This window comes from Heteronotia binoei, chromosome 2, assembly GCF_032191835.1.
Source record: "Heteronotia binoei isolate CCM8104 ecotype False Entrance Well chromosome 2, APGP_CSIRO_Hbin_v1, whole genome shotgun sequence".
Lineage (NCBI taxonomy): Eukaryota > Metazoa > Chordata > Lepidosauria > Squamata > Gekkonidae > Heteronotia > Heteronotia binoei.
Genome location: NC_083224.1, coordinates 116,288,095 through 116,432,273, shown reverse-complemented (window position 1 = coordinate 116,432,273; position 144,179 = coordinate 116,288,095). Strand labels below are relative to the sequence as shown.

General features: G+C 42.3%; 2 protein-coding genes across 2 annotated transcripts in view; one reads left to right on the top strand and one right to left on the bottom strand.

The window, feature by feature from the left end:
* The window catches only part of C8B (complement C8 beta chain), a 55,423-nt gene extending 30,383 nt beyond the window's left edge, over positions 1 to 25,040 (top strand). The window contains exons 5-12 of the mRNA XM_060231886.1: positions 1 to 39; positions 3,355 to 3,552; positions 10,677 to 10,920; positions 12,477 to 12,605; positions 15,320 to 15,483; positions 15,917 to 16,070; positions 18,555 to 18,623; positions 24,466 to 25,040. The exon at positions 1 to 39 is cut by the window's left edge and continues 94 nt beyond it. Of these exons, the coding sequence (XP_060087869.1) occupies positions 1 to 39; positions 3,355 to 3,552; positions 10,677 to 10,920; positions 12,477 to 12,605; positions 15,320 to 15,483; positions 15,917 to 16,070; positions 18,555 to 18,623; positions 24,466 to 24,617 (1,149 nt within the window). The 3' untranslated portion in view covers positions 24,618 to 25,040. The remainder of the gene's footprint in view (positions 40 to 3,354; positions 3,553 to 10,676; positions 10,921 to 12,476; positions 12,606 to 15,319; positions 15,484 to 15,916; positions 16,071 to 18,554; positions 18,624 to 24,465) is intronic.
* Positions 25,041 to 35,678: 10,638 nt separating this feature from the next.
* On the bottom strand, positions 35,679 to 139,767 carry C8A (complement C8 alpha chain). The gene is made up of 11 exons (XM_060231887.1): positions 139,641 to 139,767; positions 131,856 to 131,949; positions 129,767 to 129,917; positions 112,132 to 112,273; positions 108,457 to 108,646; positions 106,585 to 106,818; positions 86,191 to 86,431; positions 45,443 to 45,586; positions 42,481 to 42,638; positions 37,257 to 37,479; positions 35,679 to 35,874 (listed from the first exon to the last, which is right to left on the bottom strand). The coding sequence occupies exons 1-11, from the start codon at positions 139,751 to 139,753 to the stop codon at positions 35,723 to 35,725; spliced, it is 1,842 nt and encodes a 613-aa protein (XP_060087870.1). The 5' UTR covers positions 139,754 to 139,767; the 3' UTR covers positions 35,679 to 35,722.
* Positions 139,768 to 144,179: the final 4,412 nt, after the last annotated feature.

The window sequence follows — 144,179 nt, the reverse complement described above, 5'->3', positions numbered from 1 at the left end:
TTTAGAAAACCCTACAATGTAGAAAGCTATTCAGCAGAGGTAAGGATCAAGGAGCTGTGTGTGCAGATTAAACAGATGGCATTGTTGATCCATCATCATCCCATTTGTAAATGTGAACTTGTGGCCAAGCAGCCTTGATTTACACTGTTCTATTTCATATGGATTTCAGATAACCTGGAAGATTCTGATGTATTGCACACAATTTTTAGAGATAATCCTGAAGACTTGTTCACAGAAAATATCTGGGGTCGAAGGTTCATTACTCTTCAAATGGATGGTTTTCAGACCATTCAGAATATGAATGTAAATCAGCATACATGTAATTTATCAGTAAGAGCAGTCTAATTTGCATATATGAACACTAGAGGCTTTACTAATGCTACAAAAGGAACGCATATGCATTCAATTCAATCACTAGTGTTTCTTCTACCAGCTAGTCATGACTTGTTGAGCATGGGGGTGAACACAAGATGTGAGCATTGGAAGAAAATTTGTGTGTGAAATATTCTAGAATCATGGCTGTGTTAAATTCTTGCAATAAAAACTGGTATCTAAAAGGCTATCAGATGTATTGTGATGAAAACTTGTATAGGTTAGTAGGCTATAGTCCACGAAAGCTTATACCACAGTCCACCTGACTAGGATGACCCAGGATGACCTGATGTAGTTAGATCTTGGAAGCTATTCCCTGGTTACTACTTGGATGGAGGACTACCAGGGAAGTTCAGAATTATTATTGCTGTTGTGGCTGTTGTTTATTAAATTTATAAACTGCCCGCCCCCAGAGGGCTCAGAACGGTGTTCAACATAATTAAATATAACAATTAAAATCAATAAATAGAAAATACTAATTTCTATAATTCATCCAGGAATTGATGGCATATCTATAAATTCCATAAAATGGATGAGATACAGGGATTGGTAGGTCAGATGGAAACTATGGTAAGGAATCGTTGCTGCCCTCAACTGTAGGCCTGGTGAAACATCTCTGTTTTACATGCCCTGCAGAATTGAACAAGGTTCTGCAGGGTGCAGATGTTACTAGGTGCAGAATTCCACCAGGCTGGGGTCAGGGCTGAAAAAGCCCTGTCCGTAATTTAGGATAGTTGGATGTCTTTTGGGCCAGGGATTACCAGTAGGTTTTGATCTCCCAAGCATGCCAGTATGCCCCTGCAAGACACTGCACTCAGGGAACAAGAACTTACTTGTGGTCCCCGCCCCAAGAGTGATCTGGCTGTCTTCCACTAGGGTCATGGCTTTCTCATCCCTGTCCTCTACCTGATAGACCTCTCTGCCAGAGAACATTCATGCTGTGCAGGATCTACTGTCTTTCCACAGGGCATGTAAGGCAGAGATGTGCTGCCAAGCATTTGGTTGAGGACAGCGACAGGATGGCATACAGTCTGGCACTCTCACTCTCCCCCACCTGGAAATCCCCAAATGTAACTTTTTCACCATTTTGTAAATAGGGACTTTTTAGCTTGATTGGTTTTTAATGTAGGTTTTTTACGTAAATTGTTTATTTATATACATTGTTGTAAGCCACCCTGAGCAGCTTAATTTAATGAAATAAACAGGGCTCTTTTTCTAGTAGGAGCTCCTCTGCGTATTAGGCCATGACCCCTGATGTAGCCAATCCTCCAAGAGCTTAGAGGGCTCTTAGTACAGGGCCTACTGTAAGCTCCAGGATGACTGGCTACATAAGGGGGCATGGCCTAATATGCAGAGGCGCTTCTGCTAGAAAAAGAGCCCTGGAAATAAATATAACTAAAACCCTTCAGGGGGCATACTGGGAGAGGTGGTCCTGCGGGTATTCTGGTCCCTGACCATTGAGAGCTTTAAAAATCAAAATCAGAACCTTGAAATGAATCCAGTACTCAACTTGGAGTCAGTGCAGCTGGTTGAATGTGTGCAGTTACTGAGGTACCCTTAAGTTTCTGAAGGGTTGCCAAGTCTAACTCAGAAAATATCTGGAGACTTTGGGGGTGGAGCCAGGAGACTTTCCCATTCCCTAAAGTAAATAAAAATACAGCAGTGCAGTTCCCCTGAATATAGTCTTCATTTCATCATCTCCCAGCAGCTGGCTGCACTTCCACTCCCCCATTCTCTCTCTCTCTCACACACACACACACAGACACACACACACACAGCAGCCAAAATAAACACAGCTTGGTAGCACACACTTCATGGTCTCACCAGGGCAATTTACTCACCATGGGTGTTGTTGACTGCTCTATACTCAACCCAGTTGGCCAGACTAACACAGGGAAACCAGAGGTTACTATTTTTGTGTGCAAATGGCTTCTTAAGGGACTGTAAAACAAATGGAGGAACAGGGCTGCTTCTCTTTCCTACAACAGCCACATTGTTCTGCAGGCTCACCCAGCCCCCATTCAGCCTGCCTTGAAGATTTAAAGGCACACACACCTTTCTAGAAGCAAGCTGTTCCCAGTGTCTTCTTAAGCCTTCCGAGGTTTGAAGGCACATGGAGGCTGTTGGGGCAGGGCTTCCCCCTGCTGGCCAGCTGACTGGGGATGGGAAAGAGCCTGCCAAACTGGGAGATCCCCTGCTGGGACCTGGAAATTGACAAGCCTAAGTACCTTGGCTTCTGCATTGCTACACAGAGACAGGCAATGGCAAACCATGTCTGCTCATCTCTTGACTTGAAAACTCTATGGTATAGCCATAAATTATCTATGATGATAGCATTTTATATCACCACGTATGTAAAGGTGCCATGAGAATTCTTTTAATTTTTTTTTGATGTATTGTATATCATCCCTTACATATACTTCTGAATAAAAGTTTTTAAAAAAAACATTTTCAGAACAGTCCTTTCTATCTCTATAACAGCTACCCTTAAGAAAGACCAAGTCTTCAGTAACTTTTTTTAGGGCTTAAACTCAGATCTTCTGGAATACAGCAAAAAGGGTAACGAAGACTTGAGATTACTTTCCACCCACATTTCTCTGGGAAGTTTGACAAATCCACTTAATATGTTCAACAGGGAAGGAGCCGTAGATCAGAAGCAGAGCACACATTAGAATATTTGCTTTGCATTCAGAAGGTTCAACCCCTGGTTCATCCTCAGTTAATGGATTATATTAATAGCTGTAATAATATTAATGAGGTTAATAGCTGTTGCTGCCAGTAACAGGAGATGATACTGAGCTAAATGGTCCAGTTCAAGAAGACAGTTTGGTATATTCGCATTAAAAACCACGTATTAAAGGCATTAGTAATGTTTGTATCCAGTACATCTTCAAAGTGTAAAAACAACATTTAAACATGTACCTGGTGTGAAATTAGGTTACAAAAAATCAAGCACAGTGCTTTTTCTTGCTTTCTATTTAGACCAAAGGAACATTTCGTTTTAAATTTGCTGAGCATGAATCTTATTCAAGTTTTGAAGAACATGTATCTGAAAGAAAAGCAATGCAAGAAAGCTCCAGCTGTGACTTGTTACAACCATCTGATTTGGAAGTTAGTTACAGTCAAGATGATTACAGGTACAAAAAGTTCATTCAGCTGATGAAAAGGTTTTCTTCAAAGGTAAGCATTCTTGTAGTTAACTGTATACATAGAATCATAGAGTTGGAAGGTAGCTCCAGGGTTATCTTGTCCAACCCCCTGCACAATGCGGGAAATTCACAAACACCTCCTTCTGCACATCCCCATGTTTGGGGAAAAGTGTGATTTGTTCTCTAAGTTCATTATATTCATATCAGAATATCTGGTTGTGGAAAGCTATGCTAGTTCTTTTCAAATGAGGACAATGTGAAGTATTTGCTCAGTTAACAGCAACCAAAATGCAAATACAGTTTCCTCAGTCCAGAAGATAAATCCATAGACAGAAGTTTGCACCATCGTTCACCTCATTCTTCCTGGATCAAGTTTTGCACTGAGAGGAAAGGACCTAGTATATGCAGGGGTGGAATTCTAGCAGAAGCTCCTTTGCATATTAGGCCTCATGTAGGCCAATCCTTAGGCCACACACCCCTCATGTAGCCAATCCTCCAAGAGCTTACAAAAAAAGAGCCTTGTAAGCTACATCAGGGGTGGGTGGCCTAATATGTAAAGGAGCAACTGCTAGAATTCCACCCCTGAGTATATGTGGATGCATGCCCCATGCTCTTGAGTCATATATAAACCTATAGACTCATGGGCCACCAAGCTAAATCCCAGTTCTGATTTAACAACCAAAACAGGCAGGCCATTATGTCCCTGATGGACCACTGTAAATGACTTGTTCCCTGATGAAATAAGTGAAATGAATTACACCCAAAATATATCTAGTTCAGAATTCTGTTTCCAGCAGCAATTAACCATATACCTTTGGGAAGCTTCCAGGCATGAAACAATAACCCTCCTCTAATTGTTTGGTGGATGGATATATGCTTGAAGCGTCCTGTTAGCTACCATGCCTAAAATTGTTGATATACAAAAACGTAATTAATTGACACCCCCCTTTGACCCCACAGATGAACTAGATACATCTTGTAGCAGTTATCCCACGAGTTAATTATGCATTATGTAAACACATACTTTTTGATGTTCTGACTACTGCTGGTCAACTTCATTTTATTATTTCATTTCATTTCTAACCTACTCTCCCAAAAAACTGGCTCAGAGCAGGTGATAGCAATTCATAACTATGCTATCCAATAAAACCTTATAAAATACAACATAGCTTAATAAATAATAATAAAATCAGTATAACAGTATACAGTTTAAGATAGCATAAAACTCATATGGAGTGGCAATATAAAACATCTGAAGATGGGAAGAAAGTGGGGAAGCAAGGGGAGGAGAGAAGGAGGAGGAGGTCAAAACTTGCTGTAACCTGCCCTCAACCACAGGCCCAGTAGAACAACTCTTTTTTGCAGGCCCTGTGGAATTGTACCAGATCCTGCAGGGATCCTGCAGGCATCTGATCTCTCCTGGAAGAGTATTCCACCAGGCTGGAGCCAAGGCTGAAAAGACTCTGTCCCTGGTTGAGGACAGTTGGATGCTCTTTGGGCTGGAGACCACCAGCAGATTTTGGTCACTGGGATGTAAAATTCTACTGGGGACATACTAAGAAAGATGGTCCCAAAGTTATGCTGGTCCCTGACAGTTAAGGGCTTTGAAGGTCAAGACCAGAACCTTGAATTTGATCCAGTCATCAACCTGGAGGCAGTGCAAATGATAGAGGATATGTGCTCTAAAGGGTGTCACAGTGAGAACCTTTGCAGATGCATTCCAGATCAACCTCAAGAGAAGCCCTACATAGAATCTCTAGACTAGATTAGTGTAACAACATAGTTACAGTAATCTAGCTAGAGGTGACTGTTGCATGGATCACAGTGGCTAGTCAGAGGGTGACAGGTACAGGGCCAACTGTGAAGATGGTAAAACACCATGCTGAACCACCTTTGTGACTGCCCTTCCATTGAAAGGGAGGCATCCAGGAGCACTCCCAAACTAGACAGATGTCCCATGGTAAAACACCAGCTGAACGACCTTTGTGACTGCCCTTCCATTGTAAGGGAGGCATCCAGGAGCACTCCCAAACTCTAGACAGATGTCCCAGCTGTTAACTGGACCCCTTCAAGAGAGGGGAGTTGCAAATCTGTCCCCAATATCCCCAGCTCAGCCACAGGACCTCCATCTTCATTGGATTTAGTTTCAGCTTCTCTGTTTTAACCAACCAACCACAGCCTACAAACTCCTGGCCAGATGTTCCCTAGGTAGGACTTCCAAGCGCCAGTTTGGGTAGGGATTCCCCTGCCCGGGAGGTTCCCAACCTGCCAGCCCACATTGGGTTGGTGGGGGAAACCTCCCCCTACGTCACCGTGGTGATGACATCACCCGGAAGTGATGTCATCACACCAGCGATGTATCCTTGTGGCCGCTGTAGGCGTTTCTGGGGAAACTCTATGGTTTTCCTGGATGTTCTAGCAATTTGGGAGGGAAAACACTATGGTTATAATAGTACCATAGAGTTTTCCCCTCCCAAATCGACCCCAGAGTGCAGCAGACTTGGCAACCTTATCCCTAGGTTAGCCTCTGGCTGGCCAATCATCAACAGATAGAGCTGAGTGACACCCCAGCCCATAATCCCATGCCTGCTGAATGAGGGAATGCATAAAGATGTTAAATAGCATTGGGGAGAGGATAGCCCCTTATTGGACTCCACATATGAATGGGTAAGAGGGAGAGGGAGAAAAATCTCTATCAACTATAACTTTTGTAATTTTATCTGCTCTGTTATATCAGCCTCATTTGCTCTTCTCTAAACTAAAAAGCCAGAAACACTGGAGACCCATCTTGTTGAAATGATGCTCCCATACTTTGATCATTTTAGCTACCCTCTTTGGTACCTTTTCCTATACTATGATACCCTTTGGAGATTAGGATAATCATAACTGTGGCTGTCAGCTTGTTTTTCTGTAGGATATATCTAACAGACATGAAATCTACCATGCAGATTTAAAAATTCACAAAATAGATCCAGGAGTATAAGTTTCTGCAAACTCAGGAGGACCCCACATTAAAGAAGTATATTTAAATAAAGCACAAAAATGGTTTTAAAGTGCCAAGATCTTATGAATTAACTTAATAAGATCCTGAGATATAATGCAATCTTATTTGGACGTGAGAGAGGTCAGAAGCAGCAGTCAGAAAAGCAGAAGTTAGTGAGGAAAGGCTGCAAAAGGTATGGTGGGGGGGGAGAACTGGCAACTAGCGAGAGTGAGGTGACAAAGGAATCAGTGCTGGATCAGGTGGGGGAATGGAGTCATGTCAGGAGGGTGGAAGGAAGGGAGTGTGGGAGAATGGAGAAGAACCAAAAGCAGTCGGGTAAGGGAAAGATAGATAGCAGATTGCATGTATGGAATCCATATATTTATTTATGTACGTATGCAGGAAAGGGACTGGCATGGATACAAAAGATCTCTTTGCAGATATGAAATTTTTATTTTCAAGAAAAGATACTGATTTGGTTAATTTAACATTGAATTTCTAAAGGGTTTCCCATTCATCTAGCGTAATACTATGCCCTATATTCTTACCCCATTATACCATACAGTCCTTCACAATCTCATCTTCATCTGTAGTAGATAAGAGTATATTTTCGAGATCAGTTTTTCCTGAGGACCCAGGAAAATTTTATTGAACGGATATTGATCAATATTAAACCCTACTATTTTATCTTTAACATATCTGGACACTATTTGCGTTCTGAGCCACCAACTCATATTAATGTTCTTACTCTCTAGTTCTTCCTGATTATCTTGTTGCAGTATTTCCTCATATTTATAACATTGATCTGGTTTTAAAAGATTTAGTGGTGTAAATGTTTCAACCAGAGATACCCATCTCGGAATTGTTTTATAGATTTTCAGTTTTAACCATATCCATGTATAATAGAGAGATTTCCGTAGCCAGTGGTTTTTAAAATAAGAATGTCCTTCTAGTCTTTGGTACCACAGATACCACAGATACGTGTGCCAGCCTTGGGTAAGTTCATGGCTCTCCAGAGACAACTGTCTTCTATCTTGCAATAAGACCCAATCTCTTAGCCATATCAATACCAAGGCCCTATAATAGAGTTGCCAGTCTAGGAGGCCCAGACCTGCTCTTTCCTTACAGTCTTGTAGCGCTTTAAGTTTAATTCTTGGCTTTTTTTCCTGCCAGATACATACAGATAACATCTTGTTCAACTCTTGAAAAAAGCATTAGTTAGGAGTACCGGAATAGTTTGAAATAAAAATTTCAATCTTGGCAATATATTCATTTTTATCGGAGCTATTCTTCCCATTAATGATATATTCAAGTCCTGCCATTTTCCAAGTCTCTTTTAATCTCTAAGCAGTTTGTCATAAGGATACAAAAGATCTCAATAGACTATGTATATTTTCACATTTGAATCAGATAAATATATGGTATGTGATATTTCTTTCATAATAGTAGCTGTGTTAGTCTGTTTTGGTGATGGTGAAAAATGCTGTCGAGTTGCAGCTGCCTTATGGCAACCCCAAAGAGCTTTCAAGGCAAGAGATGAACAAAGGCCATGTGCCATTGCCTGCATCTACATAGTGACCCTAGACTTCCTTGGTGGCCTCCTCAGTCCCGGCGCAATCAAGTTTCACTTCTGAGATTGGGTAGTCTGGGTGGGGTTGCCAGATCCCCCTGGCCCTGGGAAAAGTTGCAGATCCAGGCTGGGAAACTTCTGGAGATTTGGCGATGGAAGGACAGGAACCTCAGTGCCACAACCCTCCAAAGTGTCCCTTTTCTCCAGAGGAAATGATCTCTGTAGTCTGAAGGTGATGACCAGTAATTCTGGGGGATTCCCAGGACCCCCCTGGAGGCTAACTGGGTAATCTAGCCTGGGGAAGTCTGCTGCGGCAAAGCAAAATAGAAAATCGTGGTATCTTTAAATCTAATCAAGTTTACCTCCAGGGCCAGCCTTTGACTGTCTGGCATCCTAGGCAAAGCCAACTTCTGGTGCCTCCCACCCTGCACTGATAACATCACTAAGTCACATGGGGACACCAAATTTGGCACCCCCAGAAGGCTGGTGCCCTAGGCAATCGCCTAGTTTGCCTAGTGTCAGGGATGGCCCTGCTTACCTCAGCATATACACTTTCATGAATCAAACCTCACAAAAGTTTATGCTGAAGTCTTAAAGGTGCCACAAATTCAGGTTTTCTTTATATGCTTGGATCATTGTGGTATATACTATATGTGGGAATGGCTGGATTCAAAGCCTGTGCAATCATCATTTCTTCAGAATATATATTTTTCCAGGAGCAGTCTTTGAGACAACTGCTGTTCTGTCCTTGCAATTTCCAGGGGGATGTCAGCATGCACATAAAAGACCCACTAATGCTAGAATGTAGAAACAAGACAGGTACTGTCAGTTCAGAAAATAGCAATAGAAGTAAAGAAACCAACTTATTCAACTGCAGGGCACTCATGACAGTAATATATAATGAAAACTGCTTACAGGCTTTTCATAGAATAATAATTGACTGAAGCAAGCCATTTCACCTTGGGAAAGTTGATGCAGTCACTGAATTATCTTTTTCAGGAAAGTATTGTATGCTGCATAAAATATGAATTATATCATTATAGATGGGTTATTCTTATGCTAACCCCACAAAGTTACAAGAGTTCTTCCAGCTCAAAGTACAGTCCACTTAGTACCTAAAAACTGGGACAATATTTGCTCTGAAGTCTTCGAATTTTCCAGTATTCCAGTTGTACAATCAGAATAAACAATACTGAGTGCAATCACACACACTAAAAAATGCACTTTCAATTCACTTTCATGGCACTTTCCAACTGGATTTTGCTGTGTGAAATGGCAAAATCCACTTCAAAACAGTTTCTGAAGTGGATTGAAATTGCATTATTTAGCATGTGTGACTGCACCCACTGACTTTAATGTTAATTGTGAATAATTATAAAGTTAAAAAAGAGCCCACCATCATAATAAAGTTTGAATAGCAGGGCAAGAATTCATTCTTATGATAAACAGAAATAGCAACAATAATGGAAAGCTCCGTTTTTATTCAGAGACAGAACTGTAAATGAAGACTGTTTTTCAAATGCCTGAATTAGATTGGATGGTTCATGTTTATGAATCAAGCATGTGAATCCATGCAGTTGCTATTTTCATATTGGTTGGCAAGAGATTTATGAAGATTACTCTTTGTTAATTTTTCTTATCTTTGTGGTTCAAACAAACATGAACCTAAATAACTGTGGACCAAGATCTATAGGCTTTTTATCTCTTTTTTATCTCTTATGATTCATACACATGTACAGAACAGGAATGTAGCATTTAACTATCAATGCTTCTTGAAATATTTCTGTCTTTAATGTTCGAAAGAGTTACAGGTAGTTTCCTGTATGGTTAATTCATGACCTGAATATATTATTAATATGCATTGCAAACAGCAGCAGAGATCTTTTCTTTTCTTTCATCAGGGAACAGCCAACTTATGGAAACCTTGTAGGGTTTTCAAGGCAAGAGACATTCAGAGGTGGTTTGTCATTGCCTGCCTTCATGTCACAACCCTGGTATTCCTTGGTGGTGTCCCATCAAAATACCAGTGAGGGTCAACCCTTCTTAGCTTCCAAGATCTGACAAGATCAAGCTAGGTTAGGCTATCCAGGCCAGGGCTGATCTTTCATACATACAGTATGTATATGCTTATGTATGCACATGTCCACCCAACTTCTGATTCTCTGTGATGAGCATGAACACAAGTTATTGTTGTTATGTTCACATGCTCTCTCCCTCCTCCTCCCTGTCTCTTCCCCCCGCTCATACACACAGCGTGATTTAAGCACCTTTCTATCCTGCTGTAATTTTCCATGACATCTGAATGAAAGTTCCAGGGAAAATCATTTTAATTCTCACAAACTCAAATTCCAGACTTTAGTTTGATCGCAATTTATGGGAAAGAAACAAATTTCATTTTGTGCAAATACCTACATTTGCATATTACAGTGAATTGGAACTTGAAACCAAACCAGGAAGCCTTCAGTCTCTCTTTGGCATAACAAGATGAATTCATGTCCATCACAAACAGAGATTTGGCAAGGTATTTGAAGACTATCTTTAGTGCTATGCTAGAATATTTGGAATAATTTATTTTTGTTTGGTGCATTTGCTTTTTATGCAGTCTAGCAAATTTATCCATGCACATTCAGAGCTGGAAGTTGCCAAGTATAGAGTAAAGAAGATTCAGTACTTGATGCTTCACTATGAGTTCTTCCAGAGACTTCTTCGCTTGCCTTTGGAGTATAGTTATGGGGAATATCGAGAACTCTACAGAGACTATGGAACACATTATATCACTGAAGCAACCCTTGGTGGCACTTATGATTATACTTTGATCATGAATGGTGAAGAGCTTCAGAAGGCAGGTGTGTTGGCAGAGGTAGCTACAAAAGCACTTGAGCTGAGGTGGAATAATGTTTGTTGTGAGGTGTTTGACTAGATGGACTCTGTACTTGCACTTGATATCTCACAAGGTACCATATTTGAGGAAGTAATTGGTAATTGTTATTTTCCACTTCTCCAAGGATTCTCATCCATTTGAATTGTTTGAATGTTGGCTGTTATTAGATTTTGTAAACACAGAGCCCATTAATGTTGGTCAAACATATTTCTGCTTGTGGCTCATATTGTCTAAGACTTTAACAACATCTAGTTCTCTGGGTTAGCACGGTCGACACATTCTAGGGTTGCCAGTTCCCCAGTCCGGGCAGGGTTTTTCCTAATTTTGAAGGCTCCAGTCTACTGCCAGCCAGCTGGCCAGCAGGGGAAGCACTACCCCCAAACAGCCCCATCCTGCATCAACATTATCAGCATGACAGCATCATGCAGAAGTGACATTATCATTCCAGGTACTTTGCATATGGGTGCTCTAGCATTTTTGACAAAACTCTGGAGTTTGGGGCCAAAATGTTACAGCATCCATGTGCAACATGCCTGGCACGATGACATCACTTCCATGTGATGTCATTGCAGTGCACGTGCAGGAACATTCAGGAATGGACCCAAGAGCCCCCCACTGGAAGCCAGGTAAGACCTGACAACCCTAACATATTCTAAATACCCAGTTGTACTCAATATGGCTAATACCCACCAACTTTGACTCCCTTAGTCTAACAGATCAAGTTATTATTTATGAGGAGGAGGAGGAGATTGGATTTATACCCTGCCCTTCACTACCTGAAGGAGTAACAGAGCAGTTTACAATTTCCTTTCCCTTGCCCTCCCCACAGCAGATCCTTTTAAAAACAGTAGTTGTATAACCCTTTTTAAGATAATAAGTATGATGATTGAGCCAAACCTTGAGCACTGTTGTGCCCCCACTGATTTCAACAGGGGAGTTATGTGATCTGATCTCTACAGTTTATGGGACTTTAAAGTGACTAAGTTTGGTTGCATATGCCCAGTAATTATTAAATCCATGTTGAGGACTCAATGTGGGGCCTGGAGATCTCCTAGAATTACAACAAATCTCCAGGCTATAGAGATCAGTTCCCTTGGAGACAGTGGCTGCATTGGATGGTGGATTCTATGGCAATATACTTTGCTGAGGTCTCTTCCCACCCCAAACTCTACTCAGGCTCCACCTTCAAATGCGTACATAGGAACAAATTATTTCAGTGAAAGCTACCAGTTCTTCTTAAAAATACATCAAAAAATTACTTGGGGTGGGAGAAGAATAACTTAATAATGGTGCTTCTGTACAACTGGAAGGCATTTGTACCCATCCAGGTAAGATCACTTTATTTTTGTATTGTTTATAGCCCCCCTCCCCAGAAAATCAGGGGATCCTGCAGAGCAGATTTTAGAATTTAGAAGGGGTTACAGTTGAGGCCATTCTTTTCATGCAAGCACATATGCTCTTGGGAATTTTGGATCCAAGACCCAATTTTATTTTAATACAAATTTTACTCTGATTTTAAAGGTTACGCTTTAAGTGATGTTAAGTTCTGCACACATAATGGAATTAAAGTTGGACGAAGTTTTCCAAGTATTTCTTTAACCGGAGACTTATCATTTAAAATCTGTGATGCCATTTTTAAAGAAATTGGAGGTAAGCATACAATTTTCATGTTATGTGAAAGAATCTTATCATTTGATAATGCGTTTTGCTTAATTTCATTGATAAAAATGCTTGTTCCATAAAGAATTTTTCTTTAAAAGTGATTTAAAATATATAAAATATAACAGTATAATGACACTTCCTGAAATGATGAACTTTACAAATGCAAACTCTCTTAATCCAGGTATAAAATAACATTAGACTTATTATCTTCCTGCTGCAGTGGGAGACCTGCCACCATTCACCTAGGTAGTGGGAGGAAATTCCTGGCAAAATTGGGGGGGGGGGAGGGGAGAGAGATTATTGATGGCCCTGGTGTGATGATGGCATCACATGAAGTGATGTCATCATGCTGGCTGATGCTCTAGTATTCATCCCTAACTCTCTGGTATAGCGTTACCAGGGCACAAGGGCATCACTTCTGGGTCACATTGGAAATGATGTCACTGTGCCTTGGATGCTGATTGCTGCCCCCAAAGATGCAAATTCCTGCCCCTCCATCTCCCACCAGTTGCCAGGCCATTCCTTGCAACCCTAGCTGTCATTGTTAGCAGGGATCATAACAGGTAGAAGCATTTTCATACATGAGATTTAAATGGCCTTTGAGTCTCAACTGAACTATTTATGTTAACATCTGACAGTTATTAATGTGTGAACAGAATTTAGCATTCTGGAGTCCAGAATATGGATTGTGGAGGTTTAATAAAACCTGTGAAAGAAAGTGGCCTGGGTATGACAACACCTAAAGTATGGCATGGCACAAAATAGTACAGGGAAACCTATGGCATTAACTATTTTCCAGTTCTATTCAGGAAACATCAAAATTTATTTTCCCTGAATATTATCTTTTTATTTTTATTACTATACAAGGAAACTTCCTTAGAAAAACAGCTGTAAAAACAAATGCTATTTTTGCTTTTTAAACATGGCCTTTCAATATGATCTGTGAAATGCCTAATATGAAGTAAACACAATAGCATAAACAGTCATAATTTCTTTGTATGCAATTTAGAGTTTATTATTGGTATACTAAAGGTTGGTTCTCCTATGTATGAATACAACATCCAGTGACATTTGGTAGCCTGAGGGGGCAGGGCTAATCATAATTTTTGAGCCTGTTCTCAGTTACCTTTAGATAAATGTGTAAACTGAATCATTTCCTTGAAAATCATGGTATTTGAAATGACATGGATAAAGTCATGCCTGATGTTTAAACATAAGAGTAGCCATGCTAGATCAGAATAATGGTCCATCTTCTGCATCATCCTATTTCCTTCTTGTTTCCAGCAGTGGTTAACCATATTCTGCAGCAAAACCCACAGACCAAGTCTGCCAACAATAGTCCTCACCTGCTGGCTGCTCCCCAGCATCTGGAAATCACAGGTGTTCAGCCTCTGAACCCAGAAACACATTCAGCTATCATGGCTAATGACCAACAATAGACCTACCCTCCATAAATATGACCAACCCCTTTTAAAACCAATATGTCCATCACCACACCTCATGACAGTGAATTCCACAATAACATCCACACACTACCAGTTGTGTGAAGTAGGGGCATTATTTTGTCTTTCTTGAATCTAAGGCCAGTCAGTTTCATAAGGTGACCCTGAGTTCTGGCATTAAGGGGAAAGAAAATTTCTCTCCATCCACTTTCTCTACACTATTGTGTCACTATTCAGTTACCTATTTTCTAACTAGAAAGTTCCTGATGCTTTAGCCTTGCTTCAAATGTGTTAACCACCATGAGCTTTGCATCTGCAGTTGTGTCAACTATGGGATCATTTTGGTTGCCCTTTTCTGCATTTTTCCTAGCTCTTCAATATATGTTTTAATATGCTGTAGTCAGTCCTCTGCACAGTATTTCAAATGAGGTGCACCGGGGAATTGTATTAAGGTATTATGATACTGGCGGCTTCATTTTTATTCCCTTCCTGATGATTCCCTTTTCTGTTGCCATTGCATACTGAGTCAACATTTTTAGAGAACTATCCACCACAACCTTAAGGTCTTATTCTCAGTCTGCCATTGCTAGGGAATCATCCATTTATACATGCAGTTAGGATTTTTTTTTTACCCCAATGTATATCTCTTCGCTCCTTATACTTGTACTAAATGTCACCATTTTGAAGCTTATCCACCCAATTTGGAGAGGTCCTTTGGAATTCTTCATAATGCCACCATCCTGACTAATTTGCCACTACATAATTGTTCACCTCAGTTCCAGGTATTTTATGCATAATTTAAATAGTACCAGTCCTGACCAATGTTCCCTCTAAGCTGCAGAGTCTTGTGAGCAAAAATCCTACTTTATGAGCCAGTGGCATTAAAGTTGTGAGCTACTGTATAAATTAGTTTGCTCTAAGGTCATTTTTCCGGAGCTGAGACAAAAATGTGTGAGCCGGAGGCTAAAAAATTGTGAGTTATCTCACACTAACTCAGCTTAGAGGGAACTCTTGTCCTGACACAGACCTCTGAGGGACCTTACTGCTCATTTCCATTGTAAAACAAATGACCTTATTCCCATCCTCGTCTTTCTCTTTTTTAGCAGTTTCAAATCAATGAAATCCCATGATTGTTAAGTTTACTCAGAACCATATTGTTAAATGTCTTTGAATCTGTGATGGCCCATTTCCTCATAGAAATCATCAAAGGATGCACATGCATATGTGTACTAGTTACTGTTCTTGGGTATCTCTCTATAGATAGCAAGGCTAAAAGGAAATTTGTAGAGGACTTTGTAGCCCTTGTTCGCGGAGGTGCAAGTGAATATGTTACAGCCCTTGCTTCCAAAGACCTGCCAACATCAAGAGTGATGAGAGAATGGGGAGAAGCTGTTGAGTACAACCCTGAAATACTCCGGATGAAGGTTGTGTAAAGAAACAGAACCATACATTAGCAAACAGAAGAATATTTCTCATGCAATACAGTGTGTGAAAACAGATACACTTTCAGAACATGACTTTTAAATTTTCAAACTGAATCTGTAAAAAAATTGACGAAAGCAAGATGTAAAAATACATGATTACTGACTGAAAGCTAGAGAACCTAATGTATTAAATTTCACATTTGCTTTTAAAATTTTTATTTGAGGTGGGTTGGTGATCAGATATTATGCCAGAAATCAGTTTATAAATGTCTAATTCAAACTCATGCTCTGCTTATAAACATCTGACCATAGTATTTATTCTTAGATATAGATCATGATGTTTTGGGGGGAGGGGGGGAAATGAGGTTTTGCTGAGTACATATTACCTACAGAGTATATTACCATAATTTTGCTCCTCTCTTCCCTCCTGTAGGTAGAGCCACTTTCTGAATTAGTGACTGCAACCAGCTTTGTAAATGCAACTACTTTGAAAGAGAATATGAGGAGAGCCCTAGAGGAGTTCCAACAGGAAACCAGTAGCTGTCGTTGTTCTCCATGCCAGGGTAATGGGACCCCCATATTGAAAGGTGAGATCAGACCCCTAATTTTTCTTGGCAGGTAAGATCGAATCCCTAATTTTTCTTGGCCTATCTCCATGAACAAGGGAGAGTGAAGTTCTCTCTGAATCCTTTCATTAGTTTCTCTGATTCATTCCATTAAATATTATAAATAAAATATAATAAGATGTTATCACCATTCAAATCTCACACTTGTTTTGTGGTAGTGCAGCAAGATAAAGGCACTACACCTCTTTAACAAATAGAATGTAATCTTTGTCATTTACATTTAAGTTGGCTTTCGCAACTCAATTATGCATAAAACCTAAAATTGTTCAAAATCTCTTTCAGAAATAGCTTTGCTAAGCTTAGCAAGATGACAAGCTGTCTGGCATTAATTAGTATTTCTCCCAGTTCTTAGAAGATAAAATACCATCTGTAACTGCTTGAGATTGTTATCATTACTATTGCAAGAGATTCTGCATTGAGTGTTTTCTCTTGCTACCATTTTGGGCAGCTTGGATTTTAAATGTGACTCAGGCTTAAATGCACCGGGGGGCGGGGGGGTGGGCGGGGAATAGAGAAGTCATTGGTCTATCAAGCCCAGTGTTCTCCTCTGACTAATAGCAGCTTTCTAAGATCTTAGGAAGAGATTTTTTTCCTTAGCCATTCGCCTGATACATATTTAAGATGGAAATGTAGGGATTGATCATAGAGCATGTAAACCACTAGTCGGTGTTCCCTCTCTTAATGAAGGTTAATAATTTTTTAAAATTATGTTATGGTGAGAGTTGGGTGGGTTGCCCTCTGAGTTTCTCTTGCTAAGGATGACCATGCCAGAAATCTGAAGCAACCTCTATGTAGAAGTATTTCAAATTCCTTGGTACATGTCCTGCATTTGACTTTGACATAGTGAATGTTGCTGCATCCTGTTCTGTGCTTGTGGCACACTCTAAAGGAGATGACCTTAGGCTGTATTATGCTGTTACATATATGGTAGATGATGCTAAAAGACAGGGTTGGGGCCCTTCCACAATCTTGTATATCTAATAATTTTGTAAAGTCACTTCTACCAAAGCTGTTGTTATTTGCAGTGGTTAATATACTGACCACTCATGTCATGACATTTAAAAAATTCTATTTTATGTCTGAAATGTGCTAAATCAACTGGATCATAATAATGGGCTTGGAGACTAGACCAGATCCCTGTAGGCAAACAAATAATACTGGGAATATACAGAAAAGTTTAATGCAAGGAAATAAAAGTTTAATGCAAGGAAGCAAAAATAGCACATAGCCAGAACTTTTTTTTGTAGAAAAAACCCAGCAAGAATTCATTTGCATATCAGTCCACACCCTTTGATGTAAGAAAAAGGTCCTGCACGTAGATATAAAAATGTTTGATTTACACATGGGAGAAGTAACATCCAAACAAGACTATGGGGGATGAAACATATTGTACATACTGGAGATATGTTAAGGGCACTCCCAGATAAAATTTCATAGCATAGATTTATCAGGTTTTCTGTATTATGACAAGCATTTCTTTGTGAAGAGGTATGCGTATGGCCAATACAATGCTGGAACTAATTCCTAGGGATGGGCATGAACCGGCTGAGAAACTAAAGTTCATCATGAAGTGATGTTTGTGAACTGAAGAACTACCACAAACTTCCACAGATTTTGATGCAATTTGTGGTAGTTTGTGAAGAGCACAAAGCAGGGGTTTACAAAACTGTTGTTTTTGTTTTAATGGCTCAGAGCTAGTAAAACCAAAATGCCTCAGATACATTTAAACCACTTCTTTCTGCAGGACCGGATTAACGATTAGGCCATATAGGCACTGGTCTATGGGTCCCCACACCTTTAGGGGCCCCAGGCTGGCTTTCCCCCCAGTTTTCCCCCTGTTTGCAGCCCTCCCAGCCTGCATGTGCAGCCAGCAACTGAGCCACTCTTTGCCTGACTTGCCTGATGCAGCTGCTGTTGCTGTCATCGCCAAGTTTGCCTCTCCCCCACAGCTTTGTCAAAGGGGCTTTTGAGAAGGAGCCTACAGGCTGCAGCGGGGGCGGTGGAGCGGGTGCTCTGACTCTGAGATAATTTGTGAAGAGGGCCCTGGGATTTTGATTGCCTAGGGGCCTCCACAGGGTTTAATCTGGCACTGGCTTTCTGTTCCCCATGAAAAACCATGGAAAGCAGAAAACAGTTTTTTGGAAAAGCCACTCAGCTGTTTGGAAAACCCTCCTTTCTGCTCCCTGAAAAAAGAACAAATATGAACTGGTTTGGCTTGCTAATCAGCTTATCCGTTTATGATTTGGTTCATGGTTCAGTCATGAACCATGGACCAAACCTCAAAAATGCAGTTTGTGCCCATCCCTACTAACTTCTTGCCCTTCCTTACATTGCTATTTTGCTTTTTGCCAGAAGGCTGAAATCTTTTCAGCTATTTCTTAATTGTAGTTTTGTGTATGTTATGATGCATCCAAGTACAGCTCTCTCGCTTTCTGTGCTTTCCAGGGACTTGCTGTGAATGTCTGTGTCCCTTGGGACATCAAGGTGTTGCCTGTGAGATCACACAAAGGACAGGTAAGATAAATTAGGAGAAAATGCTGTATTTAGAACAAGCAAGTAGAACCACAAGAAAAATAACTTTATGTTTGATATTTCCATCCACTCTTCTTTCCAGTTTGGTGTAGTGGTTAAGTGTGCGGACTCTTATCTGGGAGAACTGGGTTTGATTCCCCACTTCTTCCACTTGCAACTGCTGGAATGGCCCTGGGTCAGCCATAGCTCCGGCAAGAGTTGTCCTTGAAAGGGCAGCTGCTCTAAGACCCTTCTCAGCCCCACCCACCTCACAGGGTGTTTGTTGTGGGTGGGAGGTAAGGGCGATTGTGACCGCTCTGAGACTCTGAGATTCAAAGTGAAGGGTGGGATATAAATCCAATATCTTCTTCCTCATCAAATTTTTGCCAAAACAAATCGGTTCTAGAAAGTGCTCTTGAGGGAAGTAATATCATCCTCTTACTCTTTCATTCTCATACTCTGCTACACTTCAACATTTACTACACAAATTAGGGTTGCCAAGTCCCCCGCAGCTGCCAGCAGGGGAAATTTTTTGTGCACGCACAGCATGATGACATCACCCAGAAGTGACATGTTGCACAGGGGGGCTCGAGAAATTCATGGAATACGCTATGGTTTTCACATGGGGATGCTCTAGCAATTTGGGGGATGGGGCTCTATGGTACCAAATTGCTAGAGCATTCCCACCTGAAACCATAGAGTTTCCCACAAATTCCTAGAGCGTCCCCGCACTATGGGCCTAATCCAATACGTCACTTCTGGGCACCACACACCATGTGACAATGGAACTCTTTGGGGCGGGGATCCCCCGACAGCCTCCTCCCTGCCGGCAGGTTGGGGCCCACCAAACCGGGGGATCCCCCACCCCTGGTGGGAACTTGGCAGCCCTAACACAAATCCTTTTGGCCTCCCTGTTTCTCCCTGCTGTATAAACTTCTTCTCTGCACTGAGGCTTATCTTATGCATATTGATTTTAGAAATAACTTCCATTGAGTTCAATGGGAAATACTCTCTCAAGTAAGCATGGTTAGGATTGAGCCGTGAGTTTATCATTCAGGCAGTAATTTAGATGAGCCTTCTGAAGAATGGGAATGGCTTTATTATAACAACATTCCATATTCAGGAAAAATGCTAATTACAGCCTTACGAACAATGTTTGGGAACAACAAAAGGAACCAGTGCTTCCTGTCTCTCTGCAAGCCCCTTACTTTTTCTCCCCAAGTCCTTCCCTCTTTTTCATCTCAACTCTCCACTAAGTCAATCCCTCCTTCTTTACCTATCTCTCTCTTACTCCCTCCAAGCCAATCTCCCTTCCTTCTTTATCCCCCAACCCAATGCCCTATGTTTCCCTTTCTCTCTCCTCCCCAAGCCAACCCCCCTTCCTTCTCTCTCCCACAATATCCCATCTTTCTCTTTCTCTATCTCCTCCCAAGCCAATCTCCCTTTCTTTCTCCCCCCTCTTTTCCCCTACCCAGCAGCAGGTGTTGGTACTTACCTTTAAAGCCCTATACAGCCAGGGGCCAGCATACCTTCGGGACCGCCTCTCCCTATATGAGCCCTGTAGGTCCTTACAATCAGCAAACCAACAACTTTTGGTAATACCCGGCCCCAGAGACGTCCATCTGGCCTTGATGAGGGCCAGGGCCTTTTCAGCCCTGGCCCCTGCCTGGTGAAATAACGCCCCCCCCCAGAGATCTGGGCCCTGTGGGATCTGCTTCAATTCAGCAGGGCCTGTAAAACAGAGCCTGCTTCGGTGGGGTAGGGCGGGATATAAATCGAATGAAATAAAAATAAAGCTCTTTTGCAAGGCTTTCAGCGGAGGCAATGGGCATCACTTGTTACTGGCCTTCCCCCCTCATTCCATCCCTCATTCCATCCCAGCACTACAAGATCTGCTGGACCTGGACAATAGATCACATCTGTGAGGCAGAATTCTGCCATCTTAGTCTTTGTAATCTTAGATTTTATATTTTTTTAAATTGGTCTTTTACTGTTTTTACTGTTGACTGTTTTTATGATGTAACCCACCCTGAGCCTGTTCTATGGGAAGGGCAGGCTAAAAATCAAATCAAATAAATAAATAGCAATGCTTGGGAGCAGCTGGGAGAGTGTCCAGAACAGCTCCTGGTGTCTGCTGTGACCAGGCCTGGAGTAGCTCCTGGCATTCTCCACTGTTGTGGCTGTGCTCGGAGTCTCTTCTGGTATTCTGCGCAGGGCCTGGACCCACTCCTAGCATTCCCTAATGCCACAGCTGAGCCTGGAGTGGCTCACGGTATTCCCTGCTGCTGTGGCCAGGCCTGGAGTGGTGCCCAATATTCCCCACCCCCACAGATGGGCCTGGATCAGCTCCAGAGGAGCAGCAGAAACCAGGCCCTCAATGGTAAGTCGCATTGTCTGCGTATGTGCAGAAAGCACTTTTTATTTTGGGGGGGGGAGTTTAAATCCCACCAATGTATTTTTAAAAAACTTTTTGGTTTTTTCTGCAGACCTATGGAGTCCTCTGTGTCTGTAGAACAATCTATTAGGAGAGAGTGTGCCCTCTATTTACCAAACTAAGTATCTACATATAGGGAGCACAGTTGGTAATTATGTGTGTGTGTGTTTGTATTTTTATGTGCATGTGTGCATGCACCAGAAAGTCATGGCAATTTCTGGTGACTGACCCATACTGGGGGCTTGGAGGATATTCAGAGAGGTGACTGAATAAAGCCTGTCCTGTCCTCCCAACTGCTGGTTTTCCAAGGAGGTCTCCCATCCAAGTAGTTGCCAGAGTCAACCCTGCTTAGCTTTTGGGCTTGCCTAGACTATCCGGGTCAGGGTCTCATTCTAATACATTGAAGTTAAACCATGAAGAGATGACTTTGATCTTGGATTGGTCAAGAGAAAGGTGGGCATAGAAATATTTTAAACAAATTTTAAATAAACTAAAGTCTGTCCCTGGATTTATTGTAAATTTTATGTCTATGAAATCATTTATCTGGTCATGTACTGTGACTTTGTCTCCTTCCCCCTGTTGTAGCCCCCATTCCCCTTGAAATGTTAGTCCTGAGATTGGGCTCCTCCCTCCCCAGTGCTACACATAATATGGGGATCTGTAGCTGCCACAAACAAGGAGCCAGGGAGGGCCTTTACTGGCTGCCACCACTCTGGAACAGGTCAGTCTGGAGGGCCCAGAGCACCCACCCAACCTCTGTGTCTTTCTTCCTAACAAACACCTTGCATCCATGACCAAAGAGATGTGAGGACCCAGAGAGTATTATAATAATAATGTTTATTGTAAGTGCTCAAATTATTAGTGTTACAGTGAGAGTGAAAAACAGTAAAGGTGGTGCAGAGAAAATAAAAGCCCTGACGTGACTACCTACATGTTTCCTCCTTTTGCTTCCAACTCACCACTCTTTGGATGAGAGAACCCTCCTGCTGCGGCATCTTCCCAGCTCAGCCTTTCCAGAGAGAACACTTCCCCCTCTCTAGCTAGTCCTTTTATTGTTTCCTCCCTCTGATCTCCATTTTCCTCCCACCCTCTGATCTCCATTAGACAAGTTTTCCCTCCAAAATTTCTGGTTACTACTCTAATACAGGCTTCCCTGGAGCCTTCAGGTCACACTAGGCCTAGGATCATGACAGTAGCAGAAGTGGATGACAGTGCCCTCCAAAAAAACAGAAGCGTGGGGAGGGGGGAAACGGTGAGCCCATCTCGGAGGAGCAGCCAAGAGGCGGCAGCAGCGCAGGCAAAACCAGAGAAGGGGAGGGTGGAGGCAGGCCAGGAGCATGGCGAGCCGCGAATCCAGGCCCTTCTAGGACCCGGACTCGCGGCTCGCCACGCCCCCGGCCCGCCACCACCCCCTCCGATTCCACCCTAGAGGCGGAGCGGGCGAGGCCGCTGTGCCGCTGCCGCCCCCCTCCCCCGCCCCACCACAGCTGCTCCTCCGAGATGGGCTCAGCCTGAGCCCATCTCGGAGGAGCAGCCACGGCGAGCGGAGAAGAGGCAGCAGCTGCGCAGCGGCATCGCCCGCTCCGAGACGGGGCGGCTTGCCACGCTCCCCGGCGCCATTTCCCCCCTCCCCCTAGCTCCACCCCAGTGTCTCCTGGCTCCACCCCCAAAGTCCCCAGATATTTCTGGGATTGGACTTGGCAACCCTAGTTTCATGAGCCTGTGTGGACCATTCTACAAATACACCTACACCTCAGGAATTTCACTTGGAGTTTCTTTCCAAAGAGATAGCAATACATTTTAGATTTTGTTTTAAAAGTCTATACTTCTCTTTTTACTTTATATCTGACATTATCACATTTCTAATCCCATTGTTCATAAACTTTCCTGTTACTGTATGATCTACAAATGGAAACTCTTGGCTTATATATTCAATTTCAAATGACTCAACTCATTAAATAAGATTAGTCCTCCATAGGATCCCAGCAGAATTCATCTCACACATGTGTAATATTTTCATACTTTGTTGGTCACTAAGCCTCTAACTTTACAGTCATTAATCCAGATTTCTTTTAAGACTAGTATTTCCTGCTTAAGACAATTGAAAACAACAGCTTGTTTCCAGTTGCACAGTGGCTATGACCTATTGCGTTAAACATATATTTATTTAAATTGTTGAATCTAACAGTCCAATTGTCAGAGTTGCTGTAACAGTGCAATGGTAGGGCAGATGTACAGACACCGAAGTATGGTACAATGCCATTTTGTAATGAGAGCCTTGAAAATATGGAAGACAGTCTAATATTCCAGCATCTAAATCAAAATCTTTAAATATCCCTTACTTCAATTAGACATCTATTTGGATTACCATTTTTGAGGTAAAGAAATAAAGTCATTGTGCAGTAAATTTGTTTACTCAATTTCATCTAGGGGAATATCTGCATCATGGACTGGCATTGTTGGGCAGTTGTAGGCCAACTAGCACCAGTGCTGATTTACTGCCATGTCGTATCAGGTTGTAATAATCTCCACTAGTCCATGCTCTCTGGGATATGTTGTGTGATTTCTCATTTCTAGTACAACAAGCCTGAGGAAGCAGTAACATACAATTCTTTTGCACTTCTCTTAGTCTTGCTGGTACCAGTGGGGCTTGATGGAGCATGTATTAACACTCACCCAGGAGGGGAAAGTATGTGTATGTGCACAAGCAAGTGGGCACTGGAGGTAATATTGCCCAAAGCTGTAAAATGTTTAGATCAATTCCGATGTTTAGACCAATTCCGCAGGGCCTGCAAGACCCACCTCTTTAAAATAGCCTTCACTTAATACCGAGCCAAGGAAGTCCTGCTGGATATGTTTTATGTTTTAGTCACTGGATTTTATGGAAGATCTTAACTATAGCACCATAATCTTAATCTTAATGTAATTTTTTAATGATTTTAAGGATGATTTTGTAACTGAAATTGTAATTATTGTATATGGTTTTATTGTACATTGCATTTACATGTTGTGAACCACCCTGAGCCTGCTTGCGGGGAGGGTGGGATACAAATAAAAAGTATTATTATTATTATTATAAAAGCTGGACCAGTATTTTGAAGCACATTCATGCAGTGAGGGGTCAAGTTGTCACATTCTGAAACATGTTTTGAAATTAGGGAAGACCTTCCAAAAGCTACATGAATAAATTCTAAGTCAGGTTAGTTGTAATAATTAAACCCATCTCTTCAACACCTGGCACATTAAGCCTGGGAGGGTAAGACATGTGTAAAGATGTCTAGTGTAAAGAAGGCTATAACAGAACTAGCAGAACGGAATCATATAAAGCAAGACTGAACTTGGCACACTGTTTACCTATAAAAATTCTTTCTTATGACTATGGCAAAATTTATTTTTATGTCATCATTCTAGATGTTGCTGTAGATGGGAGATGGAGTTGTTGGTCCAGCTGGTCAGCATGCTCTGGAGGAGAGCGGAGACGTAGTCGGGAATGTAACAATCCTAGTGCACAAAATGGTGGCAAGCCCTGCTCAGGTCCAAATACTGAAACTGTTAATTGTTAATGGGCAAAACACTTCTTAGGAAAAGAAACAAATGGATGCTTACTATGTCCTAATAATGTAATTGAATAATATTATACAGGCAATGGATTTTTATACAATCATCACATTGTAATAAATGAGGAAGCCCATATGCATCAGAGCTCTGTGTTTCTATGTGAGCTAACATGAGCCTCTGGTTAAGGTGTGGATCTAATGGCAGCTATAATCAGTCTATATGAATTCAGAAAATCCGCCAAATGTCTTCCACTGATAGCATTTTGCATTCTATCCTCTAATTAAAGATGATAATGTGCAGTTCTAGCAATAGAAAATATACTCCTTTCCATATGGTTAATTTAAAAAAAAAAGTCTAGTATATAATTTGGCTGTTGTATGACTTAGTAAATTGTATGTAATGCCTAAAATAAACATTTTTAATAGTTACTGAAGGATGTTTCATTCTGATGAGATAAATGAATAAAAGTTTCATTTGCAGCAGCCTCATCTAGTGTGAAACCTGTATGCTATACCCCAGCTCCCACTTATTGCATCACATTTAAATTGTTTAACCAATTAAGATATTGCCTTGAAAGAGAAGAACTGAATTCTGAAGCACTCTCAAATACCCCTGTGACACCCAATAATTTCAGAGCTGTATAATAGAATATGCTTATTCATTGAATGATTTCTAGTGAAATCACCCAAATTACTCTATAGATGAAAGACATACACATGGGCCCCAAACCTTGATGTAGAAATGCAATAAAATAAATTCATAATGTTCTTGGGCAGATATTTAGGATTTATGCAAATAAGCATTAATAACTGTATGGTATGACCAGTCGATTAGCATTCTACCCTTTGCTATCTTCTGGTCAATTCAGCTGTGAGCAGAACATCCCTGTATTTCAGCTGGGCAAAGAAAGGACTTGCTGCCTTTCTGCATGTATGTTGTTATTCTGGCATTAATTTGAATTGTAGACTGAAAAGCAGAAAATGAATCAACATCATTCTGGAGAAGAAAATCTGTATAATGGGGCTTCCCCAAGAACATGCTGTAACATGACTTTCATGTGTTTCCCAGAGAATCCATGTATGATTAGGCTGTTACCCTGAGGCCTTAAAAAAAAAAATCTGCCTCTCATCTCTCTACTTCTTAAATTTTGTAACATCCAGTTTGATGAACTGTTCTGGTGAACTCGAAAGCCTGCACAATGTTTTATGGTTATTTTATTGGCCCTAATGAAAGTTATTGCAGGGATTTGTTTTTCTTTTTGGATTTTGCATGGACCAAAATGGCTGTTTACAACTTTTTTCTATTCTAGATATAGCAATTCATACATTACCAGCAACTGGATTGTTATTCTGTCCTTGTGGTATTTTCCAACCCCATTCCATTTACATACAGATAATATATCTATATGGTAGGGTTGCCAAGTCCAATTAAAGAAAAATCTGGGGAATTTGGGGGTGGAGCCAGGAGACTTTGGGGGTGGAGCCAGGAGACATTGGAGGTGGAGCCAGGAACAAGGATGTGACAAGCATAATTGAACTCCAAGGGAGTTCTGGCCATCACATTTAAAGGGACAGCACGCCTTTTTAAATGCCTTTCTTCCATAGGAAATAATTAAGGATAGGGTCACCATCTTTTGGGGCTCATAGAATTGGACCCTCTGGTCCGATATTTTTGAAACTTGGGAAGGGGGTATTTTGGGGAGAGGCACTAGCTGCTATACTAAAAATCTTGTGCCTCTACCTCAAAAAATAGCCCCCCCCCAGAGCCCCCAATACCCATGGATCAATTCCCTATTATTCTCTATGGGAATCATTCTCCATAGGGAATAATAGAGTGCCTAGTAGACATTTCCTTTCCCACCCCCACGCTTTCTAAAAAGGGGGGGTGGGCCTCCATACCAGGGAATTCCCCCCTCCCTGCCCCCTCCCTCTCTCACACACACAAACACTTACCATACTTGGTCTTCTTCAAGCAGAATTTGCTGGCTGTGAAAACGAAAGTAAGACTGCACAGGAAAAGAAAGGGAGGGGCCGTTCCTGTTTCCTGTGCAGCCTTAAAAACAGATCCCAAGCTGTAAAACATGATGCCTGCAGGTATGTTCTCTCTCCCCCACCCCCAGACTTTTTAAGAGCGGGGGAGGAGACTGAAAATTCGGGAGTCCCCAGCCAGGGCAGGAGGGTTGGGAAGCCTACTATATGGAGATGTTTGCCAAACTTTTCTTTCCCATCCAAGGAAGTGGCTCCCATGCTGCTGGTGGCATTATCAACTGGCTGTCAATCCCCTCAGCCCTGTTGAAGGATCAAAGCCCACAACTGGGTAATGTTGAGAGGGCTGGGCAAGCTGTGCCGGCTAATTGTTTGTCCAGATTGGATATTCATTGTGTCCATAAGTCAGTCACACAACCTTGCTTTAAGGTTACTGTATTATACAGATACTCAATTTGGATTTCACAGAGCAGCCTAGTTTAGGATCCAGCCTCTCCCTTATGCTATGTAGCAATCATGTGGCATCTAAATAATATAACAAAGTAATGTGTGAATAAGCCCTTAGGCCTTGTAACATTTTAACATTTAGGAAGAAGAAGAAGAAGACGACGGCGACACTGGATTTATACTCCACCCTTGACTCTGAATCTCAGAGTCTCAGAGTGGTTTACAATCTCCTTTACCTTTCTCCCCTACAACAGACACCCTGTGAAGTGGGTGGTGCTGAGAGAGCTCTCACAGAAGCTGCCCTTTCAAGGACAACTCTACGAGACCTATGGCTGACCCAAGGCTTTGGCCATGTGCAGCATTCCACTTAGGAAAACCGGAGATGGTCATCTGAGATCCTAAGTCTGGCTCTTTCTGCTTGGAAAGGGATTTCAGCTGAAGTTGGCATTTTTTTCTAGGAAACCGATCTCTATAATCTGGAGGCACCACCTGGAGGTTGGTGTAAAGATGGAGTAACCATACTCCATCTTTAACATCCACATGAAACTGCTGGTTGAGGTCATCTAGAGATTTTGGGTGGGTTGTCACCAATATACAGATGACACTCAACTATATCTTGAGACTCCAGGGAGGCTGTGAAAACCCTGAAATGATCCTTTAAACTGGTTTTGTGATCAGTTTTTATAATGCTCTGTTTTCAAATATTAATTGCTTGGGTTGTCCTAATGAGGCAGAAAGGTGGGAGATACATTTGTATAGCATCATAAAGTTGGATGTGCTCCCAAATGTACATCAGACGTTTCCCTGCCCCCACCTGTTGTTTTCTGCCACCACGGTTAACAGATTTTCTGGCAATTCCTAGAAAGGAGTGAAATAACTTCTGTCTTTTCCCAAGAAGTGGCATCATGCCTACCCCTTGGCAATACTGCTAATATTATTGGAAACCATATGTGTAATACCATGTCAGAACGTTCTCGAATTAATAGCCATGCCTACGATTTCACATTCTGTATACACAAAGTTGCCTATAGCCCACATGCTTGCAAAGTGCACATAGACACATTTCTCATACATGAATGTATACAAATCAAATAGCATCTGTACACACGGGATATAACTGCATTCACCTTTCATTGCCTGGATGAACATACTCTTTTATCTGTTTTCCTTGCGTATGCCTACAATTTCCCTTTTTCAATCATATATGCTTAACTTCTACTCTCCAGCTTGTAGAAAAGCAGATTGTGGGACATCCCGGGGTAAGTGCAGTAGTTTAAAAGGGTCAAAAGCTTTCAAGCCTTGTTGGTCCACTGAGCATACGGCAACCCTCCTAAGAACAAAAATGCATTGCTTCAGGGCTTTCCTACCCTCAAGTATATTTTCCTGATATGATGTCTCTAGAGCTGGAGAACTACACTAATTTTTTCAACTGAAGGCTGTCCTGAACTTTAAGACTATTGTAAGATGAAATATCAGTCTTGAAGAGAATAAGAAATCTAGGCAAAATGGGAATGCTGCCTTACAGACAGTGACCAGAATCCATCTATTTTTAGTTCTGTCATTTTCAGCACACACACCTCCCCTTAGACTCAATAACCTTGTGCTAAGGTACACAGCTATAAATCATTTACTGCCTCAACTATATATTATTGCTTTCCTTTGGCTATCATCTTATATGCTAATAGACCTGCCTGTTCATATGCATAAAAATATCTGAGTGATCCTTTTAAATTCAAAGCACTACCATCATGTAATAGAAAAGAACAATGTTTCCCAGGAGATATTCCCTGTAAAATATGTTGGATAAACAGCTGCACTCAAAGTGTGTCACAGTGCAGGGGGATAGAATTCCCTCATTACAAGCAGACAGCAACAGCAGTATTTTTAACTCCCATTATGAGCTTTTAATTTAGGCCAGAAAATGGCTTCTGCCTTATCTCATCTGGTATGGCTCACATGCTGGGCCCTTCAGCACAGCTTATATTAGCTTCTTTGACTAGCACTGTAAATGTGTAATTGCTCATAATCTTTTACAGGCCTGGCAGGCAGGTTATCCTTTTCTCTGCACTTCAGCTTCATTGCACAAAACTCTGTTTTTCATTGTTGAGAATTTGTGAGCCTCGGATGAAGTGGGGAAGCCTGGGGCTTGAGGAGATTTCTCTTTGACATTTGAAAAGAGCCTTAAAGGCGGCATTTTGCTGTCATTTGTTATATGGCTAGCTTTGTACAGACTACCCTGTACATCTTCTTGTCTTAAAGCTGGTGCTCAAGCCTCAAACATATTGCCCTCTTCAGGGAGGACAAAGCAAACTGGGTTTGAATCCCCACTGACAGATTGACAAACTCCTTCAGGCTTATATTGGCTGCCCAGCCATATTGGTGATGTGACTTTCCTCCTTTTCAATTATTGCTCATTATTTCTTTCTTTAAAAAATAAAAAACCCAAACAGTTCCAGGCACTGTGGCCGTCCTTTAAGAAGAAATTCAAAAAATATACTCGGAGATGCTTGAATGATCACCTAGCTGGATCTATTCTGCTGTGTTTACTCTATCATAGCATCAGTTTCTATAGCTTACTTCTGCTTCAGAAGTATTAGTTTGATCCAACAAGACAGTTCTTTTTCTTCTTTTTTTGTGTGGGGGGTATTTTTATATATATTTGTGTCTGTATGTGTGTGCACGTGCACCGGGAAGTCATGGTGAGTTCTGGTGACTGACCCCTCCTGGGGGCCTGAAAAATATTTATGAAAGTGGCTAAATAAAACCTGCCCCTGTCTTCCAACTTCTGGTATTCCAAGGAGATCTTCCATCCAAGTACTTGCCAAAATCAACCCTGTTTACTAGTGTGACTTTTCACATATAGTCAGGATCAAAATGGAGTGCTCTTAGTCTGTTCTCTGAGGAGGAGCAATAAAGAGAAATCTGTCTCTTTTAAAAAGATTGTTCATATTATATTTAACTGGCTTTGCAGCTCTGCATTAAAATATGCTAACATTCCACCAGGAAAGCCAAAATCTTGTGATAGAAACCTTCTTTCTTTAGACAATAGGGTTGCCAAGTCCAACTCAAGAAATATCTGGAGACTTTGGGGGTGGAGCCAGGAGCAAGGTTGTGACAAGCATGATTGAGTTCTGAAGGAAGTTCTGCACCTTTTAAATGGGACTGTGCACCTTTTAATGCCTTCCAGCCACTGGAAATAATAGATGATAGGGGCATCATCTTCAGGGCATCATAGAATTAGAGTCTCTGGTCCAAACGTTTTGAAATGTGGGAGGGGGGTTGAGGAGAAGCACCAGATACTATGCTGAAAATTGGGTGCCTCTACCTAAAACAACCCAGGCCCCCCCAGTCTGATATTCACAGATAAATTCTCCATTATACCCTATGGAGATCAGTCTCTATAGTATAGTATAATGGAGTGCCAGTGGACATTCCCCACCCCCGCTTTCTGATAACCCTGAAGCAGAGGGAGGGCCTCCAAACCAGAGGATCCCCTGCCCCCAACTGGGGATTGGTGACCATATTAGACAATTATATTGTGTCCATTCTTTGCAGGTAATGGGCACTCTTTTGCTATATGGTTAACATCATTGGAATTCTGAGGCCATATGTGATCATTGACAGCAGATCATTGACAAAGTCATTGAGTTATACCGTTTCTGCAATGTGTTGACATTCAAGGTAGGGATGGAGAACTCAGGTTTGTTCAGCCATAAAGTCAGCCTAGGAGAGTAACTACTTCTTACTAACTTACTTCACAAATTATTGTGAGGATAAAATGGATGGATCATAGAAGCCATCTTGAGTTCTGTGAAGGAACAGTGAATGATAAGCCTGATAAATAAAAAATACACAAATAATAACAGAATTTTCAATGATTCCATGAAAATAGTTAAATTTTAAAGAGGATGCTATATTCAGCAAATGTATCTATGACTATTGGCTTGCTGAACCAATTAGAAATAATTTCATTTGGTATCCCTAGTGTTTGGGGTGGGTGGGTTTGCTTTTATTCTTTATAGTCTTCTAAAAAATTTAATAAACACATTTGGCCAGAATTGAGCTCATATTCAGTTTCTTAAATGTCAGCATTAGTTTGGATCCTACCACTTGTCTACTGGTGAATGGGAAAGAACACCCTCAATCCTACACAGGGGAAGTACATTTGGGGGGAGCCAAAAGAAACTTGCAGGGAAGGGGAAAGCAAGAAATGATCTTTTCCCACCAATGAAAGCTGGGTAGGATCTGACTGGGCAGTTGTTTGGGGGCATTAAGTACAGGATCTCAGACTTAAAGAAAAGTATCTGTGCTGTTGCTATTCAATCCGCTTTGGATCAAGCAATAGTACTCATCATTATAAATAATAATCCTCCTGTACACATACTTCGCACAGCTGAAATAAAATACCATTGGGGCTACAAATAAAGTTGGGGGCTAATCCTTTTTGCCTGGAGTGAGATCAAAGCCTTCAAGCATTACTTGGAGTTAATATATGTGGTTTCACTTCTCTGTGAAAACAGGTATTTCTTTGCTATAAAAATGGCAAAATACTGTTCCATCTGTACAAAACCATGAATTATTATCAATTTGCAAGAGTTATACAGCCAGTTTTCTATTTCCACAAAAAGCTCAACCCTTGGTGTTTAGAACAGCATGGCATAGCCCTCCTTAGAAAAGAAAATTGCCTTCATTTTGACAAGAGCTGGAAACACAACATTAAAAAAATAAGAAATATTTTGTTCCTTCTACAAAGGTCACATGAAACATAGATCTGATCCTTCAAGGTGTAAAGCAGTAAAGTTAGTGTTGGAACAATAAACTATAAACACCCATCAACATTCTGTTGGAAAACTTCATCTCAAAATTGATGCTATTAAAAGGCTACACTTTTTGTTAAGCAGAAGAATCATTCCAGTATTGTGTTCTCACCACATAGCTTAATCAAATGCAGAATGAAGTGTTGCCTCTTACATTATTTCTTTTAATGGTAGGCCTAGATGACTTACTGTACCCTGACAGTGGCTTCTAGAGTAATTATATGAGAACACTTCTATGTGGAGAGTGTGCCCATTGAGGCTGATCTTTGTAGCTATTGCATTGTTAGAAGTTGCCTGCAAGTGGAACCCTACTCTCCCCTCTGCCCCACCCAATTACACCTATAGCTAGTCAATCCCAGAATTTTAAACTGACATGCTCGGGCTTGTTTATCACCCTTCAGAAAAATAAAGGGGAGGGATCTTCCTCCAGTAAGGATTCAATCTCCTCTACTCACCAAACCCTAATGGCCAGCAGTAGTCTGAGAAGCCACTGGGATGAAAGTTAATCATAACAATTATTCCCCCCTCTTGCTTTTCTCCTCCCCTTTCCTTTCCTCCCATGAGCAGCTAATGGCTTATGCCATGTCCTGTAAGCTGCCCTGAGCCTGCCTTGGCAGGGAGGGCGGAGTATAAATAAAAAAATATTTATTTTATTTTATTTTTTAATTGATGGGGTGGAAACAATAATCAAGGGCACCCAGATGCATCGCCCTGCGGAGACCACTGCATCACTGCCTTTTAAAACACAGAGACATGTTATGCCATGCTGTGTGAGGGGCTCTCGTTAGGATCCCTTTCTTTTAAACATGTGGTAAGGATCCTGGCAGATAAAGTGGAACCATTCCTTTCCTCCTCAAACTCTCTGTCTCACCCAGCTAGGCTACCTTGCTGCTAAGGGGAACAAAATGCATTTCCACCGGATGAGCAGGAAGTGGGGTGGGGTGGGAGAGACAGTGCAAGATTTGCTTCCACAAATCATCAGCACCTGTAGCAGGCTGCTGCTGCTGCCAGCCTCCCCATGCCCCATAGCTGCCTGTCCATTGCATTGCCCCTACCAAGAGCCCTCCCCCAGCTAAAAAAATTCTGCCCTTAGCTGGAGCTGATGAATCAGAGTGTTTGGAGCAGCCTGTCACTCAGACCTCTACATCCTTGAGGAGATTTAACTCTTAGCCTCCTGATAAGGGCTGTATGCCCCAGTATGTTTTAATGAATCTTGTTTGGAATTGATTGTGATTCAATTGCCTGGCACAATGCAGGAAGGAATTACTCTCAGAAGACAACAGGGATTCTGTTGTTTGATTTTGTTATTTATTGTATCCTTTAATTCTCTATTGGCACCTAATTCATTATCATGTGTAATAAAAAGTGCCACACAATCAAGGGCAGTTCTGTGGACATTCACTGTGCCTGTGCCTGTTTTCACAGCAGTTCATTAGAAACACAGTCTTTGGATTCAGTTCAATACCACACATATTCTTGCAGTAAAATTTATGCCTTACATTTGAAAAGGGCTCTTAAATCAACCAGACTGCTAACATCCCCAAGCTTTGGGATCCTTGGAGATAAAATGCTGGTGTTCTAACAGATGATTCATGGCTAGCCTGAAAGAGCAAATACTCTTATTTGTGCAGCAATGTCTTCGGTGGAAGAGATGTACGTGGCTATGATTCTTTTATTCATCATCCCAGTAAATATGATTAGTTCAAACATGACTGGTGTCATTTTTAAAATGCTTTATTCACCTTATTAAATCCAATATTTGAATTCATATCTGTTTCCAGAATTTCATATGTATGTTCATTTGACACTCCAAATGTTTGCATTGAATTTTGGGATTCAAAAGAGTTTGTATGGAAAGAAAAATACAAAAGAAAGAGAAGTATACCATGCTCAGACATTCTTATAGGGGTGAAGACCTAGAAGTCTAGTCACCTTGAAGATTCACCCATTTAGAACAACCATAATATATATGGGTAGCAATGTAGCTTCAGGGCCTTTTTTGTACAAAAAAACAGCAGGAACTTATTTGCATACTATACCACACCCCCAACATCACCATCGTTCCACACAGCCCAGCAGGAACTCATTTGCATATTAGGCCACACTCAACACCAAGCCAGTCAGAACTGCATTCCTCTGCATTCCTGCTCAAACAAAGCCCTGAATATTAGTGAAACAAAAATCACTGAAAAGAAGAAAATGATATTTTTAAAAATATCCATGTTAATAATCAGTTAACACTTTAGGTAGAAATGTTCAAAATTCAATTACTGTAAATATCCTCTGATATCCTCTGTGTTCTTGTGCATTCCTGCTCATAAAAAGCCCTGGGTGTACTATACGATATCATTGTAGACTTACGAAGATAACTGTTTTACTTTAGAAATTGGTACATTTCAGCTGGAAAACAAATCGGGTTTTCTGTCTGCTCAGAATTTGCTGAGTCTGTAGACCAGTAGTATGATCTTAAATGAAAAAATGAAATAAAAAAGATTTGACACATTATCAACGTCCTCCCTGGCTGCAGGATTTACTGGACAGCCTTTGAAATTTGTGAGGGGTTGCCATCGCATGAACACTTATGAAACATCACCTCCACGTGTCAGTGGTGATTTTTTTTTTGAGGCCTCAGAAAGAAAACTGAGGTTATAAAGTTTCAGAGTAGCCTATCATGGGATTTGCTCTCTGTTCACAGCACCATTAATCTTTCAAAAAGATCATTTGCTGATGGCAAAATCAGAATGTCAGTGAAACTCTTAGATGTCCAGTTTATCGTATCGTCACCAAATAAGTTACTAAAGAATTTTTATGAATCATGCAGGACATTTACATTAGACTGCACCATAAACTGAGGGTAAATTCATGTTCATTCTGCCACTGACAGAATATTTGTGTGATTACTTGATCCCCCCCTCTATTGCTTGCTTATCATGTCGACTGATATTTACTACATCATGTCAACTGGAAAATGAGTTGGCCATAAATGATTTTGATTGCAGGCTACTTTCAGAGAGGAAGAAATCAAAGACATCCTAAGGCAGCCACCAATATTTAATGCTTCAAATGGGTTAATATAATCATGTGACTTGGCCATCATCAGTATCAGTGAGAAATATCACACTCTAGCAGTGCTCACTTTGGTTCTTTCTTCTCAGTTTGCATTCTTGTTTTATGGAAAAATCCATCTATCTTTCTACTACAGCCAGGGTAGCCAAACTTGCTTAATGTAAGAGCCACATAGAATAAACGTCAGATGTCTGAGAGCTGAAAGACATGAACATCAGATGTTTGGGAGCTGCAAGATGGAAGGAAGGAAGGAAGGAAGGAAGGAAGGAAGGAAGGAAGGAAGGAAGGAAGGAAGGAAGGAAGGAAGGAAGGAAGGAAGGAAGGAAGGAAGGAAGGAAGGCAAATAGATGGGGAGGGAAGGAGAGGTGGAAAGAAAGCAACTTTAATTTTTAAATGCATCCTCCAAGTCACTGGTTGAAATGATTTAAAGAGAAATGCCTTCTCCAAGCCGGTGGACAGGGTGGTGGGGGCTTTGAGAGCCACACAATATGTGTGAAAGAGTGATATGTGGCTCCCAAGCTGCAGTTTGGCCACCCCTGTACTACAGTAATATCTATAATAGCTAGGACAGATTGTATTTCTCAGGCTGCCATAACTACCATGTCATACTTTTGAGCAGCACAGCTAATCCTCAAGAATTTCATTTTTATTTTCGCTATATTAGAGCATTTCCTAGAAACATATCTGATATATCTATATGATAATCTTTTTATTGTGCATAAATCATCACACACACATACAGGTTCCCCCCCCCTCTTTGGCAGCAGAATCCACTAATTCACTCATGCCATGGTGCTAGCATGCCTCCGTTTGCACATTTCTGCCTGCGCACGCTGTTCCACCATTTTGAGGAGCAGGGTTAGTACACTGTCTGGTTCGCCTTCGTGACTGAGATTGACAGGGAGTCCATGGTGTCCAGCAAGTCCACATACCATGTACAGGATGACCTATGACACAACAATTTATTATTAGAAAACTAGGTGATACTACACCTAAGGATTTACACAATTACTCTATTATTTATATGAGATTCAACCACTGGTATAAAATATGATGGTAATCTCAGGTTGGATACAACGTTTCTGTTCCACTAGCTATGGAATCTTCCTTGGATGACAGGCACTTTTCATTAGTGGAACAAGTTTCTTCTACTGGAGCAAGGCTCCTTGCACCAGTGGAAGGCTCCTTACTGTTGAATGAAGTCTCTCTACTTCCATCATGGGATGGAAGTTTTGGATCCACAGATCCTCTTAACTATTTTAACTGAGGTTGCCAGTGCTGAATACTAAACACTGCTAACCAATAGACTCAAATTTCAAAAGGTTGTCATGTTAATCTCATAAGACAAAAACAGCACAATATTTGGGGATCATCTTAAAAATTAAAATATTTATTGTATGTGTCTTCTCTGTATTGTATGTGTCAGCCCAATAGACTCAAGTTGGGGGCAGAGAAACTCAAAGCACATTAATATAACTTGGCATATGTAGTAGCATTATTTTTTATAGCAGAAAGAGAGAAGACGTGGGATTGCTGATCTCAGAGATGGTCACATTATTATAGTAATGTGTGCTTCTGTCCCTAGAGTATAATATGCAAAAAGTTATTTGCTCCTTTAGTAATTTTGTACAGCTAATTATAGGTTATTGTTAATCTTTTTGCTCTTTGGTGAAGATGCTTTACTTAGAAGAAGGGAATCATTAGATCCATTTAATTTTGTGTATATACTAGTCGATTTTTTTAAAATGAGAAGGAAGGTTTCTCAAGGCTCCTTCTCCATTCTGTTAAGTCCTACTCATTTTCTCTGTATGTTTGCAGTTTACATTTATAAAGGACCTAATGGGAATTACTTATAAGGAACTGTTCCAGTTCACTGCTTGACAGAGTAAGCTTTAGTGATTTCCCACTTCTCACAAGTGGCTCTGCTGATGAAGGAGGAGGTAACAGAAACAAACATGCTATCAGCCCTTCTTAATAAACAGAATTGCAGTAGAAATACTCCAAGCTGTGTACAATATATCCTAACTGCAAAGGATTAGGCTGTAAGCATTTAACATTTACATTCAGTTGGTGTTATTCTTCGGCTCATTTCTTGCAGTCTTGGTATGAATTATGATACAAGCACATTCGCTGCTTCTAAAATCATCTTTGCTTAACCTGGCTTACTTATAATAATCACGAGTTGTTAATTTTATTCTGTAGAAGGCTCTTAGACTGCCCAACATGTACATGGTTGAAAACACTGGAGAGAGATGTTGATTGATAGATTTGGAAAGGTACCACTTTATTTAAGTCAGAGTGAAACTTTTCTTCAGTGATGTCACCTTACCTGCCTGCCTTGTGTTCTCACATGCTGCACCCTCAGAGCCTTGTTGGCACTCACAAATGCAGGCGGTCTTAATCAGCATTGGTTCACCATTGTTTTGGCAAGGACTGCAGCGGCAGGCATTGAACTCAGTTAAGTATTCACTAAAAGCCCTTTTCAGATTTTGCCTTTTGGTTTCGATATGGGCAAGATTGGTCCTATGCAGTATTTCATATATGGGCTGTAGCTGCAAATAATATAAAGAGAGACGTTTTTGGTACTTTTGTATGCACATCAAAACTGGATGTTAGAAAAACTGTAAAAAGTATACAGAGTAGCGGTGCAGTTCCTAAATAGTGACTTGAAAACCATTTAGGTATGAGATCTAGGCAAAAGTAGCGTGTGGGTAGCCTAAAAGCCAGTAGCCTAAAAACCATGCTAAAAACCAGTAGCCTAAAAACCATGGGTAGCCTAAAAACCATGCTAATGAAGCACCAAAGTCCTTGGAAGCAGCGCCTTCCCCCCCCCCCCCCATCTAAAGAAAGTCAAGAGGCAGCAGCAGCAACACAGTGCCAAATGGACTGTGGGGAAAATATCCAAAGGCACGATAAGGCTCATGGGTCTAACATTCCTCATTCTTTATAATGTGGAGAGGGACAATGTAGCAGAAGGTGAATTCAAAAGAAAGCAGACATTGTATTGTTAAATGTAGATCAAACAGTTTTGGAACAGTTTTGGAACTTGTTTAATGTTGTTGTTTATCTGTTTGGTGTTAAGTATTAAAAAAATTGTGTCTCTGGACCCCAGTGACCTGAATGACTATTGCCCAGTGTCTAACATTCCATTCTTGGGCAAGATGCTCAAGTGGGTGTTAACCAATCTGTCCACAGTGATCCATGCTCTGATCACATGGGGTATAATGCTATAAAGTCCACCTTCCCAAGTGGCCATATTCTCCAGGTGATCTCTGTCACCTGGAGATCAGTTGTAACAGTGTGAGATCTCCAGCCACTACCTGGAACTTCAATACAAACAGGAAACTACAGCATATAGATAATTAGAAACCAAAAAAACACTGCGTAGTAAGCATTGCAAATAATCATGCTGTCAATGAATACATTTATATTTACATAAATTTATATCAGTACGATTCATGCTCTTTTAGTAACTTTCAAAGTCCAAAATTCATAAACATAAACTGAAATCCAATCCAGATGCTCAAATGAAGAAAAGAAGGTACGAAATCCTGCAGTGCTTGTATATTTCCAGAATACAAATGCTTTCACGGTACTACCTGCGTCTGGAAATATATGAGCACAGCAGGATTTGGTACCTTCTTTTCTTCATTTGAGCATCTGGATTGGATTTCAGTTTATGTTTATGAATTTTGGACTTTGAAAGTTACTAAAAGAGCATGAATTGTACTGATATAAATTTATGTAAAATATAAATGTATTCATTGACACAGCATGATTGTTTGCAATGCTTACTACGCAGCGTTTTTTCAGTTTCTAACTACCTGGAGCTTGGTAACCATTGCTGTCCCTGACGAGGCACTGTAGTAGAGTCTGGTTTTGGAGCCATTGGTTGGGAAGCTTCCTGCTTCTCAGCTAACTTCATCAGTTCTTGTTTCGTTAAGTTGGAAGTGGAGAAGAGGTAGAGGATGGTACCCCAGAATCATCACACCTGGCCTCAAAGACAGGAGAGAGAATGAGCCAGCCTATCCAGTCTAGCAAGCTGTGTATGGATAGACTGTGAAGAGAACTCCCTACACTGTGTGGGTAAAGGGCTTCTCTGGTTAGCCAAGCACCTGTTCCCTTGGCTGTCTGGCCAGGCAATTCATCCTCATGCCTAAGATCACCCCAACAAAGAGGATAAATTGATAGGTTTGTAGAGCTGAAAAGAAGTTGTATCTAGTTTCTGGGATTATATATACTTGTACTATTCCTGAAGAAACTGGTAATGTACCTCCCCGCCCCTCACTCATTGTCTCCAGGTTCTGCAGCACTGTTATAGCAGGGAAACATGCCCCCATGAGGTAGCTGTGTATCTAATGTGTTACTGCAGGAAATGAATGCTGATCAGAAACATTGGAATGCATCTGTCTGTGGCTAAATGTATGGCTTTTCCCCCCCCTGGACAAAGAGGTGCTGAAACTCTCAAGAGGGAAAGGAAGGAGAAACAAACAGATGCCCCTCATTAATTTAATTTTTTTTTTGAGAATTGTGTTTTCATGAAGAGGTTCTGGAGCTCTGTTCTGCTATGTTCCCCCAGGAAAAAAAGCCCTGGCTAAACGCATTTCTGAAAGGGCACATGGAACTCACATACAATACTTGATCTAGCATCTACTAAATCAGCTTTGTATCCCAAACCCCAATGTGCCACAAGCAGAAAGAGTGGGTTTACAGCAAAAAGGGCTTCCAAAGCAAAGACAGAGACTATTCATTCTGACTATCTAGGTCATTTGCTGCAGAATAAAGGGAGAGGGAATGATTTTGGAAAATATTTGTTCCCCGATCTACATATGGCCATCAGTCAGACCATTAATATGCACATTGCTACCCTACAGTCATTGGCTATCTGAGAATAAAGAGACCAAGGCAGAGATAATGAAGGGATGCAGATAAGCACAGTGCATACAGCTGTCAGAATGCCTGACATATTAAAAAGGACAACCTGTTTGCTAAGGTTTCACATCCTGGAATACACTAAGGTAAAAGATTGCCATGTGAGGGCTCTTACATGGCCTTGGGAAATGATGCTTTGAAATAATATTAGCACAATACTCTCTGCAAACAACAATGGGTCACAGATAAGAGGACACTGAAGTGGACATAAGTAATTATTGAGTGCTTGAAGCCACTCCAAACTGAATGCACTGGCAAAGCATCCAGAAACAGCCACTGAAAGGTTACATGGTGGTAATAAGGCAAACAGGAGAGAACTATATCTGGCATTAATGGAAAATTTGTGCGCAGAATACACAGGAAGTGCTGAGTATGTTTCCTCATTAGTTGATTTTTCTTTTTAAAAATACAATCTGTCATTTTCCCTCAGTCTTGCTAATCACATGGATAATTTCTGCTTCCATAAATTTCATACCTTCTGTTGCTGAAATCGGAAGGATGCTAGTTAAGAAAAAAGGAAATGAAGTGGCATCACTGCCAACCAATAAATTTACCCAAAAGAGTTTCATTTCTTTGCACAGATGTAGCAAGTATGAGACCTCCCAAGTCTTTCTTTTTACCCAGAACAGCACTGACTCCTTCACTCTCCACTAAAGCAATTACACCAGTGGATAACTCTCTTCACAGTATTTTGTAAAAATCAGCAATGCAATTATGGTGGTATGGTATGAAAGTGGATTGCCCTCTGCTCCTTCCTGATCCCTTCATTTTTATTTTCCACCATATGGAGAACATTGTCAATAAGTGAGAAAGGAGGCTTGGGTTCAGCCTATGGTACTGCAACCTGGAAGTAGGAAAAGGGGAACGTGGAATTTATGATCTATGAAACTGAAACAAAAGGACCAGACAACCACTGTATCCATTGATCATGGATCAGTAACTGGTATCAAGTTCAGGAAGCTCGATCAACCCAAAATTGTTATCCCTCAACTCTTTTTGGGGGGTGGGGGGGCCAAACAGATCATTGTGGATCTTTCATTCCCTGTCTACCCAATGCGAGTTCTCCTCTATTCCTATGTGCGCAGTATCTGATGTGCAGAGAAGAGGCTTCAGTTTTATCCTCTGTGCCATTTTTTCAACCAGAAATGTTCCCAGGAGTGCTGTTTGGCTCAGTATGGAAACCCAGGAAACATAGGGACTTCTCCAGTGGACCAAATAGCACCTTCCCAGGACTGCTTCAGGTCAGGAAAATGGTGCAGGGAGAGCTAAAGCTCCTTCTCTACACACATCACGTCACAAATTGGGCACCATGTACACAAGGATCAAGGATATTTCACAATTCATGTTCAGCCATGATAGAGGGTGGAGACCCCAGTTCCACCCTCTGTGAAAACTGTACTACTTCCCACATGCAAAGCTTGTGTTCTTTCTACCACTGCTCTACATCATACATTTCTTCTCTATGTAAATGAATCTCCATTTGAAAAAACTCTAGAGCTGCATTAGCTATCTTGAAAAAAATGTAAAACTCATGATTTTCCTTTTCCAAATCCTTTACATAACAAAAGTCCTTTTGAGGTGGCAAAATGGAGCACCCTGATTGGTTGGGACTGTGCTGCATCAACCTTTGGCCCATCAAACCATCAATCAAGAGTACTTGCATGCCACTGGTTGAGTCTGTTCCTCTCTCCCACCCAAATGACTGTTGCCTGCCAGCCAACCTGATTCTGTCACTAAATGGCAACCAACCTTGGTTCTGGCAATTTCTGGCTCTTCCTACTCTCTCATTGGCTGAGCCGCCTGTCGCATTGCTTCAGAGAGAACAGAAACAAAGCCTTCCCTTGATTGGTTGGGGAGGAGAAGGGAAAGAGCCAGAGAAAGCCTTCCCTTGATTGGCTCTTCCCTATCCTCATCTGGAAAGGAAACAGCCAGAGACAGGGGGGGAAATTGCATCCTGTAGTAGCAGACCAGATACAGAGAGAGAGATAGGGAGGGTAGGTGACAGAGATAAATTGAAGTCCCATGCCTAAGACCAACAATGTTATCAGAGAGAAAGTGCTGATCTGAAAGCTATCACTAAAGGCCTCTGAGGGAGAACTCATTGCACTCAATCCTGACTAGGGCTGTTAGTTCCAGGTGAGATCACTCAGAATTACAACTGCTCTCCAGATGGTTGAGATCAGCTCCTTTTGAGGTGGGGGCGGGGAGTGAATGCCTTCACTTGGTGGGAAGACAGCAAGTATGGAGGGCATTTGCCCAGAGCCTCTTTCTAGAGCCCATTGTATTTTTCTCCACAATGAGACTTATTCATAGTATAATAATAAAACATAAATTAATACACCTGTTTAAAGGTTTACCTTGACAGCTTAGGTGGGACTATGATGCAATAAACTTAACCACCAGTATTGGAGTTGGATTCCACCTCTATCACCTCTGAAGTCATTGCTAAATAAAATGCATTCCCTGATCGTGAAATAGGAATAAGGTCAGCAAATCAGTGGCCCATTAAATTTAACCCTGTTCTAAAATGGGAATCACAATAAAATATAAAATGCTCTGGTCTAGTACACTTTCAATCCATTAGAAATGTGGAGCTTCAACATCTGAAAGAAAAGGCTTACCTCAAAATCAATAACAGTGGGATTAAGTTTTAATGACCTCCCCCAGTAACGGTATGCATCAGTATGCCAGCTTCTCAAGAGCCTGCTGACTAATTTCTTGTTTCCCCCACGAATCCGTGGAATAATATCCAGTATGACTGATTTTGTTTTGAAAGCACCTGGAAAGTTTGATAATAGAATATATTTAGTGTTTGCTTCTATATGTAGTTACTAGCACAGTCAAAATTGGTTTATCAAGTTGATTCAATAGAGGACATTTGCTAGCAATTAGCAAATACAAGAATGTGCCCTTTGAGACTAACAGTGGAAAGACAGCAAAGATAGTTTTAACCATCTGAATGTGCCAAAGTCCTCTAAAAATAATATCACATTAGGTATGTCTTCTCCACTTCTAGATGTTAACAGTATTATTTTTATTCTTCCACATCTTCCTCCTCCTCCCACTACTACTACTATACCACAAGGACCAGGGCTTTTTTGGGGAGCCAGTCTGGTGTAGTGGTTAAGTGCACGGACTCTTATCTGGGAGAACCGGGTTTGATTCCCCACTCCTCCACTTGCAGCTGCTGGAATGGCCTTGGGTTAGCCATAAGCCGCCCTGAGACACTTAGGTGAGAAGGGCGGGGTATAAATCTTAATATAAATAAAATAAATAAATAAATAAATAGCTCTGGCAGAGGTTTTTCTTGAAAGGGCAGCTGCTGTGAGAGCCCCACCCACCTCACAGGGTGTCTGTTGTGGGGGGAGAAGATATAGGAGATTGTAAGCCACTCTGAGTCTCTGATTCAGAGAGAAGGCAGGGTATAAATCTGCAACGCTTCTTCTTTTGAGCAGGAACGCATAGGAACCCAGTTCTGGCTGGCTTGGTGTCAGGGTGTGTGGCCTAATATACAAATGAGTTCCTGCTGGGCTTTGTCTACAAAGAAAGCCCTGTGTGAAACAATGGTGACATCAGGGAGGGTGTCCTAATATGCAAATGAGTTCCTTCTGGGCTTTTTTCTACCAAAAAAGCCCTGACAAGGACACACAAGAAAATGTTATAGTTAAAAATATAAATAGGAAGTTACCGTGGTATACAAGCTAAGCAACTGAGCTATGAACCAGAAATATTCAGGTTCTAACCATGTGTTTGCCATGAATGCACAAAGAAAATGTAGGCAAGGCAAGTCACTGGGTTGGATCCTGTCATAAAAATTCCATGCAAGGAAAGACTTACATGCATGGAAATATGACTTTCCACTTTCCCCTCCTGCTGTACCCTGAAATGCCTCCCCATGCTGTTCCTGCAATATGGGGACACCATGAGGGAGGAATTATAAGGCTGATGTGAGAGGAGTGAATAAGTGAAAACCTATTTGTATGTCCAACTCACTATCTCTGCCATTTGAAATATGCAGATAATATTGGTCATACAGTATAGTTTTATTATTAAAAAGGGCTCCAGCCCAAATGTGCATGCCCCCAGAAGCTAGGACTGTGTTATGCATCAGACAATCAGCACCAATCATTGAACCAGGGAGATGTTTGCTGTCCACCTTCCCAACTGATTGGTACCATCATCAAATTGTACAGCCCCAGCAATGTCTGTTTGCGCATGCAGCTCCTACAACATCTAAACAATACTACTGAGATTGGGACACTTATGGCCCTAAAGCCCAGTAAACAGTCTAAAACACTGTATAAACACTAACCTCACTGTATTATCCACTATCCCTGATCACAGAAGCAAATCCCACTGTCATCACTAGAACTTATTTGTACACAAAATTTATATAATGAAGATTATGTTTAAAGTGTAGTGCTTGCAAGTGGCAAGGGCTGAACAGTTAATGTGATACTTTTTAATGTTTTGACATATACTATCATCACCATGAGTGTTTCTGATAAGATAAGATACAAAACAAAGGAATGATAACATTACTTCTCTTTGCTGTCAGTAGTACTATGCCTGTGTTTCTAGTACAAGTTTTCCACACATATAATTTGTCTTGTTTTTGAAATCATAAAAGAATAAGTGGAGGACTTGAACGGATTTTCTCAGTTTCCCTGTATTTCCCTCCCCCACTGTTTCCTCTTTCCCTTCCCTGAAAGTTCCCATAGCCTTTCCTCTATTCCTGATTCCTTCTCTTCTTCCCACCTACCAGCCAACCTACCTATTTGCCAACTATCTCTCTTTGTCCCCTTTTCCTCCTTCCCTCCCCCTGGCAGTCACCACCCAGGGAAAGTATGGCTGAGTTGTGTGGTGCTGGACACTGGGGTGGGCCCAGTTGAATACTACTGGCTGCTGGGTCCAACTGTGCAGTGGGAATGTTTAAGGATTGCAGAAGGCACTTCACTTTTCCCTCTATCCACCTCTTGCCATATTTTCCTCTTCTCCTCCTTTTGGCAACCTCCTACTGTCCTACTTCCTTCTTTCCACCCACCAATTTACCTTTTACATCTGGCCATGTTTATTTACCTGATTCATACCCTTTTTCCCACCCTCAATTGGAACCCAAAACAAATTACATAATTCTCCTCTTCTCCATTTTATCCTCACAGCAACCTTGAGAGGTAAGTTTGGCTGAGAGTGTGTGACTGGCCCAAGTTTACCTAGTGATCTTCCTGATCAGAGTGGGAATTTGAGTCTCCCATATCCTACTCTAACTCTAATCACCATGCTGGCTTTCACAGAGTGATCACTACTGAACGGTAGCAAGCACCCAGGCAAGGGTATGTCATGGAAGTCACATGATGGCAAGTAATTGTGGTTGGTGCCGAGCAGAGCCTTGATAAGTCCTCTATCAAATGTCAAAACAGCCCTGGAAATGAGCCTACCCATTCCTCCTGTCTTTTGACAGAAACCAAGGTTTGAAGGCTGGCACTAGTGTTGTGGTTACCCACTAAAATCCACTGAGGCCATTAATTTCTTAAGGCTAGAGTCCCAAGGTCTATCATTTGTAAATGTGAATTTATTTCTTACCTTGTGAATGTGCTTCAAAGAGTACAACTTTTGAGCACTCTTCATAGGGCACCTTGAATCTAGCTGTTAAGATATCCATTGGAAAGCTTAATGAAATGCCTGCTGATAAACCAATACAGGCACTTACTGTGCTGCTTGTAACCTCTGGGGAAAGGAAACAAGAATGTCAATAGTAATTTTATATCCATAAATACTGTGAATCTTCATGTGTAAAGATGTTATTCAAAATATATATAGAAATAAAGAGTAGAAAACATACAGCTTCATTTGAGCTGCTCTTCATTAATCACTGTCCATGGCAAGGGAGGGATCAATGACTGGGGACTAAAAAGCTATTACCAGTGAAATAGTAAGTTCAAATTTCAGTAAACAGTATCAATTTTATTCTATTGTTATAACTACGTAAAGCCAGAGTAGTTTTTTTAAGCTACAAAATGCTAGAAAAGAAAAATATGAATGGAATAGAAATGCTATACTCCAGCAAAAATTGATACCTCTTCATTTTGAGAGATTTCTTTGCAAACATATGAGTCAACAGTTGTTTAGATACATTATTGCAAGCAAAAGCTTTCATTCATTTTCCATTTGAGTCTGTAGCTAACATCTATCGATTTTTTTCCAGGCAGAATGGAGGCCTATGGAAGCTGGTATGTCTCCATTGATTTTAATGGGCGATCTTTTAAAAAACAAAGCACAGAGTTTTGTTTCTCAGAGTTTTCTCCTGGGATATACCTCCTTTCATTTCCCACCAATACAAATGACTTGAGGATTTGGTTACATGTGATCTGACTGCTGTATCCCTCTGTAAATACTTAGAATAGGATGTGCCTACCAATTTTACTGATAAATGTCACAACACTACTACCACTAATAATAATTTTTTTGCAGTCCTAAGGGCAGGGGGGAGCAGTCAAAGGGAGAAGGGAAATAACAAAATACCGACAGAACTGGATTGGAGTAAAACAGGTCACAGTTTTATTGTACAGCAGATGGAGCACTGGCACAGCATACAGCATGGATCCAAGCATTGGTTTATTCGTATGTCTGCTGATGAACTGTTGGGGGAACCTGAAGTGGCAAGCAGATGCCCTACAAAGGCACAAGCCTATGGGTGGAACCCTTGCCACCTAGAACTGGAGATAGAAACATCCCCTAAGCCAGGCAAGCTGCTATATGGCATGACCCCCAAGACCTCTTAAGGGGGTCCCCACTGGGGGAGGAATGCATGCAGGCACAGGCTCCCCCCATATGGATCCTGACCAATGCCTGAAAGCACCATCAAGCTGTGACACAAAGAGCAAAAAAACCCATGAAGCTTATAGAATAAAGGGAGGGAGGAGTGCCCACTTGTTGCTCATGTGGACAGTTTTTAATAAGGCCGGAGGTGAGTGGTTCACCCTCTCCCTGGCCTCAAAGAGTGGGAACTAATGTGGCCATCCATTGACCAGCCACAGGAGGATAAAAGCCTGGTTGGGTACTTGAAAGATGACACTGCCAGGCCCAGACCGGTCCCCTTGGTGTGTCAGCAGCCATGCGGTCCTTTTTGCCTGAACAGCACCCAGCCCTGTGGCCATAGAGCAGCCATGCATTGTATGAACTTTGTACATAGACATTGGATGGAATCCAACAAAAGACACAGGCAAACAAAAGATTCTGCTGGCAGTTAAAGGTAAAGGCAGTCCCCTGTACAAGCACTAGTCTTTTCCGACTCTGGGGTGACATTGATTTCACAACATTTAGTTAGTACTACACAAAACTTACTGTATCGCAACATGCAAATTACATGACCTTTGGAATTACTGCACTTAATAAGAATGATTTTTGTGAAAAATATATTGGCATCAGAATCTACCATATAAGAGACTGTCAGAGGCCAGGTGCTACTATATGCAAAAATTATCCCCTGTCTTTCTCATATCCAAAAGAAAGGTATTCTGGATTCTGGTCTTAGCAAACCCAAACAACTTCTTATGCCAAATCTATCAATAGCTTCGAACTTTGCCCATTTTCTTGAGTCCTAAAAAACTTAATGTCAGGATTTGGATCTACTAGTATTTAGCAATTCAGTAGAAAATTTAATATGCACTCGTTGGAATTTCTTGACCCATCAATAGAAGGCTGCCTTCAATGAAATTAAAATTTGAGCTGTGTCAACACTGTGAGGATTCTTCATGTTGCTTTCATCACTGCTGTGAATGCAAAAGCATGTGTGTCGGTGGCAGAGCATCCACACATGGGAATTCCCTCTGCCTTGTTTTCTTACTTTTCCTTTTCATACATATTCTACATCAACACTGCAAAGGATCTCAGGAGGGTGGTTATCACAGCTACTGTTGTGACTTGTTGCCTTTTTTGTTGTTGTTCTTTTTTCATACATGTGCTGTTGTAGTATAATGGTTCCTTCCAACAATCAGGACAAAACCGTCTACACCTTTACCACAACAAAAAGGGACAGATCCTTAATTTTTAGAATGTGAAACAAAAAATAAATAACTGGTTTCCCCATCCCATGGTTTCAGTGTCTCTAGATGAGAAGCTGCTTTGAAGGCTTATATTCCAGTGGACACCCTCAAACAGCATTTATAGGTTTTGAGAAGATTCTCATAGAATATGATAGCACCTTCAAAGGCATCCTTTCCAAAATCTACAAGATTATGTCCCTTACTTTTACTCCTAACTTATTGGGTTATCAAAAAGTATGGCAAAATGATCTGGGCGTTATCGTGACAGACACCCTGGGAAAATATCTGGAGATCCCTGACAAACTCCTCTAAAGTCTTCAATAGAAGACTACAATAGAAGTCTTCAATGGAAGACTACAATAGAAGACTACAATTTTTAAAACTACTTTCCAGGTGGCATTAGACACCAGTGTGTCCAAAATGTATGAATGCTCAATTAAGCACTCAATGCTGAAAACACTGTGGGTACCCTGGCAACTATATGCATTGCTCATGGGACTGTGTTCATGTCCAGGTCTTCCGGCAAGAAGTCATAGCAGTTATAAGCAAAATTTTTGCACAAGAAATACCTAGAACACCACAATGATGCATTTAGACTTATGGATGGAATCAAATCTGGAACACTCCCAATGAGAACTGATTTTCATCTTATTGACCTCAGCATGCCTTACGTCTAATTGAAAAGTACACAAACCTCCCTCTATAGCCCTCTGGTACGAGAAAGACTGGGACCAATTTATTATGTGTAAACTTTCTAATTTGATAAATCATATGAAAACAGCTGAATCATACACCAGTTTTGAGTTAACTTGGTCTCTGGTTCTTCAATATCTGGTGGATGATGACATTTTGCCAACTAACTCACTTTACATAAAGTGGATATTGTTTTAACAAAGAGATGTAAGAAAATGATTGTGGTTCCTGATGCTGATAGTGTCAGCTGAAATTTCCCTTCCCCTTTTATTGTTTTATATATACATTTATTTCTTAGTTTTAAATAATTGTGTTAACACTGTGGAAATAAATTATCTTTTAAAATGAGGATGAGGAAACCTGGAATGACAATGATTAGAGCACAATGTTACGTTGATGCTTAAAAAAGAGCAGTCCAGTTTGGAAGCCAAGATGGAGAAAAACCTCTGTGTGAAACTGACCTTGGTCTCTCCAACTAATAGAATTAACTCTCCAACTGCTTTCTAACAGCTTATTGATGTATCCAGGGATCATTTTGTAGAAAAATAGGTGGTGGAGCTCATCCAGAGATTGTTATGCAGCTGCACATACTATTCAATGGACAAGGAGATGGAACTCTCAGAAGGAGGAGGAGGAGGAACTCTCAGAAAGGTTCAGGAGTTGCACTCCTGTGAGCTCCCACTGAATTCCAGGCCTAGATGTATCTATGGCAGGGGTGGCCAATGGTAGCTCTCCAGATGTTTTTTGCCTACAACTTCCATCAGCCCCAACCAGCATGGCCAATGGCTGGGGGTGTTGGAAGTTGTAGGCAAAAAAACATCTGGAGAGCTACCATTGGCCACCCCTGATCTATGGTATTCAGTTCCTTCTTCTTACTTATCTCACAATGTTAACACTATAATCAGCTAAAATGTATTCACTGTAAGCAACAGAAATAATTTTTTTTTTAATTTTCATACTTCCATGAAATTAAAGTTGAGCTATGTTTGGATTAATTGCTATTATTGGCTAATTATATTCAGCCTAGAATTCGCTATGATTTGTTATTGGTTGCCACAAGGGGTAGTTCTCTGCTTGATCAATGAAATGTGGTAAGATGATACAAAAAGATGGTTATGAACACTACTGGCAATTTAAGGAAGGGATCAACAAGATTGTTTATCATCTGTTGTCATTTCAAGTGACTATACATTAGACTCATTGTCCTTTTAATTTTGAAATTAATTACAATATGAAAAAAATCTTTTTGTACATTATTATAAACTACAAATAAATTGCACTTTTCACAGTGGAATCATAATGCAATGATGATATTCTTTGAAAGAAGAAATAAAAGATAACTCTGATGTCTTTTTCAAGGATTATGATCAATGATCTCGTTATTCATTTGAGTTAGTATTCAGTTTTTCAGTTATCTTCCCCAAATCTTTCTCCATTAACAAATGCAAGTTGCATTCTGCTTGTGGCAATCCTTTTGCAGGGTTCACAGGAATCATCAGCGTGCTATATGTAGTATTCCATTTTGCATGAACACAGTGGCTTTTGCCATTGGGCATGGTATTTGGCACCTCAGGAATCTCAGTTTTCATGTGAAAAAAATGTCCTTTGCTTGTGAAATGTGTGAGCAATGCCTGGTTCAATCTCACAAGCAAGACTGGACTGGGTGAAAGGGGATGCTGAACAGGTTTCTGGTGGGTATCAGCAAAGCATTTCTGCTTCCTTGAACACATATGTCACTGCCTTCTACTGTATCAGACCATTGTCAAAAAGTACTGTTAAAAGCAGTACTGCCTACTCTAACTAGCAACAGCTCTCCAGGGTCTCACATTGAGGTTTTCATGGAGGATAGGTCTATCAGTGGCTACTAGTAATAGTTAATACAGGGAACCTCTGTTTACAGAGGCAGAAAACCTCTGATAGGAGGCAACATTGGGGGATGGCCTTGGTCTCTATGTTCCCCAGAGTAATAGGTTGGCCACTGTGTGAAAAAGGATGCTAACCTAGATGGACCGCTGGTCTCATCCCTTAACACTCCTCCTAGATCCTTGTGTTATCCACCCATCCCTCTTATCAGTGGTGAGACAAAACTGAGGGCCTGATTGCTCCAGCTTCTGTGATGGGAGGACTAAGGAAATAACAAAATAGCAGAAGCAAGAAATCTATTTTCCTTCATGGAAGTTCTGCTGTAAGAGTGTGCTTGATTATATATAATTGAAACCAGAGGCTTTTCTTTTGGAACTAAATGATAGACAGTTGGTGGGGGGGGAGTCATGGAACTCTATTTGTATGGTAGTGAGATTATTATATGCTGAAATGTGGCAAGGAAGGACATTACACACAACAGAGGAATGGCTGGTGAAGATGATAGAATTGGCTAAGGTAGCCAAACTTAGTTGATTGATTAGAGAAAGGACAATATCTATATTTATTGCTGACTGGAAACCCCTTGTGGACTTTTTGCACTAAACAGAAAAAAAAATTGAACTGATGACTTGTAGATCTGAAGATTAAGACTAATTTGGTAATCATAGTATAAAAGATAATTTTATAAACTTACCCATATTTACCACAGACAAAATGGAAGTAGCAGTAATAAATAAAAGCCCAACTGTGGTGGCAAATCTGAGAATTTTCATTGGTTGGATGTAACCTATGCTGGATTGGCTTGTATTCTGTCTCTGGTGTGCCATTGGCTGATTCTGCTCTCCCCTGTCCACTGCTGGCCCCCATCATGTAAGAACCCCACCAGAAGGCCACTGACCTTTAAGCGAGACAGTTCTCTGCTTGCAGGTTCTCCTGGGGGCTTACTGATCATTACTGCCTCTCCTCAGGGCCCATTGTAGGAAGTCCAGGACAGTTTATCTCCCCCCCCAACCCCCCCCCCAATGCTGCCATGAAGCAAACAGTAAACTGTGAGAGACATGTTCATGAGACAAATCAGTAGCATTTTGTGTCTCTTGTGTCTCTTCAACAGACACAAAAGGAATGTTCATTCACAGCAGGGAGGAGACAGTTTCACAGCAGCAGATAAACAAGTTGCCCCCTTTCCAGATATCAGTTCCCCTTGGAGGGGGGAGGAATGCCTTTACTTGGGTCGGTGGGAAGACAGCAAGGCTGGGGGGGGCACTCACCCAGAGGCCTTTAACAATACCTTTCCAGGTTGGTGGGAAATGTCTAAGGTATTGCTACAGGCCTCTGAGGGAGAGGTCTTTCCTCTTGGGGAACCACTGTTGCCAATCTCCAGGTGAGGTCTGTGGAAGCTGACTGGGTGATTCGGACCAGTCACAGACTTTCAGCCTACCCTGCCTCAGGGAGTTGTTGTTCAGGTCAAAGGAGGGAGAGGAGAATGATGTAAACTGCTTTGGTCTCCCCCACACACATTGTGAAAAAAGACTGTCCTTTTCCTATGTAGAGGCTGCAGGGAGGGGGAAGGCAATGGAAACCTGAAGTCAGAGGGGCAGATAAATGGAAAGAGATAGGGCTTCCTACTGCAGGTTAGGAAATTCCTGGAGAGTTAAGGGATGGGGCCTAGAAAGGGTGGGATTTGAGAAGGGATAGGACCTCAGACAAGTACAATGCCATAAGAACATAAGAGAAGCCATGTTGGATCAGGCCAACGGCCCATCAAGTCCAACACTCTGTGTCACACAGTGGCAAAAAAAATTATATACACACATACACTGTGGCTAATAGCCACTGATGGACCTGTGCTCCATATTTTTTATCTAAACCCTTCTTGAAGGTGGCTATACTTGTGGCCGCCAGCACCTCCTGTGCCATTTCCTACTGGGGAACCACTGGAGATCACTCAGATTTACACCTGCTCTCTAGGTGGCAGAGATCAACTCCTCTTGAGGTGGGGGGAGTCAATGCCTTCACTTGGGTGGGTGGGAAGACAGCAAGGGTGGCAGGCACTCGCTGAGAGCCTCTTTCTAGAGCCCATTGCATTTTTCTTCACAATGGGCCTTAGTCCTAGTCATCTTTATAATTTAATATAAAAATAGAAATAAACAAATAAAGAGTGTGCTTGCTGTACCATGCATATAAGCTACATGGTGCTTCCTAAGTACTAATTACAAGTTCTTTAATCAGCAGTCAAGTTGTCTAGAGGGGAAAATATCCTCCTCAGGGCCATAGCCAGGATTTCAAATTTGGTGGGGCACATAGTCACGATTTTTGTTGGGGGGTGACCAATGACCTGGAGTGGTTGCACCCTCAAGAAGCCCATCACCCGCAGTGCCCCAATGCCTGCTCATGAGAAAGTCCATAGGGATGCTTAGCCAGCTGTCACTGCAAGCTCATCCCCTACCACCAATTATGTTAGTCTTTGAAGGTGTTCTTTTCTAATGCTAAGCAAGGCAATTGTAAGAAGTGCAGAACCAGAAAGAAAGCCTCTTTTTAAAATGCATCCCCCCCACTCTTTTTCTGGAGTGGAAAATCCAAAGGGCTGAGTGACCCCTGGCGAAAGGGGAGATGGGCCTAAGCGCCGGATCTGGATTGGCCTGCAAAAGGGGGAGAATCGCCTCCACTGTATTCTTATGTTTTTGCAATCAGTTGGCTGTGCTCTGCAAAAAGAAGGGATTTTTCTGCTCCTTTCTCCCAAGCACTCTGACAAAAGAGCTGCCTCCAAACTTGCCATGGCTGGGCAAAGAGGGGGAACACTTTTGCACTCACTCAGAAACCTGAGCAACTGTTTTGTTTTTTTTAAAGCCATTTTTGCAAAGGGCAGCGAGCCAGCATGCTTCTGCATGAGGAAGGAACATGCTGATGAAGGAGCGACCTCCAAACCCGCTGCGGCTGGGCAAAGAGGGAGGGAACCTGGCTGGGTAAAGGAAGAGGGAAGAATGAGTTCTCGAGACAGAGGTGGGAGTGCTGCCTTGTCCAGTTGGCTGGCTCATTGCTCAGTGGGGACTGATTGAAGGGACCAGAAAGGGAGAACAGGGGTCAAATTGGTGGGGCCTGGACCCCGCCAGGCTTTCTGGTAGCTTTGGGCCTGATCCTCCTGACTTAATGTGGCAATCAGGTCCTGATTGTAATGTCAAGCCCTTCAGAGTACATTTTCTTTAGCATTTCATCCAACCCATCATTCTAGGGGAAAACATTTGCTTTTCGACACTGGCACTGCTGATGCAAAAGGCTGACATTCACATTCACATTTCCTTATCCTTACTCAGCACAGTGCATAACCATAGTGCTAGCATGATAAATGTGCTCTCTTTTTTATGATATGCTCTGTAGATGAAAATTATACAAGTATGCCACATAAAGGTGGAAATTATCACTCTTCTGAGACATATTTTTAAGCCTTTTAGGACTTCAACTTTCCTTCTGCTAACAGTAGAGCCACTTTGTGATAAATCACACAATCTCTCAACTACAGTAAGCAAAATATAAAGTAGAATAATGGCTCTGTCTTGCTGTTGCTAATTCATTCTTCCTCTTCACTTGGTAATCTGCTTCCTGAAGCCTTTTGTGGTCTGATGCCCCTATACATCAAGCCAGAAAAACACTCTCTCAGGAGGAAAGACAAATATGTGAATGACCTGATCCTATAAGTTTCAACGCAAAAGAAACAAACAAACAAAGGATATTTGCAGTTGGGCCACTAGCAATGTTGCAAACCAATTTTATACTAGGTCAGCAGAGTAGGCAGAATGTTCCACTGGTTCAATACAATTCAGCAGTATAAAATGTACCACGTAAGGCTTTGTTCATGCCTGGACTAGTGGGAGAGGGGATGCTGACTTCCCAGCCTTTGTGAATCATGTGTTCAGCCAACAGTATTGTGTTCAGTCTCAGTTATTGTCAGTTTGAATGATCACAAGCAGTAGAGCTGGGGAAGACCTCTATCTATATCCATGGGGAGTCACTTACTACCAGTCAGAGCATTTAGTACAGGGCCAGGCAGACAGTTGCCTGGCTCATTTTAAAGGCATTCATGTGTGTTCTTTTCTCCACAGTCTTCACCTCTTTTTGAGATCTTGTGTTCTTTACCAGGCAGATTGGAGTGTTTGCCCAGTAAATGTGAAGTAGACCTTGTCAGTGATTTTACTTGAAATTAATGGTGTATGTTAAGGCTGAGCAGTTAGAAAAATTAGCTTAGCCTTCTATCAAATAGGACTGGCATTTCTGTGTGCAACATTCCTAATTTCTATAAATCACTTCATCATCTCACTGATTTTAGAAGGACCTCCAAGGGGCATTCGATTCAGTAGATAAAGAGCGACTATAAAACTGTATCAACTGGGGGACTTCCGGTGTAATGGCGTGGTGTCGCTGAGCATTTTCCCGAGCTCCGGGAGAAGCTCTGTTTTGCTGGGCATTTGGGGGGGCTTTCTGTCTGGAAGTACCCCCTAAGAAGCGTCAGAAGACGCATCGCAGTCTGGGGTGCTTTTTGGAGACTGGATGGGGTGCGGAGGCTCTCCATTCAGCTCCTTTTAATCCCTGTAGCCGATGCCCAGCAACACCTATGTGACGAACCGGGCCACCGGACAAGGGAGCAGACGGAGGCAGCATTTCTCATCCGCTGCTTAAATCAACATCAAGACTTTTCAAGCTGGAACTATATTCCCAAAAAGTAACCATCGGATCGGCAAAGGTGTTGTGGAGAGACTCCTTGTTTGAGAGACGCAGAACGTGGAAAGAAGCAGAGAGGCTGAAGGAGCGGAGAAACGGGGCGGAGAGAAGAGAGGTGAGAGAGACGAGACGGACAAACGGTAAATGAAACGGTTTGAAGATTGAAGTAACAGTACAAAGGAAGAGAATAGAAAGGAGTCAGAATTATTGGGAACTAATAAACATCAGGAAGAAAGAAAGAGACCCAGACATTCAGCAAGTCTAAAACGGGTGGGTGAAGTGGAGCTGATCGGGGTGACAAGCGGACGGCGGGCAGACGCGGCTGGACTCGGGAAGAAAAGCGACTGCCGGAGAGATTGAGGGACTGAGTAAGTAATTGATGGTTGAAAGACGGACAGAGAAATGTAAGTGAAAATAAACTGTAAAGTATTAGAGTCGGAAGGATAAAGAAAGTGCAGGAGACGGAAAGGGAAAGGGAAAGGAGGACTGTTTGAAAGTATGGGTGTAAGTCAATGCAATGGCGACATCCATGTGCTGGAAAGTGAAACCATGAGGTGGGAAAGGAATGGCGTTTATTTTGCTGACTGAGAATGTCTAGGATTGGTGCTGGCTTTTAGAAGAACTGAGTTAAAGAGATTGTGCACAGAACTTGGAAGATTTAGACGGGATAAAGGGTGGGGAGACGGTTTTTAGCAGTGAATTCCTGCGGCTGTCTCTCCACCGAAGATGGGGTTTTGACTGTTGGAAAATCGTTTGGAATAATTTGAAATAAACTTTGTGAACATAGACAACAAGAACAAAAAGCATTAGAGGGTGGCAGAAGAAGAACAGAAGAAAGACAAATAGACATAACAATAAAAGAGGAATATAATTGAAGATATATAACAGAAGGTACAATAATATTGGAGAACTGAGAGCTATATGCCTCAAAAAATGGTTTTACTATGTTGGGGGGAAAAATTAATTGTATAGTTGCTGGATTAGGGGAAGTAATTTAAGTGCTCAGTGATATATTTTGGTGTTAAGGTAGCTGCATTCTATGTAAAATAGAAATTGAGATAAGGAACTTAATGAATGTTTATTGCTATTGTTATCAGCATAATTAGAAGTGTTGGACTGAATGAACTTGAACTGAATTGAACTGAACTGTTGGTAGTTATATATGGGCTGAACAATTTAACTGTATTAATCTAACTAAATCTAACTAATAAGGAAACCTTCTGGGTAAGCTGACGTAGAATAGTGACGTTAAGAAGCTAAACTAACATTAATATTTAATTTAGAGGTGAAGAAAGTTTTATAAGAAACAGAGATGGGGCCCAAAAAAATAGGACAAGCCACCCCCCCACCCACTCCTGGGGGAGGAGGAAAACTAGTGTCTGAGACAGCAAATCAAGATGCCATTGAGAAACTACAAAACATAGTGATGGCTGGCTTTAAACAAAATCAGGAAGCTTTAGAGGAAATGAAAACAGACTTAATGGGACAGATAATAAAAACTAACAAACAGGTTGCAGAATTCCAGAAACAATTGTTGGGGAACACCCAACAGATTCACAGTTTGACTGCCAAAGTGGACAAGATGGAAGAAAAGGAAAAAGAGAGGTCCAATAAAGTTCAAGATAATGCAGCAAGGATAGCCCAACTAGAAGATAGAGTAATAAGGCTAGAGGCGGAAAAAGCGGCGTACATACTACGCTTTCAAGATATTCCAGAGGAAAAGAATGAAAATATAATAGAGAAAATTGTGGAGATGTTAACTTTTGAAGACGAAGAATGTTTGGAGGGGGGAAGGAGAGATATTGAGTGGGCTAGAAGAGTCTCCTCCAATTATACGCGACGACATAACTTGCCAAGAGAGGTTCAAGTTAAATTTGTACATCTCACAACATGTGAAAAAATTCAGAGGAAAGCTAAAGAGCAGGAGCTGAAATGGAAAGATGTCAAAATCAAAGTGTTGAAGGACGTACCTTGGGAAGTCCGACAGCGTAGAACGAAATATCGTAAGCTGTCAACATGGCTGATTAGTCACTCAATACAATTTAGATGGTTAATCCCAGAAGGGATTTTTTTCACATTCCAATCCAGAAGACATAACATAAATTCAATGGAAAAATTAGAAGAATTTTGGGAGCAATATGTAGATTTGAGTAGTCGAGAATCGGAAACAGGAGACGAACAAGAAGAAGAAGAAGAAGACTGCCAAAGTAACCCTGAGGAACAAATCGTGCAGAAGGCGCAGAGAGAAAAAATCAAGACAAAGTATAAGGCCAAAAAAGCTCAAAAACTAATACCTGATAGTATAGATTTGCCAAAATGAGACCTAACCTCGGAATTCAAATAACATCAGTGAATGTGAATGGTCTTAATGACCCACGAAAAAGACGAAGAATTTTCCAACAACTAAAGAAGACCTCCTCCTCAATAATCTGTTTACAAGAGACGCATATTCGAGAAAAAGATATAAAGTATCTACAAAATGACAAATTGGGGATTCTATATCACTCATCTGACCCAGAGAAAAAAAAGAGGGGAGTAGCTATATACGTATCTAGATCCATCCACTCCAAATGTCTTTATATGGACAACAAGGGAAGAATAGTGATAATAGAGATAGACCTTAATGGCAATAAAGTGATGCTAGCCAACATCTATGCTCCTAATGAAAATTTAGAGAAATTCTACCAAACTCTACATAGGAAGCTGATAGAATTGGAACCAAAGAACTGTTGCATTATTGGTGATTATAATGCGGTCCTGGATATAGAAAAAGACAAAAAATTTGAGGAACAAAAAAAGAGAAAGATACGGAGCATCTTGCCAAAAGCCTTTTTTAAACTAGTGGATGAATTCAACCTATTAGATGCATGGAGAACGAAAAACCCCTCAACTAAAGACTATACATTTTACTCACCGGTGTATAGATCCTGGTCAAGGATTGATATGTGCTGGCTTTCGGCAGATTTAACGTTGTCTCTTCAGCAGGCAGACATCCTACCAAGAACCTATGCTGATCACAATCCTATACAAATAAATTTGGTAGAAACTTTGAAAAAGTCTCGTTGGACCCTTAACTTGCAGATATTGAAAGAAGACAAATTTTTGGAAACAGCTAAGAAAGAAATTAAAGAATTTTTTCAGCATAATTTAGTGAAAGATACCAGTATGCATATCATTTGGGATGCATTCAAAGCCTTTTTTCGGGGAATTGTAATAAGATATGCAGCGGGAAGGAAAAGGGAGCGACTGAAGGGCTATAATGAATTGGTTATTAAACTAGGTGAACAAGAGAAGCAGCTAAAAAAAAGAAACACAGAAGAGATAAGATTAAAGATCTCGGCCATTCAACATCAGATTAATCTACTACTAATGGAGGAGGTAGAAAAGAAGCTGAAGTGGATGAAACAAACCCATTTTGAAAGCGCGAATAAAATTAGTAGGTGGCTGGCATACAAACTCAAGAAAGAAAGAAATAAAAAAATCATAAAATTACTTAAAGATGAAGAAGGAAATGAATTCACACAAACTAATCAGATGAAAATGTTAATTCAAAAATTTTACCAAGAACTATACAAAGGCCAAGATACAGATAACCAACATCAAGATGACTATATAATGAAGACGAAACTGAGACAGTTATCAAAAGAGCAAAAAGGAAAATTGGAAGCGTCAATTACTATGCATGAGATTGTGGAGGCGATAAATCAGCAGAAAACAAATAAAACACCAGGGCCTGATGGACTACCAATTGAACTTTATAAAGTATGTGGTGAAGAACTGCTCATTCCGTATAAAAATGTAATAGAAGACATGCAAAAGTATCACAGAGTCCCAGCATCTTGGAAGGAGGCACTAATCTCACTAATACACAAGGAAGGCTCAGATCCAACAGAAGTGAAAAATTACAGACCTATCTCCTTGCTAAATGTTGATTACAAGATTTTTGCCACTGTATTGGCAAATAGACTGAAAAAAGTTATTGGCACAATTGTTCACGAAGACCAAACAGGTTTCATCCCTGGCAGACAAATGAGGCAAAATTTAAGATTTTTATTAAACGCCATTGAATTTTACAAAGAGCATCCAGAGAAACAGGTGGCGTTTATATTTGTCGATGCGGAGAAAGCCTTCGACAATGTGAACTGGAATTTTATTCTGAAATCATTGAAAGCAGTGGGCTGTGGAGAAAATTTCTGGAACATGGTGAGAACCATATATACGGAACAAAATGCCAAGGTTAACTTCAATAATACCAATTCGGATATGATTAAAATAGCACAAGGCACAAGACAAGGATGTCCCTTATCTCCCCTCTTGTTTGTTCTAACCTTAGAACCTTTGTTGCAAAGAATAAGAGACGATGAGAAAATAAGAGGCATTAAAGTTAAGGGAGAGGAACTGAAAGTCCAAGCATTTGCAGATGATCTACTTTGCGCCTTGGAAGATCCTAATACATCTATTGTTCATTTGAGAGAAACATTTAAACAATATGGTCAAGTAGCAGGGCTCAAGATTAATGTCCAGAAGACGAAATTTTTTACTAAAAATATGGATGAACAACAAGTCAGCCAATTTGAAATCCAGTCGGAATTTGTATATGGGAAAAAAATAAGATACCTAGGAGTCCAAATGACTAATGATTTGAAAGACTTATATCGAAATAATTATGAGAGATTAGTAAAAGATATTCAACAAGATTTATCCAGATGGAAAGATTTGCATATATCTCTTCTGGGCCGGATTGCAACCATAAAAATGAATGTGTTGCCAAGAATATTATTCTTTTTCCAGATGATCCCTATTCTGCTCCCAAAACTCTTCTTTCAACAGATTAACAAAATAATATCAGCGTTTATTTGGCAGAATAAAAAGCCTAGAATCAGACTTAAGGTACTCCAAGATAGTAAACTTAGAGGTGGCCTCACTCTACCGGAATGGAATTTGTATCATATGGCTTGTCGAATAGTTTGGCTAACAGACTGGTTTGTATTAAAAAACAAAAGAACATTGGTGTTAGAAGGAGCTGGCCTAGAGAGAGGATTGCATGGGTACCTCTGGTATCAAAACCCCTCCAAAAATAGTTCTTTTTGGAGACATGAGGTAAGAAGATCGCTGTACAGAGCTTGGATGGAGATTAAGAAGTTTTATCCATACACGCCAAGGTGGCTTTCGCCGGTAGAGGCTTACTCTCATCCAAATCTCTTTAATTGGACTAATTTAAGCTACCAGAATCTACTAGATAGACAAAATAATTTACGAACAGAAGAAATGGACCAAATGGATTGGTGGCTGAAATGCCAAATAAAGTCAAGACACCAAAAAGATAAAGAATTTGGCTTTTCTAAGCATTTAAATGAACTCGACCAAATTATTCAGTCAGACCAGAAACTAATCTCGAAAATTTATGACTGGCTACTTAAGGAGAACATGCAAGGAGAAGTGGTAAAAGAATCTTGGATCAAATGGCTGAGAGACTTTGGCTACACTATCCCTTTAGAAGAATGGGAGAAGTTATGGAAAAGGAATGTAAAGCTTATAAAGCCAGCTCAGTATAAAGAAAATCTTTATAAAATGATCTATCGCTGGTATCTAACACCAGACCGATTGGCTAAAACTTATCCCAGTTACTCTGACAAATGCTGGAAGTGCAAAAAGACAAAGGGGTCAATATTTCATGTTTGGTGGAATTGTGAACACGCGAAAAAATATTGGGCATTAATTAGTACATGGACTCAAAAAATCTTGAAAATTACACTGCACCACTCTCCAGAATTATTCCTCTTAAATGTTTGTAGAGAGAACTTTCCGTCTAATACAATTAAGGTGTTAATGTATATAGTTACAGTGGCAAGAGTATTATATGCAAAATACTGGAAGCTACCAAACATACCTTCCAGGGAAGAGTTTATTGTAAAACTTATAGAAGCTGCGGAACTTGATTTGTTAACTACAAGGTTACGGGATGGCAATATACAAAAATGTGAGGAGAGTTGGGAACCGATATTTCGTTGGGTTAAAAGTAAAGGTATAGTGCTGGATTAGCAGAAATATGTAAAATTATTTTCTGTCTGCTCCCGGGATGCAAGAGAGGATGTTTGGATGGTGGAGGGAGTTTGAATTTGATGATGTGATTGTGATATTTCTATTTATGTGTTGTATTCGTAGTCTATGTTCTTTGTTTTGATGTAGTTTTCACTTGGGTGCAATAAAGTAAAAATTGTGAATCTCAAAAACTGTATCAACTGGGCATCGATAAGAGACTTCTCAAATTAATCATAATGCTACATTCCTCACCATCTCAAATCAAATTCTCAGCTTCCGGGGAACTTACACCTAAAATTCCCTTCAATAAAGGAGTTAAACAAGGATGCATACTTGTTTAAATAAATCTATTTAATTTATTCTCAATGATTTGGCTCCCATACTAACAGAAGTAGATTGTCATTTCCCAAAATTGGGCTCCCTGTACTTACCCATTTTGCTATATGTGGATGACACAGTACTCCTTTCTTGTATGAGGGTTGGGCTCAGATGACTGTTGAACAGATGCCTCAGCTTTTTTCAAGAAAACAAACTGCATCTGAACTATGAAAAATCTAAGATACTGGTTTTGCTAAATCTTGTAAAACCCACAAATGAGTACTCAATGGGAAAGAAATAGAACAGGTTAGGCATTTTAAATACCTAGGTCTCCGCTTTAGCTACAACATGGCTTGGTCATGTTACCGCAAATCTATAATTAACTTAGCAGATATTAGCGCATCAGCCATTTCTTGGTTTTTCTTTAATAGAGGCAACCAGTTTGTCCCAGCAGGTTTAAAAATCTATAAAGCCAAAGTAATCCCACAGTTACAAGTCCGCGTTTTTTCATCTTAGGCGGGCAAGGCAGTTGGCTCCCTTCCTGGATCGCGACGACCTAGCAACAGTGATCCATGCTACGGTCACCTCGAGGTTGGACTACTGCAATGCCCTCTACATGGGGCTGCCCCTGTGCCGAACTCGGAAATTGCAGCTGGTGCAGAATGCCACGGCCCGGCTGTTATTGGGCCTCCCAAGATGGGGGCACATTCGGCCGGGTCTTCGGCCTCTGCACTGGCTCCCAATAACATACCAAGTCCAGTACAAGGTGCTGGTTATTACCTTTAAAGCCCTATATGGCCTGGGACCTGCCTACCTGAAGGACCGTCTCTCCCCACACGTTCCCCAGAGAGTACTGAGGTCGGGAACTCAAAACCTTCTCGCTATCCCTGGGCCAAAAGAAGTCCGCCTTAAATCAACTAGAGACAGGGCCTTTTCTGTTATGGCCCCTACAGGGTGGAACCAGCTGCCAAAGGAGGTGAGGGCCCTGCGGGACCTTATTCAGTTCTGCAGGGCCTGTAAGACAACCCTCTTCCGGCTAGCTTACACCTAACTGAGATGGGAAACAAATGTAGCTTACTAGACTCTTGCTAATTATACTGTTATAAGATTTGATGTTTTAAGGTTTTAAATGTTTTGACTATTTTAACTGCGTATATATGTAAATGTTAATTCAATTTTTGTTTTATTGTCTGTTGTGAGCCGCCCTGAGCCATCTCTGTGGGAAGGGCGGGATACAAATAATAAAATAAATAAATAAATACTGTATGGTATTCCAGCATGGATTAGTGCCTTTGAGTTTTAGATATAGAATTGCAAAAACTAATGTGCTGCGAATACATCTTGCTCCCCTTTAAAGTTGGAATTTCCCCAATTATTGGCCATCTGTCTTCTTATCTATCAACTCTCCATGCTCCACAATTGTGTAGAGCATTTACTCTTGCCAGATGTAATATTATCCCATCAGCAGTTACCTATGGTAGACATTAAAAAAATCCACTCTCATTAAGACTTTGTACATGCAGCTTAAAACAAGTTTATTCGTCATCCCATAGTCTTCTTTACTGCTCCCAATATGATACTATACGCCTTAGGTTTCTAGACCCAATTCCGCTGAATATGACAAGCTGCTCATGTGGCTCATATAACTTTATAATTTTATAACACTATGATACTAGGCTTTTGGAATTACCTACATTTGGTGTTGTTCAGTCATCTGAGGGGTCATGTGATAAAGGTTATGAGTTATCCTGATCACCTAGACTAGTCTTTGTCTATCGTTTTTTATTATACTTTGGTTTTTAAACCACCTATGTGGTTGCAAGATACACTACTCTTGGACAGGCATCTCAGTCTCAGGACAAGGCAATCTAAGTCATAGCACCCCAGGAAATCAGATGTTAGGACATAGAGCAGTGTCTCTGTTGCCCCTTGCAGGGAGCTGGTCCTTTAAGCCCAACACCAAGCTCCCAGCCTTCCCTTTTTCACTTAGACTCACTTAGACTTCACCCTCGCCCCCTACATCGGTTAAGACCAAAGAATTCCAGATCTATGGGCTCCCCCAGAGAGAAGTTCTCCAGAAGCAAGTCCCCTGCCTCTGGCCAGCTTGCCACCTCAGAAGAAATCCCCGTCAGCCATGTGATGCCTCTCCAGCAGATCCAGGGTCCCATCTGCCTAGTAAGCCAATACCAGCAGGCTCTACCAGCAGGCACGAAACCCATAAATACGCATGAGGTAGCAGAGGTCCTCCAGAAGCCAGGTGCCTTTTTGGAGCGCCTATGTGAAGACCATCGAATCTATTTGCCCACCAACCACGAAGTCGCAGGGGCTCTGCCTCTGCGGCTCAGTCAGATCCATATATCAGAGGAAGGCAGCAGAAGGCTGAGTTGAGCCTGAAGGAGATTAGAGGAGCTGCTGCTCAGCCAGTGAGATAGAAGGCTATGGGCATCAAGCCAAACAGCTGGCCCAAGAAGTGGAAGGCCTGCAGAGGAAGCTGTGGGCTAAAGTGCTTCCCTCAATAGCATTTTCCTGTTCAGTTGCTGCAAAAGATAAGAGAGAATACCCTAGCAGAAGTGCAGGTCCAGATGGAGAAGTGAAGGGTCATCTGAAGGTCCCAATGTATGAGGTGTCTGAGCTCCTGGGTGTCTACAAGAAGGCCAAGCAGTTTGGCAGAAGGAACGCTGCCCAGCAGCACGCAGATCGAGCAGATCCGCAAAGGGGAACTGGCTGGCATCAATAAAGTCTCGTGCCTGAAGGCTGTAGCCGAAATTACACCAGAGAGAGATGGCCAAGGAAACAGTAGAGGCACGGAAGAAGCAGCTGGCCCGGTGCCTGAACGTGGTGTGTGCCTACAAGAGCCTCCCCAAGGGAAAGAAAGCCCCAATTGCCAAACCCTTGTGTGAAGTTACAAAGGGGGGTGAGCGAACACCCTTTGAAGTAAGACACTAAGTAATGGCAGACCTTGACGAAGTTAAAGACTGTTGTTAAAACTCCGGTCCTGGGGCTACCTAGGTCCTATGTCAGCGAGGCTGCCACCCTCCCCATTTCTGAAAATATGAGACTGCAGTTGGAGTTCTGTACCAGGTGAAGTGCGCCAGGCAGGATATGCTGTGGTCACCCTGTGAAGGCAGAGCCAATTGCCCTGACCAGAACACTTGAAGTAGCAGCTGAAGCCAGAGCAAGCATCTGCACCAATTCAACATATATGTTTTGACCCTCTATAACTAAGAAGCCCCGTCTAATGAGATGGAATTAATTCACACAGCAGGAGAGATTACTGAATATAAGATCCCGAGACTTTTGGACTTTTAGTACAGCACATCAATGCCATTCAGCAGCAGCAGAAGATTTGTCTGCCGAGTTTCAAGTCAAGTTATCTGAGTGGTTTCACCATTATACCCAGAAGAAGGAAGGAAAACCCAGGGAGCATCTACCGAAGACAGTTATCTTATAACATGCCTTTTGTCCCCAGAGCTATAGTTTGGCCCTAGTGCAGCAAATTTATAAGAGAACACATTGGAAGAGATTCTGCCATAGCTAGGCTACTAGATAGACAGGTGTTGTGTACTGTGTGCTACAGCTGCAACCAGATGTGTGTCCTGTGCCAGAAATAATCCAAGATAGGGCCTAAATTGGCCCCAGGGGTGTAGCATATAGAAACTACCCCATTTAAGTTTATGATAGTGATTTTACTGAACTGCCCAGATCACTGAGTACTCACTAGTCTTTGTGGGCTTACTCCAATTGGAATAAGGTCTTTCCCATCAGAACCAAGAAAGCCTCTATGGTATCAGCCCCAGAGGAAGGAGAAAGAGCATATTGGTCCATTAGAAGAATTAAATAGCTCAAATGTGTCAGGAGACTAGCTTTAAGTAGCCTGACACATTGCCCATTGCCTTGTTCATACTAAGATGCTTACCCAGGAAAGGGCTGGAAATTGAGTTCTTTAAGAGATTATTCATGGAAGGCCCTCCTATGTAACAGGGAGTAAAAGGAGACCCGGCCCAAATAGGGACTCTTGTATGGTTTTAAGAGATTCAGTTGTTAGGAAGAGCTATGCATGCTGTGTCTAAATATGTGTTAGAAACTCTCCCTCTCCAGGTGCACCATTTTATGCATAGATTCCAACCTGGACTCATCTTAAATGAGCTTCCCCAGGTACAGTCTGTTCCTGGGCCTAAAACTTACCCGACAACCGACCTCTGGGCCCCACTTACTGGCAACGGTGGGGTTCACAGGCAACTAGACGACCTCTAGCTGCCGTCACAATAGCTGACGTGCTCTACGCTCGGGAGAAGAAGCCATCAAAGGAGCAACTAGCTGATCAAGCTGAAAATCTAAATTAGCCTAGCTAATGTAATGTTAGAGGTCAGGCTAAGCCTGAAAGGGGGGAATGTGGCAGCAGGCCAGGGGTAGAGAGTAGGGGTCGCTGAGAAGCTATATCTATATCAATATAAGGGGCTAGGGGGCTAAAGGAAGGCAGAATTATTATAGCAAGCAGAGATGCTTCTAGGTGTTTAGAAATGCTTCTGTGTGTATCACAGTTAATAAAAGAGGAAATGAAAATGGCTTGCGAAGGATGGCTTGCAACATTATTGTGAACCAAAAAGGAAACAGGCTTCTGGCCAGAATGTTTACTGCAAAAGAAGTAACTAGTTAACTGCAGAAATGGATTGCATCAATATCCCGTGTTATGCAGGAAAGTCCCAAACAGCCCTAAATAGCTATTTTAGAGGGTTTTATTCTGTAACTTAGTCTTAAGATCACAAATCAGTTGCGCAAGTGATCTATGTATTGTAACCATGTGATGTTTGCTGAGATATGGCTTTGAATGATATAAAAGCTTGTGGTTTTCCTGTATTTGCTGCTCAGACTCTCATCTTGTGGCAGGAGCCATGGGAGTCTGGCCCATACGTATGTATATTAATAAACTGAAAGCTGCTTTCCTGAATACGCCTCAGGCCTCCTCTGTCATTGAACCAGCTTTAACTAATTGGGGCAAGGGTCTTCCTGCTACACTCACATGCTGCAAAGGTATGCTATCTTCTGAATGATTTGTCATCTGAAATAACTGAAAAGGTTGCTTTATCTGGTAATCAAGGATCGATTGTCCAATGTATAGCTGTATATGTCTGGTTTATTTTGTTATTTCTGTATCTCTTTTTTACCTTATTTATAATCTAATATATGCCAATAAAGGCTTGTGTCTGTTGTGATTTTAGAAGGGTTTTTTTTTTGTTCTACATAATCATGGGTAGTGGTGTTGTCATAATTGTTATAATTATTATTATTCCCCATCTTTCTTCTTGGCTCAAGCAGATTGTCTCTCTCTCTCGGCTTGACTTCGCGAACGAAGATTTAAGAAGGGTGCAGTAGTCCACGTCTGCTGCAGGCTCGCTGGTGGCTGACAAGACCAATGCGGGACAGGCAGATCCGGCCACAGTGGCTGCAGGGAAAAGTCTGATTTGGGGTTGGTGCTGTAGCAGCACGATTCTTCCTCAATCTTCTTTTGTCCTCAAGACCAGCTATGTGTGCATTCTCAAAGGAAGAGACAGCCTGGTGGATGGTGTGCCTCCATGCTTTGCGATCTGAGGCTAGGTCAGACCACTGGTGATGGTTGATGCGACAGGTGCCAAGGGATTTCTTCAAGGAGTCCTTGTACCTCTTCTTTGGTGCCCCTCTATTTCAATGGCCGGTGGAAAGTTCGCCATACAGAGCAATCTTGGGAAGGCGGTGGTTTTCCATCCTAGAAATATGCCCTGTCCAGCGCAGCTGCGTCTTCAACAGCAGTGCTTCGATGCTTGTAACCTCCGCCCACTTGAGGACTTCAGAGTTGGTCACAAAGTCACTCCAGTGGATGTTGAGGATGGTGCGAAGGCAGCGGTGATGAAAGCGCTCAAGGAGTCGCAGGGGATGACGGTATAAAACCCATGATTCGGAGCCGTAGATGAGGGTTGTCATCACAACCGCTTTGTAAACATTGATCTTTGTGCCTTTTTTCAGATGCTTGTTGCTCCACACTCTTTTGTGCAGTCGGCCAAATGCACGGTTTGCCTTTGCCAGCCTGTTGTCAATCTCCTTGTCGATCTTGGCGTCTGAGGAGATGATGCACCCCAGGTAGCTGAACTGCTGGACTGTCTTCAGTACTGATTCACCCACAGTGATGCAGGGAGGGTGATAATCTTCCTGGGGTGCAGGCTGGTGGAGAACTTCTGTCTTCTTCAGGCTAACTTCTAGGCCAAATAGCTTGGCAGCCTCTGCAAAGCAGGACGTCATATGCTGCAGAGCTGATACCGAGTGGGAGACGAGTGCAGCATCATCAGCAAATAGTAGCTCTCAGATGAGTTTTTCCATTGTCTTGGAGTGAGCCTTTAGTCGCCTCAGGTTGAACAGGCTGCCATCAGTGCGATAGCGGATGTAGACACCATCGTCATCATCTAGATCTACTGCGGCTCTTTGAAGCATCATGCTAAAGAAGATCGTAAAGAGAGTTGGCGCGAGAACGCAGTCTTGCTTTACACCTGTGCCTATTGGGAAGGGCTCCGAGAGGTCGTTGCAGTGTCTGACTTGGCCTCGCTGGTCTTCATGTAGCTGGATGATCATGCTGAGGAACCTTGGGGGACATCCTAAACGTTCCAAGATTTGCCACAGGCCTTTCCTGCTAACGGTATCGAAAGCTTTGGTAAGGTCGACAAAAGTCACATATAGACCCTTGTTCTGTTCCCTGCATTTCTCTTGGAGCTGCCTGAGAACAAATACCATGTCGGTGGTGCTCCTGTTAGCTCTGAAGCCGCACTGGCTCTCTGGGAGGAGTTCTTCTGCAATGGCGGGCACCAGTCTGTTCAGGAGTATTCTGGCAAGGATTTTGCCTGCGATGGAGAGCAGGGTTATCCCCCGGTAGTTGGAGCAGTCTGACTTTTCTCCTTTGTTCTTGTGTAGAGTGATGATGATTGCATCGCGAAAGTCCTGTGGTAGTTTGCCTTGTTCCCAGCAGGTGACAAGTACTTTGTGAAGTGTGCTATGTAGTACTGTGCCACCATGCTTCCAGATCTCTGGTGGGATTCCATCAACTCCCGCTGCCTTGCCACTTTTCAGTTGCTTGATGGCTTTAACAGTCTCTTCTAGGGTGGGGATCTCATCCAACTCTGTTTTCACTGCTTGAAGTGGGGTGAGGTGGATTGCTGAATCTTGAACTACGCGATTGGCACTGAAGAGAGCCTGAAAATACTCCGACCACCGGTTCAGTATGGATGCCTTGTCTGTGAGGAGCACTTGGCCGTCTGCACTACGCAAGGGACTCTGAGCCTGATATGATGGGCCATATACTGCCTTCAGGGCTTTGTAGAACCCTCTTAAATCACCAGTGTCTGCACACAGCTGGGTTCTCTCTGCAAGCTTGGTCCACCACTCGTTCTGAATGTCTCGAAGCTTGCGCTGGAGGTTGCTACATGCAGCGCGAAAGATTGCTTTTTTCCCGGGACAGGAGGGCTGAGCAAGATGTGCTTGGTAGGCAGATCTCTTTTTCGCTAGTAATTCTTGGATCTCTTGATTGTTCTCGTCAAACCAGTCCTTGTTTTTCCTTGTGGAGAACCCGAGGACTTCTTCAGAGATCAACAGGATGGTAGTTTTTAGGTGTTCCCAAAGTGCTTCTGGAGAAGGGTCTGTGGGGCAACTGGGGTCCTCAATTCTTGACTGGAGTTTTGCCTGGAAGGCAGCTTTAACTTCGGCTGACTGAAGGCTGCCAACCTGAAGCTTCCTCCGAGGGATACCTCCTCTCCTGGGTGTGGGTTTAAAGTGAAGACGGAGATTGCAGCGTACAAGACGATGATCCATATGACATTCCGCACTGGGCATTACTCGGGTGTGTAAGACAGCTCGAAGGTCTCTCTGGCGCACCAGAATGTAGTCGATAAGGTGCCAGTGCTTGGACCGTGGGTGCATCCAGGTTGTCTTCAGGCTGTTCTTCTGCTGAAATATAGTGTTGGTGAGCTGGTGCTCCGTGCAGAATTCTAGCAGGAGGCGCCCGTTATCATTGCAGTTGCCAATGCCGTGTTTGCCAAGTACTCCTTTCCAGGCTTCCGAGTCTTTACCTACTCTGGCATTGAAGTCGCCAAGGATGATCACCTTGTCCTCTGTAGGGGTCTTCCGTACGAGGTTGCGTAGATCAGCATAGAACTTGTTCTTTTCTGCAGGATCTGCTTGAAGGGTTGGGGCATACACACTGAAGAGTGTTGCATGCTGTTTGTTTTGAAGTGGGAGGCGCATGGACATGATGCGATCTGAGTGACCTGTTGGCAGGTTTTTGAGTTTGGAGGCAATGGAGTTCCTGACCATGAAGCCAACGCCAGAAAGGCGGCTCTCAGCCTTTGACTTACCCGACCAGTAGAGGGTATAGCCGGCATCATGTTCTTGAAGACTACCTTCCTCAGGGAAACGGACCTCGCTGAGAGCTGCTATGTCAATATTCAACCTGAGAAGTTCGTGGGCAACTAGAGCAGAGTGTCGTTCAGGGCGACCACTGTCTACTGTGTCAAGCATGGTTCTGATGTTCTAACACGCAAGCTTAAGTCTTTGCACACTTTGTGAGGCAGGTGCATGCCTTTTCTTTGTTGCTATTTTTTGACCGCAAGTAAGGATGCCCGTTGACCGCGGCTAGCCAACTGGGGTGGGGGAGACGAGCTTTGTTTAGGCCACCTTTTCTAGGCCCCTCTCCGTGTGGAGCAAGCAGTGCTGTCCCTAGATAAGGCTGCTTGGTCATTCAGGGTGCTGCCGAAAGATGCTTTCGTCTCCGGGTCAGCATCAGGCGACCAATACCCTGAACCGCCTACATGCAGGATCGGGACTGCGGCTTCCAGTGGCATCTTCCACCTGCCGTTTCGCCCCTTGCCCATCACTGCAGGACTTGGTGTGTTGTGGATTGTGGATGTGGATATGCCCTTCAGGCCTGCGCAGAGGAATTTTTAGGTGAATCACAGTGTGCGCAGTACTGGCTCCACCCTTTCACCTTGGGGTCATCTGCCATGGCCCAGTAAGCCGGGACGCCGGCAGCAAGTCCTCCAGGTGGTAGGTTTTACATTAACGAGCTCTATCTGCCCGGGTTTGATGTTAGAGTTTTCCTTCTCTTGGCTGGCGAGGTTGGTGAGCCCAGCCTGCCCATCCGGTTATACCACCGGACATTTGGTCGCACCATGACGTGGCAAACTCTGTGAGAAACGGGGGGGACCAGCGTGAAGGTGTTGCCACGGATGCAGTAATGCAGGAGAGGCCATTGCAGTGACCATCTGCCAGGCATAGCTGGACAGTGACCACGCGGCGTTCACTACACCGGGAAGGAGAGGCTATGTATTGCGCATACACTTTCCCTGGGGGGGCAGGATACCCAAGAGGGAGCCCCCCCTCCCCCCCCAAGCAGATTGTAGACAATAATTAAACTATTACAGATTAAAGCCAGATAAAACCCAAAGTAACTTCTCATCTAAAAGATGCCTGCTGTTCCTACCCCCATCAAAAGTGCTGAACAAACCAACCAGTCTTGCATTGCCTCATGAAGATTTTCAAAGAGGGGAATTCCCTGACCTATTCGTGTTCTAAGATTTCTTTGATATTATTATTGTATTTAGGAATGCTACTGCTTATTTTGTAGACAAGATCTTGACTCTCTGCCAAGGTCTTCCAGCCAGTTGATACAGTACGGGAACTGGAAGCCCGTTGTCCATCCTCTGGTCCCATGTTGGACCACTTCAGTTATCTTTCTCGGAAAGATGTGGACAGGATCTTGGCTGCAGTGAAGCCGACCACTTGCCCATTGGACCCCTGTCCATCCTGGCTTCTTAAAGCAGGTGGTGAGGCTATCCAAGGTCCTTTAGCTGACATTGTTAACTTGTATCTGGAAACAGGAACTTTTCCGGCTAAACTTAAAGAGGAAGTGGTTCGTCCGCTTTTTTAAAAGCCAACTTTGGACCTGATGGTCCTGGCCAATTACTGCCCAGTGTCGAATCTACCATTCCTGGGTAAGATAATTAAAAAAGCGGTGGCTGAACAGTTCCAAGCTTTCCTGGAGGATACCTTTACCCTTTATCCCTTCCAGTCCAGCTTTCATCCTGTCCATGGGACGGAGACTGCTTTGGTTGCCCTCACCTTAGAAAGCATCTGGATCAAGGCGGGTCAGCGCTGCTATTGTTGTTAGACCTTTCAGCAGCATTTGACACAGTTGATTATGATCTAATGACCTACTGCCTTGCTGATATAGGAATTCAGGGGGAAGCCTTACAGTGGTTCTCCTCCTTTCTCCGTGATCGGGGACAAAGGGTGGCGAGCAGATCTCCCTGTGGCATTCACTTGAATGTGGTGTGCCACAGGGAGCTATTCTCTTGCCAATGATGTTTAACATCTATACGCGCCCCTTTGCCCAGATTGCCCGAGGTTTTGGGCTAGGTTGTCACCAGATGACACCCAGCTTTATCTGCTGATGGACGGCCATGCAGACACCATCCTGAAACATTTGACCAGGGCGCTAGAAGTTGTGACTGGATGGCTGCAGTTAAACTGGCTGAAGCTTAATCCAACTAAGACGGGGGTCCTGTACCTGAGCCAAGGGGGGCAAAGATCAGACATCTGTCTCCCCACCCTGGATAGTGCTCCTCTTATGCCATCCCAGAAGGTGAGGAGTCTGGGCGTGACACTGGATGTCTCCCTTTCTATGGAGGCCCAGGTAACAGCAATTGCGTGATCTGCATTTCATCATCTTTGGCAGGTCAAACATTTGCATCTGCATTTCATCAACTTTGGCAGGTCAAACAGCTAGCATCCTATCTTTTTTTTTCTTTTGAAAAGTTTTATTGATTTCAAGAAATTAGGGATAGGAAATAAGAAGATGTAGGGGGTAGGAGTACATATTAGTCTTATTCTGCATAAGAAATACTTTCAAATATTATAAGTCTACATCTGCAATACTTTCTTAAAATACGTAAATTGTCACATATTTTAATCTCTAAACTATGCATCATCAACATTTTGATATTTTATGTTATAAATCTTTTTGTTAAAATGTCTATTAAATTTGACAATTCCAATAAAGGCAATCTTGTAATACAAAGTACAGGAAAAAAGGAGATATGAGTTCACACCAGAGACTCTTAAGAGTCTTAAGTGTCTAGCCAGGCATAAAATTTCATCCAATATTTTTTACTTCTTCCTTAGATTTCCCAGCCAACAGCTGGGACAGAAAGTCCAGCTCTGCTGTTTCCAGGATTTTTCCCACTAACTCCATTCTCGTGGGAATTTCCTGAGATTTCCATTTCTGCGCCAAGAGAATCCTGGCTGCTGTATTGAAATGTGCCAACAAAAGTCTAATTTCTTTGGAATAGTCCTCAGGAAATATATTCAATAAAAACAATTCTGGTCTGAATTGAATCTGTGTCTTCATAATTTTCTGTAATAGTTCATGAACCATTATCTAGTAGTTCTTCACCATCTCACATGTCCACCACATATGATGCATTTCCAGTACATTTCCAGTACAGTACATTTCCAACATTTGTTAGACATATTAGTATAGATCTTACACAATTTCTGTGGAGTCAAGTACCATCTATAAAACATCTTATACAAGTTTTCTTTAAAAGTTACTGACCTAGTTAATTTAACATTGAACTTCCACAATCTCTCCCATTCTTCTAATGTAATGTTGTGACCAAAGTTTTTCGCCCATTGAACCATACAATCTTTTACAACTTCACCTTGCGTCTTCATCTGTAGTAGATATGCATATAATTTAGAAATTAGCTTTTCTTGAGGGCCTAGAAGTATTTTATCAAATGGATATTATTCTGTGTTAAAACCTGTCATCTTATCTTTGGCATACCTAGATTCAACTTGCATTCTCAACCACCAGTTCATTTTAATGTCCATATTTTCCAACTCTTCTCTAGTTTTCAGCTGATTGTTTTTTCCCAACAAGTCATCATATCTATAGTTCTGATTTGGTTTTAGAAGATTTGGATGAGTAAATGCTTCCACTGGGGAGACCCATCTTGGAATTTTTTGATAAATTCTCATTTTTAACCATGACCACGTATGATACAAAGATTTCTGAAACCAATGGTTCTTCAAATAGGAATGTCCTTCAAATCTTTGATACCATAGATGCGCATGCCACCCCATAGTAAGGTCATGTCCCTCTATCAACAGTTGTCTCTGGTCGTCGTTCATTAATATCCAGTCTTTTACACACACAAGCATAGAAGCTTTATAATACAATTGCCAGTCTGGAAGGCCCATACCTGCTCTTGATTTAGAGTCTTGCTGTGTCTTTAGTTTGATTCTAGGTTTTTTGCCTTGCCAAACATATTTAGAGACCACCTTATTCAATTCTTGAAAAAAACCACTATTTAAAAGTACTGGAATAGTTTGGTACAAAAATAATAACCTTGGAAGGATATTCATCTTTATTAAGGCTATTCTTCCCATTAAAGATAAGTTCCAGTCATGCCATTTTTCCAAATCTTTTTTTAATTTCTTTGAGTAGTTTATCATAATTGTATGTTTTTAGATTGCTACACATATTTGAGATAAGTACACCTAGATATCTGATTCTTTTCTCATACAAAACACCTGATTTTTGCTGAAGAGATTGAATTTGTTCCATCTTCATATTCTTTGTCAAAACTTTTGTTTTATGGTAATTGATCTTCAGTCCTGCCCAGTGACCAAATTGCGTAATAATAAGTGACCAAATTGTTTATAAGACGGTCTATTCTATTGGTTGCTCTAATATAAAAACTAGATCATCTGCAAAAGCTCTCAATTTGTATTGTTCACCTTTTATCACTGCTCCCTTGATACTTGTATTTTCTCTTATCTGATTGTTCAGTATCTCTAGAGATAAAATAAAAAGTAGTGGTGACAGTGGGCAGCCTTGTCTTGTACCTTTTTGAATAATAATTGCTTCTGTTAGTTCACCGTTCACTGTCACCCTTGCTCTTTGAAAAGAGTATATTGCTTCTACTGCTTGCAAGAAATTTTCACCACATTCCATACCTTTCAGTTGCTGTAACATAAATTGCCAATGAACATTATCAAAGGCCTTCTCAGCATCCAAACAGATTAGAGCTTGTTGTTTCTCTGGATGAGTTTCATAATATTCCAAAATATTACAAACTGTTCTAACATTATCTTTCAAGTATCTTCTAGGAAGGAACCCTGCCTGATCTTGATGTATTGTAGACTGTAGAACTTTCTTCAGACATTGGACGATAATTTTTAATATCTTTCAAATCTGCATCTTCTTTTGGAATTAAGGATATTGTAGCTTCTTGCCATGAGGCTGGTATTTGGCCTTCATCTTGGATCTTTTCAATGAGACGCTTAAATGGTAACAGTAGAGATTTCTCATAAGCTTTATAGAATTCAGCAGGCAGTCCATCTGCGCCTGGGGCTTTGTCATTCTTTTGAGATGCCATTATGTCTCCAAGTTCTCTTATTGTTATTGGTTCATTTAAAATGTTTTGCTGTTCCTCTGTAAATTTATTAAGATTATTTTGGTTGATGTAATCTTCTTGATCTGTTTTGAGGACTTACTTATCTTTATATAATTTTTTATAGAACTGTTCCACGATTTGACATATCTCTTGTTTTTGAGCTTTCTCTTTATTATTCTCATCTTTCAGAACCGAAATTATTCTTTTGGCCTTTTCTTTTCTCACCCTATAGGCCAACCAACCTTCCAGGCTTGTTGGCATGCTCAAAAATCAGTTTTATCTCCGTCTCCTCCATAAGTAACAAGTTCAATTGGAGTTGCATTTTTTTTACCTTATTTTACCTCCTGTCTTGTTGGGGGTTTTTTAGGGTTTTTTCAGCTTCTCCAGCTTGTGACATTAATTTTTGAAAATTTTCAGTTCTTTCTTTCTTTTTCTTGATACTATATCTAATTGCAAGGCCCCTAAAATAAGCTTTAGCAGTATCCCAAACTATTTGTATCTTTACATCTTGCGTTATGTTCTGTTTGAAAAAGGATTCCATTTCAACCTTAGATTCTTTAAGAAAGTCTTTATCTTTCAGAATTGAGGTATTTAACCTCCATAATCTTTTCATTGGTGTACCTTTAAACTTTATCATTACAGGACTATGGTCTGAGATAATTATTCTTTGAATTTCTGTCTCAACTAGATCTTTGACCAAATTTGTGGAAAGTTAGCACATATCAATTCTTGACCGCATTTGGTGGCTAGGGGAATAGTAGGTGAATTCTTTAGAATTTGGGTATCTTGTTCTCCATACATCAACCAAATCCAGTTCTTCTGCTAGTTTCCAAAAACTTATTGGCAATTGAGGACTTTTGCTTTTAGTCTGTTTATGCTTTTTTTGTCCATTTGTCTATCAGCAACTGCATTAAAATCTCCTATTAAACAATATTCTACGTATTTCAAATTTGATAGTTTAAGGCGTAAGTTTTGAAAGAATTTCTCTTGTTGATCATTTGGGGCATAAATGTTTGCCAGTAGAATTTCTTTTTTGTCTACTGTAATCTCCACTAATAGAATTCTTCCATCTTCAGAGGCATACTGCAATTGTGGGTTGAATTTATCCTTAATATATATTCATTTTATTCATATCTGTTGCTGTGAATAAGCTACCAAGTTTTTTATTTTTCAGAAGATGTTGGTCTTTAGTTAGAATATGGGTTTCTTGCAAACAAATTATGTCCATTTCCATTTTTGTCAAATATCTGAAAGTCTTCCTCCTTTTGGCAGGAGAGTTGAGTCCATTCACATTAATAGAAAATATTGAAGTCATTATGGATTTTGCTTATCAATATCCCTTTTATCTTTTTTGGTCTGCTGTCTTGTCGGATATCTCCATGGTTCATTTGGATTCTCTTCACCTGAGCTTTCTTCCTCCTTTCCCTCCTCCTTCTTTTCCTTGCCTTCTTTTCCCTTTGCTCTATCCAGAAAATTCTGAGCTTTGAAAACGGAGTTTATACTGTATCTATTCTCCTGGTAAGTAAAAAGGAGGCCTTCCAGCATTAACCATGTATAGGGTATTTCTCTTTCTCTCAGAAAATCTGTTAACGTTTGGTATTCTCTCCTCTTTTGTCTCACTGGCCAAGGTACCTCTCTTAGAAGTTTCACGTTTCCAGCTATCATCATAGGTTTGTCTCTTTCTTGCTTCAAAATATCATCTTTTGTCCTCTTTCTTGTAAGTTTCAAATGGACTTCGCTGGGTAATTTGTTTCATCTTGTATAAATTGATGGCACTCGTCTAACTTGATCAAACTCTGCTTCCAATTTTTGAGGAGTCATCAGTAAGATTTCGGCCAAGGATTCACTTAATATTTTCTTCAAGTCTTCAGTTTTTTCTTCTGGTATGTTTTGAAATCTCAGCATATAGGCAGCTCTACTTCCAACTGCAAGAGTCTAGTTTCATGCATGTTCTGCTCTTTTCCCAGTTGTTCCACCTTTTGTGTATTATCTGTCACCTGAGCATCTAATACTTTTAGGGCTTTATTGGTCTCTGCTGTCTGTTTGCTGTTCTCTAAAAGCTCTTGTTTAATCTCTGCCATCTGTTCACCAATGTTATCTACTTTACTAGTCAACTGTGCTATGGCAGTCAATAAGGTATTTTGCATCTCTTTCATATCACCCTGAATGGTCGTAAATTTCCCTAGCCCAGATAGAGCGCTAGGTGAAGATATAGGTGGTTTTCCTTCTCGATTCTCTTTTTTTAACTGATTCTTTAAAACTAATCGCAGCTTTATTTTCCATTCTTATTAGAATAAGCACACTCACAGCCACCAATTCAATATGATGCCTCTTCAGAGTTTGTTTTGTAACTCTGTGTTCCTGTTTATAACAGATAAACTAATCTCCACCAGGCAATGCCATTTTTATGAAGTGGTTTTAAAAGGAAAACAACCTTCTAGCTTCTATCAACAATCTGTCATACCCAAAACAATACTAGGAGTAATAATAAACAAAGACTTCTTAGCAAAACACCCTTAATAGTACGTAGGCAAAACAATTCAGTTCACAACAAAACAATTCACTATAACAAGTCCTCTGGCAATGATAGTTCAATTAAAATCCAAATCACTACGGGATCTTTCAACTACTTCAAGGTACAAGTTTATAATCCAGGGCTGAATGTCCTATTTATAATCCAAGAGTGAGATCAAAAATTAAAACTTAAGTAATTCAAGAGAAAAGTAAAACCAGGCACTCCCAAAGAGAAAAGCAAAAAGTAATAAAAATAAGAAAAAAACTCCAAATTTGATAAGCCAAGAGAGGAAGTGTGAAAAAAAAATGAATCCAAAGCCAAATATATTCAAATCATATCAAAAATATTCCAACAACAAGTAGAAAGAAAAAAAGGTAAAAGCAAAATTAAAGGTTTATATCCATAACATCCAACAACAAGGAATTATAATCCATTTTAAAAATTGGCACAGATATTCTTCTTCCAACCAAAGATCCTGTTATGTCTTATAGGTTAGTATATAATGCCCACCAGCATTTAAAAGTCAAGTTAGAGCTCATATAAATTCATTCAGAGCATGTCAGTTTAAGCTTCAAATTGCTTTTAAGCCAGCTGTCCTTCACATCCATATATGCTTACAAACAACTTTCCCAAAGTCAAAATTTTTTCCCCAGAGGGGAGTCTAAAACAAATCAATTAAATTCAGCCATCAAGTCTCTTCTACAACTAAAGATCGGTGTGGTTCTCCTCATGCAGGTATTATAGAAGATAGGCAGAAAATTTTAGAAGCCTTGAAGGAGGAGAGAGAGTTCCCCCCCCCCTCTCAGTCTTTTGCCTCCACTTAAATTTTACTCAGCCCTGGTTCTCCATTTCCCTGTTTGTCAAGAATAATGCCTTACAAGTCAACAATAAGCAGAAAGAACACTTACAATGATAATAGTAAAGATGCAGCTTATCTTGATGTTGCAAAGTCGTTTAGATCAGGGGAAAAAAAGGAAAAAGGAAAAGCTGGCAGTCGACCCTCATGCCATTTAAAAATGGCGATCGGAACGGCGAGACTAGAAGCGAGCGGGATCAGGGGGCAGCTGCCTCTGCTGACACCCCCGTTCTACCGCTCGAGCTCCCTGCCTTCTGGGACCATTCCTGGGTCCCAGAGTCGAGTCACCCTTCATGAGAGACCCCTCAATCAGTCCGATTTAGAAGCGGCTCTGGGCGTGCCGGTCAGAGCCGCTCCTAATAGCACGTTGCCGAAACCGGAAGTCCAGCTAGCATTTTATCTGACCCCCCATGACTTAGCTACAGTGATCCATGCAACAGTCACTTCTAGACTGGACTGCTGTAACTCGCTTTATGCAGGCTTGCTCTTGAGGCTGATCCGGAAACTCCAACTGGTGCAAAGTAGGGCAGAATGGCTAGTAACTGGACTGCCTTTACAGGCAGGCAGTTGGCTGATGCTGTGCAAATTGCACTGGTTACCAATTGAGTACCGAATCCGCTTCAAGGTTTTAGTATTGACCTTTAAAACCTTACGGGGCCTGGGACTGATATACCTGTGGGACCGCCTCTCCCCAAACAAGCCCTGAAGACTGCTGCTATCGACCAACCAATATCTTCTGGCCGTCCCTGGCCCAAGGGACATCTGTCTTGCCTCGACCTGGGCCAGGGCTTTTTTGGCCCTGGCCCCAGCCTGGTGGAATCAGCTCCCTGTGGAGATCTGGGCCCTACCGGATTTACTTCCGTTTCATAGGGCCTGCAAGACAGAGCTGTTTCACCAGGTCTTCAGTTGAGGCAAGCGGGCGTCCTTCCATTCTGCTGCTTATACCATCTATTGCCCTATAAAACTACAACAAGCTGAAATATTTGTTTTTTCATCTGAAATATGTGCCTGCCTGCTTGTTGTATATTTTTGAGCTAGGTTTTACTTGTACATTATTGAGTTATTGTTGTATTTTAACTGTTTTATTATGACTGTGATCCGTCCTGAGCCCGTATGGGAAAAGGCAGAATATAAATCAACCAAATAAATAATTCTTATTTTTTTTTTGAGAGGGTGAGAATCCTATTCATGGAATAGAACACATACTGGCTAATTCATTCCTTTCTGTGGCTTATGCATGTGAGAATATTAATTGTGTCTAAAACTGAAGTGCTTTCATTTTTTGTATGAAAGTTGAGGAGGCAATTTTATTCCAATCGTGGGAGGGGGAGTTATGCTTAGAAATGTGGTTCTCATTGAAATATATGAAAATTAACTAACGCAGATATTTTTAATTCTGATATTAAAGAACTCAACTCAAAGTTTTTAAAATGACAGACATCTTTTGAACACACCCGCTGCACTTGGGATCTTACATTGAACAGCTTCCAGTATATTTTTCTACTACATTTTGCATTTACTGTTTTTCATAATTCCCTTAATCAGCATTTAGCCCTGAACTGCTGCATACTCAACAGCTCTTAGGGTTTTGTTTTTTAAAAAAATCTGCTAGTGTATATTATATCCTAAAGCAAAGGAGTAATGTTCACTTTATGCCATGAGCCTGGTTTAGGATTAAAAGAAAGATAGGTACACCAGTTTAGTGTAGTGGTTAAGTGTGCGGACTCTTATCTGGGAGAACCGAGTTTGATTCCCCACTCCTCCACTTGCACCTGCTAGCATGGCCTTGGGTCAGCCATAGCCCTGGCAGAGGTTGTCCTTGAAAGGGCAGCTGCTGTGAGAGCCCTCTCCAGCCCCACCCACCTCACAGGGTGTCTGTTGTGGGGGAGGAAGGTAAAAGAGATTGTGAGCCGCTCTGAGACTCTTCGGAGTGGAGGGTGGGATACATAAGAACATAAGAGAAGCCATGTTAGATCAGGCCAATGGCCCATCCAGTCCAACATTCTGTGTCACACAGCGGCCAAATATATATATATATATATATATATATATATATATATATATATATATATATATATATATATATATATACACACACACACACACACACACACTGTGGCTAATAGCCACTGATGGACCTCTGCTCCATATTTTTATCTAACCCCTTCTTGAAGGTGGCTATGCTTGTGGACGCCACCACCTCCTGTGGCAGTGAATTCCACATGTTAATCACCCTTTGGGTGAAGAAGTACTTCCTTTTATCCGTTTTAACCTGTCTGCTCAGCAATTTCATCGAATGCCCACGAGTTCTCGTATTGTGAGAAAGGGAGAAAAGTACTTCTTTCTCTACTTTCTCCATCCCATGCATTATCTTGTAAACTTCTATCATGTCACCCCTCAGTCGACGTTTCTCCAAGCTAAAGAGCCCTAAGCGTTTCAACCTTTCTTCATAGGGAAGGTGTTCCAGCCCTTTAATCATTTTAGTTGCCCTTTTCTGAACTTTCTCCAATTCTATAATATCCTTTCTGAGGTGCGGCGACCAGAACTGCACACAGTACTCCAAATGAGACCGCACCATCGATTTATACAGAGGCATTATGATACTGGCTGATTTGTTTTCAATTCCCTTCCTAATAATTCCCAGCATGGCGTTGGCCTTTTTTATTGCAAACGCACACTGTCTTGACATTTTCATTGAATTATCTACCACGACCCCAAGATCTCTCTCTTGGTCTGTCTCTGCCAGTTCACACCCCATCAACTTGTATTTGTAGCTGGGATTCTTGGCCCCAATGTGCATTACTTTGCACTTGGCCACATTGAACCGCATCTGCCACGTTGACGCCCACTCACCCAGCCTCAACAGATCCCTTTGGAGTTCCTCACAATCCTCTCTGGTTCTCACCACCCTGAACAATTTAGTGTCATCCGCAAATTTGGCCACTTCACTGCTCACTCCCAACTCTAAATCATTTATGAACAAGTTAAAGAGGATGGGACCCAGTACCGAGCCCTGCGGCACCCCACTGCTTACCGTCCTCCACTGCGAAGACTGCCCATTTATACTCACTCTCTGCTTCCTATTACTCAGCCAGTTTTTGATCCACAAGAGGACCTGTCCTTTTACTCCATGACTCTCAAGCTTTCTAAGGAGCCTTTGATGAGGAACTTTATCAAAAGCTTTCTGGAAGTCAAGGTAAACAACATCTATCGGGTCTCCTTTGTCCACATGTTTGTTCACCCCCTCAAAGAAATGTAACAGGTTAGTGAGGCAAGATCTTCCCTTGCAGAACCCATGCTGAGTCTTCCTCAATAACCCGTGTTCATCAATGTGCCTACTCATTCTGTCCTTGATAATGGTTTCTACCAACTTTCCCGGTATTGAAGTCAGACTGACTGGCCTGTAATTTCCCGGATCTCCTCTGGAACCCTTTTTAAAGATGGGGGTGACATTTGCTACCTTCCAGTCCTCAGGAACGGAGGCAGATTTCAATGAAAGATTACAGATTTTTGTTAGAAGATCCACAAGTTCAACTTTGAGTTCTTTCAGAACTCTCGGATGTATGCCATCCGGACCCGGTGACTTGTTAGTTTTTAATTTGTCTATCAGTTGTAGGACCTCCTCTTTTGTCACCTCAATCTGACTCAGGTCTTTCAACACCCCTTCCAATATTAGTGGTTCTGGGGCGGGCAAACACTTCTCATCTTCCACGGTGAAGACGGAGGCAAAAAATGCATTCAGCTTCTCAGCCATTTCCCCATCCTCCTTCAGTAATCCTTTTACCCCATGGTCATCCAAGGGCCCCACTGCTTCCCTGGCTGGTTTCCTACTTCTAATATATTTGAAGAAATTTTTATTGTTGGTCTTTATGTTTTTTGCAATATGCTCCTCATAGTCCCTTTTTGCCTGCCTGATCACAGTCTTGCATTTGATTTGCCACTGCCTGTGTTCCCTTTTATTAATCTCACTTGGACTGGTTTTCCACCGCTTAAAGGAGTCCTTCTTACCTTTTACAGCTTCCATTACTTTGTTTGTTAACCATGCTGGCCTCTTCTTATACCTGTTTGTGCCTTTCCTAACTTGTGGTATGTATTTTATCTGAGCTTCTAGGATTATAGTTTTAAATAGTCTCCAAGCTTCCCCAAGGGTTTTGACCGTATTTACCTTTCCTTTCAGTTTCCTCCTCACATGCCTCCTCATCTCAGAGAATTTACCCCTTTTAAAGTTAAACGTGGTTGTGGCCGTCTTTTTGGGCAACTCCCTATTTATACAAATGGTGAAATCAATAACATTATGGTCACTGTTCCCAAGCGGCGCAATCACTTTTACGTCTCTCACCAAGTCTTGGGCATTACTTAGGACCAGATCCAGGATCGCCCCACCCCTGGTAGGTTCTGAGACCATCTGCTCCATAGCACAGTCATTGAGAGCATCAAGAAACTCAATCTCTTTTTCTCGACCAGAACACATATTGACCCAATCAATCTGCGGGTAGTTAAAATCACCTATTACGACACAGTTTTTACGTTTAGCCGCTATCTTTGATCCCTCCATCATATTATAATCGTCCTCTCTCTTTTGATTTGGTGGGCGATAACAAACTCCCATAGTTAAATTTCCTTTTGGGCCCTCTATTTCAACCCAAAGCATTTCTAAAAGGGAATCTAATTCTCTGACCTCAGTCTTACTGGACCGTATATCCTCTCTGACATACAGAGCCACCCCACCTCCAACCCTTCCCTCCCTATCCTTCCGATATAACTTATATCCAGGAATCACCGTGTCCCACTGATTCTCCTCATTCCACCAAGTTTCTGAAATTCCCACAATGTCTATGTTTTCTCCCAACACTAAACATTCCAATTCACCAATTTTACTTCGAACACTTCTAGCATTTGCATACAAATCCAATATCTTCTTCACCTTGAAAGTTTGCATATGTTACATGGATTTTGTTCTTGTTTCTGGATTTTGCATGGACCAATATGGTTGTTTGCAACTTTTTTTCAACTTCAGTGATACCTAATTCTAGCCAAGAAAGATTAATCAACAGGATGGGAAGCCTGGGAAAAAATGTTTCTACACCAGACATAGCTACCTGATTTGGCTCCAGTGAAATTTATAACTTGTGCATCATTTAAAGTAGCTCAAGCATTGTTAACACAAAGACTAGCAAGTGCTTCCTTCTGCTCTCAGACTTCAAGAGAACTGTGTCTCTCCTCACATTTAAGGGGCTTTTAGAAGGACTTTGGCTGGCCTTTGCATTCTCAGTTTTCTGCTTCTTGTTTCCAGAAGGTAAATACTATAACCAGACACAAGTACCAATTTGAAGCTGTATCCCTGCCTAGCATCTAACAGAGAATTTTACAAATCATGTCCTGAAACATCTGCCTCCTCCCCCTCCTTGATTTTGTAGTATTTTTTTTTAATCCAACCTAATTAAGAGTTCTGGTGAGCTTGAAAGATTGTGCAATGCTTTCTGCCATTTTGGTTGGTCCCAATAAACAGTATTGCACCGATTTTGTTCTTGCTTTTGAATAGATCCTCAGCTAGCATAAAAAGCCAACTGTGCACACTTCACAGCTTATACCAGCAACAGACCTGCGGAATAAGGTGGGCTGCATGTCTAATCTGTGGGGCACAAATTGCTGAAGTCGTCTTCCTAAGCGTAGAACTATCTGGCTAAACCAGAAGTCTGAGCCTGAAGCTGCTGACTTTTTCAAGTGGAGAATCCCAGAACTAAGTTACCAAACCAGAACTTTTGGAAGAGAATGTGAATGTCTACTGTCTATTGGTATCACAGAAGGCACATGCATTCTTGCATTAATAACACAACAGATAGCTTTGCACAGGGCATTTTTTTGTAGCAGGAACTTCTTTGCATGTTAGGCCACACACCTTCTGATGCAGCCAATTCTCCAAGAGCAAACAGGGCTCTTCTTACAGGGCCTACTGTATGCTCTTGGAGGGTTGACTATATCAGGGGGGTGTAGCCTAACATGCAAAGGAGTTCCTGCTACAAAAAAAGCCCTGGCTTTGTACACGTGAACAATCAGGTTAGTGCACTGGAGAGTCAAGTTATTACGATACTCAGGGCTTTTTTTGTAGCAGGAACTCCTTTGCATATTAGGCCATACACCCCTGATGTAGCCAATCTGCCAAGAGCGTACAGGGTTCTTCTTACAGGGCCTACTGTAAACTCCAGGAGGATTGGATACATCAGGGATGTGTGGCCTAATATGCAAAGGAGTTCCTGCTACAAAAAAAGCCCTGATGGTACTAAATTTCTCATTCATGATGAGAAGACTTTATGCTCCAACTCTCCGGTTGTGTATGTGAACAATTGCAGATGATACCTTACAGAAACATAATTTACAGACAAAACCCTGCTGCCCTGCATGCCTTCTTTTGCTGAAAGATTAAACTAGCAGACCTCCCTCATTCTGCAGTTTGAAAGTCTTCTAGTGTAAAATGGCAGAAGTAAAGTCCTGTCTAGATCTGTTTGTGGGGATGCATTTTGTGTAGTTTGGATTATAAGAACATAAGAGAAGCCATGTTGGATCAGGCCAATGGCCCATCCAGTCCAACACTCTGTGTCACACAGTGGCCAATATATGTGTGTGCGTATATATATATATATATATATATATATATATATATATATATATATATATATATATATATATATATATATATATATATATATATATATATATATATACATACACACACACACACACACATATATATATATATACTGTGGCTAATAGCCACTGATGGACCTCTGCTCCATATTTTTATCTAATCCCCTTTTAAAGTTGGCTATGCTTGTAGCCGCCACTACCTCCTGTGGCAGTGAATTCCACATGTTAATCTCCCTTTGGGTGAAGAAGTACTTCCTTTTATCTGTTTAACCTGACTGCTCAGCAATTTCATTGAATGCCCACAAGTTCTTGTACTGTGAGAAAGGGAGAAAAGTACTTCTTTCTCTACTTTCTCCATCCCATGCATAATCTTGTAAACCTCTATCATCAGCACAGGAATCGTTGCTGTACTTGTAAGGAAACTTGTATATTAACTTCAGAAAATGTACCTCTTAGAATTAAACCTTGTGGAATACAAAAAATAGTGTGTGGCTTAGTGATCTTGAGTTCTTTGGTCATGACAACAGTCTGTATCCACCTGTGGGCCAACGAGATTTATGTATACAAAGGAATTTTATATACAACATGCTGAACAGGCGAAACAAGCTGTGAATAATCAGGGGGGGGGGGAGGCTCATCCCTCAAAATCTCCCCTTCTAGGATTCCTCATGGTGAGCAGACTATTTTCTGTTTCTTTCCTATAATAGTCACTCTGCAACCTTCAATAGTCCATCCTTTCTAAATAGGGCTGCCAACCCCCAGGCCCCATCTGGAAGTTGGCAGCCTGATTTTGGGTTCTTCCAAAATTATAACTGATATTCAGTCTATATTCAATCTCCCTGGATAAAATGGCATCTCTAGAGGATGGACTCAATGGCACCACATCCCTGCTTGGCTCCTTCCCCTTTCAAAATGCACCCTCCCCAGATTCCAACCTACATTTCCAGGAATTTTCCAACACAACATAGGAAGCCATACTTCTACGACTTTTTCTATCCTGTCTTTTTAGAGGATTTTTTTCTGCTTTTGGTAATGTTTTTCTGAATACTTGGAGAGTCCATCAGGTATATAGAGTTCCCTATCTTGTCTGTGGGTGGCCTACTTCTGTGGCATACAGGGACACAGCATTTTACAATTAGATATAGTGATAAATAAAAGATGCTAACCTTCTCTCCTCATTTCATCTTTGTCAACAACAATGATGTATTCAAAGATGCCTCCCATTGTCCCGGATGTCACGAAGTGGGTGCCATAAAGGTTTATAAACTTGGCATACAGTCCATAGTTGTATTTATCTGGAAGATCCATCAGAAACTGAAGCATTGTTTCATGCAGAAATATATCATCTCTTCTCATCTTGAAACGGGCTGTTTGTACTTTGGTGAGTGTTCGAATAAATCCTACATTCTGTAGACAAAGCACAGCAGAAAGTCTCTTTTTTAACTTCTTATGGAAATTGTCTGGCCAGTGATACAAAGCAGCGAGGTATGATGCCAGTTAATTTCAATTGGACCTACAAGGAACTGGCATAGTGGTTGATTCAGATGATGTGGTTAACCCCACCTCTACTTTGGCTTTAAGAGAGCATTTTAAATGGACTGATACCTATGCATATAAAATGAGTTATAATTTTAAGACAATATAATAAATGTTTAGACATTGGTAATAAAATGGCAATATATCTTTTTCAAAAACCTTATAGTAATCATTATTGTGTTACTTCCGATAATATTCAGTGTTTATACTTTTTTTTAATGTTTCTTTCTGCAGCTAGAGAAATGAATTAGAAAGTTGACTGACTTACCCAGGCTACCTTCTGAGTGCATTTACTGAATGGGTTGAGTGGGTGTTAGAAGCCAGGTTTTCTACCTTAGTTTATTTTAATGTCATACTTATTGTCACCAAGTTATACTTGTCCTGAAAGCATTAACAAAATAATCTAGTTCGGAGAAGGATTTGGGGGGGGGGGGGTGTTCAACAATGATTGACTACTGGGAGGCAGATGTTGTTGTTCAATCAGTCACTTTTAATCCAGTAGGAAACATCAGCAACAATTGATTAAACTGTGTGTCTGAACAGTCTCTCTGGGTGACTAGATGTCACCCAGCTGGCATGACTTAACTAGGTCCAGCTGTTTGCTCCTGTTCAGCAGCACTCCCTCTATGACAGCTAATGTGAATTAGCAGTTGCCAACTCCAGGTTGGGAAATCCCTGGAGATTTGGTGGGTGGGGCCTAGAGAGGGTGAGTTTGAGAAAGGGTGAGACCTCAGCCAGGTACCATGGCATAGAATCCATTCTCAAAACCAGCCATTTCTGCCTGGAGAACCATTGTTGCCAATCTCCAGGTGAGGGCTGTGTCATTATACCCTGCTGAGGTCACTTGCCTCCTGCTTTTGTCCCCATTGTGGAGAAAGACTGTACTTTTACCAGGTTGATGCTGCAGGGAGGGGAGAGAAGATGGAAAACTGAAATCAGATACATTCCCCTACAGAAAATACCTGCCTTGAGGTACATACTCTATAACACAATCAGGCCAGGCTAAAAAAAAAAATCATTCCACAAGCTCACACTGATGCTAAACACCACAAGGCTGGATATGACAGGAAAAGATGGCAACAATACACTGCAAACAAAAGGAATGATGTGCTTCAATGTCTGTGGGACCGTTGTCATGCTCTCCCTGCACCCCTCCCCCCATTATTCTTCCTTCTCGGCATTCTGGATCTGTTTAAGGGCTTTAAGCCACCACAGACACTGGGACACACACACACATGCTGGCGGGGTGTGTGTGTGGAATCGAAAGCCAGTGTCTGTTTCAGCTGCAGGGTGGGAAAACAGCAAGGGTGAGGATGGAGGTGAGTGAAAGCCAAGGTTAATTTACAGATCAAAGTGGGGAGAGGAGAATGATGTAAGCTGCTTTGGACTCCCCCCCCCCCTCCACCCGTGTGAAGAAAGATTGTCCTTTTCCTATGTAGAAGGTGCATGGAGGGGGAAGGCAATGGAAGGCTGAAAGAGGGACAGATAAAGATAAGGAGATATGGCTGCCAACTCCAGGTTAGGAAACTCCTGGAGATTTAAGGGGTGGGGTTTGAGGAGGAATGAGACCTCAGACAGATACAATGCCATTTTCTCCTGGGGAACCACTGTTGCCAATCTCTAGGTGAGGGCTGGAGATCATTCAGAATTACAACCGCTCTACAGATGACAACCGCTCTACATGGCACTTTCCATGTTTGTGAGCCGCCCTGAGCCTGCCTTGGCGGGGAGGGCGGGATATAAATAAAAATTATTATTATTATGACCAACAAAAAGAGAAGTAATTTAGTAATTATTTCTTATATTTAGATTTAATTTAGGTTTTTAAAAAAGATATATAGGCCACTCATAATTTGTGCATAAATGTATCATCCTGTTGCTGAGGGCTGGCTCACACTTGATGATGGCAGTCATGCTTTCTCTAATGTCCCCTACAGAGGAGCACATGATTTTCCACTAACAAGAAATACTAGTAGTAGACAGCCATTGCCTATTGCTGATTCCAGATCTGTGTGTCCATAGTGCTTCTCCTTTGTGCTTTCTGTATCCCTTAAAACAAGAGTGGACAAACAGTAGGCTTTCTGTATCTACTTCTTTAAAAACCTCAGTCATTAATAGGAGGAGTCAAAAAATGATGACTGGAGAGAGTGATGCTAGTCAGAACACAACAGTCTGGAGATGGAACCTGTCAAAATCCCCTGCTATACCTATGAGCCATACAATGGGATAATTTGCCTGCATATGCAAGTATACTTAGAGAACCCACTACATAGTATTTATCCCAGGCTAGCTCAATCTCATCAGATCTCAGAAGCCAAGCAGGGTTGGCCTTGGTTAGTATTTGGATGGGAGGTCACCAAGGAATACCAGGATTGTGACATGGAGCCAGACAATGGCAAACCATCTCTGAACATCTCTTGCCTTGAAAACCCTACAGGATTATCATGTCAGCTGTGAAAACAACAAAATTAAAAACAAAATACTATTATAACTTCACATTTGAGTAACAGTTCAGGAATTCTAACTTCAAACTTTATCATTGCACTGGGAGAACTACAGAAATATTTGATTACCAGCAAACAATCATAATCATTTAACAGGTACGGAACACTGAGACTGAGGGCGTTTTCGCACTGACCTTACTCTGGAGCGACGTCCCTCTTCACCACGCAGCGTCTGTGCGGATTTCGCACCACTTGCTCCGCAGAACCCGGAAGAGCTGCAAAGTCCTGCAGCTTTTGTGTCGCAAATGTAAACCGCCAAAAACCAGTTTACATTTGCGACGCAAAAGCCGCGGGACTTTGCGGCTCTTCCAGGTTCTGTGGAGCAATTGGTGCGAAATCCGCGCAGACGCTGCGCGGTGTAGAGGGACGTCGCTCCGGAGTAAGGCCAGTGCGAAAATGCCAGCAAAGATTACCCTAATTAGTCCTTGGTCTGGTCTTACACATGCAGCAGAATAAAGTAGTAAGATCTGAAAGTAGTTGACTGGAGTGTACGTAAGAAGGTAGGTAGAAGGATGTCAGTTTTTAAAGCTCCATTGTACAAGTACTCTGCCCAGTAAGGAAAAAAACCCAGGACATCAGGGGAAAATGTTCTATCCTACCATGTTGCCTACTGTGCAACTTTTATATTGGCAGGGAGATTTTTCCCCAGGGAAACATTAAAAATGTGGTAATCCGCCCCTGCAATCTGAAATGATGTAGTTTGTTCTATAAGGACAACTAAATTACCACCTCATTCTATTTCTTGTGTAGACTGTGAAGAGCTGCTGCTTGCAGATACTATTTATTTTATGTTATACTTGTTTTATTGTTTAAGTTCACTAAGGGGGAGAAGGAGCTTAATAAACAAGCTGAATTACAAATTTGCTCACAGAGTACTCTTTAGGATCATAAATATAACATAGAACATAGAATCATAAACATACCATAGACCAGGGGTGGCCATACTTGCTTCATGTAAGAGCCACATAGACTAAATGTCAGATGCTTGAGAGCCGCAAGGTGACTTCAGTAGAAGAAGTGGGTTTTGGGGAGTGGCTTGAAAGCAACATCACAGGAAGGGATGGGGTTTTGGTACAGGATGTGACATCATTAGAAGGGGGTGCTTAGGAAGTGACATCATCTGACCTCTGACCTGGAAGTGACATCACAAGACATGACATCACATAGTGATATCATATCCTTGCTAGGTACCACCCCCAAAGTCCCCAGGTGGTAAAAACAGAAAAACAGAAGTGGTAAATACAGATATTGTTAATGATATCTATTCTAGTAACTGGGCAAAACCCTTAGATACAATCCAGTGACTCACAAGAGCTCATACCCTGCCTCATATTTTGTTAGTGTTAAGGACTCTTGCGCTTTTCTGCTGCTAAAGACAGACTAACACAGCTAACCATCTTATCTGTGCATAGTTTAGCAAGCCCTTTCTCCTATCAAGTTTTCATAGCCACAAAAATAATTAATGTAAAAATTATCAGAGGCCCAGGGCCCAGAGGATGAAAACTCTAGGGTATTTTCACATGACTTCATGGCCCATGGTCACAGCTCAAGTAGTTTAATCTCTCGAATAACTTCTCCAAATGCATTAGCTTTTGACTGCACAATTTATAGGCAAACGCTTTAGCTCAGTTTCACAGCCATCCCCATTTCCTTTATGTCTGTCATATCTACAACCTCTACAAGATGACAGTATACTATAATACAAAAAGTTATAGGTGACCTAAAAGATACTCTAAGACCCAGCAGAACATTCTTTTCAGCTACACTAAAGAACCTTCCAGTTGCTTTCTGCTAGTATAGGTTACCTAATCAGTCATAATTAATCAGCTCCAGAGGGAAATGTTTAATTTTTAATGTTTAATTCTCCTGATGGATATTGGGCAAACAAAAAACCCCAAGAATTAGTTTCGAATGTTTTTCAAGTTAATTTTCCAATAGCAGGAAAGTTGCTGTCAAAGGATTCTCCACTAACTGAAAGTGTCATTTGTAATACCCCCCCAACAGTTATATTTATAGTAAAAATAGGCTTTTATTTTCTTCTCTGTTTTAAAAATGTTATTGGTTTTCTGAAAAGTTGAGGGTAATGGGTAAGAGGGAATAGAAAAGTATAGTTACAAATATGTCTTAGTCTGCATGTAGTATACTTTCTTAGAATACAAATCTGCATCTAATATACTTTCTTAGAATACAAATATTATCTCTTAACTTTACATCATCAACATTTTGATACATTTATGTGTAAGTCTTCTTATTGTAGTGCCTATTCAAGTTCACATTTCCAACAAAAGCAGTATTATAGTAAAAGATAGAGGAGAAAGGAGATATAAGTTCACACCAAAGAATCTTAAGAGTCTTATCTAGCAAAATATATAGTTTCATCCAATGTTTTCTTGCTTCTTCCTTAGATTTCCCAGCCAACAACTGGAATAAGTAGTCCAGCTAAGCCATTTCCCAAATTTTCCCCACCAAGTCCATTCTTGTGGGGATCTCCTGAAGTTTCCATCTCTGTGCCAAAAGAATCCTGGCTGCTGTGTTAATATGCGCCAGCAAATGTTTCGTCTCTTTGGAATAGTCTTCAGGGTATATATTCAATAAAAACAATTCTGGTTTAAATTGGATCTGTGTCTTCAGAATCTTCTGTAATAGTTCGTGAACCATTTTCCAATAATCTTTCACCACCCCACAGGTCCACCATATATGGTAAAAAGATCCCACATGTTTAGTACATTTCCAACATTTGTTAGACATGTTAGTATACATCTTACACAATTTCTGTGGCATTAGGTACCATCTATAAAACATCTTATATAAATTTTCTTTAAAGGTTACTGACTTAGTTAGCTTAATATTGAATTTCCACAGCCTCTCCCATTCTTCTAATGTGATGTTATGCCCCAAGCTTTTCACTCATTGGACCATACAATCTTTTACTGTCTCATCTTGCATCTTCATCTGTAATAGGTATGCATATAGCTTAGAGATTAGCTTTTCTTGAGGCCCTAAAAAGATTTTATCAAATGGATATTGTTCTGTATTAAAGTCTGTTGTCTTATCCTTGGCACACCTAGATTTGACTTGTGTTCTCAACCACCAACTCATTTTAATGTCCATATTTTCTAACTCTTCCCTGGTTTTCAATTGGTTATTGTTTTTCAGCAGATCTTCATATCTATAACTCTGATTAGGTTTAAAAAGATTTGGGAGTGTGAATGCTTTCACTAGAGATACCCATCTTTGGATTTTCTGGTAAATTCTCAGTTTTAGCCATGACCATGTATGATACAGAGATTTCCGGAACCAGTGATTTTTAAAACAAAAATGTTCCTCTAATCTTTGATACCATAATTACACATGCCAGCCCAAATTAAGATCGTGTCCCTCTAGTATCAACTGTCTCTTATCATTCAATAATACTCAGTCTCTTACCCACAACAGCACAAAAGCTTTATTGTACAGTTGCCAATCTGGGAGGCCCATGCCTGCTCTCAATTTAGAGTCTTGCTCTGTCTTTAATTTGATTCTTGGTTTTTTGCCTTGCCAAACGTATTTAGAAACCATCTTATTCAATTCTTGAAAAAAAACACTGTTTAGGAGTACTGGGATAGTTTGGAATAAAAATAATAGTCATGGTAAAATGTTCATCTTTATTGAAGCTATTCTTTCCATTAAGGATAAATTCAAACCATGCCATTTTTCCAGATCTTTTTAAATTTCTTTGAGTTATTTGTCGTAGTTGTCCATCTTTAAGCTGCTTCATTTATTTGAAATGTGTACACCTAAGTATTTAATTCTTTTCTCTTACAGAAAACCTGATTTTTGTTGAAGAAGTTGATTTGTTCTATTGTAATATTCTTCGTTAGGAATTTTGTTTTAGGGTAGTTAATCTTCAATCCTGCCCAGTGGCCAAATTGGTTAATCTTATTTATCAAACAGTCAATTGAGTCTGTTGGCTGCTCTAATATAAAAACCAGATCATCCGCAAAAGCTCTCAATTTGTATTGTTCACTTTTAATCACCACTCCCTTAATACTTGTATCTTCTCGAGGACATTTGGGCACCATTTTTGGCGGCTGTCAATAATTTACAGGGTCCGGGATGTGATTTTGAACATAGTTCCCTCTAGGCTGTGGGGGCCAAGGTGGTCCAGAGAGCTATATCAAGTATTAGGCGTACAATAGGCAGTGATAGATAAGTATGGGCAACAAGGGTGACGGGTCACAGGGTGTTGGATGAGTGGATAATTATGTACTACGTAATTTTTGCTTGTTTAATTGTTAAATACTTATTATTACTATGGATTTGTTATATATACTAATCTCAATAAATGATGAATGTTTAAAAAAAAATACTTGTATCTTCTCTTATTTGGTTATTCAGTATCTCTAAGCACAAAATAAAGAGAAGTGGTGACAGCAGGCAATCTTGTCTTGTACCCTTTTGAATATCAATCGCTTCTGTTAGTTCACCATTCACCATCACCCTTGCCCTTTGCGAGGAGTATATTGATTGCATTGTTCTCAAGAAATTCTCACCACATTCCATTCCCTTCAATTGTTGCAACATAAATTGCCAACAAATGTTATCAAAGGCCTTCTCTGCATCCAGACAGATTAATGCCAATTGTTTCTCTGGGTGGCTCTCGTAGTATTCCATTATATTACATACTGTTCTAACATTATCTTTCAAGTATCTTCTAGGGAGAAATCCTGCCTGGTCTTGGTGTATTGTGGACTGTAAGACTTTCTTCAGGCGTTGTGCCAGTATTGCTGCAAAAATTTTGCAATCCACATTTAAAAGAGAGATTGGCCAAAAGTTTTTTATATCTTTCAAGTCTGCCCCCTCTTTTGGAATTAAAACTATTGTAGCTTCTTGCTACGAAACTGGTATTTGCGCTTCCTCTTGAATCCTTTCAAGATGATGTTTAAATGGCAACAATAAAGGCTCCTCATAGACTTTGTAGAACTCCACAGGTAGGCCATCTGGGCCTGGAGCTTTGCCATTCTTTTGAGATGCCATTACGTCTCCCACTTCCCTTATCGTTATTGGTTTTATGTTGTTCTTCTGTAAATTTGTTAAGGTTATTTTGGTTAATGTATTCTTCTAAGTCTACCTTTTGAATTTGTTTGTCTTCATATGGTTTTTTGTAAAATTGTTCCACAATTTGGCATATCTCCTGTCTTTGAACTTTCTCTTTATTATTTTCGTCTTTCAAAACCGGTATTATTCTTTTAGCATTCTCTTTTCTCATTCTGTAAACCAACCACCTTCCAGGTTTATTAGCATGTTCAAAAAAATTTTGTCTGGCAAATTTCAATTTGTTCTCCATCTCCTCTATAAGTAATAAATTAAGTTGATGCTGTGTTTCTTTAACCTTATTTTGGAACTCCTGTCTTGTCAGTTGTGCTTTTAAATTCTTTTCAGCTTCTGCTGCTTGCAACATTAATTTTTGAAAATTTTCAACTCTTTCTTTATTTTTCTTTGCACTGTGTCTAATTGCAAGACCCCTAAAATATGCTTTAACAGTGTCCCAAACTACTTGCATCTTTACATCTTGAGTTATGTTCTGTTTGAAGAAAGATTCCATTTCAGCCTTAGATTCTTTAAGAAAGTCTTTATCTTTTAAAATAGAAGTATTTAACCTCCACGTTCTTCTCATTCGTGTGCCTTTGAGTTTTACCATTACAGGACTATGATCTGATATGACTTGTTTGGATTTCTGTCTCAACTAAGTCTTTAACCAAATTTGTAGAGAGAGCACAAATCAATTCTTGATCATGTTTGGTGGCTGGCAGAGTAATATGTAAAGTCTTTTGAATTTGGGTAATTTGTTCTCCATACATCAACCAAGTCCATTTCTTCTACTAGCTTCCAAAAACTTGTTGGCAGCTGGGGACTTTTAATTTTAGTATGTTTATGTGTTTTTTTTGTCCAATTGACTGTCAGAAACTGCGTTAAAGTCTCCTACTATGCAGTATTCTGCAAAATCCAAATTTGACAACCTGAGATGTAAGTCTTGAAAAAATTTCTTTTGGTGATCATTGGGGGCATAAATATTTGCCAATAAGATTTTTTTATTGTCCATCATAACTTCCACTAATAGAATTCTTCCATCTCAGAAGCATACTGTAATAGTGGATTAAATTTGTCCTTAGCATAAATTGCCAATCCCCTTTTCTTTTTATTCAAATCTGTTGCTGTAAACAAATTGCCAAGTTTCTTATTTTTCAAAAACTGTTGATCTTTGGCCAAATATGAGTTTCTTGTAAACAAACTATATCCATTTCCAATTTTGTCAGATATCTAAAGGTCTTCCTCCTTTTTATTGAAGCCATTATGGATTTTTCTTATCACTATCTTTTTTTTTTGTCTGGAATCGGATATTTCCTTGGTTTGTTTGGATCCTTTTCATCAAAACCTTCTTCTTCCTCTTCCTCTTCCTTCTTTTTCTTCCCCTCTTTTTTCTCCGCTCTCTCCAAAAAATTCTGAGCTTTAAAGATAGAGTTTATCCTATGTCTGTTCTCTTCATAAGTAAAAAGTAAGCCTTCTGGCATTAGCCATGTATAGGGTATTTCTCTTTCTCTCAAGACGTTTGTCAGGGTTTGATATTCTCTTCTCTTTCGTCTGACTGGCCATGGCACCTCCCTCAGAATTTTCACTGTATTTCTTGATATCGTCACTGGTTTGTCTCTTGCTTGCTTCAAAATATTTTCTCTGGTCCTCTTTCTTGTAAGCTTCAAATGAATTTCGCTAGGCTATATATTCCATCTTGTAAAACTTGATGGTACTCACTTAACTTGACCAAACTCTTCTTCCATCCTTTCAGGTGTCACCTGTAAAATTTCTGCCAAGGCCTCAATATTTTCTGTAAATCTTCAGTTTTTTCTTCTGGAACATTTTGAAACTTCAGCATATAGGCTGCTCTATTTCCAGCTGTAAAAGTCTGCTGTCATGTATGTTCTGTTCTTTTCTCAGCTGTTCCACCTTTTGTATGTTGTCCGTCACCTTTAAGGCTTTGTTAGTCTCTGATGTTTGTTTTCTGTTCTCTTGAAGCTCTTGTTTGATCTCTGTCATCTGCTCTCCTATATTACCTACTTTTCCAGTCAACTGTGCTATGGAAGTTAGTAGAGTATTTTGCATCTCTTTAATATCTCCCTGCATGGTCATGAACTTTCCTGGGCCAGATGAGGAGCTAGGTGAAGGAATTGGTGGTTTGCCTTCTTGATTATCTTTTTTTTAATTATCTCTTTAAAGCCAGTAGCAGCTTTATTTTCTGTCCTTATTAGTATATTTGCACTCACAGCCACAAATTTCGTGCACTGTCTCTTCAGTAATCTGTTTTGGAACTCAGTGTTCCTGTTTATATTAGATAAGCTAGTATCTATCAGACAGTACCAATATTATACAAAAATCATAATTTGTTAAAAAGAAAAACAACCTTCTTGCTTATATCAACAGTTTACCAAACCCAAAACAATGATAACAATTATATTCAACAAAACCTTTTTAGCACAACAATCTTTAGATCCACCTAGTCAAAGCAGTTCAACTCACTGAAACAGAAACAATTCTCTGTGACGCCTGTTCTAAAGGAAATAGTTCAATGGAGTCCAAATCCTAACAAACTCATCCAGCTGCTCCAAGTTATAAATTGTAATCCAGGGCTGAATGCCCCATTTGTATAATCCACAGGTAAAATCCAAAGTTAAAAAGTAGCCCAAAGAAAAAATAAGATAAACAAAAATAAAGCAATCCAGATATTCCCAGAATGAAAGTGAAAAAATAAAAACCACAGAGGGTGAAGAAAAGAAGAAAAAAAGGATAAAAATGAATATAAAAAGGTTAAGAATATTCAAACCATATAAAAAATAGGACCAAAGTTAAAGGATCATATCCATAGTATCCACCATCAGGAATTTGTAATCCACTTAAAGGCTTTCACGGCTATTCTTCCATCAATCAGCAATATAGCTGTATTTTATAATCCAGTGTACAGATCCCACCAGAGTTTAAATGACTATTTAAAACCCACATAAACTTATTCAGAGTACTTCAGGATGCACTTCAAACTCCTTCTTTTACCAGCTGTCCTTCTATTCCATATATACTTGCAAGCAACTTTCCAAAAGCCAACTCTTTCTCCCAGAAAAAAGTTTAAAGTGGGTCATTTGAGTTCAGCCATCAAGTCTTTTCTGTCTTTAGAAACTGGTGTGTCTCATATTTCCCTTGCTAAGATTATAAAAAACGCCAGGTTAGGCAGCAACTTTTGGAAGCCTCATGTCAAGTCTGCAGATTCAATAACGAGTCGATGTAGATACAAAGAAGCTAGTTTATTGATACTGGATACTTGTGGCCTGAGCCAGGGTTTGAAGAAACTAAAACCATACAGTAAATACATTGCATATAAAGATCACTTCAAAAGCATTCCTATGGGCAGGGGAATTGTGCAGGGGATATTCACACATAGATGTTACTAGTACATTCTCATGTTGATTAGGCGTAGTGGCCTTGATGTTTTACAAGGCTCCTACGACTCCCACAGGCCTGGGCTGAGAAGGTTCAGATAAGACTTTTCACACATCACCATTTCAAAGCAGGGAGAGCTTCTAAGGAAAGGGAGGGGGAACAGTGGAGAGGCACTAGCAGCATTTGGTTCTACTTTGGTTCTACCCAGCATGCTCTCTGGTTGAGCCAGAGTTATACTCAGACTTGACACCTCAGAGGAGAAAGGGAGAGAGACCCCCCCTTTCTCACCACCTTTGCCTCTGTCCATGTTCCGCTTCACTCCCAGCTCTCCAATTCCCCTGGTAAAGGAAATAGTGTTTCAAAACTTGATACTGAAAGAAAAAGGGAAACTTACAGTCTTCATAATGATAATGCAGCTTGTTCGATTCATGCAGAAACTCTTGATAGAAAAGAAAAAAGAAGTCCGGCAGTCAACCTCGATGCCATTTAAAAATGGCAATTGGAGCACCGAGGCTCGCAGTGAGCTGGACTCGGGAGACAGTCGCCGCTGTCAACCCTGATCCACAGCTCAAGCTGCCTGCCTTCCGAGACCCTTCCTGGATCCCAGAGTCGGGTTACCCAAGGTGGGAGACCCCCCCAACTGCATGATTAAGGAGCGGCTCTGGACAAGCCGGTCCGAGTCGCTCCTTAGGTCGGGTCGCCGAAACTGGAAGTCCGCTTTTATTTTCATCTCCATGCAGTGTTCTGTCAGCTCCCAATCCCCCAAAAATTTTTTACCCAGTAAACAGAGGCACTTTGGAGAACCCATGGACAGTGCTGTAGCGTGGGTTGTCAGTGCCCAGGGCAAGGCAGGTATTGTGCCCCCTAACCTGTGGACTATTAGCACTCCCTGAGTCCCTTCCACCAGTCCAATATTGAACCCCTATCTCCCCCAAGCACATGTATTGTATTTGAAGAAAATACTAATGTAATTAAAGTAAAATTAATTTAATGCTAGTATACTCAAATTTATTTTAAATCACCTGATTTTAATTTGTGGAGTTTTTTCAATAACAGTATTGAAATCTACACTGAAATCTCTCTCAATTGACAGTATGGCTGGGTTACTCAGTCTTTCTTGTCTCATTGTAGTTCTCTGATACATTTTTATTAATGTAAGTTTTGAGAAACTTCTTTCATAACTTCTTTGAAACAGTGATAGTTAAGATTTTTAATGTCAGAACAAAGTCAAACTCTCTTGCAACTTCCACTTGTACTCCCACCAAAGCAAATCTAAAGCTGTCCAGTTAGCAATCTGCTCATCAGGATGCACTTCTTTACACAAGACAATGTGCCGCCAAAGGCAATTTATTTTGGCAATCATAGCTGCAGCATTCAAATGTACAAGACCTGAATTTGTTCATTGATAACATCATCTTTTTCAGTATCCGATAATGTCTAGATTTGCAGGAAAACAAATTGCTGGTGTAGCATATTCATCTGTATTGTGAGTTTTGTAATTTCTGCCTTTAGTTGATCAATTGCTCCAAGTTGTTCTCTGTGTGTTTCATGTACTAAAGTCAAGCCAGGATCACAGCTCTGCTCACCAGGCATCTTTTTACATCTTCCAACTCTTCTCTCTGTAAAAATGTTGTACATTTGGTACATCTGCAGAGCTTTCTCAGTTGCCTTTGACACTAGGCAATCTAGTTTTTCCTGGCAAAATAGAGTCAATGATTTCAACTTTTGCACACATTGATCAAGCGCAAGTCCTTCTTGCTGCAGGCAGATATGAGCATCATTCACTTCAGTTAGTACAGGGCTCCACAAATGCAGGAATGAGAGAAAAGGATAGGTTATGATGCGAACAGATTTCCTTCATCAGTCTTGGTTTCAGAAGTTCCTTCTGGTCAATCTCTCAACAAATCCAAAGCTTCTATTATTTCCTTGGTGTGGTCAGAAAGTACATGTACAGCTTCATGCTTTGAACTCCATCTTGTGTCACACAATTGCTTTAAGTGAATTGGTACATGTTCCTTAAGAACATCCTACCTGTGGGTGGAGCTTGAGAAGAATGTGTACACCTTTTCCACAGTGCCAAAGAAAGTCACGGACTGTATCCCAACACCAACTGCATGAACACCAGCAATATTGAGTAAGTGATTGTTACATGGCACAAACACTGCTTTGGGATTCATATCTGCTGTGTGCTGGACTCTAGTGAAGACTGTTTTAGGAGTTCCTGCCTGGCTCATTGGAGCCATACAACCTGAGCTTGGGGAATTGGGAACAATGGGCAGCAAGATCCAAATCCCTGCTGCCCTGCACCAGTCTGAGACCCCCGGCTGGTTTGAATGAACCAATAACGTGCTGGTGCAGGAACCCAGTGTTGTATATAGTTGGCTCAGTCACACAGTCTATGTAGTACAACCACCTACCATGCTGTATCTAATAAAGAGTGTGTTATCACTATCACTTCACCTCATCAATGCATAGAACCCACTATATTATAGTGGCGATGAGGATGGGATCCTAGTAGTCAAGTCTTGCACTGGCACTACACCATGTCTCACTGTAGCTGCATCCAGCTCCATGCATCGCACCGCCATTGCTGAGAAAGACTGCCACACCAGGACCTGATAATGAGCAATCCAGCGTCCAGCTCCACCCACCAACTGACGCCGGGACCCAACCCAGTTGCTGCACTCGGGCCACAAAGGTACCTTCTGGAGTTCAATACTGCTCACCCTGAGCAGTGGGAGACCTTGGAGAAGAGGCTGAACTACTTTATCCATTACCACAAGAACACAGATGAAGAGCAACAGAAGCATCTCCTGCTCAGCATCTGTGGCATGGAGCTGGCTGAGAGCCTCTTCTTGCCCATGACGTTGGAAGAGGCCACATACAAGACCTTCATGGAAAAACTGACCCACCATTTCTGACCCCGGCTGACTCGCACGACCAGATGCATTGAGTTCCACAAGCAGAACCAAAGGCCTGGGGTGACAAGTTGCCATCTTCCTCGCCGATCTCCACTGCCTGGCCTGCAAGTGCGCCTTCTCCAACCTGGAAGATGCCTTGCTCGACTGCTTCATGAAAAAATGCAGCAGAAACTGGTGGTCCACAAGACCCTCACCCTGGTGGATGCCTTGAGCAAAGCCCCCACCTACAAGAAAACCAACAAGGAGCGCAACACCCCCGGGGTGAAAAAGCGGAGAGATCTCTCTTCCCCCCATACTCTCCGGAGTTTCCTGAGAAGCAGGGGCTTTCTCCCTGCCTTTGCACCCCTGGGGTTCAAAATCAGGGAGAGATCTCCCCCCCCCATGCTCTCTGGAGTTTTTTGAGAGGCAGGGGCTTTTTCCTTGCCTTTGCACCTCCGGGGTTCAAAAGCAGAGAGAGGATCTTCCCCCCCTTCATTATAACCTATTGGCCCATTCTTTCCTGTGGGCCCATAGAATAGAATGGAGGGATCATGCCGTCTCTGCAGTGCAATGCCAGAGAAGGGGTTTAAAGTTAGAACATAAGAATAAAAGAAAAGCCATGTTGAATCAGGCCAATGGCCCATCCAGTCCAACACTCTGTGTCACACAGTGGCCAAAAAAACGCCAAGTGCCTTCTCTAGCATCACTCTGCAGAGGCAGCATGATCCCTCCATTCTATCCTATGGGTCCATAGGAAAGAATGGAGTCCATTCTATCCTATGGCTGCATAGGAGAGAATGGACTCCATTGTTTCCTATGGACAAATAGGATACAATGGAGGGATTATGCTGCCTCTGCAGAGTGATGCTAGAGAAGGCACTTGGCATTTTTTTGCTGCCTCTGTGGAGTGATGCTAGAGAAGACAATTGGTCGCATAGAAAGCGTGGGGGGGAGGGAAATGTCTACTGGGCACTCTATTATTCCCTATGGAGAACGATTCCCATAAGAAAAAATGGGGAATTGATCCGTGGGTATTGGGGGCTCCGTGGGTATTGGGGGCTATTTTTATAGGTGCAGGCACCAAATTTTTAGTATAGCATCTAGTGCCTCTCCACAAAATAACCCCCAAGTTTCAAAACGATTGGACCAGGGGATCCAATTCTATGAGCCCCAAATATGGTGCCCCTATCCTTCCATTATTTCCTGTGGAAGAAAGGCATTTAAAAAGGTGTGCTGTCCCTTTAAATGTGATGGCCAGAACTCCCTTGGAGTTCAATTATGCTTGTCACATCCTTGTTCCTGGCTCCACCCTGAATGTCTCCTGGCTCCGCCCCCAAAGTCCCCAGATATTTCTTGAATTGGACTTGGCAACCCTATGGCATACAAATCATGGAGATGAGGCTGGTAGAGAAAGACATCTGTTGCAACTCGGTATAAAATTAAAAATTTTAATTATGATTTTTATGCAAGTTATGGAACATTACAGTACCAATATCTTCAAATGGGAAATCATGCTATTAATAGGCATTATGTATGTAATTCATCAAAAAGGATTTCATGAAGACAATATGGCTGCAATCAGAAAGAAAAAAATACTGTAAAAAGTTAGGTGGCAAAGTTTATTTGCCCCATTATGTTGAAAAACTAGAATGTTTGAACATTGAGAGATTTTTCTATGAGAGGGGGAGGGTACACTATTTTTAAAATTATTATTATTATTACTTTTTCTTTTTGAAATGTGCCCCTAAGAATTTTGTGCCCAGGGCAACTGCCCCTGTGGCCCCCCCATGCTACATCAGTGCCCATGGAGCACTGTCCTTGCTTCTAAAGCAACCACAGGAATGTCCACAGGCACTGTTCTCTCCCTTTCCATGGATCATTGCAGCTTCATATGCTCACCCAGAAGAGCCATGTTGCTCCATCCCTGCTTTCCCTCTACCCCTTTCCTCTTGCAGAGATTTAAAGGAGCCTTCTTGGCTGGGCAGGAAAGAGACCTCTCTCTGCATTTCTCTGGTAGCATTTGCAGCTCAAGCATGGCTTCATTAATGGGACACACACACAATGAATCCAAAACACAGTTTGCAAGCCCACACACTCTCTGAAACAAATACCTGCCTTCCCGTCTAGCTTGGGTTCTAGTACACTGACAAAGATCTGGAGTGATAAGGAGATGGAGCATCTGGAATGGGCTAGAACAGGCCCTTCCAGCCCCACACAGCCAACAGCAAGCAAGAGCCACTTTCCAGAACCCATGGAGGGACTGTTTTCTCCCTCTTGCTGGCCCACTGCTGCTTTTACACACTCACTGACTGAGCAGGAGGGCAGAGCTGGCCACTCCTCAGGCCCTGCATTTTGGCCACTGGTTGGGTCATATCCCAGCATTACCAACAAACTTTCATCAAGTGCAGGGGGGAACATGGGTGTGGCAAGCGTTGGGAGCTTCAGGAGAGGGCGCCAAGAGCTGCATGTGGTTCCCAAGCCACAGTTTGGCCACCCCGACAAAGACCATTCAAATTCATACAAAACCTTACTATCCACACACCTCACTTCATCACAAATAAACATAACACAATCCAAGCCATAAGTAAAGCACATTCTGCACATAGAGCAGGTAAGGTTATGTTACAGATATGTGGCATATGGGCATGTATCTCAGCAATTGTGGGCGTTGTAGAGCAGAGTTTTCCAGCTTCCCCTCTTGCTGCATCCCATTGAGCCCCATGGAATGTTTATCACATTTTACAGATATGCCTAACCTCAGAGAATACTTGGATGTCATTGCATTCATATTAGAGAATAATTAGACAGAACCTTCCCTCCCCCCACCACCGCCGACAACCAGAATGTCTAGGCAAGAATTTTCACGTCTAAATTCCCCTAAAATTACACAAGATCACACACACACAAAGCAGAATTCAGACTGTGAGCAGGAAGGAGGTTAACGGCACACGCTGATCAAGCAGCCTCAGCAGTGTCAGCTGGATATAGCATTGCCTGTGGTCCCTGATCCACATCTTAGTCACCCAGAAGGAAGATATGTTCCTGTAGCACTGGTCATACCACTGGCTCTCACCTTCATATCAGATGGCTGCAGCATGGAAGGAGGCAACATGCATAGGCCATGGACATCCTCCCCTCCCTCCTCAAAACACACCACCTACTTTGGCTGGAAAAATATCTTGAACTGGCCCTAGCCAAAGCTGACAGGAAAAAAATTATGCAATGAAAATAAATGATCAGACTAGGAAACCAGGCCATGCTTTAGAAGAATATAAAAGCCGATATTAGCCCCATAGTAGTATATCTTTTCCCTAGATCTGACTAAACTGCACATTACAGTGTTACTACCTGAATAGTTGAACCTTAAGAACATAAGAGAAGCCATGTTGGATCAGGCCAATGGCCCATCCAGTCCAACATTCTGTGTCACACAGTGGCCAAAAAAAAAAAATATATATATATACACACACACACACATTGTGGCTAATAGCCACTGATGGACCTCTGCTCCATATTTTTATCTAAACCCCTCTTGAAGGTGGCCATGCTTGTGGCCGCCACCACCTCCTGTGGCAGTGAATTCCACATGTTAATCACCCTTTGGGTGAAGAAGTACTTCCTTTTATCCGTTTTAACCTGTCTGCTCAGCTATTTCATCGAATGCCCATGAGTTCTTGTATTGTGAGAAAGGGAGAAAAGTACCTCTTTCTCTACTTTCTCAATCCCATGCATTATCTTGTAAACCTCTATCATGTCACCCCACAGTCGACGTTTCTCCAAGCTAAAGAGTCCCAAGCTTTTCAACCTTTCTTCATAGGGAAAGTGTTCCAGCCCTTTAATCATTCTAGTTGCCCTTTTCTGGACTTTCTCCAATGCTATAATATTCTTTTTGAGGTGCGGTGACCAGAACTGCACACAGTACTCCAAATGAGACCGCACCATCGATTTATACAGGGGCATTATGATACTGGCTGATTTGTTTTCAATTCCCTTCCTAATAATTCCCAGCATGGCGTTGGCCTTTTTTATTGCAAACGCACACTGTCTTGACATTTTTCATGAGTTATCTACCACAACCCCAAGATCTTTCTCTTGGTCAGTCTCTGCCAGTTCACACCCCATCAACTTGTATTTGTAGCTGGGATTCTTGGCCCCAATGTGCATTACTTTGCACTTGGCCACATTGAACTGCATCTGCCACGTTGACGTCCACTCACCCAGCCTCAACAGGTCCCTTTGGAGTTCCTCACAATCCTCTCTGGTTCTCACTACCCTGAACAATTTAGTGTCATCCGCAAACTTGGCCACTTCACTGCTCACTCCCAACTCTAAATCATTTATGAACAAGTTAAAGAGCATGGGACCCAGTACCAAACCCTGCGGCACCCCACTGCTTACCGTCCTCCATTGCGAAGACTGCCCATTTATACTTACTCTCTGCTTCCTATTACTCAGCCAGTTTTTGATCCACAAGAGGACCTGTCCTTTTACTCCATGACTCTCAAGCTTTCTAAGGAGCCTTTGATGAGGAACTTTATCAAAAGCTTTCTGGAAGTCAAGGTAAACAACATCTATCGGGTCTCCTTTGTCCACATGTTTGTTCACCCCCTCAAAGAAATGTAACAGATTAGTGAGGCAAGATCTTCTCTTACAGAACCCATGCTGAGTCTTCCTCAATAACCTGTGTTCATCAATGTGCCTACTCATTCTGTTCTTGATAATGCTTTCAATCAACTTTCCCAGTATTGAAGTCAGACTGACTGGCCTGTAATTTCCCGGATCTCCTCTGGAACCCTTTTGAAAGATGGGGGTGGCATTTGCTACCTTCCAGTCCTCAGGAATGGAGGCAGATTTCAATGAAAGATTACAGATTTTTGTCAAAAGATCCACAAGTGCAACTTTGAGTTCTTTCAGAACTCTCGGATGTATGCCATCCGGACCCAGTGACTTATTAGTTTTTAATTTGTCTATCAGTTGTAGGACCTCCTCTTTTGTCACCTCAATCTGACTCAGGTCTTTGATGAACCTTGATGAATATACTTTATAATTCCTTTTCTTCGTATGATTCAGTATCAAGAGACCTGGTAATTGGGGCAGTATGCACATTATTTTTCTGCTGTATAAATTTCTGAAAGGTAAAATATCATCACTGATGCCAGGATGCATTAGTATACCCACTAATGTTTTCCCCTTACTTTTTTAAAAAATATGTCTTTTGAACTGGATAAAGACAGATACCAGCTCTGACATCATTTCCAAATTCAGCATTTGATGGGCCTGTTTCCTCCACCCCCAAATGCTCTTCTATGTCCACATGTAAGAGATAGGAAAGGAGCTCTAGTCTGAAGGACAGAGATCAGAGTAGCTACTTGTTCTGCTCTGGCAGAATGTTATGCTTCCTCTATGGGAAGGAAGCCCCAAGAGAACTTGGTTCTCTTCTGCATAAAAAAAAAATCAGAAGAAATAGATTGGACTGGGTGTGCATATGTCATCTGCTGGGCCTTCATTAAGTCCAGTTCCTCACTCCAGGATATTTTTTTCCTCCAAAAGGATAATGAAAGGAAGGGGAAGAGTATATGTTGTAAAGGAGAGCAAAAGGGGAAAAATCCTTTCCTTTCTCTTCTCTCTACCATCTACAGATTATTCATAGATCCCTGCTTGCAATCATTTCTTTCCATTTAAAAATAAGCCATCTCTATTTACACCTCTGGATTGCCAAGATTTTTTTAAACCACTAATAAAAAACTTCTTGTAGCATGGCACTCCACTTTGTCATAAAATGAGCAGGATATATTTGGCAATGGAATATGTTTCCCAAAGACAACTGTTGCTGATGAATAGTGCTTTATATCCTCCCTCAAAGCACTTACTCATTTATATACTTAATCTTACCATGAAACAGGATGGGTGGAGATGGCATGTGTTGTTTTACTCTGTAATTCATTTTCATTCCCATTATAATGTTTCTGTTTTCTTCAGTGCAATAAGGAAAGCAAAAAGACCTGCTAATGATCACACATGTGCAATTACATGAACAAATTAAGGTATGATTATATTGTTTCAAAGGGAACAAAATGGGCAGGGAAATAAAACCAACAACAATTGGGCAAGTCAGCAACACATGAATAAGAAGGCTGCATCTTGTCTTTTTTGTTACCTTTGCTGTATACAGAGTAGCATTTTCCAAAGTCCCAGATCCCAATGAAAGACTGAGACCTAGGTCAAATGAAAGATTGGGACCTAGGTCAAATGGGAGAGAGAGAGGCATAAGAGAAGATGGTTCTATGCCAATTGTAACACCTATATCTCCAGAGGGATCCTTTTTCAGGGCATTCAGTAAGTCTGAAGCTTCTGCATAGTACTCAGAGGAAAAGCCAGAATCAGCATGTGCCTGAAATGAAAGGAACATACATTAGTTCTACTACTGTAGCTATCGGCTTGCTTTTACTACATTATCTTCTGTCTTTGGAATCCACTTTCTTCATTGTTAAGATATATCTTGTCCTAGCTAGTTTATTGTTTGCATTGTTTTCATATTGTGTAATCCTTGTCCTATCACATTATTCCCTCAGCTATTTTTTTCAAATCTGTTTGCATTTTGTAATCCTAGTCCTACCACAATATCCCCTTGGCTATCCTTTCAAGTGTGTTTGTGTCTTTTAAAATATTTTGCAATCTGCCTTGAGTCTCAGTGAAAGAGGTAGGATCTACAAAAAGTAAATAAAATATTTTACAGATAAACTTAATTCAGCCTGATAACACCTCCTTTCTAAAATCTAAACCTAAGCACTTCCCAGAAATACTGAGAGAACATTTTGAAAATAAGCTAGAGTTTGCAGGCCTGTACAGTTTGCTTGCACAGTCGGGAATACCTTTTCCCTTTTACAGTTATGGCTCCATTTATACATATTGTATATTTTCCCTTTTTTGGTAAGTATTTGATGTAAGTGATGTATTTGCAAGTGGTGTTAGCCTTTACATCTATATTATAGGCCACCAAGCAGTTTAGGATTTTTAAAATTCAATTAAAGATCATGTAATTAAATTACTTCATTAGATATTGTATTATTTTCATAAAGTAAGTGGGCTTTTTTCAAGGAGATCTGCTGTTCATTCCCTTAGTGTGTTTAAGAGTTCTGCTGTATCTGCATAAAATGCCCTGGGCTACCTCTAAACTTCATCAAAACTAAGGATCAGGACAAGCTACTGTGAGCATGGAGCCCTTTTGTCTTCTTCTCCAGTGGGGGAAAGGGAAGAGTGTTTGAATTGCCTTTGAAAAGTATTGTGTAAAGTAACCCAGCACAGCTAGCGGCACTGCTGCACTGTCCATTCATTGGAACTTTCCAATTACACTGAAGCCAGGGTGCATATGTGGCTAGAATCCAGCAATACAGACAGGGGTGTCAAACTCATTTGTTATGAGGGCCGGATCTGACATAAATGAGACTTTGTCGGACCAGGCCATGTGTGTCATAAAATGTAATGCCAGATAGCACAGATATAAACTTTATAAAACACACAGACAAACACAATTAAAGATTTAAAAAACTTGAAATGGAACATGCTTAAAACATTAGCACTTATTGGTCTTAAAAGTGTATCTCCCACATAGAATCCTGGGAACTGGGCAAACGAAGCTCTGGTTCTTTCCTCCTTTCCCCAGGGGGCTGGGAAGGGGAGGAGCCTCAGCCAAAAGAAGGAAGAGAGGCTTGGCTCTGTAGCTCTGCTTTGCAATTGAGAGAACCTGACAAAGCAAGCTATCCCTTCCCCCCTTCCTCTCCAAGGAAGGAGCCTCAGCCAATGGAGAAAATAGAAACTTTGCTCTGTAGCTCCTGTGCAACTGAGCAAGCCTGACAAAGCAAGCTGTGATGCAAATGGAAGCAAGAGAGAGGGAGAAGGAAGCAGATGACAGCCAGTTGCTTGGGGAGGGGCTGATAGGAGCCCTCCGGGGTTCTGATTTGGCTCCCAATCTTCATGTTTGACACCCTTGACTTAGCATAACTGTTAACCATGGCCTGCAAATACTCACTAAAAACTGATAGAAGTTAACATTGTATGGCTTTCGGAAATATTTGTCATCCTCTCCAAAGTACAAACGTTCACATGTAGCATCGTATTTGAGCTTTCGCCATGCTCCATTATAGACCAATTCACACCGGCCCGCATAGTAGGCAGGATCATAAACCAGCTGCACTCTTTTTTTTGTAAGCATATTGTACCTTTAATAAAGATCAGCAAAAGAAATAATGTAAGTGCCAACCTATTACACAAAACACATCCAGCTTCTCAACTGTACTTGAATGTTTCACAGGCAGATCCCAAAGGTGAAAGGGAAGCTGACACTTTAAGGGCATGTCATATCCTCAAACATGTAGCAGGTCATACCCTCGATTTGATTTCCTCTACCGAGTCAGAATTACATGATCAATTTTCAATAGTTCTCTTAGAACTATTTTTGTTGAGTAAGGAACTGGCTCTCACATAGAGTGTTAGAATCAATGGAAGGCTGTGTTATTAGCAGGAGTGAGAGAGGGTGGAGAGAGGGAGAGAACAGGGATGTACAAATATAGCCTTTTATTTCTTTTTGTGTTTATACATTGTCATTGTACACCATTTCTTTCTGTGCATTTTCATTGCTTGTGTTTCCAATTCATTTGTTCTTTACATCTTTTTGAGCCACAGGCACTTCTTCTATGTACAACTAGAAGCAAATATAATGTTGACACTGCATTAGCTTTAGTAGGAAAATTCAACATGATGTGGTGTAGATCAATGCTCCCTCTAAGTTGTGGAGTCTTGTGAGCAAAAATTCTACTTTGTGAGCTACTGGCATTAAAGTTGTGAACTACTGCATAAATTAGTTTGCTCTGGGGCTATTTTTCTTGAGCTAAGACAAAGACGTGTGAAGTGGAGATTTAAAAACTGTGAGCTAGCTCACACTAACTCAACTTAGAGGGAACACGGGTGTGGGTTTAAACTGCACAAAAAAACCCATAATCAAAATGGCTATGTTTGAGTCAGCACAGATGGAAAGTTCAATAGTTAGCTCCTTATTTTCCCCTGTTTTCAAACGTTAACTGTTTTTTGTCTGAGCAGGGCTAAAGCTATTTGAATACGACTCTTGGGCCGTTTTCCCACTCACGTTTTACTGGCGCCACGACCATCCTGACGCCGGCGAATCTGCCTGGATTTCGCAACAGAAGCGCCGGCGCTCCCAGAAGCGCCGGCGCTTTCCGTCGCTAAGCCAGCGCAAACGTTTTCCTGCATCTTTGCGATTTCCGTTTGCGCTGGCTTAGCGACGGAAGTAGCCGGCGCTTCTGGGAGCGCCGGAGCTTCTGATGCGAAATCCAGGCAGATTCGCCGGCGTCAGGATGGTCGTGGCGCCAGTAAAACGTGAGTGGGAAAACGGCCTTGGATTTAAAATCCCACCTTTACAGCTTGTAAGTGACTGTATTATTCAAACAGAGCATTAACCTGTTTATTTTATGACTTGGATTTCTAGTATTTACACATTGTTATATTGAAAAGTCTTTACAAAGTACACAGCATCAACAATTTTAAAGGATCTACTGAGAATATGAGTCTTTATATACTTCGTATAAAGTGCTGATTTAAATCCAGTCACCTGCAAGTGGACACATCTCATTTCTCCATTACATTGCCTAGCTGCCCGTTACCAATACTCCCTCACAATAGGTTTAAATTATCCAGTGGCAATTCAGATTTTGATGATGGGTTTCAGATCCTAAAGTTCCACCAACAGCAGAACAAACCAAACTTTATCAATGGACGATCAGACCCTGAAGCTTTATTTATTTTATTTATTTAGTTGATTTCTTTTCCACCCTACCCTGCTAATGGGCTCATGGCAAAGTACATGTTGCCAGAGGACTATGATTTTCAATAACCCCCCACGTTTACAATGGACTGCAATGAACTGTGCACAGATTGGCACTCATGCCACGCCAGTTACGGGCAGTTGGTCCTCATGGACTGTTACAGTGCTGGGCCAAGCCAGGCTCAGAGCACCCCTGCTTAGATTACTACACTGCTCACAGAGTCACAAAAACTTCAGACTGTGCTTCTCATCCCACCCCCTCCCCAGCTGCCTGGCCACAGCAGACAGGCAACTGCAGCCCTATCTTCATGGAGACAAGACCAGCAGCAGACCGAGGGGAAGTCATATTTTCCTGTGGCAATCATGAAGAGGCTCCTTCTAAACTACATCCTGCATTCCAGAGTTCTTGCATAAGCCTTAGTTATGCAAATGTGGGCTACCCGGTCTAAGACAAAAGAACTGCTGTAGCATTTACAGGTGGACAAAAGAATCTTCCTGCAACCTATTCAGGAAATCCCTTCTATCAATAGAACATCTTGGACCAATCTTTCACCATCAGCCGGATCCTGCCACTCAGCTCCTCTCTTCCTGATTCCTTTGTTTCCCCTATGGTTCCCCAAGAGGTGTCACAATAACAAACATCAGACCCTAAATTCCCCATTCCAGTTTTCTTTATTTGGTATATGTTTTATTCAGAGATGTATTAATTTCTCTCAGGGTGTCTTTTGTTAAATATCCTGGGAACCATTAATCTGACAGGAAGGCCCATAATAGGTTTCTGCCTCAGGTTATGAATTTGGCTATTTAAGGCAGATCCTTCTGCCATTCAGGTATGACTTTTTTTCAGACCCCCTACCTTGCTGGAAGAGCCATCCCCATTCCTGATCAGTTTGTGTCCATTATTGCAGGTGATGCTGGTTATCCCATGCTTCCCCCTTCCTCCTCTTTGCTGCTGAACCTCTGTTTCTCTTCAGGAAAGGTAAAGTATTACCCCTCAACAATATCTCCTGCTAATGCAAATGTCCCTATCTTTTCATATCTGTTTTTCTTAGTTTGAGCTGCTTGTGTTAAATGTGTGTTTTTATCCTGTATGCTTGAAGTTTCCCTAATAAATATGAGAGTTATAAACTCTCATAATTGACTAAGGGACTCCTGGGAAAAACTGCCCCTGGTAGACATAGGTTATTGACCTTATGATATTTATGCCATCTTGCCTAATTGACTAAAATTCCCCAAATTTAATTGAAAAGGGCATTTTGGCTAACAAACATGTGCTCAATACAATATGTGTTCAGCATAGATTTTGGCCAAAAGTACTGCTTCTCCTGTTTGTGCCCAGTAAATCCAGAGGCATAACAAGGGTATGGCAAACTCTACATTTTCAATCTGCTTCAGAACCTTCTACTGCTGAAATATCAGAACTCCCTCCATTTAATAGTTGGATCTCCTTGTCAAGGCAGGCAGAGGGTTTTTTTTACCTATCTGTATTTTGCTTCCCTTCGTTAATTGACCCTCCATGTCTCTCTATTCATTCCCCCATCTCTTAGCTTCTTCCTTTCCATACTTAATTGGTCTGTCTTACAGCCAGCTAAGTCTTCCTCCATAACATTATCACCTTGCTATCCTGAAAATCATTCCCTTCTATCCTGAAAATCCTTCCCCACATATCTCTCTGCACCTTTAGATCCTTTTCTGGGCAACCTCTCATTTGGGATAAAATTGCTTGCTCTTGCCACAACTTGAATTTCACAGATTCAATGACCCAATGGCCCTGGTATTAACTGTGTTTAGTGTTTAGTTGATTTTTGTCACTGGTATTGAAATAAAGCACAAAGATACACAGTGAGGTAAAGAACTGTAACTTACCCCTGAGCTGCTTCTCTGATCCCTGGGACTGTCTGCAGATCCTCATCACAGAATCTTTCAGCATTCTTACAATTAGCCTCATCAGAATGATCTCTGCAGTCTGGTTCTCCATTGCATACAAGGTGTTGTTGAAGGCAACGGCCTGCAGTACAGATATAGATTTTTTTTTTTAAAAAAAGAATTCCATACCATACCAAACCTTTAATGGCATAATAGATTCAGATAAAAATACACAGAATATAAAAATTTAAACATTGGAGATAAAATCAAAATGAAACCCAGCTTACAGATGCATTCAAACATGGTCAGAATTAAATTTAAGGATGTTAGCCAGAAATTTTGCCACAGCCTCACTAACCACCCCCTCAGTATCACTCAATAAATAACAACAGGGTGGCAGAATAGACAAATCTGGGGGAAAAGAAAGCTTGCCAAATAAATCTTTGCGGAGGTTATGGTAAAAAGAACAATCAAGCAATATATGCTGGATTGAGTCAGGAGTATTCGCTCCACAGGAGCAAAGTCTGTCGGCTAAAGGGACTCGCTGATATCTCCCTTGTAAAACTTTGGAGGGAAACGCATTTAGTCTAGCCAACATAAATGCCCTGCGATGACTTGGAGTGGTTAAGTCTGATAGATAATTATATAATAATAAATTTTTATTTCTATCCCGCCCTCCCCACCTCGGCAGGCTCAGGGCGGTTAACAACATTTCATAAAAACATACAATGGTTAAAACTTTTACATTTAACAATATAAAACAGTAAATATTAACTTAATAACATTAAACTTAATTGGGCATTTTGCCACAGAAAGCATAGAGACCTAAGGAAGCTGGAGAGCAAATATAAGGGTCAGTTGGCCGTAATTTCGTTTCCTCCGATTCCCACAGTCTCAATTTAATACATCTGAAGATATATGACTCATCAGAGGTAGAAAAATCATCTACCTCTAACCCCAATTGATTGCGTTTGGACAGAAGCACTGCTGTCCAGGATGAAATATATGCGTCTCTTTTCATACAATCAAGAAGGCTGTTGGGATCTGTTCTAAAGTGAATTTTGAGCCAGAATTTAAACACTGCAATCCAGGCTTTTGTCTCCACCAAAGACTGACCCACTTCAGAGCAGAGAGCAAAGTAGGACACACATTTTGGCAAACCAAGAATTTGTCTAAAAAAATAATTTTTAGAGTCCATGCTTGGACTAACTAGGTAAGGCTGGATTTAATGGTCACTTGCACAAATTCTTAATTGGGGCAGATTTTGTATGTCCTTGCTCAGCATAAGCTCTTTCTTTTTCTTTTCCACTGAGCAGAGGACAAAATTGGCTCTGAGGTCACAGTTTAAGGTCTCTGTTGCTCTATAGAGGAGCAATCAATGCCTCTTTTGAAAGTGTTATACCTTATCTGTTTTTACTAAAGCATCTCCTTGAACAGATGCCATGAATAGCATATAAACATAAGGACTGCATGTCATAAGAGCTTTGAAGCTCATATCTGATTTTGCAACTATATTTCAGTCCCTGTCAGATCTGGTGACCCAAAGCTAAGGAAATGGTTAAGCTGGTGGTCAAGCATTTCAGTCTGTGTCAAAGCCATCTGTTGCTCAGAAGATAGGCCACAGCTGACAGCTTTATAGAGCCATGTAGGAACCTACTGGCTTCTTGCTTTAATAACTGTGGGGATGGAAACTGCAGTGCCATTGGCTGGCCATAAGGACAATAGTTTCTTCTGTTTGCAAGGTAGCACCTAGGATCTACTGCCAGGATCCCCAGTTATTTCAGAATCCATACTCTGTATTCTGCCATGATGCTAGTAATGCCCATACTTCGTCATTTGCTTTATTTTTGTTTATGTTGAAGGACTGTATTGCATTGCCTGAACTCTGTAATGTTAGATGCTATGTCCTTGGGGGACATGTCTTGGTTGGGGGTGGGGAGTGACTTGTAAGCATTCTTTTCTGAATTGCCTTGGAACCTGGAAACAGTACCTCTGTGTACCATCTAAGGAAAGGAGAAATGTGTTCTTCCAGATAACACCTTGTAGTTTCCTTCAGTTATATTCTGCATTGTTTAAATTAGAAAGCAACCACTCTTTGACTGTTATGTTGGGTTTGGGAGGGGGAATTGGGGAACTAGAGTTATTTAAAACTCTTTGTATCAATCACTGTCATTCCTAGCAATGCCTCTGCAATGAGAAAAGTTATGTACTATAAAAACTTAATAAAGCTTCACCTATACATTTATGGAAGAAGTCTATCTGATTGCTATTTGACAAACCTCACAAGTTCCAGACCCCTGATGCCTTATATCATACAGAGAGGTAAAAAAGTATGCTGCTAGAATAATAATTCACAGAACTAGTATGGATTCTGAAACATTCCTTCTTAATTAGCAATATGGCATGACTGGATATAACTTCAGCAGATCTATTAAGAATCATAGAATGGGGTTATAATTAAGGTCCCATACTCTGCCATCAAGGATTATTATTCAGATTAAACAGTGCAGGCTGGGTTTTTGTTTTAAAAAATCCCACCAAATTTCCAAACTGGTCACAAATAAGCACCCAACTTTTTTATTTTATATATTAAAAACTTTATCATCGATCCCTTATATTCCACTTCCTCTATTTATACTTAACAGTAAAACACACTTAATTATACCCCAATAACTTGGAATTTATTAACTGCTGGATAGACAAACACTGAGACTAATGGATAAGAAGAACAAAACGTATAAACATTATTTAAGAATTGCTAAACATACATGGATAATAGTGTCATTTAACTGGTCACTTGTAATACACCTCTTTTTAATGTTTTTTAATTACTGTAATTATAAGAGGTGGCTATCTCTATACAAGTTCACTCCTCTAATTAAACTCTATTAGCCATTTTCCTTCAATCTAGACTGTAAAACAAGGGAACATGGAGTTCTTCTTTTGTTCTGAAGTCTTTCCAATGAAGCTGTTATTTAGCTATACAGGATACTGAAGACATAAACACGAATGATTTCTTCCTAGGATAGCTTTATGAAGACACTAGGACTAGAACATCAAGGGCACTGATTCTGAAAGACTGCACTTCTACCTTTGCCACCCTTCTTCAGGTTCCTTTCTCTTAAGCCCCATCTTCCTCTCGGTTCTACTGCCAGATCACATGCTTCTTCACCTAAGATATATTTTCTTTCGCTACTGTCCTCTTCTCTCTCTCTCTGTAAATTGCAACCAGGGCCAGGGTTTTAGGCTCCCTAGGTCTCCACCACTCCCACTCAGCCCCTTCACTGCTGCCACGGTGGAGAAGCAGACAGTGGTGAGGGTAAGCATGGTGGTGACAGGGCAGTGTGGCAAGGGAAAGCAGGCTCCGAGCACACATGACTCCCTGTACACACATAACAGCATGCAAGCCAGCATACCAACAAAAGTTCAGGGAAATAAGCAGATCTGAAGAAACAAATCATTTGCATGCTGCTTTTCTCCCCCCCCCCCCCCGGATTACTCCACTATGCCTCTTAACTCTGTGGTTCTCCCCCACTGTGTATGGCAGGCAATACAGAAATGAAAACACATTGAGCCAGCATGTGGGGATGGCCAACAGAAGGGCTTTTTCCCCAGAGGCAGACTGAAGAGTGTTTCACCCCATCTCTCTCTCAGGGGCATCTGAAAGGCCCCACTGTATGGGGGGGGGAGTGGGGGTGTAGTGCCAGGGCTAAGTTTTAAGTTGACTAAATTCTGCTGGATTTCTCACCTTCTGTTGTAAGCCCCAGAGTGGAACCACCAGCTGCAAGGTATCAGGCCTTGATTGCCAATTAGAGGCTGGTGGGCTAGTAAAAAAGGAGATTTTCTTCCTTGTCTTAGTCTTCTGACTGTAGGGTGGCCATAATGTCTGAAGGCCAGCCAGGGACACCTTGGGGGGGGGGGAAGGCAGGAGTGCGCGCGCGCGAAGCGCGCGCGCCGCCGGAAACAGGAAGTGACGTCACTTCCGGCGACGTCACTTCCGGCGACGTCATACCACCGCCGGAAACAGGAAGTGACATCACTTCCTGTGACATCATTTCCCCCGCGCCACCTGCCGGAAACGGGAAGTGACATCACTTCCTGTGACATCATTTCCCCCCGCGCCACCTGCCGGAAGCAGGAAGTGACATCACTTCCTGTGACATCATTTCCCCCAAATGGCATCATTTCCCCCAAATGCCACTGCCGGAAACAGGAAGTGACTTCACAGCACTTCCTGTGACGTCCCCAAAAATCCCCCAAATATCACCGCCGGAAACAATTTTGTTCTCAAATCCTGTATATACTTCATCAGTATATGGGATAAGGCACTTTCTCAACTGTGCTGCATAATGCAGCCTATTTATTTTGTCCTGTTGGCTCTGTTGGCTCTATCTGCGCCACCTTCATCACTTTCGGGGTGTGGATCCCCCAGTGGGGTGGGCTCCCGACTCCCTCCGCCGGCTGTTTCTGATAGCCCTGCGCCCCCTCTTTCATTTGATATGTGTCCCGTGCGGGTGCCACCCTCCTGCCGGGAGATGCCGCAAAATGAGCCCCCTTGAGGCTTATGGCGGCAGGGCTCGGGGGAAGCAAGCTAGACTGCTGTTCTTTTGAGGGGTTATAGAGTGTTTCGAGCCCCTCCCTGTGGCATTGGTCCCATCGTCGTGGGACCCAGGGGGCCGGCGCAGCAGCCTGCCGAAGCAGCCTGTCACTAATAACACAGGTCGAGATGCGGAAGTGACTGACAGGCTGCTTCAGCGGGCCGCTGCGCCGGCCCCCTGGGTCCCACAACGATGGGACCGATGCCACAGGGAGGGGCTCGAAACACTCTATAACCCCTCAAAAGAACAGCAGTCTAGCTTGCTTCCCCCGAGCCCTGCCGCCATAAGCCTCAAGGGGGCTCATTTTGCGGCATCTCCCGGCAGGAGGGTGGCACCCGCACGGGACACATATCAAATGAAAGAGGGGGCGCAGGGCTATCAGAAACAGCCGGCAGAGGGAGTCGGGAGCCCACCCCACTGGGGGATCCACACCCCGAAAGTGATGAAGGTGGCGCAGATAGAGCCAACAGAGCCAACAGGACAAAATAAATAGGCTGCATTATGCAGCACAGTTGAGAAAGTGCCTTATCCCATATACTGATGAAGTAAATACAGGATCTGAGAACAAAATTGCACCAGAAGACACAAACACAAAGCTCCCTTACACTGAATCAGTGCTTGGGTCCACCAAAGTCAGTATTGTCCACTCCAGTCACAAACACAAAGCTCCCTTACACTGAATCAGTGCTTGGGTCCACCAAAGTCAGTATTGTCACATAAGAACATAACAGAAGCCCTGTTGGATCAGGCCAGTGGCCCATCCAGTCCAACACTCTGCGTCACATAAGAACATAACAGAAGCCCTGTTGGATCAGGCCAGTGGCCCATCCAGTCCAACACTCTGTGTCACATAAGAGAAGCCCTGTTGCATCAGGCCAGTGGCCCCTCCAGTCCAACACTCTGCGCCACATAAGAACATAAGGAGGGAAGGAAGGGAGGAGGGAAGGGAGGAGGGAAGGGAAGGGAAGGGAAGGGAAGGGAGGGAAGGGAAGGGAAGGGAAGGGAGGAAGGAAGGAAGGAAGGAAGGAAGGAAGGAAGGAAGGAAGGAAGGAAGGAAGGAAGGAAGGAAGGAAGGAAGGAAGGAAGGAAGGGAAGGGAGGGAAGGAAGAAAGAAAGAAAGAAAGAAAGGAAGGGAGGGAGGAGGGAGGGAGGAGGAGGGAGGAAGGGAGGGAGGAGGGAAGGGAGGAGGGAAGGGAGGAGGAGGGAAGGGAGGAGGGAAGGGAAGGGAAGGGAGGAAGGAAGGAAGGAAGGAAGGAAGGAAGGAAGGAAGGAAGGAAGGAAGGAAGGAAGGAAGGGAGGGAGGGAAGGAAGGAAGAAAGAAAGGAAGGAAGGGAGGAGGGAGGGAGGGAAGGAAGGAAGGGAAGGGAGGGAGGGAAGGAAGGGAGGGAAGGAAGGGAGGAAGAAAGGAAAGAAGGGAAGAGGGAGGGAAGAAAGGAAGGCCGCCCCCCCCCCGCTTTCGGCCCCCTTACCTGCGGTGGCGGTCGGCGGCGAGTCGGGCGGCGGCGGCGGGTCCGGCGGCGGCGGCGGGTCCGGCGGCGGCGAGTCCAGCGGCGGAGGCGGCGGCGAGGCCAGGGAGGAGGGCGGGGGGCGGCGGCGAGGCCTGGAAGGCCTTCCCGGACCAGCGCCGGGTGCTCCGCGGCCTCCCCGCGGCCTCCGCTGGTCGCTGGGGGCCTTCCAGACACTCTGGAAGGCCCCCAGCGACCAGCGGAGGCCGCGGGGAGGCCTTCGCTGGCCGGCGCTGGTCCGGGAAGGCCTTCCAGAGGCTCTGGAAGGCCTTCCCGGACCAGCGCCGGGTGCTCCGCGGCCTCCCCGCGGCCTCCGCTGGTCGCTGGGGGCCTTCCAGACACTCTGGAAGGCCCCCAGCGACCAGCGGAGGCCGCGGGGAGGCCTTCGCTGGCCGGCGCTGGCCCGGGAAGGCCTTCCAGAGGCTCTGGAAGGCCTTCCCGGACCAGCGCCGGGTGCTCCGCGGCCTCCCCGCGGCCTCCGCTGGTCGCTGGGGGCCTTCCAGACACTCTGGAAGGCCCCCAGCGACCAGCGGAGGCCGCGGGGAGGCCTTCGCTGGCCGGCGCTGGCCCGGGAAGGCCTTCCAGAGGCTCTGGAAGGCCTTCCCGGACCAGCGCCGGGTGCTCCGCGGCCTCCCCGCGGCCTCCGCTGGTCGCTGGGGGCCTTCCAGACACTCTGGAAGGCCCCCAGCGACCAGCGGAGGCCGCGGAGAGGCCTCCCCCACCGCTGCCGGCCCCGCGCGCGGGCGGGGAAGGCGGGGAGTGAGGGAGGGAGCGTCCCTGCGCGTGCGCAGGGGCCCTGCGCAGGCGCAGGGACGCTCCCTCCCTCACTCCCCGCCTTCCCCGCCCGCGCCCGCGGCCCACCGGCTCCTGGGCTGCCTAAACCGGGACCTTTAATGGTCCCGGTATAGGGAGCCCGGGATCCGGGATTGGGTGGCCAGATCCGGGAATGTCCCGGGAGACCGGGACGGTCTGGCCACCCTATCTGACTGCTTGCTTAGGCAAGGAGCTGTTGCGACCTGAGGGTCAGTAAGAGTATTCTTGGAACCCTGAGTATTCTTGCCCAGTAAGAGTATTCTTGCCCAGACTGTCCCAGAAGGGAGTGCCTGTGGAACTCTGCACCTTTTTAACTCTCTACAATTCGGCCCCCACCCAGCCGAGCGGCCTATCAGCCGCCTTAGGCTGGGGGCCATCCATTGCCTCCCTGGAAGGAGGAGACAGTAGACTCTTCCTTCTGGTAGGCGGAGGCAGCCTTATAAGGCCGGCCCCAGCCTCACGTGGCACAGTTTGGACTCGCGCTCTCGGCTGGAGCAGCCGCACATCGTCTTGCGGTCTGTAGGCCCTGAGTGCGTGTGGGCTTTTCGGCGTGTTTTTTACACGCCAGGGAACCGGGCGTGCCTGGGCAGTGGCGTGTAGAGCCGCGGCCCAGCTGATTTCTCCCCCCCCCCCGCGGGGGGCCAACTTCGGCCGCGCAGCAGGAGAAGCAGCACATGACAGAGTCTCCTCTGAAAGGTTTGCCGGACCAGCAGCCGCTGGTCTGGAAGGTCCCGGGGAGGCGGTGAATCGGGGGTGGGGCCTCCGCTTGGCATGTGGAGGGCCCTGGGTTCGGTCCCAGCATCTCCAGTAATAAAGGAACAGGCATCGTGTGATGTGGGGAACTTAGGCTGGGGACTCTGGCACGTCGCTGCCAGTCTGACAGTGAGAGCCTTTAATTTATTCCCCCCCCCCCCGCTCAGCTCATATTACACCTTACCCAGGCGGCCAATGCTAGTCCTGGTAAAGATTTTGATCGAAGAGTTTTTATCTGATGGTCCAGGCAGGCCTGATTTCACCAGGTCTTAGAAGCTGATCAGGGTTGACCCTGGTTGTTGCTCAGATGGGAGACCACTAAGGAAGTTCACGGTAGCTATGCTGAGGCTGGAGTGGCAAACCACCTTTATACTAAAGGTCGTGAAAGGGTGCTTGGGAGTAGGCACAGTTGGGCAGAGCCCCCCCCCTCATTTGCGCCTTGCTTATCGTGCTCCCGGGGCATTTTGGGGCTTGTGTCATTTTGGCTGTAAGCTTAGCAATTACATGGGGCCTGAGATAAAACTCAGGGCCGTTCCATGTGGGCGGTGGCCCATCCACTTAGTCAACATGGCTCAGTGGTAGAGCATCTGCTTGGTAAGTAGAGGGTCGGCCCTGACCTGGATAGCCCAGGAAAGCCTGATATTGTCAGATCTCAGTAACTAAGTAGGGTTGTCTCTGGCAAGTATTTGGATGGGTGACCTCCTTGGAACAACAGGGCTGGGAGGGCTGAGGCAGGTTTTATTTAGCCACCTCTCTGAATATCCTCCATCCCCCCTATAGGGGTTAGTCCCCAGAGGTTGCCATGACTTCCAGATGCATAAATACTTTTGCGCTTAATATCCCTGGCATCTCCAAAAAAGGGTCCATGCAAAGGGGTGTGGAAAGCATCAGCCTGAGACCCGGAGAACCACTGCCAGTCTGGGTAGACATTATTGATTTTGATGGACCAAGGGCTGATTCAGTATAAGGCAGTTTCATATGTTCCTATGTTTAGGGCTTTTAGTTATGACACCGAATCAGTTCAGCAGTTCTCCTCCTTTTCTTGGCACCCGGTGTCAGGGGGAGTAGGGTAGGCCGGTAGCGGGTGTAGCCGGGCCTTTGGCGGTGGGGTGCATGCTGCCATGGGGTTGGCGGAAAACTGCCCCCCCCTTTTCGCCTTATGTGTGGGCTACGCAACAGTGGGGGAGTCGGGGATTTCTCCTCTGCCCCCGGTCCCTTATAGTTTAGTAGCTTCTCATGCGCTACCCTTTGGGGAGCCGGCTATGCCGTGGAGTGATCATCTTATAGTACTAGGGAGAGATATTAAAAGGCGAATATATAGACGTTTTCAGCCTTTTACACACGGCATTGGAAAAGAAGTCCAAAGGGGAGCAGGACGAGAAGGGCAAAGAGAAGTTGAAGCGGGGAAATGGTGGACAGATCATGGTTGAATTGGCTACAGGGATTCTTCATTTATGGAGGTGTTATTGCCAGGGCCTAGACGGGGAGGATCGCTTCCTCCCCCTCTTTCAGTATTGCAATATTATTTATCATGCATATAACGATTTTTGGGGGAGGGGGGCGCGTGGCTGCAGTACGATGAGTAATTCCGTATGCGAGTGTCTGTTAATCCTGGTCTCTCATGGGAACGGATTGGTCAGCGGCTTTGGTTGCTCATCTGGTTCAGAAGACTGTCATTCTGCTAGCACCTGCACTGTTGCGGGGCAGTCTGTTCTGCCACAGCGGCTTTGCTGGGAGTTTACCTCCCAAGGTGTGTGTGGCAGAGAGGCCTGCGGGGGCAGACTTGAATGTCTGTTGTGGGTGGCCCCCATGCCTTTATGGCCGGTAATAGATCCGAGCCGTAAGGGGCCAACAAGTGGCCTGGGGATGGGCCCAGCCGGCATCCAGAAAGGGGCCCAGCCTCATTCAAGGGAGGGTTCTTAGAGAGTGGTTACAGGCTTATCCGCGGGTAGATGTGAGAGGTTATTTAGGGGATGAATTCATGAAGGTTTAAAATTCCTTACCAAGGTTCTCGTACCCCATTTTCTTGCGCAAATTAGCGGACAGTGCGCGGTTTGGAGCGCGTTGTTAGGATTATGATTAGGAGGTAGTGCGCTGAGGGGGCGAGGCCGTGGTCCTTTCATGGCCCCTCCGGCGCCACATTTGCGGGCGTCATCTTTGGGGGTTGTCCATAAGAAGGCCGCGGTTGAGTTTCGTCTTATCCATAATTTATCCTATCTCAGGGGGCGGTCGGTCAACGATGCAATCCCGGCTGAGTTGTGTTCTCTGGGTAATGTTCATGATAGTTAATGGCGTTTTCACGGCTGGCGGCGAGTTGGGCATTCCCTTGGTCAAGGGGAGGATAGAGGGCCCAGCTATAGTTTTGACTCTTTTGGGCTTGAGCTGGATACAGTGTGCCAGCAACCCCGGTTGCCGCTAGATAAGTTGGAGAATCTGCGGGCGTGTGTGTCGGCGGCGAAGGTTAAGCATAAGGTCACCCTCCTCAAGCTACAGCAACTTGCAGGCCACCTGAACTTTGTGGGCAAGGCGGGTCCCAGGGTGGGCCTTGCTGCTTCAATTGTGCGACGGCATGGTGGACCTGCGTTTATCACATCACTATACCCATGTGACGGGGGGTATGCGCAGCGATCTTAATGCGTGATAGACCTTTTGGAGGGATTTTAATGGCATTTCCTTCTGGAGAGATGTTATGCAGTCAGAGGCGGAGTGCAAATTGTTTTGGATGCTGTTGATTCCACTGGCTTTGGGTGTATTTTCAGGGGCATTGGTTTGCCGAACGTTGGCCAAGGGAGTGGTGGGGCTCTGAGTTATACTGTAAGTTGACTTTTTGGAGTTCTTTCCCACAGTAGTAACTATATTGCGGTCACTCCCTGTCCAATCACATGGTGCATTTGGAGTGGGACAACATGGCGGTTGTCCATGTCGTCAACAATCTTGCCTCTAGGTCCCCACCGGTTAAGAGGCTAGTCAGGGTGCATATACTGCGCTGTCTTAAGTTAAATGTTTTGTTTTTGGCTAAGCACGTGCCAGGCATTAGCAATGGAGTGGCGGATGCCCCGTCCCGCCAACAGACGGTGCGCTTTCATCAACTAACTCCGGACTTCTTTCCGTGTGCATCCCAGCGGAAGGGTGGCAGATTGGACGGATGAAGTTAGACAGGCAAGTCACCGCTCCATAGCATCTAGCATGAAAAGGTCATATTTTGCGGCAGCTAGTAATTTCTGTTTTTCTGGAAAAGTGCCGGGCTTGTGGAGGCTTGGACTGCTCCGGTGGAGCAACTGTTGCAGTTTTGTGTTGGCAGATGTGCGGAGGGCCTTTCGGTGAAATCCATCAAGGGCCAGCTTACAGCGGTGGCCTTCCTCAGCAAGGCCCAGGGCTATCCGGAGGTGACTAAAGACTTCTGTATTGCAAAATGTCAGGAGGTGGGGTGACTGGCGGACCATCGGCAGTCGATTTTCCATTTATCTTCCGCAGGCTACATGCCACCTGGGCCCTGGTTTGTGCCTCTGTGTTAATTGGTGCTATTTCAGGCAGCCGCCTTGACGGCATTTTTTCAGAGTTTTGCGGGTGTCTGAGCTAGAAGAAGATATTGGATTTATATCCCGCCCTCCACTCCGAAGAGTCTCAGAGTGGCTCACAATCTCCTTTACCTAGTGGTGCTCTCCTGCACTGACTCATTGGCTTGGACACCCCAGGTTGTTTAGCTCTCAGAGGGCCAGGTTTCTTTGCCGGTTCGTTGATTCAAGACAGATCAGAGGCAAAGGGTTTGCACAGTCACATTAGGACCTTGCTTAGAAAAGGAGTTGTGTCCGGTGACGGCCCTCAAACCTTATGTTGAGTTGAGAGGGTTGGCGGAGGGTCCATTGTTTTGTCATAACAACTCCACCCCCTTGCTAAATTTCAATTTTGGTCCATCACGAGTCTGGCTTTGGAAAAGTTGGCACTGAGTGGCGTGAAATTCGGTAGTCCTTTATTTAGGTTCGGGGCAGCATCAGCTGCTGCTGCTATGGCTATGCCATCCATCGGGTGGGACGGTGGAGATCTGGTGATTATCGGACCTACATACGGCATTTACGCTCGTTGGGTGATTACCCATTTTCACCTGTATATAGTTTGATTAAGTACTGTTGGGATGTGTCCTAATGGTTTTTCTTTTCTAGGTGCTGTGGCTGGTGTGGAAAAGAGGAGAATCCTCAATTGTGGCCCCAGTATCATCTTTTGGGCAGCACATCATGCTCCTAGGGCACCAGTCGGTTCTCAGTGAGGCTGAGTGAGCGGGCTGTCATTGAGTCACGGGGCCAATGGGGCATGAGGTGGTCGGGGCTTATTCACTTCTTTTTTGGGGAAAGTTGGGGGCCCCCGCCACATTTGTGGTGATTCACTTGGGGGAAAATGACTTGGGCTTACTCAAGGGTAAGGCCCTTTCATTTCAGGCCCGAGATGGTATCACCGTGATTGGTAGTAGTTGCCCGGGTGTCCTCGTCCTGTAGTTGGACATGCTGCCGCGCCAGCCGTGGCGGGCAGCTTGGGACCCAGCAGGTTTGGAGCGGGCCCGGAAGAAGGCTAACTGGGCCTTGTGGATAGCCCTGGAGGAGGGTTGGGTTTTTATGTGCCACATCCATTCATAAAGGCTTGTTGCAAGGATTTGCACAGGCCGGATGGGGTCCATATTTTGTTAAAGGGCACAAGGCCTGTTGGCTGAGTGAAGGCAAGGGTTAGAACATGTTCCTGGTTAGGTGGGGGACAGTTGCCTAAGCTGAGGCTTGGCTCTGTCTGTGGCTGTTTATTGTTGGGAACATGTTGTGTGGGGTATTGGTGAGCTCCCGTGGCACTGCACCATTTGGGTGAATGGTGTCCCTGGGGTGACCGTTAAGCTGTACGGCCCAAGGTTGGCTCCAGGGAGCCTTGGGATCCCGTCACTTGGAATTGTACACATCCCAGGCTGTACAGCTTGGGTAATGGTGGAGCGCAGGTGAACGGGATCTTGTGCCTGGCTGGCCAGGTTTGAGCCGTTGTGTTGGCTCCCACCCGGGGCCTGGGGCTCGCCCAGTTCCAGGTTAAGGAGGTGGTCTGGTTGACCCCTGGCTTAATCTGTCCCCACTGTTTTTTCCCCTTGCCGTTTAAGGTTAATAAAGTGGCCCTTTAATCCATATTTTGTTGTCTGTCTCGTTATTCCAACTGGGGTGGCAATTGGTCTGAGGGTCAAGGTAACTAGATAGCTGTTAAAGCTTTTTATTATTTTGTGTTATGGTGTTGGGAAAATACCTGTTAAGAATAAATTTTTGTTAACCTTTTATTTGGTGTCAGTGGCTTGCAAAGGGACCAGTACCTGTCAATCCTACTCTGAAGAAGGTGTGAATGCTATAAGCATCTTTTGGTTATCTGGAAGTTGTTGATTCCTCAGGGAAACCAGGGTGGATTGGGCCCTGTAAAAAATACCAGTCTGGTGGCAGCAACCTCGTGGGAAAGTGGAAGAGCTTTGCCTCCCCCTTGATATTAAAGTGCCCTGGTTGTAAGTCCCTAGACTGGCCTTCTCACAGGGAGCTGGGAGGTGGCTAGAGGGTCTACTGGGTACCACAGGGGGAGCAGCGAGGAAGAGGAGCGTTTTCTTCCTGGTGAAATTGGCCGGACTTTCCCTTCCCAAGACACCCCAGCAGTGTGCCTACTTGCCTGCCCAGGAGCACTTGTGCCAAGAAGAACCAGAGAGCAGTGGGGAAGAGGAGTGTTTTCTCACTGGTGAAATTGGCCAAGCTTTCCCTTCCCAAGATGATCCAGTGGTGTGCCTGCCCACCTGCCCAGGAGCACTTATGCCAGGAAGAACAGCCAGGGCTGTGCTGCCCTGCCTGGTCTCCTCCAGCTTCACCTGGCTGCTGCTGCTGCTCCTCAGCCTGCCCACAACACAGCTCCCTCCTTCTCCCCCATCCACCAAAGCAGCTGCCTGCCATCTTCCTGCGGCACCTGCCAGCCTTTCCATATTTAGACCCTAGAATCCCCAGCTGCAGACTTCTAAGTTGTGCCACAAGAATCAGCCTGGCCACTGCCTGCCTATGAAAGTGACCTGCAGGAAGCACTCAGCTCCACTTTGCAAGGGCAAGCACAGAGGCAGCAGGGAAGGGGCACTGGGGGGCAGCTGGGCACACACGGGGAGGGGACACCCGACACCCACCTCATGGTGCCAGTCTACCTTAGGTAGCTGCCTATCTGGCCTGCTGGGACACGCCGGCCCTGGTCGCAACCAACAGCTCACTGAATGTAACCCAGCAATACCTGTTCTTTTATCTTGTCTGTGTGGGCGTCAACGTGGCAGATGAGGTTCAATGTGACCAAGTGGAAAGTAATGCACATTAGGGCCAAAAATCCCAGCTACAAATACAAGTTGATGGGGTGTGAACTGGCAGAGACTGACCAAGAGAGAGATCTTGGGGTCATTGTAGATAACTCACTAAAAATGTCAAGACAGTGTGTGGTTGCAATAAAAAAGGCAATGAGCATACTAGTTCTAGTTGGGTTTGCAATGCTGTAACATTGGCACAGAGTTGTGCTTTGATGTGACATTGGCATAGAGTTGTGCTATGGGTGTTATTGCACTGGTTCTGCTGTCCTTCCACACAAACACACCCTTCCCCTCACTCAGATTGTGATTCTGTGCTTGATATCAGCCCTGTTGAGCTGGCATTAGCCACAGTGACACTGGGTTCTGCTGCTGGACACTAGTAGGTTGGCACTGGGTTGTGCTATGGTGTTAGCCCTGGACCCCCTCTCCACCTATTATAGACTATAATTCTCTGGCCCTTATACCAGATTCAATATGGACATTCAGTTGCAATGGAACCACCATTTATAACTTATTTATTATCTATCTAATTTTATTATTTATTTACTTATTTATTTACTTACTTACTTACTTACTTACTTACTTACTTACTTATTTATTTATTTATTTATTTATTTATTTATTTATATTAGATTGCTGATTTCTAGTCCGCCCTTTCCCAGGTTGGGCTCAGGGTGGATTACAACATAATAAATAATTAAAATCACATTATAAAACAATTAAATTTAAACAGTTAGATCATTAAAATAATTTAAAATAAGGCAGTGTCAGTGTACAGATATGTACATCCTTCACAGGTTGAACACAGGATGAGGTCAGTGCAGGGAGGCCAATTAGCTGGTGTGGGGAAGCTCACCCACCTCAGCCAAAAGCCTGGTGGAACAGCTCCGTTTTACAGGCCCTCCGGAATAGCAATAAATCCAGAAGGGCCCGTATCTCCTTGGAGAGCTGATTCCATCAAGTTGGCGCCAGGGCCGAAAAGGCAAGCCGGATGTCCTTTGGGTCAGGGAGAATAACTCCCTGCGGAACACCACATTCCAGTGGGCAACGCCAGGAGATCTACTCGCCAATCGCCACCCTTTGTCCCCAACCACAGAGAAAGGAGGAAAACCACTGTAAGGCTACCCCCTAAACTCCAATGTCGGCAAAGCGGTGGGTCATAAGATCGTAATTGACCGTGTCAAACGCTGCTGTAAGAGAGCAACAGCAGCGCTGTCCCGCCTTGATCCAGATGCCTTCGAAGGTCATCTGTGAGGGCTACCAAAGCAGTCTCTACCCCATGACCAGGACAGAAGCCAGACTGGAAGGGATCAAGGGCGGATGTATCCTCCAGGAAAGCTTGAAACTGTTCAGATTAATCTAGTTTTAACTCTTTGTTTTATATTGTTTTAAAGCCAGTTTGGTGTGGAGAGCCAGTTTGGTGTAGTGGTTAAGTATGTGGACTCTTATCTGGGAGAACCGGGTTTGATTCCCCACTCCTCCACTTGCACCTGCTAGCATGGCCTTGGGTCAGCCATAGCTCTGGCAGAGTTTGTCCTTGAAAGGGCAGCTGCTGTGAGAGCCCTCTCCAGCCCCACCCACCTCACAGGGTGTCTGTTGTGCGGGAGGAAGGTAAAGAAGATTGTGAGCCGCTCTGAGACTCTTCGGAGTGGAGGGCGGGATATAAATCCAATATCTTCTTCTTAAAATATTGTTATCTGCCCTGAGCCTGTTTTTGGGAAAGGGCGGAATATAATCGTCTAAATAAATAATCATTTAGTCTCTTATGCCAACTGCACTATGGACATTCAGCCTTCACTATGAACTATAATCATTTAGCTCCTGTGTCAGCCTCATTATGGACATTAGTTTGTATGGACTATACAGCAGTGCTTCCAGCCAGGCCTCAGCAAGCTTCCTGCCTGTGCCTGTTATTGTGTGACTGCCAATGCCTACAACATTAAGAGGACTCCAGACTGCTTCACAGACAAGCTGCTCAGCCCTGCAGAATAGAAGCTGAATCCCTGTCATTGAGAAGACAGCACCAGAAGCAGCCCTGATAGAAGCCATGTTCCTGAGATGTCCCAAAAAGACAACACTCGCTCCTGCAAACCACCACACAGAGATGTCTCCATCATGTATCACATTCCAGAGGCCAGCCAACACTTTGGAAATGCATATGCAGAGTAAAACAGTCAACAATAAGCTGCTGCAACATCTCTTCACCAAACAAAAGAATCTTCTAATCACCCATCAACACAAGCTTCTTACACAATAGAGCCTCATTGAGCATCTGTCAACAGCCACATCCTGCCACATATTCCCCTTTCATTGTTTCATCCAGTGTGTTACCACTCTAGTTTCTTTGTTTGAAATATGGTTTGCACTTAGCAAACCATCAACACCTATCAAATTATTTTCTTTTCTTTTCTGGGAACCCTCTCCGGGTAGGTGTCAACTATCACATAATCCTGCCTTGGGATATGAAATTGGCTAAAAAGGCCAGATTTTAGGCCAGCCAGGTATGTCTCTGGCAGTACTCCTATCTTGCTGCCAGAGCCACCCCCAATTCCTGATCAGTTTTGGGCCCATTATTGTGAGTGACACTGATCGTCTCTTGCTCCCCCTCCCCTTCCCATCTTTGCTAGAAGATCATCCTTCATTCATCACCAGAAGTATAGTATTACCCTGTATGTCTTCTCTCATATCGATTTTCCTACCTATTTTCCTAGATCTTTGTGAATGTTGCTAATTGAGTTTTCTTGTGTGCTTGAATAATTTTTCCAATAAAAACTTATTTTTAGTATATCAATCTCCTCATTATTTAAAGAGGGCTCCTGGGTGGACTGACTCCTGTATACACAGGTTATTGACCCTGTATATTTTGCCATCTTTGGCCACCTAAATAATTCCCCCATACCTCTTCAGAAGGCAATGTGTCTACCTCTTCCCCTTGCTTGGTACTATTGGACTGGTTTTGCTGTCCTTGCACACACTCAGATTGTGATTCTGTGCTTAACATCAGTCCTGTTAAGCTGGAATATGGCACAATGGAACTGGGTTGTACTGCTGGACACTAGTAGGTTGGCACTGGGTTGTGCTACTGGGCACTATTGCACTGGTTCTGCTGTCCTTGCACCCCTCTCCCCCTTGCTTGGCTTGAGATTCTGTGCTTAACATCAATTGAAGAACCCTTTTATAGAGTACCTTTTTTCTTTAAATGAGTCATAACAGAAATCTGTTCATAATAATAACACACACACAGAGCACCCCCACCCACAAGGAAAATTCCTAACCTGTCTAGACTTGCCATCAACTCCATTCTTTAATCGAAGATTATTTTAAACCACTCCTGACAAGTAAGTCCTCCTTTGGAGGTTTTTGCTTGGTTAGTTTAGTTTCTTCCTCGCTCTCTTTTTGGCAGCACGTAATTGTGCCCATTTCTAAATGCAAAATGCCTTGTTCTTATAGCAATAGATTTTCAAATCTGCTCTGCAGCACCTTAGAGGATACTGTCATTAACTCCATGCTGTCATGTCCCCTCTCCATATTAATATGGTGAAAGTGGAATAATGGATCATCATGTTCCATGAGAGGTTTTCCTGGAGAGGGCACAGAACAGAGTTCTATATTGGTGATGGAATTTCACTTACCAGATGTTATGCACTGAAAATCTGTTCCACAGTCTTGGATCTGAGTCTGGACACATGTTCCTGTTGGGTGGCACGGTACTTCCTTCCAAAGACTGCCAGTACAATTTCTCCCCTCATACTGGGCTGGATGTAATAAAGCTCTGTAACTGTACTATACATTTTTTTAAAATAAAAAGGTTGTCACTGTATTTATTTATTATTTATGTATTTTAGTATATTTCTATTCCACCCATTCCCTTTTAGTATATTTCTATTCCACCCATATGATAAAACAATAAAATACAATAAAAACATTCTATAAACAGACAACTCAACAGCACTCAGATTACCATGTCATCACATATTGCCCAGCCTAGCCGTCTCACATCATGACAGTTTTACAGGCCCTACGGAAGGCTAATAAGCCAGCTAGGGCTTGGATCTCAATAGGGAGCTGATTCCACCAGGTCGGGGCCAGGACTGAAAAAGCCCTAGCCCTAGTTGAGGTGAGGGCCGGGGATGGCCAACAGATGTTGGGAGGCTGAATGTAACAACCTCCTGGGCATATATGGAAGGAGACGGTCCCACAGATATGTTGGCTCCAGGCCGTGTAAGCTTTAAACATTAGAACTAAAACCTTAAAGTGGATCCGGTACTCAATGGGCAGCCAGTGCAGACTGCAGAGCGTGGGCCAAATGCCTACCCATAAAGGTGGTGCAGTCAGCAGGCAAGTTGCCACATTCCTTACCTGCTGCAGTTTCTGGATCAGTCTCAAGGGTAAGCTAGCGTAGAGCGAGTTATGATAGTCTAGTCTGGAAGTGACCTTTGCATGGATCACTGTAGCCAGGTCCTGGGGGGATAGATATGGTACTAGCTGCCTGATCTGCTGAAGATAACAAAAGGCAGACCTGGCAACCATCGTGATCTGAGCCTCCATGGAAAGGGAGGCATCCAAGGTCACTCCTAAGCTCTTCACCTGTTGGGCTGGCACCAATGTGGCACTGTCCAAAGCTGGGAGCTCGATGCCCATACCCATCCCACCCCAACTCAGGACCTCCGTCTTAGCTGGATTCAATTTCAGCCGGCTCTGTTGTAACCACCCAGCCACGGCTCCCATCTGAAGAAGTGAGCTTGCACACAACAGCTTATAACTCGAACAAAACTTTTTTGGTCTTAAAGGTGCCACTGGACTACAACTTTGTCTAACTACCATGAATATATATCCAAAATAATAACATCTCAATTATACATTGAGAGGTAATTTAAGTAAGAAATATATAACAAATTAAACCTTTATCAGTGTAGGGACTTCTGGCAAAAGTGAAAATTACTTTAAAGTACAATTTGGAATGCATGGTAATAAAATTTTAAGGGGTGAAATGCTACCCACTAGTTACAAGGCATAATTTTAGGTAAGGTGCATGTATATAAAGTAGGGAGGTTTGCCCAGCCCTCAGAAGGCACTGTGGTTCTTCCTTGCTGGGAGTTTGGAAGTTTCCAGGCTACCCCTAGAAAGCTTCTAGGTCCCTCTTCTCCAATGATTAACCCTTTCTATGCTCACCACCACCACCAACTCAATGGATAGAGTATAAGCAGCTGGAGGAGTGGGACTGCAGTCCTTTATGTCTCTGGAACCTCATGCTACCTTGACCTCCTTACTGCATTCACCACCTTACTTGGCCAAGCTCTAGCACAAATGAGCAGATGCAATTTTGCACACGCAAATCCCTTCAGGGCCGTTGACCCTTGTATCTTCAGTATCACCTCTTTCTCTGTGCTCCACCATGACAGCTCAGTTCATCTGAGCAGCACCTTCTCCAAATGAGCTTTCCTGTGTGTGCTTTCCCCTTTCACTTCAGTGGTGAAGGCAGCTCTATATCAACAGTTCACCAAATATTTCATACTGCCTCTTTATGTTCTGATCCAGTAGAGTCCTTCTCATGTCTTTATCCTGATTTGCACTTTGGCCCATTAGGCTTAGAAGAACCTAACTGCATTTTGGATTGTGGATACAATGTTTTATGTCATCCCTCTGCAGAGCTTTATGTCTCTACTAACTTACTATAGGCAAATTTTAGGACAACTTTAACATACTAGAATGCAACCTTACTTTTTTTTTTTGACAAGGAAGACATTCACTCCATTCTGACCACTGGCCCAGCTCACAGTCAACTGATAAAGGACCTCCAGCTTGTCTTCTTAATCTTTTAAAAACAGTAAGAGAATTGGAGTTTTCATAATCCATGTGAAAGTTTGTTTCAGTGCAATACTCTACATTACTCTGCAAAGTGATCATGAAATACAGCCTCCTACTCAGAAACAATATCATAATATTTAATTCTGAATTGACCCCCTAGATAATGTGTATCAAAAAATCCACACAGTGGGGCCAGAGATGGACAGGAAGGCCCAAATCTGTACCACTTTGTACACAATATGCTATTGGCTACTTGTGACTGTATAAGTTAGTCACTCTACTACTAATCCTTATTTTGTTTCATTTTGGAGAGGCAAAATTTACTTTGTATACAGACCTCTGTATCTCTAGGGCCTGTTGTATGGCTAGACTACATTAGATCAAGCAATAAAGCACTGTGTATTCAGATGACTGTAACCCCTGTGGTTGTATGTATTGTGTCCTGCTAATGAAGCAGAGAAATAACGAGGTCCGCACACATTATCGGTATGAAACGAGGCTTACTTTTGGTACTTAGTCAGCCATGGGCTCCCAAAATGACTAAGTTAAAATCATTCTACATACAGACCATTTTATTCACACAGACACTCAACAGCGCAGGCACACAGGCTTATCTGATTCAATATTCCTCACCCCCTTGTAACTCTTTCTAGTACTTTTCCATTTTTCCTGTCTCCATGTTTTATCAGCTCCAGCAAGAAGCTTCTCTGAGGCCCCTTTGTTATCTAACAAACATCCAGAGGCCTCAATGAGGTCACTGTCTCTTATCTAATATAAAACCTTGAATTCACACCCACTTGGGGCTGTCTGTGCTTCTAACGAAGGGTTGCATCAGACATCCTAGTTCTGAAGGTAGAAGCATGCTTTTATTCATTATCATATGGGTATTCATTAATTATTCAGGGGTCCCCCTTCACTATCAGAGAAGACTGTTTAGAGCAGCTGATTCTATTTACTTGGAAAACAACTAAATGGCCTCCCACAGATTTGAAGAGGTCATAGAACAAACACTTAGTGCTGAGAATTGCACAAGAAACAGAGAGACTTTGATGTTAGAATGGAAACAAGGAGTTCTGAGTAACAGTTATATTCTAATGTTAGTTTATGAAAGAGTTGAAACTGCTGCATATATTTGCAGAAGAGGTGGGGATTGTATGGAGACAGACTCCTGGCCAAAACCAAGCAGATACTTAAACATGCTTAAGCCCATAAGAAATCACCTGACTTTTGAAAATATGGTTATTAAAAGGAAAAGCAATCAGCATTATCTTTTGCATATGAACTGCCACATGCATGATCAAATCTTTGGCATGTCATTACAGCTATTCCTTTTTAAATGTTTCTGGTAGGTTAAATCTTAGACTAATAACATATGCACAGGACCAGCAAGCAAAAGGTGCTAGCATCGTGTACATAGTTATGCACATGGTAATGGAATTAGTTATGGCCTTAATAAGCCTCATTTAGAGAAAACCATATTCCACAGACTCCCTATCACTTCCTTTTTCTTTCAAACTCATGTGAACTACAGTATTAAGACAGAAAGGCAAGTTGATATTTAGGGTTATAAGAATCAAAGGACCTTAGGTGTTTTGTGTAACAATATGCCCCCTTTTAGGAACTTCTAAAACTCATCAAAATCAAGAGAAATGCCAAGCTAAATAATTAAACAGGCAAACACTTTTTAAAAAGGTGTCAGGTGTAAAGCTGACTAGCTACTTTATTGTATTTGGGGATATAAGGCTATAAAGCCAACAGTTCAGTAACCAGATAGAATACTGGGCCTAGCCTTTTAATGGTATTAGACAAATAGGGTTACCAGGTGCGACTCAGGAAATATCTGGGGACCTTGGGGGTGGAGCTAGGAGCATGGTTGTGACAAACATGATTTAAACTCAAGGGAGTTTAAATGCCTCCCCTTCATTGGAAATAATGGAGGATGGGGGCACCTTCTTTTGGGGCTAATAGAATTGGAACCCCGGTCCAAACTTTTAGAAACTTGGGGATGTTTTTTGAGGAGAGGCACCAGGTGCTGTGCCAAAAATGTGGTGCCTCTACCTCAAAAAACAGCCCCCCCAGAGCCCCATATACCCACAGATTGATTCTCCATTATACCCTATGGGAACTATTTTCCATAGGACATAATAGTGTGCCCAGCAAACATTCAAATCCTTCTGTGCTTTCTGATAACCCTGAAGAGGGGGAGGACTCCAAACCAGGAACATAACTCTGCATCCCACCTCAAAAGAAAGGATGCTGTCAGCTAACTCCATGCTTGAGAGGAGATAAATGGAGTGTAGAGCAGAGTCTCAATTAATCTTAACAATTAAGAAAGATACTTTTACATGTTAGTCTCCTACTTTGACATATTTATTGCTTCACTGTTCCCCCCCTGTAATTAAATTCAAACATATTGTGACCTATAACCTTAGCTTGTTTTTGCTATTTAGTCTTTGCATGTGTCAAAACACCTTCAATAAATTGTATGCTAATTTCCTGTTCACCTATGTAGAGGTATCTACCTATATATATGAAACATTAAGTCCCATTACTATGTATCTGAGAAAGTGTGCCTGGATACCAAAACTCATACCCTGAATAAACTTTTGTTGGTCTTAAAGGTGCCACTGGACTCAAAATCTGTTCTGCTGCTTCAGATGAACATGGCTGCCCGCCTGGATCTATGAGAAGCTGCAGTTAGTTATCCTGAACCTAAGGGTCATTTCAGAGGTAATAAGCTCCTGGATACACTTTTTGAGTGATCACTTGAGGCCCTCCATGCTGAAATTTTCCAAGGGGGTGGCAACATTTCCCAAGTATCACTGTGAACAATATCCTAGATGTTTGTTAGGTTCTGTTCAGCCCTAGTAAAACTGGACAGATAGTAAAATGTTTTTGCATGGAAGTGCACAATGATTACTGTCAGATTAATGCCAGAGATTCTGGGTGCTTTCATACAGCAACTATTTGCAACTTGATTTTGCTATTCTTACACAGTAAGAATTCCATTGCAAAGTACATTATTTAGTGTGTGCAAATGCACACCTCTGTGATTTTTTTCAATAACTATGTATTTATTGCAAGCATGCAAACAGAACAACTTTCCTTCACTGGATTCCTTTTCAGTATAGTTTCTGCTCTCCCCAAAACATACTCCCTGTTAGGGCTTCTGGCTTCTCCCCTCTTCCTTGGTCCTAAAAGAGGTTCATATTGTACTACATCCCCCCTCTTTTGAGTTTTCTCATGCTGACAATAAGTTTATTATTAAAAAAAAATTTCAATGAACATCCTAACTTGTGGTTATCAATCATTCCTGACAGCACCTAGGGATTATTCTGCCGCTTAACAGGTTGCCACCTCTATTTATATAAACAAAAATTAATTAATCTCTATAATGTGCAGGTTTGCAAATGTTTGTTGGAGACTCGGTTAAATTATTGAAACATCTATAGAATCTGGGATTATGCTTTTACCAGCTCTAGTGGTAATTCTGAATTTTACTGGCTAGCCATTAATCTGCAGTGAAAACTCCTACAGTCTGTAGGATTATCAAAACTGGTCCCAGGATGAATTGGTCATTGCTATTTGCCTGTTTTACTATCTCTAGCACCTTTCAAGCGTGACAGATCATTTTAAAATGTCTTATCTTCTTACATATGTGGCATTCAGCAGTTTTGCTGAATATTCTGCCCTCTGTGCATACCTATTTTCCACAATGCATTCATCTAGAGACCTGCTTTTGGTTGTTGAATGACTGGTTTTGATGGTGGTCTCTGGCCTGGCTAGTGCCATCTCCTCATCCCTTGGAAATGCTTGGAGAATGGTGGCTTTTTGGCTACTTTCTGGAGTCCATTCAAGAGGGGTCATGGACTTGCAGGGGTTTTGTTGTTGTTTTTACTAATATTGAATTTATCATTTGTATTGCTCTTCCAGAGTAAGCTTACTTTCACTCTGCAAAGTCTGGGATGTCTTTTTCTAAAATGTTCACTACAAGACTATCCCTAATAGTTACATTTCTGTGGCCTCCAAACTCGCAGGTATCTGCTTGCTCATGCAGCCATTTTATGTATACCTTATATATATACTTTCTCTCAGTTTCTGGTTTTCATTGGTGAGAGCAGGCCCTGTCATAGATGGGATTATTCTTAGGCCCAAAATATTCATCAAAATTTCCCAGGATTAAGAGAGCTTGGTGATCTTTATTCTTGTCTCTGTCATCAGCAAATATAATATAAAGGTTAAATATATGCTTTGCTTGTGGTCCTGGGATAAATTAGGGTGCATACTGGAATGCCTTCTGTGTCTGCATAGATCTAGGTGGGCAGCCGTGTTAGTCTGAAGTGACAGAACAAATTTGAATTCAGTGGTACCTTTAAGTTTTATTCAAGGTATGAGATTTCATGTGTATGCATGCTTCTTCAGATACAAGACGTGAGAGTGGCATAAGGGTGAGTGTGAAATCAGTCCAAGTCAGATTATCCCACAGCCTCTGTGACTTTTTAAATACAATGTGTCACTGAACTCACACTTAAATGTGTCACTGAATTCACACTTTGTTCTTCTGCATCTGCAGTCAATTCTGTAGTAACTCTGTATCTGAAGAAATGCCATCCTGAAGGCCTACTAAAGTAGGGTTGCCAATCCCCAGGTGGGGGCAGGGTATCCCCCAGTTTGGAGACCCTCCCCCTGCTTCAGGGTCGTCAGAAAGCAGGGGGAGGGGAGGGAAATGTCTGCTGGGAACTCTATTATTCCCTATGGAGATTTATTCCCATAGAAAATCATGGAGAATTGATCCGCTGGTATCTGGGGCTCTGGGGGGGCTGTTTTTTGGGTTAGAGGCACCAAATTTTCAGTATAACATCTAGTGTCTCTCCTCAAAATACCCCCAAGTTCAAAAAGATTGGACCAGGGGGTCCAATTCTATGAGCCCCAAAAGAAGGTGCCCCTATCCTTCATTATTTCCTATGAGAGGAAGGAATTGAAAAGGTGTGCCGTCCCTTTAAATGTGAGGGCCAGAACTCCCTTTGGAGTTCAATTATGGTTGTCACAGCCTTGATCTTGGCTCCACCCCTAATATCTTCTGACTCCACCCCCAAAATCTCCTGGCTCCACCCCCCAAGTCCCCAGATATTTCTTGAATTGGACTTGGAAACCCTATACTAAAGTCAAAGGTTTCTGGTGGACAAAATTTTGCTAGGCCTCATTTCTCTTAATTTCTTCTACCACACTAGGGTTTCTAGGGAGTGGTTCTGACTTCTGACATCAATTTCACGCTCACCTTACGCCACTCTTGTGTCCGTCTTCTCAGCACAGCATCCTCCCGATTTCCCACTATTTGCATCGGGGTTGCAGTAAACATCACAGTTTTCACACAGCAAACAGAAACTGGTTTTTAGTGGTTTATGTTCGCTGCATGAAAACCGCAATGTTTGCTGCAGCCCCGGCGCAAATAGTGGGAAATTGGGAGGATGCTGCATTGAGAAAATAGACGTGAGAGTGGTGTAAGGGTGAGTGTGAAATCGGTCCAAGTCAGATTATTCCAGAGCCTCTGTGACTTTTTACATGCAAGTAGAACAGCTTTTCTTCATTGGGTTTCTTCTCAGTGTAATTTCTGCTTCCTCCCTCTTTCTTGGACCAGAAGTTCACATCTTACTATAATTATTTAAAAACCCTTAAGTTTCAAGTGTTACAGTGAAAACAGACCTTAATCTGGGCTACACATTTCAACAAGTAAGAAATTTTTTTACAAGCATATCTGCTGTAATAAGGATTTAAATGTTAGCCACATCCCAAAGAACGATGTGATTCAGCTTTTGCACTCCATTTGACTCTTTAAAAAAACCTAAACAAAACCTAACCAAACATAAGCACTGCAACTGAATTATGCTGGGCACAATCAAAGTTGTTCTCTGGAAAAGAGCCAGTATAGTATGGCAGTTAGAGTGCTGGACTACGATCTGGGAGACTCAGATTTGAATCACCACCCTGTCATGCTGTAGCATGTTTGATGAGCCTGAGCCAGTATTACACACTCAGTGTATCCTACGTCACAGGATTGATGTGAAGATAAAACAGAGGAGGGGAGAATGTTGTAAGCCGCTTTTGGTCCCCACTGGGGGGGAAAGTCAGGTATAAATGAAGTAAATAAACAGATAATCTAATTGAAGAATAAAAGCTTAAAAGTAACATGGGTCTGAGGGTGTGTTCATTTAGGCCATGCACTACACAGTGTGTATCTTCCATAGGATTGCCAAATTCCAGATGGGGTCTGGAGATCTCCTGGAATTACAACCGATCTCCACATGACAGAGATCAGTTGTCCTGGAGGAAATGGCTGCATTGGAGGGGAACTATATGATAATATACCTTGAAGAGGTCCCTCTCCTCCCCAAATGCTGCTATTCTGAGGCACCACTCCCAACACCTCCAGGTATTTCCCTACCCTGAGTAGGCAACCCTAATTTTTCATCATCCTATGATTGCATCCTATGTTTTCAATAATATCTAGTTTCTTATTCATGGTGTGAAAAGACAGCTTCAGGATATCAAAAATCCTTTTTACTGGCACTTTTCAAGACAAAAACATCAGAGAAGTTCCAGAGAATAACTTTGATTGTGTCCATCATTGTCAATTTTTATGCTTGACTGATAAGAAGAATAAGCCAATACAGACTCCTGTGACACCCTAGAAACCAACAGACATATTATGGCATGAGTTTTCATAGACTGGAGTTCATTTTGTCAGATGACAAGCAGGATGTTTTTTTAAAAGACTGAAAGATAGGGAAAGACTACTGATAATTAGAAGAGGAATGGATTCTTCAGAAGCTTCAGAAGAAAGGAAGCTAAATGAAAGACTCAAATGCTCAAGAGATGAGCCTATGGATACACATCAGTGTGTGTTAGATCAAACCACAATGTCTCTATGGGAAAACATCAGAACCCCGCAGCCACACAGAAGCCCCCAAATATCTCTTTTTGTTCTCAGTGAAAGCAAAATAGTATGTTTCTATCCTTCTGCTTTCCATGAAGTATTCAACTGGTTCACCTTCACCTAGATTTTAGAATTGCCTCTTAATTATCCTGCTTTGTTTGATAACTTCATCAAACATCTCATCCTTATTTGGTTTCAGTAAAGATTACTAGAATAAGCCTTCACGATTTACTGTATCTATTCTCCCCCCCACAACCTCCTCCCTCTTCTCTGCCTTCAAATTCCAATTATTACAGATCCCACTTTTTGATCTTCATTATATTTCCTTGGACCAAGTTTGCAATTAGCAGCTTGAAAAAAAGTCCAATAGTGTTTATTACAAAAATTATCTTTAAAAAAAAATCTTGTTTGTTATTCTTAAAGTGAAAAGGAGATGGGGGGGATCATAACTGCACAAAAATAAAAATAACATTTTCATTTTTGCTGAATGATTTAATTATCACAGAAAAAATATGAAATATCAGCTCACTGTCTTTTAAACCAGGACATTGAACAGCTATCAAATTAGAATATTTGAAAGATGGGAACTGAGGAACAAAATTGTTTGAAGAGAAGTTGTGGTGCAGAATGAGATGAATTTTAAATGTATAATTATAAAACTGCAAATTGGTTCATGTTACAGCCCTATCACCATACTTTCTGCTAGTTGCTTAAAGGCAATAATATCCATATTCAAGGCAGTATCTTAAATTACATAGACTTACCTCTGGGAAGGCAATCCTTTTAGCTTTATGTGTGCTGCTGTATCCTGACATGATAGTAAACAGACTATCAAGAGAATCTTAGGAGGGAAAATCTCATTCAGCCTGAACCACATTGTCTTTTTAATGAAAACAATTTAAAAAAAAACAAAAAACAAAAACTTTGACTTGGAAATCCCCTTGTCTCCCTTTAGGGAGTGAGTTGTCTCTGAAAAGAAAGAGTATATTGTGCTCTAAGTGCTCCACAGCACTGTCAATCATTGACAAAAAGGGCCAAGCTGTACTCTGGAGGAGGACACAACCTTTTTGGAAACCAATTCCTAAGTATTGGGCAAAGAGAAATTTTTAAACAAGTGTTTGCTTATGTGCTGAAGTTGGCTAAGTATTACTAATACAATCAATTCAAAATAATCTGCATAGTTATTAATTTATTAATTTTTAAGGTTTTATCTGTTTTAAATGTTTAATTGTTTACATGTTTAAATATTGTTTAATTTTTATGTCGGATCTATTGTTGGAAGCCGCCCTGAGCCACTTGTGGGAAGGGCGGGATATAAATTCTAAATAAATAAATTAGACATAAAGGTTAGAGGAGGTAAAGAAGTTATAAAACAGTGAAACATTAAATACTCTACAATTTAAAACAACTAATATATACATGGTTACCATGTATGTATGGTAACCATGTGTATTTTATATTGTTATTTTAACTTGTAGAGTATTAAATGTTTCACAGTTTTTGCAACTTTTGTAAGATCCTTTAGGGACTTATTGGTGCCTAAAGGTGGCACATAAATATATTTAAATAAATGAAAAATGAGGACTCGGGATTATATAGTTGGCAATGCTTACTACTGTACTTGACTTGAAATACTAAGGAGGCCCTGAGAAATCTCTCTGGAGAAAAGCTGAACACTATTGCTTTCTTCTGTACCATGATGCAAGAGACTGTGTTGTTACTATTTTCACCTCTCCTTTTACTAATGGGTCAAATTAACACACAGGCCTTTGCTAAAGATTGGAGCTGTAGTTAATTGATAAGCACTGTAATGAATTATTTTGTTAATATTGTGTCATGTAAAATTTAGCCATCTAGTTCATACGATTTGCCAGTCCCTTTAAATCCTGTGCCAGCACAACTTCCTATGCATTAGAAAGCAGTGTGCTGTTTCCTGTTCACAATACCAAATTTAGATTAATACAGCCACCCAAGGGTTCTTCTTCAAATATATTAGAAGCAGGAAACCAGCCAGGGAGGCAGTGGGGCGCTTGGATGACCAAGGGGCCAAAGGATTACTGAAGGAGGATAGGGAAATGGCTGAGAAGCTAAATGAATTTTTTGCCTTCGTCTTCACTGTGGAAGATGAGAAGTGTTTGCCCGCTCCAGAACCACTAATTTTGGAAGGGGTGTTGAAAGACTTGAGTCAGATTGAGGTGACAAGAGAGGAGGTCCTACAACTGATTGACGAATTAAAAACTAATAAGTCACCAGGTCCGGATGGCATACATCCAAGAGTTCTGAAAGAACTCAAAGTTGAACTCGTGGATCTCCTGGCAAAAATATGTAATCTTTCATTGAAATCTGCCTCCGTTCCTGAGAACTGGAAGGTAGCAAATGTCACCCCCATCTTTAAAAAAGGTTCCAGAGGAGACCCGGGTAACTACAGGCCAGTCAGTCCGACTTCAATACCGGGAAAGTTGGTAGAAACCATTATCAAGCACAGAATTAGTAGGCACATTGATGAACACGAGTTATTATTGAGGAAAACTCAGCATGGGTTCTATAAGGGAAGATCTTGCCTCACTAACCTGTTACATTTCTTTGAGGGGCTGAGCAAACATGTGGACAAAGGAGACCCGATAGATATTGTTTACCTTGACTTCCAGAAAGCTTTTGATAAAGTTCCTCATCAAAGGCTCCTTAGAAAGCTTGAGAGTCATGGAGTAAAAGGACAGGTCCTCTTGTGGATCAAAAACTGGCTAATTAATAGGAAGCAGAGAGTGAGTATAAATGGGCAGTCTTTGCAGTGGAGGACGGTAAGCAATGGAGTGCCGCAGGGCTCAGTACTGGGTCCCATGCTCTTTAACTTGTTCATAAATGATTTGGAGTTGAAAGTAAGCAGTGAAATGGCCAAGTTTGAGGATGACACTAAATTGTTCAGGGTGGTAAGAACCAGAGAGGATTGTGAGGAACTCCAAAGGGATCTGTTGAGGCTGGGTGAGTGGGCATCAACGTTGCAGATGAGGTTCAATGTGGCCAAGTGCAAAGTAATGCACATTGGGGCCAAGAATCCCAGCTGCAAATACAAGTTGATGGGGTGTGAACTGGCAGAGACTGACCAAGAGAGAGATCTTGGGGTCGTGGTAGATAACTCACTGAAAATGTCAAGACACTGTGCGATTGCGATAAAAAAGGCCAACGCCATGCTGGGAATTATTAGGAACGGAACTGAAAACAAATCAGCCAGTATCATAATGCCCTGTATAAATCGATGTTGCGATCTTATTTGGAATACTGTGTGCAATTCTGGTCACCACACCTCAAAAAGGATATTATAGCATTGGAAAAAGTGCAGAAAAGGGCAACTGGAATGATTACAGGTTTGGAACCCTTTCACTATGAAGAAAGGTTAAAACGCTTGGGGCTCTTTCGCTTGGAGAAACATCGACTGCGGGGTGACATGATAGAGGTTTACAAGATTATGCATGGGATGGAGAAGGTAGAGAAAGAAGTCCTTTTCTCCCTTTCTCACAATACAAGAACTCGTGGGCATTCAATGAAATTGCTGAGCAGTCGGGTTAGAATGGATAAATGGAGGTACTTTTTCACCCAAAGGGTGATTAACATGTGAAATTCACTGCCACAGGAGGTGGTGGCGGCCACAAGCTTAGCCTGCTTCAAGAGGGGTTTAGATAAAAATATGGAGCAGAGGTCCATCAGTGGCTATTAGCCACAGTGTGTATATATATAAAACAGTGTGTATATATATATAAAAAATTGGCCACTGTATGATACAGAGTGTTGGACTAGATGGGCCATTGGCCTGATCCAACATGGCTTCTCTTATGTTCTTATGTTCTTATTGGCAGGGAAATGCTCCAGGTCTCAATAATCTTCTCTCGGTTGGAAAACTAAGACCTTATTAATAATCTTGCCTTAGTTGTTGTACACACAAAGGGTATTTTGCAGAGTTTAACCTGAGCTTACAAAGGGTAGATACAGATAAGAAAGGTTTAACTTTCATTTACCACACATTTGCACCGAACAATAATACAGACAAGTGGTTGTGCAAAGAATACTATGCAGAACCTTGCAATGTAGCAAACACCAAAAAACACAGTATACTGAAAACAAAATTGCAAATGCTGATAAAGTACCACACTGTAAATAATATGTGGATATTCTAAATTGTTGCCATAAAAAAGTCCAAATGACATGTATGTATATTATTTTCACATGCATATATTTACCAGTTGTTTCCACAAATATTTTTACATGTATAACAGGAATCTTGTATTCATCCTGGTAGGTAGTCTTCTTCATCAGATGAATGCAAAGTCAAAAAGGAGGATGAATTGTCTGTCCCTATTATTATAAGAAAAGCACTGATGCAAAATAAAATTATTCATTCCCACAGGTTAAAGCTTTCACTTCTGGCATGCCTATCTGCATTTGTTCTTAAAATAGATGGTTATTTACATTCCTCTAATGAATAAAGCTATCAAAACAAGATGAATGCCAGATTTCCATTGCGCCTGTCAAAATAGTTGTGGGAGAAAAGTGTATGTGAAAATAGAGGATGAAAATAATATATGTTGAAATATACATACCATTTGTAAAATGTGCATATATTTTTTCAGTTCCAGTTCAGACTATTATTGGCATAAAAGCAATAATGATTCACAATCAAAAGTAGGTACAAAGGCCTGAAGTATAGTAAGAACAATACATAAAGCAATCAATTAAAATGGCAGCCAATAATACTAATCAAGAGTAGACACCCAGCAATGGGAGTTGACTGTAATACATTAGTATCATAAGATCCATTCTTTATTATTATATCACAGTATTTCATTCCCAATCCTGACATTCAAAATAGGTCCCAGAACCAAGTCTTTGTAAAACCTGACTCAGTTTAAGGTTTCGACTTCTTAAAATGCCAGTTGGTTGGAATGGGTGATCACTTCATAAATATACCAAAGAGTTACCTAGACCCATGGCAGTCCAGGTGACACAAGATCAATCCTTTCCAGGCCTAGGCCTATGTGATATAGTGTTTAAGAGTAGTGAACTCAAATCTGGAGAACCAGGTTTGATTCCCCACTCCTCCAGCTGAAGCCTGATGGGTAACCTTGGGCCAGTCACAGTTCTCTCAAAACTTTCTCAGCCCCACCTACTTCACAACGTGCTTGTTGTGGGAAGAGAAAGGGAATGTGATTGTAAGCCACTTTGAGATTCCTTAATGTGGAGAAAAGCAGGGTATAAAAACCTACTCTTGTTCTTCAGTTTAGCCTAAGCAAAATTGCCTGCAGCCACCAACT

Bases quoted from the DNA above. Each gene is read 5' to 3' on its own strand.
- C8A (XM_060231887.1), bottom strand. From the start codon at position 139,753: ATGTGGTTCAGGCTGAATGAGATTTTCCCTCCTAAGATTCTCTTGATA. The intron at 129,918-131,855 runs GTAAGGTTGCAT...AAAAATGTATAG, and splicing joins TTCCTTGTCAAAAAAAAAAA to TACAGTTACAGAGCTTTATT. The intron at 37,480-42,480 runs GTAAGCCTTTTC...TATTATTTGCAG, and splicing joins CCACTGTTATTGATTTTGAG to CTACAGCCCATATATGAAAT.